Raw genomic sequence first — 110,635 nt, 5'->3', positions numbered from 1 at the left:
ATAAGAAAAATAAATCAAGGATGAATTTTGGGTTTTTGGCTTAAACATTGGGTATGATAAAGCCATTACTGAAATTGGAGACTTCATAAGGAGCCAGTTAAAGAGACGGAAATTAAATTTGAATATTAAAATTAAAATATGCATTAAGCATTCAAGTTGAAATGTTAAGTAGGCAGTTGGAAATGCAAAACTCTACAGAGCTCAGCAAAGAGGTCACCAGCCTATAATTTTTTTTAATGTTTTTTATTTATTTTGAGAGGAAAAGAGAATATGTGAAAGGGGGAAGGGCAGAGAGAGAGGGAGACAATGGGGCTCAAACCCACGAACCCAGAGATCATGACCTGAGCCAAAGTCGGATGCTTAACCAACGGAGCCATCAGGCACCTGCGTAGTACAACCTTTTAATAAAGCATGAAGCATGTTTACCAATAGACACAAACATCTTTAGTGTCTCTCCAATAGGAATCCAAAGCTCACTCACCTAACCAAGTAAGGCACCCAAACGCCCTGAGACTTTTTTCTAAAGGCAGAATTCAAATTTAAGAATTCTATGAATTTTAAGGAAGTAAAAGGATTGGAATTGAACAAGAACACCTAGAGACTAAGAGGAGGTACAAAAGAGAAGCAGGGGGGCACCTGGGTGGCTTAGTCGGTTGAGCATCCAAATTCAGCTCAGGTCATGATCTCATAGTTTATGAGTTCAAGCCCCATATCTGGCTCACTGACTCACTGCTATCAGCACAGAGCTTGCTTCAGATACTCAGTCCCTCTCTCTCTGCCCCTCCCCTGCTTGCACTCTCTCAAAAATAAATTAAAAGAAGAAGAAGAAGAAGAAGAAGAAGAAGAAGAAGAAGAAGAGAAACAGGGACAGAGCTATGAAAACAAACATACAGAGATAAACAGGAGGAGAGCCAGCAAAACAAGTTGAGGTGAAGCAATAAAAAAGAAAAGAGAAATTTCCAGAGATCATGAGGCCATGGAAGCCAACAGAATATCTAACAATGTTGGAAGGTCAAGCTAGATGAGCACTAGGAAGTGTGCACTGGATTTGGGAATGTGATAGCTTTTGAGGCCATAAGCTATATTGGAGTGGGTCTAAAGTGAATAGGATATGAGGAAAGAAAGACAAGTGTGCACAATTTTTAGGTTAGTTCCACTACATTTCACTAAAAGGGGGAAAGAAAAAGTGAATTTTTTTTTAAAGAGTAGATGCTTGAGGATGGTGGAAGTGTGTTACTAATTTTTGGCCTTTCAGTAATATCTGAACCCTTTCATTTTTAGGGAATTCCTAAAGTTTTCTAAATTATGAATTATGGAATGAGAATCTTGGTGGGAGGCAGAGTCTTCCTTCTATTGTACAAGCTGAAAATGCCAGGCACTCACTTTCCCAGCCTCCCTTTGAGCTAGGATATGAGCACATGACACAGGCTTCACCAATCAGACATGCCCACTTGGATGGGAAATCTGGAGCTAAAATGGAGGAAAGTGGGAATTAGGAGAAGCATGTTCTGGTGCCGAAGTGGTTGTGGTAAGTTTAAGTTTCTGGGGGCAATATTGCCTGCCTACAGGGCTAAAGTCAGATTCCAGGATGGTGATCCCACCTGCAGTGTCCTGCTAAAATCAGGTTTGTTGGTGTGTCTGAATAACAATTAAGAAACCATTTACCGAACATGTATGCTGATCGAGATGACCAGGGGAAGGGGACATTAATGATGCTGAACATAAGGTAACTTCAAAAAGGAATGTGTAGAATGCAAGAGGGAAAGGATGCAAAGTATATCAATATTCAGTCGAAACAGTTACATACATAGGCAGATACTGAACAAGGACCTGAGTACCCACCATGTGCTAAGGTACCATAGATAAGCAAGATAATCCCTTTCCTCTAAAAGTTAGAGTAGTGCTCCTCAGGAACTAAAATGCATATGAATCACTTGGAAAACTTGTAAAAATGCGGTTTCTGATTTAGTACAGCTAGGGTGAGGTCTGAAATTCTCATTTCTAATAAACTCCCCGGTGACACTGATGGATGTTACTCTACTGATCCTGAGACATTTTGAGTAGTAAAGCTTTAGATGATATAAGTGACAAAAATGAAACTTTGTGAGTCTGTGTGGCTGGGAAAATGGCTAGCAATAGAAATATCAGGGAGTGTACGGGGAGAGAACAGATACAGGTGATTTGGGATTGAAGTTTGAGGGGCTGATGCTCTCTATCTGCAAATAGATTGTGTAAGAGAGATTAGGATTTGGGCACTTGATATTTAGACTTGCCAGCTGTGAAGACATGAACATAAGGTTAGGTTAGTAAATGAGAATGGAATATAGAAAGTAGTCTGTAGGTAGAAACTCGAGGAATATTTATTCCCTTTAAAGCATAAGTCAAGCAAGAAGGAGACAAAGCTGCTCCTGTAGTGTTTCCCAAGGTCTTAGAAGAAGGAAAACATTAAAAACTAAGGACTAAAAGGTTACCATCCAAACTGGATAAAATCATAATATTTCTTTAAATATTAGATTTTAGGATTTAATTTCAAGGGATGGTAGCAACTTCCAAAAATGAGCAATAAACTAAATAAAATTATACATTTTTTCAAATGAAGTCCTAAGTGAAACCCAAATGTTAGGTCACTCAACAAACAAATAAAATGCCTCTTTCCCCTCTCCCTACCAAAACCACAGAAACATTTTTAGGAAGAGGGACAGGAAAGTGAATCACCAATAAAACCATGTTTTGAATTTATAATTTGAAGGAAAAATGTATGATGTGGCTTGTTTATAAAGGTTTAGGTGATGAATTCACAAGCAGATGCTTTACGTCAAAGCTGCCATTTTCAGTGTAATACGCACAAACGAAGAGAATGGTTTTGACATATTATCAATATTGTAGTCTTATCAAAAGCGGCATAATGCATTTGTTCTAAAATGGCATTGCCTCCCAATATATTTTTTGTTAAATCACAACATTTTAGGACTTTTACATATCTAAACTTAGAGATAGGCTAAGAAAAGTTACTTGATCAAAAAACACTTGAGGGATAAAACCATTCAATTTTGTTCTGCTGATATTATGACCAGGCACCAGACAACTTGGATAAACCTTTTTTTTTTTTAATTTTTTAATGTTTATTTATTTTTGACAGAGAGAGAGAGAGAGAGAGAGAGAGAGAGAGAGAGAGAGAGAGAGAGAGAATGAGCGGGGGAGGGGCAGAGAGAGAGGGAGACATAGAATCTGAAGCAGGCTCCAGGCTCTGAGCTGTCAGCACAGAGCCCGACGCGGGGCTTGAACTCATAGACCGTGAGATCATGACCTGAGCTGAAGTCGGATGCTCATCTGACTGAGCCACCCAGGCACCCATTGGTTAAACCTTTTTTAAAGACATATTCAACGAAGACCATTTTGCCTGTATTACTGATGCTACCTGAATTCTTCCAATCGACTGCAGTGTGCCCAGGCCATTTATACAATAATGGTCACTGTTTAAATCATATTTTTACAAGGTTAGTGATTATTGTGTTCATATAGGCAACACATCTATTTTGGGTAAAGTTACTTGGATAATATGGCTATTATACTAATAAAATATCCAAATTACTTCTTTGATGACAGAATAGAGGATTTTGGTGTATATGAATGAGGTCATTGATTCAATCTTCTACTTTGGCTTTATTCTATGCCAGGGCCAGTCTGCCACGTAGTCAGCTGTCTCACAAATAGAAGTATGTTTCTCAGAGGGCTACCAGTTTCTGATTCAGGGACACAGAAAAGGCCTGCTATCCAAAATAAAACTCCCTATTCATTGGCCAATGTCTACTGTCTTTCTTTTACTTAAGGTTTTGAACCTTGGGAATCTCTTTTCCATAACCAAATAATACAAAACAAGTGGAAAGTTCTATGAGAGGACAAGGATGGACCAGATGTTTCGGTATAGCGGGTCAAAGAAGATATGACAGAGGTGAACTTTTGATTTGGTCTTGAGAGCTAATAAAGACAAGGTTGTGGAAGAGTGTGCCAGAGGCTCCTGGGTGGATCACTCAGTCCGTTAAGCATCTAACTCTTGATCTCAGCTCAGGTCTTGACCAGATAGATGGTAGTGAATTTAAGCCCTATGTTGTGCCCCATGCTGGGTGTGAAGCCTATTAAAAAAGAAAAAAATGTGTGCCAGTTGTTGGGTTTGGGGCATCCTACTTCTGTGTCCAATCTCCTACATGGGTACAGGTAACAGAAGGGTAGAGGTTGGAACATTTTAGCACAGAGGACAAGGTTAGAAAGATAAACAGATTTAAGACTTCTGGTTTGCCGGACAATAGTCAAGACTTGACGTTCAATTATTGGATTCAACAAATACTTATTGGGTACCTTAAGTGGTAGACATAGCCAGTGATTTCTGGTCTTATCAAAATTTATAATCAAAACACCGCAGAAGTGGTTTCGTCACAAAATACTTACGAATTGTTACTATTCTTTCCATTTTGAGAAAAATAATTTAAACATTTCTCCAGTTTCTAACTGCCAACTTTTAACCTAAGGTTTCTTTGAGTACATCTAAACAATTTGGAAATGAAAAATGCAATGACCATTTTATAGAAAAGAAAACTGCATATAAGGCTAATTTAAAAAAAAACGAGGCAAGCTATTGTGCAATGCTAAACTAATAAAGATTTATTTGACTGCTCTTAAGGACTGAATATGTATCCTCCCCAAATTCATTATGTTGAGACCTTAACCCTTAATATGAGGGTATTTGGAGGTTGTGTTTTGGGGGAAGCAGTTAGGTTTAGATGAGGTCATGAAGATGAGCTCTCCATGATGGGATTAGTGTCCTTATAAAAAGATGAAGAGACTAAAGCTGTCTGCCACAGGAGGACACAGCAAGAAGGCAGCTGTGGTCCTTACCACTAACTGAGTCTACCCTCACCCGTCTTTTTGGACTTCCCAGCATCCAGAACTGTGAGAAACAAATGTCTGTTTACACTACCCAGTCTACAGAATTTTGTTATAGCAGCCGGAGCTAAAACAACCACCAATTAATAGAAAAGTACCCTTTTATTGAGAGGTAAGACAAGTGTATTTACAATATTCAATTGTTAGATCATATAATCTGACTGTGAGACTTTTTAAAGCAGCAGTATTCCAGGAATTACAACTTATAAGGGGAAAAGAAAAACATTGCAAGTATGTTTCTGTTACAGAAAATACATTTGAACAATGCCAGATACACTTAAGGCTAAGTAGTATTAGACCTTCTCCTCCATCTTTATAGCAATGATCAAAGTACATTTTTGTCACAAAGACAGAAGGCTAATTTTGGAAAGGAAGAAACAATACAATGTACAGTGCTTTCTGTCAGAAGACTAATATGTTTAAAAATAGAGCCTCATCAGTGGTTATGAATAAGAAATATACAGTGCTGCCGAGCAGTCCCAAACTCACATTTGAGATTAACTGTGGACTCTTTGAAAACTGAAAACTGCTCCAGCCTCTCAATCTTACTAAGGACTGGGAAATTATCAAATCCTTTACACAACTTCTAATAATGCTTCTGAAATAAGATTTTGAAAAAGTTATCTGTTACAGTGCAAAGAACATTTTGATAGAAATTCATGTCTACAAAGGAGTTAAATAATACACATGTTCCTTACATTAACAGATACTGTTCTTGTTCTAAAAAGGTAGAATTATCTAGCCACTGAAAATAATATGGATCAGTCAAAAATATGTAGAAGAGTCCTACAGGGCAACTTGTATAAGTCGATCCCCAAAATATGTATATATTTGACACTCTCCCAAATGAGGATATTACTTTTTTGAAGAACATTAGACACAACACTAGGTCTCTTATTATTCCATGAACTATTGAGGTAGGAGTCTCATTTTGTCAATATCATCTAGTTTCACAGATTATGTCATAAGTCAAATACCAGTACCAAAAGGCAGTAATCCACAAGACTGAACCATTAAACTACATACCAAGTCTTTCCTTCTTTCGACAATCAAGAATGGGAGTTCCCTGTGTATTGAGATTTAACTAAAAATAATATAAGCTATGATATATTTTGTAGACATGTTTCTAAATAAAAATCACAAATTTCAATTATGATTTTGTGCATTAAAAAGCTTTGCAACTGTTAAAAAAAAAAAGGTAAATAATGCAATCATTAGTGGTATAACAAATAGTACTGTGGCTGTTGAAATGTGTTCTTACATCTACCAGAAAAGCTGTCAACTTGGAAAACTACCAAGAAACAACCACTGTTTCTTACTGCCAGTCAAGCATCAATAGTAGGAAAAACAACATATTTTTTTAGTGTCATGTTTTTAAGAAACTATAGCCCATTTAATTACAGTAAACTAACTTTAGCATGTGAATTCTGGTATTTTCTCCATGAACTCAAGACAAAGCATCTTATGAAGCATTCATCATGCGTATTGATGTTTATGTTATGAAAAAGCTAAAAGTAAAGGAAAACTCAATTTTACATGAAAAGCCCTTAACAAATACCTGTAAGTTTAACCTTTTAACATATTACATCTTAAAGTAAACATTACCAATAGTTATTTATGAAAAGCAAAACAGTAAAACCACTGCTAAAATCAAAAACAAAAACAAAAACAAAAAAGAAAGGAAAACTACACCATGACATGGAAAAATCCATTTGGTTTGCATCATTTAGTATCTTAAATAAAAGACTATTCAATGTAACAGACTACTTCATGGTTAAGAATGCTTTTTGTTAGATGCTTACATGTAATGTAGGATATAGATAACCAAGTTAGACTCTCAAGACTTATGAGTAGTTCTGGAGTGTTCAGTTATAAAGAATAAATGACCTTTGCATATTCCAACAGTGAATATCTAGTTCAGTTTTCATCTGGCTCTAAAATATTAAGAATCAGAAGAACCACAAATGTTTTATTTTAGCCATATGTTTACAAAAAAAAAGTGATTCATACATCAAAACTGGGTTTTCCTTGGTTTTAATACATTAAAATGACATAATCCAATCTAACTCATGCATCACTTTCAGAGACACAGTGCAACTGGAAATATTTTTGCCATTCCAGTGGATATTTCTAAAAAGCAAATGCCTATGCGTGCTCCTGCACCTTCAAAATAAAAAGGAAAGAAACAGGCACCACAGTTCTCCAAGGATGGCTGTGCTTCGCACATTGTGGATAAACAATAAAAATCGCCTTCAAGAGTTTCAATAAGTACTGTAACCTAGAGTTCATCTCCTTTAGTTTGCTTGCTGACTTCTCAGATCACTTGATTAGAAGCCTGTTCTCATTGCTTCTTTGTTAACTGCTATTGGTACTTTGTAGACTATGCGTTTTAAACTTCTGTAAAGAACATTACAAGCTATTTCATGTAATTTAATTTTGTGCTGAATATTCTTCAAAGGATTTTATAAATAATACAATATTTTAAATGAGTCTTCAATTCACTTGTTGTTATACCATATTGTTGCTTTCTCCAACTTTATCTACAAACTGCAAGGAGAAGAAAAACAGATAATTAAAAGAAAGCCCAGAGCATTACAAAAATATTATATCAACATTTTATATGTTGATTTAAAAAACCCAACTTCATAAGATTCGTGGCAATTTAAGGTGTGACTGACAATGGTTAATCCAGTACTACTCACCACAATCTTCTGACATGTAAATGTGTATAAAAATTTTTCTTTTCTAAGGTTGTTTTTGCATGACATGTTATGCATATGACTTTAAGGGTGCAACACAAGAAATGCAACACAATGAATAAAAAAACTGGATAAAATGAAGGTAACACTGCTAGCTTAACAAAACAATAAAAAAATAAAAAGCTGAAATGTCAGCCATTCATGCATTAATGAACCCAATAAGATATTTCCACTGACCATTACTGTGGATCTCTTCTGGGCCTATGTAGTCTTTGAACAAACAGATTTAACTCCATTAAGTTCAACAATTAACAACAGCTATTGACTAAAAATACTTTAAATGTGTATTCTGGACTTCAGACTGAAAGTGGCAATGACATTAAAAATAGATGTAATGAGGCAAGCACAAATTAATAATTACAGAATATAAATTTTAACACACGTTAATGTTAACTGGTTATTTACTTTGGCTACTCCACCCCAAATACAAAGCAATTGGGCCTTCTTCAGCATTCCAGATGGTGATGCAAATATTGAAACAAAATAATTAGTGGATATATTAAAAGTTGTGTAACCCAAGTGGTCACAATACTATCAAACTCTAGCAATCATTTAACCCTTCTTTTCATTTCACTATTCACACTTTTACTTAAGAATTTATTATAAGAAAGTAATAATGATAGGAAACATAACTGACAGCATTGGGTGTTTATTTATGCCAACAATGAAGGATCCTTAAATTAAGGACATGAATAATGATTACAACTGCATAACTAGAAGTTTCAGTAAATTCAAAAGCCATTCTAAGTAAAAACAACATTTACTACAGTATGAGTTTGGAGATTAATGCAAATGAAATCAGAATATACATATTCCAACCTTTTATATTATTATAAATAGGTAATGGGTGCACTAAAACTAAATGTTGCTTTGAAAGTACCATGGATTCATTAGGATTTTCAGTTAAATTTATGTGTAGAGAAAGCACAACATTCTCTCTCCAAAAGTAACTTCACACATCAAGGTTGTCTGGGCTGTAATATTCTGACTCTAAAATCGACTTGAGGTTGAAAATGAGATTATTGTCTTACAGTGGTACCTATTCTTCTGTGGGTGAGCCATCCTTTAGCTCTCTGAGAATCCAGTAAATGCTATGGACTTTGTTAGTAACATCTACAAATGTCTGTAAACAACTTTAGGATGTTGATGGCCCATCTTGGAGGAACAGATTTGATGAGATCATTCAAACTGTGGAACAGAGTTGGGAACAGCATTTTATCATCTGACTTCCAGTATAATTAGTGCTTGATTTAATTGTCTTAATGCATGCTATTGGTGATACTAAGAAAGAAAATAATATTTACTAGAAATAATGATGTCCTTTTTATATAATGGCTTCTAAAATTAGAGATCATATAAAAGTTAATTGAAAAGTACCAGAACTTTCAAAGAGAAAGGCACAATATAAATTTGAGTTACATTAAAAAAAAAAATAAAACAAGAATATTAAATGGATATAGTGAAACAAAATTCCAGGTTTTATAAGGTCAGCAATGATTATTTTCTCTGGTATTCATGGTAATCTATGGCAATGTAACAATTTATATCATAATAAAAACATCAATTACTTGTATTTCTAGAAGTAAAGAACATCACAGTATTTATTTTGTAGGTTTAAAAATTTTATTTCTAATACATGATTACTTACTGATCTAATTCCAGGTAAATTCAAGAGGGATCCAAGGACTGGTACTCTTCTAATAAAGCCAATGACCACAGGAAAGAAGCCCCTAGGAAGAAGGAAAAAAGGTTCTCAGAACTTACATATTCTTTATTATCAAAATCAATTGCTAACCAAGTAAAAAGAAAGGATCCTATTAAAATTTTAAATGTTTTGGAGACTTCAAATTTCAAATGTTACCTTTAGTGGTAATGTTTCTTTCCTCTCCCAGGATTTGATCTTTCTTAATTATGCTCATATAGTATTTTGCTTATACATTTGTAACAGCATTACTATTATTACTACTACTATATTCTTTTTTTTAAGTTATTTATTCATCTTGAGACAGAGAGAAAGTGCAAGCAGGAGAGGGGCAGAGAGAGAGGAGAAAGTGAGAATCCTAAGTAGGCTCTGTAGCAGTGCAGAGCCTGATGCGGGGCTCGAATCCATGAAACATGAGATCATCACCTGAACTGAAGTCAGATGCTTAACCGACTGAGCCACCCAGGCTCCCCTACTACTGGATATTTATAGTCTAGTGCCCATATCAGAAATTAGAGATTTTCTAAGGCAGATTTGACACTTAATTCATTTTCATGTCTTCCCATGAAGAATATGGTATTTGGCAGAGAGAAGACAAAGGATATATATTTCCTGAATAAATAAACTTACCTTATATAAAGGTATTTTCTCACATTGCATGCTATTATTTATTCACTTAGTAACTAGCATTTGTAAAATGTTAACTGATCAAAATCTAACATAGTTCATTTAGCACAAAATTTTCTAATATGAGTATGTACTAAAAGAATTGTCATCAAGTGGCAGTAACTATGCAGTATTAGGTTCTATGTATTAAAGTGCTGTATGCATGTATCACTGTTTAGTTGATAAAAATAGCAGACACAGTGCCTTAATAGAAAAGACAGTGCCTTAAAATCCCAATAAAATGAATTTTATTGCATTGAAAATACAAGATAATGTATACTATTTATACATTTGATAAACACTTTTATAGTTGACTGAATTATCTAAAGCTGTAATAAAAGATTCAATGTAAACAAAAATCCATTTGAGAAAATTATGGTCTTTGTATTCATGCTGATGCAAATATCCGGGCTTTTGTAATAATTATTTGAGGTACTGGTTCATTGAAAGAGAAAAGGTAAAATAAAAAAATTGCCTTACCTGAACAATAGAAAGAATCCATAAATTTCAAAGATCATGCCTATCAAAGGCCAACCAATAAGGACTACAAATACTCCACCCAGGAAAAATCCTGTCGCTTTCATTTTATGTTTTTGGAAGAAGAATCTGAATGTTCTTTCTAAACCAATTACAAAAGCCAAGCCAGCCACAAATAAAACCTAGGAGAGAAAGAAAATGCAAGATAGGAAAAGCAGTTACACACACTGCATAAATTTGAAAAGCAAGGTCAAAGCTAAATATAATGAAAAGAAATACATCTGGCTCTTAGTGTGGGCAACTGGCTGGAGAAAACTACAGTGCACACGAAGAGGCAGAACCAAGGAGTGTGCTAAGCATGCTAATGTTGTAGTTGTAGTCCAGTCTTCTCAGTCCTCTTCTATCTTGATTAAATGCAGAAAAAGGGAACTAAAGATTAGATGTTACCGAAGGGCGTGTGCACATGCAGTGGTTTTCCCAGGTAAACTAGATGGAGACGGCTTGGCTAAGCAGATGAGAGGCAGGGCAAAAAAAGAAGGCTGCCCATAAATATGTCACCCGAAGGTATTCCTGGTTTTGCACACTTCACCCTAGGCTAGAGGTGTTCTGTGGGTGGGAGAAGTACTGACATGGCCAAGATGATGGAAGGAACCATGAAAAGCCAGGAAGAGGAATTAGTCTTACTAATTCCAGAATATCTGGTGGCAGCAGAAATAAAAATAAAGCCACGTTCTCAAATACATATTTTGTATGTTTTCAGATAGTGAACAAGAAATGGTGATCTAGTAAAAGCTTGTTTTTTCCCAGGCTTTATTTCCAATACTTGCCTTCCTTCCTATCTTTTTTTTTTTTTTTTAATGGGATGAAACATTTTTATTGAATTTTTATTTACTTATTTTTTTTTTTGAGAGAGAGAGCGAGCGTGCACGCACGTGTGCACACATACACATAATTAGGGGAGGGTGAGAGGGAGAGAAAGAATACTAAGCAGGCTGAATGGCTCAGTGTCCACAGGGTGATGGTGGTGGTGGTTTCCAATCCCTCAAACCTTGAGTTCATGACCTCAGCAGAAATCAAGAGTTGAAGGCTTAACCGACTGAGCCTCCTAGGTGCCCCATTTCATAACTGTGTTTAATGAAAAATTTTCATACAAATATTGATTGAACCTAAAGGTTAAGCTTCGTATTCTCAGATACTAATGCTACTTATATGTTATTAATTAACCTATCGATTTTGAACAATTTTGTTACCCTTTATATCTTCCAATTTCCAATTACAAGCCCAACAGTAATACACACTTCTAAGAGATTTCACTCTTGCACAACCTCCACACATGGACAACAAAGCACAGTCCAAATAAACAATATGCACGTTTCTTAAGAAGTCAACTCTTAATATACAGATATATTAAGAGGTTTAAATGGCTTTTAAAAACCTATTTCATGCTACTGAACCAAATGTCTAAAGTCATATGTTTTAAGTTAAACATATTTATAAATTTACCAAGACATGGGGGCTACCAAGTCATTTATTTTGAACTCCTATTTAGAGGCAGCCTTGATTTAATCTATTGTATATCACACATCAAACACTTAACAGAGTAGTTATTCAAAAACTTCTTTAAGTGTTTACCTTTTATTTAAACAGAAAACAGGTTTTACTTGTGATGGAAACAGAGAAGCTAACAGGAATCTTTACATGAATAATAGGGAATTGTTTCCCCCCAACCTAACAGCAGGCAATAATTCATTTGCAGTTAAAATTTCCTTACGAATTTAGTTAAAATATATATTGAAAAACTCACATTTCCAATAGCCAGTAGTGCTTTGTCAAAAAAGAGAATCATTCCAAAGAACAGGAAAAACACTCCAAATCCTGTTAATCCCATTCCAATTTCTGCAATATAAATTATATAGTTAAGGGTAGAGAAAAATTAAAGTTACATTAAGATCCCTATAAACTAAGTAAGAAAGTTCCTCAGTTTTTCTTTTGGATGATATAAGAAAATAGGTTCCTAACATTGCAGGTTAACTTTGTGACATTCATTAAGGTCTATAACAAAGTAACATCAGCAAATAACCTCAACATATAAAATATGAATTTATGAGAGACAGCACTTCTCATAAACATATGCATAACAGAGAAAGATAATCAGGATTCTAAATCTTGGGTTGTAAATTTTTTCCCTCCCAAGAACTCCTCTGGCACCAGGCATAAATATATGAGTTTACTTTTACTATTTATCTCTTTCATATTCTATGACATTATTTAAATGCACAATATCTCCAGTTACTTCTTCCTTCTTTTCATCTAACTCCTTCTTTAACCCAGTGGAAATGTTACAGTGGGTCTGCACGGTATACTTCACTCCGTGATACACTTCTCACAACAACAGTATTTTGAGAATCACATTGCCATCTCCTCAAAAGTTAATTTTCAGAAGGTTATGTATCACTTTTAACTTCTTGATGGTATGGGTTTATCTTCTATAAATTACCTAAACCATGAATCCAATCATATGTTTAGTGTACAAGTCCTAAAAGCAGCACTCCAGAGTTTCAAAGAACACAGTTGTACTTAATATTAATATTCTGGAGTTTTACTCTTTTTATTCAAAGACTCTGAAATGCCTGTATCTCTTCCAGGTACTATCTGATGGTGAATGAAGCATAAGCACTGAAGTTTATGTTCATCCTGTATATAAAACTAATAATTTTATTACCTTCACATTCTCTTGGTCTTCTCTTTTCAGTCTGAAGATTCCTAACTTTCTAAGATTACAGTTGTCCTTTTCTGTTAATGCTAAAAGCATAAGCCACTAAGTCACCTTGATCATTTTAGTTTTGCTGTCAGGAAATACTCACCAATCCTTATTTTACTTAGACGCTTACTATCTGCTTGAAATAATCAATCAGAGCAAAAACTACCATATTTTTGGAAACTCAATTTTATTTTATTTTTTTAATGTTTATTTATTTTTGAGAGACAGAGAGAGAGAGACAGAGCACGAGTGGGAGAGAGGCAGAGAGAGAGAGACACAGAATCTGAAGCAGACTGCAGGCTCCGAGCTGTCAGCACAGAGCCCTATGAGAGGCTGGAACTCACGAACTGAGAGATCATGACTTGAGCGGAAGTAGGATGCTTAATTGACTGAGCCCCCCACGCGCCCCTGGAAACTCAATTTTAAATACACCATTAATGATTTCTGATCTGTTACTTAACTTTTTGGCTGTGGCTCCAGAAAGCCCAAATCTAGGTCACAGCCACTTAAAAAAAAATTTAAGACTTGTAAAATGTTCTGATGAGTTGAAAACTTTTATCATATACCTTTTCTATATCCCCCATGTCCTCAATTTGCAGTTATCTACTGCCTTCCATTCCAGCTACCTTTTCTCCCAAAGTTAGTCTAAAAGAATTCAGGTACTAGTCTATAAATATACTGATAAATGTATTCCACAGACACAAAATCCTATGAAAATGTGAAGCTAATGCTTTCATGCTTAAATCCCTTAAGAGAATTCAACAGAATAACTGTTTAGCTGTCAGACATAATTTCCTAGAGGAAAACATGGACAAAAGAACAAGTAAAATTCCATTGTATAACTATTTAGTAGTTAGGATTTAGTCATCGACAGCTGAGTTACTTGAGTATGACTAACTTCCAACTTTTCATAAATTGTCCTAATGATTACATAAAAATTTTGAGAGGTTTGTTCAGCAGAAAGGAATTATATAGAAATACACCTACTATGTACTGAGAATTTACCATGAATTAGCCATTAGGAGGTGCTTTGCATGCCTTACATAACTTAATCCTCCCAATACTACTGCAAGGTAGGTATCATTACATCATTTTAGAGATCGAGTAAGAGGAGTTTAGAGAGATGACTTAATATACCTGGACTCACACTTCTGGCTAACCATTTGGACTCAGTCCCTGTCCTTACCTATTACATCATACCCCTTCCTACAGGATTTTCTTACCTTTTTTTTAGGTTAAATATGTTTGATTAAGTGAAATTCAAGGGCACTGGAGCATACTGAGCTTCTGGGAGAAGCATCTCTAGGTGACTCAAGTTTAATAGGATTAGTTTGTTACCTAACACAACTAAGTAGGTGTTAGTAGAAGTATTAAAAATTGACTGCTGTGAAAAAAGATAATATCTGGATATGGTTTCATATTCACTGAAGTGTTTATACAAATATGTTGTAATTCTTTTAACAAAAATGTGAGGTGAAAAGTAGCACCCGCCCCACGTATCACAGATTAGGAACTCATCTGTTCATAGAATCAGCAAATGTATGTATGTGGTGCCTTGGAGGTGGGGGGACAGCTGGGCAGGAAGAGTGATGGTTGCGTGGAGTCAGGCTAGAATTCAAACCCTGTTTCTGGACTCCACAGCTTAAAAACCATAACAGGGGAACCAAAACTATTTCATCCAGTGTAGTCCAGGAGGAGACAGTTGCCTGTGACATATTTGCCCAAACTGGTACTGGCATGTTGCCAAGTTATTTCCGGACCTGAATGGGCCAAAAGTCTCTAACTGGCCTCACTGTGCCCTTTTCTCATCTCCCGAATTCCCATCTTCCCTAGGCTTATGCATTCATAAGCCCTCTGGTTAGTAAAGCCCTACATAGAGTTGCCCGCTCATCACCAGGATCATATCCAGAAAAACAAATTTACCTTCCTCTCTTGCAGCTATCAAATCTGCATTCCTCTTGCCCATGTGTGTGGTTTTTTTTTTTTTTTAAAGAACAATCTAATAAAAACAACTTAATGAAATTTGTCTAAAATAAAAAGAGAACTTATTGTGGAAACTTTATAAGGAAAGATACACTTAATCCAATAGCAATCACTAACATTTTGGTATCTTATTTAAAAATTTTAATATTAGCTTTCTCTTTCTTCCTATGCCTTTTAAAAAACAGAAAATTTCATTATAAAGAATTCGACTGAATATCAGCTAATTGAACCACTCAACTGAATATTACGGTAGAATTTCAGACAAAGTGACATAATGATATAAAGATTTACAGGCAGCATGGGAAATACCCTACTCCGTCCCCTCAATAAATCTTGTGTTTTTATGGAGGGGGTGGGGAGAGTGCTATTATAGAATCCCTTAAAACAATCATGAATTGCTATTGATTCTGTTCAGTGCTCTGTCACCCTCTCCCAGAATCAGGATTCCAGAATAATCTCGGCAAATCACTTGAATGATGGCCAATTTCTGCAGTTAAACACACACACACAAACACCATTTGAAATCCAAGAGCTTTTGGTTCACTAACCATTTTGTGTTCCAATCCACTGTCCTAACTAAAACATATGGCAAATGAACATCAAAGAGTATAATTTAACCTTTCTCATCAATTTAATAAGGGGGAACACTCCCTACCTATTCTGCCCACATTCCAACTCAATCCCCTGGTTCTGGATTTTGGAAGAATGTAAATCAGGCACCTGTCCCTATAAGAAGTCTTCAACAGAAGAGAATCTCTGTGCAAAGGATAATAGTTCATAGTTTTAATCTGTGTAATAATCAGACTCAGATAAAAAAATAATACTTTATAGTTAGAATAACTGTGTAGAGATTAAGTACTTCTTCTAATTAGTAGAATTAGAAATAAATTTCAGCAATTTAGGTATACAATTCTCCTAATTTCCTGTAACAACCTAATTTTAATTTTGGGTCTCAGTCAAGAGGAACAGAACACTGCATCACAAACAGAATAGGATCTGACTATCCTACACAATCTCTCTCAAAAAAAAAAAATCAATGCATAATTGTGTAGGATAAATATCTACTGTTGCAACTATTCTTGCCATGAAAGAATTACATCATTCTAAGATAGATCTCAAATAAGATTTATGTCAAGTCTTCTTAGATGCTAGTATGGTCCAGTGAACACAAAGGTTTCTGAGCCAGGAGACCTGGGATCAAGCCTTGCTTCTGTCACTTTCCTTATGACCACACATTGAATTTCTTTTGAGCCTCTTTTAATTTATAGAAGAGATATACCTCTCCCTGCCTTATAGGGCTCTAATAAAAATTCAGTGTAATGATTTACATGAAAGCACTTGATAAAATAAAAGAAGATGCCTTTATACAATTGCTAGTTTCTATTATAACAGTAAGGGGGGGGAAAAGGAGAAAAAAAGAAAGAAAAGAAAAAAGGAAAAAAAGAAACAAAAAAGGACTTTATGTTTTCTGATCAGAGCAGGCCAACAGACCAAAAGGGGTCAGTGCAGGTGGCACGAAGGTGTAGACCCATCCAACCACTGGAAGGAAAAGCACCTGATTGGGGTGGTAGTGTATATAGGACACAACAGAAGCTCTGTCAAGTTCAACTCAGCCATGACTTGAATCCAAACTTTAAGACTCCGCTTTAATATAGAGCATTTTAAATGAAACTCTATTTTCAATAGACTGTTTAGATTTTAAAATCTTGAAAATCAAAGTAAGTTAAGCATAATTAAGAAAAAAATCATGACAGATAAAGCAAGGTGAGACAAAAAGACTATCATGACCATTAAAAGATAGGACCCATTGTTGGGCAGATATGTAAATACAAAAACTATTAAGATTGACAAAAGCGTGAGAAAAGTAGAAGTGTTATAATGAAAGAAATGGTAACAGCAATGCTAACCTTAGATATAAAATAAGCCTGGAGAACTCTGTGGTAGGCAGAAAGAAATGCTAAAATAATAAAACAAACCACAAAGCACAATATACAACATTAAGGAAAGAAATCGTTTAACTGAACACAAAGTGGCTTTTTACTACTGCGGAAACATTAGGTGGTAGAAAAGTGAAGTCGTTTCAAGGAATTTTTGGAAGGTTTCCAGAGGTGGCAAAAGGCGAAATACTCAAAATATTTAAGTGTAAGCATATTTTTTAAAAACCCAAACACCTACAATAGGTGACATCTAAAATACCGCCTCCCAAACAACCGGCCAGTAACTTGTAGAGGACCCCAAGTTTGTCATGTGCAGAAACGTCCCCAAGGATGAACCGCGGGTACCGCGCATCAAACTTTCTCTTGTGGCCATCTGCAGGAACAAAGCGTCCATCTCACTGGGGGTGAGAGCGGCGAGACCCTGGTGCAAGACAGACGCTCAGCAAAGGCTTCCCCCCCCACTCCAGATCGGACTTCTCCCTAGACCCCGCCGACCCGCCTCCCAGACCAGGTCTGCCACTGCAAGTCCAGCCCCCGACCCCTCAAGGCAGCCCTCCCAGTCCCGCATCCCTCGCTCAATCCCGCAGGCCGCCGCCCCCAACACGGAGCTTCATTCATTGACCCGGGCAGAGGGGCGGGCGAGCGAAACGAGCTCGAGCAACGGGTGTGTGAGGCTCCAGGCGGGGATACCGGGGCGAGTGCTTACTCTGGGTGTCCGTTAAGGAGATCATGGCTGCAGCGGTGAGGTGAACGGCTACTGCACCTCCGGGCGCCCAGGGCGTTAAGCAAAGTGGGGAGAAAAGAAGCCGGGAAACAACCCAGGGGAGAGCCGCCACGTCTTCCGGAAACACGCAGCCACCCCTACCCTAGCCTCAAGACAGCTTCCCATTGGCGAAATCCGCTCCCAATATAGACCAATCATCCTTAGTCTTGTTCGGTGACGCACATGGTGGCCACACCCCTTCACCAATTAGAGAAGAGTGTTACTTGCAATTGGTTGAGGAGACCTAACCGGAAGGGCGGATGCTCCCAGCTAGAGAAAAAGGAAAGCTTGGTGGCGGGAAGTTTTCATTGGAGAGTGGCTGAAAGCAGCACCTAGTGGTCCTGAGCCGGGTGCTTTGAGGTAGGAGACCGAGGAAGGAGGTGGGGTGGGGTAGGGGTGGAGTGTGGAGGGGTGGGGATCTGGGGGTAACTCTGCTTTGAATGGGCTAACCTTTCTTTTTCCTTCCTGAGGGCGAGGCCGGTCTATCGCGGATCACTTCCTTTCACCAATATATTGGCAGGAGAGAAACCGGCGTTAATCGTCTCCCATCTCTAATGGCGTTTGGGCCTTTAGGGGCACCTTGAACTTTCTGCTCCTCTCTTTTTATCTCTAGCCTTTCCCATGCAGGAAGCTTGGTTACCAAAGTCTGTTTATTGGCAACCACCATTTATTGGTGAACAGCGCGGTGGACGCATAGGCCCAGTGGAGGGTATTATTAAATTAATGTTGTCTTTAAAAGAAATTTTTTTTAACATTTATTTATTTTTGAGACAGAGAGACAGAGCATGAACAGGGGAGGGGCAGAGAGAGAGGGAGACACAGAATCTGAAACAGGCTCCAGGCTCTGAGCTGTCAGCACAGAGCCCAACGCGGGGCTCGAACTCACGGACGTGAGATCATGACCTGAGCCGAAGTCAGGCTTAACCGACTGAGCTACCCAGGTGCCCCAAATTAATGTTGTCTTTAAAAAGCAGGTGCTGGGGAGCCTGGTGAATTAGCCTGTGGTACCGTAGTGACGGTTACTCCAGTATCAGTGACTGGCTGTGACCCCGTGAAATATTTGCTGTGGGTGCTGTTAAAAGTTAAGAAATAGCGGAGTAAAACCAATGAATCACTGAAGTAGTAATTAAAGTTTGTGGTGCACCCACCAAAGAGACAGCTAGGGAACCAGGAGCACTCAAGCCAAAAAGGGAATGAGGCTCTTGGGTATATTGTTATAAAGCGGCTTATGTAATAAGAAGTCAGTGACTTTATTCCTCGCAGTGATTCGAATATTAACATTTTCTTAAGTGGTAGGGAATTGGTCAGTGGTTATCTCATATCAGCCTCGGGAAACATTTCAAGTTTTGTTTATGATTTCTGGAGGCATAAAAAGGAAATTACCTAGGTCAAGTTAGTCTTACAACAACGTAAGGTCAATTGAGCTTTGTTTGACTAAACTGGTTTTGTCCGTTTGAGGAATTTTCAAGGCTCTTCTCCGTTTGTTTTTGATTTTAACATTTTCCCCCTTTTGGTTCTCTCAGCAGGATGAGAGTATGATCAACCAGTATAGTGTTATTTTCAGGTTCTACCACTGAAGTACTCAGGCTGAAGAATCACATTTTTGCTGTTGTCATTAGTTGGATTATTAGGCTAAGGGCCACGTGGTCACCATCTTCATCATTTATGTGGTTATTGTTGATTTCATACAGTTGTCTGATCCTGATGGCTACCATTTGGTCTGTGAGTGGCTGCTGACAGGCATTTAAAACCTTGGAGAGTATGCAGCGCATTAGAGGTGATTTAAGGAGAACAATAGCCAAAGATTGAAAATTTCCCAGAGCAGATTCCCAGGTGCCAAGATTTAACCAAGTAAATAAATCAAATGGATTTCAATTTTTAAAAGGTATTTACATAAGCATAATATGATATATTAACAGTCACATCTTTGTAATGACTCAGGACTGGATGAAGGTGAAGATGTTTAAGTGGCTGTGTTGCAGGAGAACTTCCACCTAAATTAGGCCTCTATGGTGTGAGCAATCAAGTAATTTAAAGAGAGGCATTTCTGTGGAAGCAAAAGAAAAATAAAAGCTAATATTTTAAGAAGATTATAAATTCAGTGTCTGAGTTTGGGGAGAAACCAGTTGAGAAAATTTCTAGATGTTGGGTTCAAATTATCTTTAGATGGATGAAGGCAAGAGTAACAATCTGACAGATTTTCCTTGTTTGCAGTTTGAATGTCACTGGTGATCTTGCTGAGTGACCACATAGCAACAGGCACGTTGTCCTCCTCACATGACCTGCTTTGGTGGTTTCTCTGAAGTTTACATCAGGTTGTCCAGCTTTAGTTTGCATGGCTTTGAGAAAAGGGCAGTTTTATTTTCATAGTGATTCCAAGTTACAAGAATGGGAGGAAATTGGAAATGTTAGTTTGGAGAGTTCTAGCCAGATATTGGAGGAAACTAGAATTCAGGATCCAGTTCAGTTTATAAGTAGAAAATAAATCCTTAAGGAAAATTAATAGCATTAGATGTATTACCAGGACATAATCATAATTTTTCTGTCATCATCCCATTTCTATTAGGGTAACTACAGTTAGGCTAATTTGTTTGCAAATTGAGTCTAGTTTCAATAAATTTGGCCTATTTACATAAGTGCAGGAAAAATAGTGACTGACCATATAGGCTCTTTTAAATCTGTTTTGCTGGAACTTTTTCATAAAGAATCTTAGATTGAACTTTTCAGGGCTCTTCAGGCTAAGCAGCCAAGCTAAGGACTTGTCTAATTGTGTCCTATTATAAGGAGATCCAGATCGAGCTTAAGTAAATACATATATTGTCATGAAAAATAAGACTACTTAATAAAAGGTTTTAAATTCTGGTGGGATCAGGTAGAAAGAAAAAGATAAATGTTTCAACCTTTGCTTACAAAAGTAGTTTTTACTGAATCACTGTAAGCTATAGATAGCTTAAAAGAGAGGAGAAAATGGAGCTTTTTAAATCTGGAAAGCAGGACATTGAAGAACCAGCAATATTTTTATATGAAATCATAAAAAATTATAATCATCTTCATTAGTTCATTCAGTCTCCTGTAATTCTTGTTTTGCTTCACCTTAGGGTTAATAACTTTATGAATCAGTTTTTCATTAGATTTTTAGAAATTCTTATCCAGTTCAGTGTTATGATCTTAAAGTTAACAGAAACCTGAACTTCTTAGTCTTTTCCATGAATCTCTTTGCAGATGAAGCACTATCGTAGGAACAGTTTTGCAAAAACAAACTTAAATCCAGTTCAATTTTAGCTAGACCACACAAAAAATTCCTTTCTCAAGATCCCTTCTACACTTCATATCCATCCAGTTTTTGTTACGTCTTTTTTTTTTTTTTTTTCTCATTCTGGAATAATCATTTTACTTTTGGACAAAATTACTTCTTTTATTCCTTTACCAAAACAACATACCCATGTTCTTCATATCTTTCCTTGTCCAAAAACATGTTCTATTTTCTTTAATTTTCATACACTGTTGTTTTCTTTTAATCTTACTCTTTCTAGTAGTTTTAATTACATATATTAATTAGATTTCTTAACTCTTATCTTTAATTCCTAGTAAAAAACAAGAATTAAGCAATTGTGGACTGGCAACTTTATACATACACAATTATAAAAACCTTTTAGAGATCTATGTTTTTTATAATATAGTTTTTAATGTGGCAAAGGATATAGTTATTAATAGACCCAAGTATCTATTGTCTGTCTGTAAAAATTAAAAAGCCAAAAGTTGGGGTTGTTCTAATGAATCCTAGGCTACTAACGTCTGAGTGACTCTTTTGAGACTGTCTGAGCAAGTGAGGCTCGGTAAAACAATGTTGGCAGGTGCCAATAGAAAGCAATTTGTCATAAATAAAAGGGGAGTTGCCAAAGCTTGAATTTATTGGAAGAGTTCTCCTAGAAGATGAAGAACTAGATTTAGGTTATCTTGTAGCAGATGATACAAATGGAACTAGAAATTAAACATAAATAAGAGCCTTGCATAGTAGTGCAAGGGAGATGCACAATGAAAACCATTCACTCTGAGGTAGATTTGAGACACTGTAGTAGTACTGAGGGACTGCCATGATGGGAACCAATTCAGAGAGCAGACTTTAAGCAACCTTTAAATGGCATTTCCAAAACACTGATTTGCTCAGGTCAGTTTTAGTTGGCACTCAGAGTTGATGAAAAGTATATTGAATGATATAGTTATACTTTCTTTTTAACTTTCTGTAGTTCTTATTAGCTTCAGGGAAAAATTATTACTTGAGGTTGTATGTCCTTAGTAATTTTCTTATATCGGCTAATTACTCATTTTAACAAAAAGAGCAGTTACCAAGCTCCAAACTGTAGCAGGTAGAAATATCATTGGTTTGTTTATTACTGTCATAGGTATGGTTACTTTCTGTTTTTAGCAAGTGACAGTTTTTTGTTTTGTTTTTTTGTTTTCATTTCTGGTAGTGATGTATAGTTTTATTTCAATAAAAGTTTAAAGTTAGTTTCCTTAAATAAAGTATTAGTAATACTGCAATACTGTACAAAAAAAAAAAGAAAAGCTTAAAAAAGATAAACTTATGTTTTGCATTTAATGATTCAGTATATTATCTCATTTGCAAATGATTCAGATACTCAACAAATATTCATGATTTAGTTTAATTTGTTATAAACTTTTTATTTACATTTATTTAAATTATTTATTTTTACCAATTTTTCTTGGATTAGACATTAAACAGCTAACCATCACACTATTTTTCTTATCAACAAATTTTGAAGTCATGCTTGCTTTTGTTTTAATGTTTTTGTTTTATTTTTGAGAGAGCAAAAATGGGGGAGGGGCAAGGAGAAGGGAACAGAGAATCTGAAGCAGGCTCTGAGCTGACAGCAGCGAGCCTGATATGGGGCTCAAACTCATGAAACGCTAGATTATTACCTGATCTGAAGTCGGGTACTCAATCAACCAAGCCACCCAGACACCCAGACATGCTTGCTTTTTTTAAGTCAACAAACTTAAACTAGGTTTTACATATCAAATGTTGTATCAGGTCATGTGAACTTGAAAAACATTTTGGTTTGTTTTTATATGTCTGAGGGTTTCAGGAGTACTTAATTTATAAGTGCTTATTTTTCTTTAAGCCAATTAAATAGAGCTCCTTACATATTCTGGCAATAGCATCTGGAATTAGAAAAATATTACCCATCTATAACATGCATACATAGACATACATAAACATACAGACAGAGGCAAACAGATCTTGTAGCTTTTGTTTAAAAAAGTTTAGCCATGAGCTGATAGCCATAATATTGCAAAATTCACCAGTTTAGAAAAGAACAGTTGGATATAAATTGTCTTTCTAGGAAGTTGAGGTTACCTGCTCAGATAGCAAAGTTGTTGTTTTTTCCCCCTAGTAACTTTTTTTTTGTTTGCATGATGCAAAGATCTTTTAGAGCTATTTTTGCAGTCATTGTGTCTTTTAGAAGTTTCTGCTTATCAGAGAATGCATTCTATTGTCTCTGAGAGATTTGAAATCCTCTCTTGTCAAAGGCACAGCTTAAGACACACTTCTCTAAGTTAAAGTTGCCCTCCAGTGGCCGCTACAATTCTAGAAGTTCACCCATTTTTCCAAAAAGGCACAAAATCCTGGTCCATAGACCAACCAGGTAGAATACATCTTTACCTTTAGATTCCCTAAGAGTTCTTAGATATGAGGGGCCCTGCTTTCTAAAAGCTGTTCTAAAACACAGGGAACCATGTGTTTCCCTGCCCTCCTCTCTTTGGAGTAGAATAGGAAGATTTACCTAGAAGCTTCAACAAACAAAATACAGGCATGCAAATTAAAGTCAGCTCAAGATGGAGAGAACAGAGCTCAGATATAAGAGAGACTTGACTTCAAACTCTAGGGTCAGTGAGAAAGTGAATTAAGTGGGCTCTGTGGGTTCCATCACCATAGGGGCCTCAGAGTTAAGGAGGAAGGGAGGTTGGGGGGGGTGTCTTCTTTGGATCCCATTAAAAAAATTTTTTTTTTAATGTTTATTTTTGAGAGAGAGAGATAGAGGGCAAGTTGGGGAGGGGCAGAGAGAGAGAGGGAGACATCAGACTGGAACAGGCTCCAGGCTCTGGGTTGTCAGCACAGAGCCTGACGTGGGGCTTGAACTCGGCAACAGCAAGATCATGACTTGAGCCGAAGTCAGGCACTCAACCAACTGAGCCACGCAGGCACCCCTTTTGGATCCCATTTTTACACCACAGACTGTCAAAAGTTTAGAATTACCAGAGGTAAAACCAATGAATTATTGAAGTAGTAATCAGTAAAAGTTTATTGTGCACACACCAGAAAGACAGACTGCAAACCAAGAGCATTCAAACCAAAACATGGAAGGAAGCTCAGAGGTATATTGTTAGAAAGTGGTTTATATAGTGAGAAATTCCTGCTCTCAAGCCTCCTCTCCTTCTACTTGTTCATCTGTATGTAGTCTTAAGTTTTAGTCATTCATAGGTATTTCAAGTTCTTTAATTACATACCATGTGTTTCCCCCACTTCTGATATTTTCATGTTTTTTCCTGAAATCTAGTCCCTCCGTGGAATACCAGTTCCTCTTTTAAGATTGAACCTAAATTGTAACTGTAAAGCAGGTATTCCATAAAATGTTGAATGATTAATTTGAGTGTTTATGTGGGTGGATTTTACCTAATCTGGGATGTTTGAATCTGTTATTTATAAGATAGGTTTTACCATCCCAATTTTACAGATAAGGAAAGAGGTGAAGAGGAACAGGTTGTTTAACTTTGCTAAGATCATACAGTAATTTATTGCTAAAACTGTTTAGCCTCAAAGCTTTCTTTTTTGCTAATCGCTTTGTATGTGGTGTTTAAGTGTCATTGATGTTATACTTGTTTATGTGATTTTGGACACTTCTCTGAAATCTAGAGAATTCGCTATAAAAATTAGTGTGGGAATAACCATGTAGTCCTTATTTTAAAAGTCACTATAATATATAATTTACTTTCTGACATTTTTCATGCTTAGTAGTGATAAATTATTGGGTAGGCATTATCAATACTATGGTTTAAAAAAATTTGCTGTGATTTTTCTTTCACTTTTAGAAAGAAGTTTGGATCTCCAATTCAATTTTAGGATGGCAGCCATTTCAGGTTAGTGGAAATGATTACATTTTATAGTATATTCTGTTTTGTTTCTAACTGCATGCTCTTTGAAAAAAATTGTTTTTCTCTGTACTTTCAATTTTGCTGTGAACCTTAAACTGCTCTGAGAGGAAAGTCTTAATAAAAATAAAGAATAATAAATTATGTTTGTTTTAAAAATTCTGATTTTTATGTTTTGTGGTTTTTTTTAAATTGTAAAACATACCAAAATGTACCATTTTAACTAATTTTAAGTATACAATTCAATGGGAGCAATTCACATTATTGTGTAACCATCACCAATATCCATCTCCAGAACTTTTTCATCATTCCAAACTGAAATTCTGTACCCATCATACAATAATGCCCTCTTACTCCCTTTCCCCCAATTGCTGGTAACACTACTCGTACTCTGTATGAATTTGACTACTCTAGGTACCTAAGATAACTGGACTCATGCAATATTTGTCCTTTTGTGTCTGGCTTGTTTTCTTTAGTATAATGTTTTTGAGCTTCATCCATTTTATATGTATCTTTTTAAGGTTGAATAACATTGCATTGTATGTATATACCACCTTTTGTTTATCAGTTTGTCTGTCAGTGGACATCTGGGTTGTTTTACCTTATGGCAATTGTGAATAATGCTGCTATGAACGTTTAAATACAAATGGGCTTGAGTCTCTTTTTTCAGTTCTTTTAGGTATATATACTTAGAGGTGGAGCTGCTGAATCACATGCTCTTTCTTCTATTTAAGTTTTCAGGAACTGCTGTATTTTTCTCTATACTCACTGTTCCATTTTACATTCCCAGCAGTAGTACAGAAGGGTTCCAAGGAATGTTGTTTTTTGATAGAATTATGGGAACCTAAGAAATCACAAAGTAGAATATATCAATCACTCCAAATCCCACTACTCAAATTAATACTGTAATGTGTGGATGCATTATTTTTCAACAGATTTTTAGTTTGCAAAGAGTTTTTATTATTTTTTTAATGCAGTATAATTAACATATAATGTTATGTTAGTTTCAGGAGCACAACATATTCCTCAGTTCTATCCATTAATCAGTGCTTACCATGATAAATGTAGTTACTATTTGTCACCATAAAATATTGTTGTAATATTATTGACTATACTACCTATGCTGTACTTTTCATTTCTGTGACTTATTTTATAATTGGAAGTTGGTACCTCTTAATCCCTTCCACCAATTTCATTATTTTCTCTACCTACTTCCCCTTTGCCAACCACCAGTTTGTTCTCTGTATGAGGTTTTTTTTTTTTTTAAACATTCCACATGTAAATGAAATCATATGGTATTTGTCTTTCTCTGACTTATTTAGCCTAATACCTCTTAGGTCCATCCATCTTATTTCAAATAACAAGCTCTCATTCTTTTCTATGGCTGAGTAATATTCCATTGCATGCGCATATATATATATATATATATATATATATATACACACACACACACCCCACATCTTTATCTATTTGTCTATCAATGGATGCTTGGTTTGCTTCCATATCCTGGCTATTGTAAATAATGCTGCAGTGAACATAGAGATGTGTATATCTTTTTGAATTAGTATTTTCATTTTCTTTGGATAAATACCCAGAAGGAGAATTGCTAGATTATATGGTATTTCTACTTTTAATGTTTTTTGGAACCTCCATACTGTTTTTACATATGCATGAAAGTTCTTTTTTCTCCACATCCTTATCAATACTTGCTACTTCTTGTGTTTTTGATAGTAGCCATTTGGACTGGTGTGAGGTGATATTCTATTGTGGTTTTGATTTGCGTTTCCCTAATGATTAGTGATGTTGAACATCTTTTCATCTGTCTGTCATCTCTGTCTTCAGAAAAATGTCTATTCAGGTATTCTGCCAAATTTTAATTGGATTGTTTGGGTTTTTCTGGTGTTGAGTTGTGTAAGTTCTTTATGTATTTTGGATGTTAATCCCTTATTAGATATCATTTGCACATATCTTCTGTCATTCACTATGTTGCCATTTTGTTGATGGTTGTGCAAAAGCATTTTATTTTGATGTAGTCTCAATAGTTTATATTTGCATTTGTTTTCCTTGCTTGAGCCTACTTAGATAATGTTGCTAAGGGCAGTGTCTAAAAAATTTCTGCCTGTGCTTTCTTTTGGGAGTTTTATGGTAAGGTCTCACATTTAGGTCTTTAATCCATTTTCAGTTTGTTTTTGTGTATTGTGTAAGAAAATGGTCCAGTTTCATTCTTTTGCATGTAGCCACCCAGTTTTCTCAACACCATGTATTGAAAACACTGTCTTTTCCCCATTGTATATTCTTCCCTTCATTGCCATAGATTAATTGACCACATAAGCGTAGATTTATTTTTGGGCTCTCTTGTCTGTTCTATAATCTGTGTGTCTGTTTTTGTGACAATAGCATACTGTTTTGATTACTATATTTGTGTAGTATATCTTGAAATCTGGGATTGTCCAGCTTTGTTATTTCTTCTGAAGATTGCTTTGGCTATTTGGGGTCTTTTGTGGTTCCATAGTTTTGGAATTATTTGTTCTAGTTCTGTGAAAAATATATTGGAATTTTGGTTGAAATTGCATTGCATCTGTAGGTTGCTTCAGGTATTATGAACATTTTAACAATGTTAATTCTTCCAGTCTATGAGGGGAGAATATCTTTCTATTTATTTGTGTTTTCTTCAGTTTCTCTTAGCAGTGTCCTCTAGTTTTCAGTGTATAGGTCTTTGATCTTTATGGTTAAGTGTATTTCTGAGTATTTTATTCTTTTTGGTGCAGTTGTAAATTTCTCTTTCTTCTACTTCATTATTAGAGTATAGAAATGCAACAGATTTCTATATATTAATTTTGTATCTTGCAACTTCACTGAGTTTGTCAGTTCTAGTAGTGTTTTAGTGGTGTCTTTAGTGTTTTCTAATAGGGTCATGTCACCAACAAATAGTAACAGTTTTATTTACTCCTTACCAATCCAAATGCCTTTTGTCTAGTTTTTTAAATTGTCTGATTGCTTCTACTACAAAGCTGTAATCATCAAGACAGCATGGTATTGGCACAAAAACAGACACATAGACCAATGGAATAGAATAGAAACCCTAGAACTAGACCCACAAACATATGGCCAACTAATCTTTGACAAAGCAGGAAAGAACATCCAATGGAAAAAAGACAATCTCTTTAACAAATGGTGCTGGGAGAACTGGACAGCAACATGCAGAAGGCTGAAACTAGACCACTTTCTCACACCATTCACAAAAATAAACTCAAAATGGATAAAGGACCTGAATGTGAGACAGGAAACCATCAAAACCTTAGAGGAGAAAGCAGGAAAAGACCTCTCTGACCTCAGCCGTAGCAATCTCTTACTCGACACATCCCCAAAGGCAAGGGAATTAAAAGCAAAAATGAATTACTGGGACCTTATGAAGATAAAAAGCTTCTGCACAGCAAGGAAACAACCAACAAAACTAAAAGGCAACCAACGGAATGGGAAAAGAGATTTGCAAATGACATATCAGACAAAGGGCTAGTATCCAAAATCTATAAAGAGCTCACCAAACTCCACACCCGAAAAACAAATAACCCAGTGAAGAAATGGGCAGAAAACATGAATAGACACTTCTCTAAAGAAGACATCCGGATGGCCAACAGGCACATGAAAAGATGCTTAACGTCGCTCCTTATCAGAGAAATACAAATCAAAACCACACTCAGATATCACCTCACGCCAGTCAGAGTGGCCAAAATGAACAAATCAGGAGACTATAGATGCTGGAGAGGATGTGGAGAAACGGGAACCCTCTTGCACCATTGGTGGGAATGCAAATTGGTGCAGCCACTCTGGAAAACAATGTGGAGGTTCCTCAGAAAATTAAAAATAGACCTACCCTATGACCCAGCAATAGCACTGCTAGGAATTTACCCAAGGGATACAGGAGTACTGATGCATAGGGGCACTTGTACCCCAATGTTATAGCAGCGCTCTCAACAATAGCCAAATTATGGAAAGAGCCTAAATGTCCATCAACTGATGAATGGATAAAGAAATTGTGGTTTATATACACAATGGAGTACTACGTGGCAATGAGAAAAAATGAAATATGGCCTTTTGTAGCAACGTGGATGGAACTGGAGAGTGTGATGCTAAGTGAAATAAGCCATACAGAGAAAGACAGATACCATATGGTTTCACTCTTAGGTGGATCCTGAGAAACTTAACAGAAACCCATGGGGAAGGGGAAGGAAAAAAAAAAGAGGTTAGAGTGGGAGAGAGTCAAAGCATAAGAGACTGTTAAAAACTGAGAACAAACAGGGTTGATGGGAGGTGGGAGGGAGGGGAGGGTGGGTGATGGGTATTGACGAGGGCACCTTTTGGGATGAGCACTGGGTGTTGTATGGAAACCAATTTGACAATAAATTTCATATATTGAAAAAAAAATAAAATAAAATGTACCAGGTTAGGAAAAAAAAATTGATTGCTGTTTCTAGGACTTTCAGTACTATGTTGAATGAAAGTGTTGAGAGTGAACAACATCTTGCCTTTTCTGATATTAGAGGAAGAGCTCTCAGTTTTTCACCATTGGAGTATGTTAGATGTGGGTTTGTCTTATATGGCCTTTATTATGTTGATGTATATTCCCTCTAAACTCAACTTTGTTGAGAGTTTTTATCATGAATGGATGTTGAATTTTGTCAAATGCTTTTTCTGCATCTGTTGAGATGAGAAACTCATATGAATTGTATCCTTCATTTTGTTAATGTGGTATATCACGTTGATTGATTTGTGAATATTGAATTATTCTTTCATCCCCAGTATAAGTCCCACTTGATTGAGATGAATGATCCTTTTAAAGTATTGTTGAATGTGCTTTGCTAATATTTTATTCAGGACTTTTGCGTCTATGTTTATTAGCAATATTGGTCTCTGGTTTTCTTTTTTTTTGTAGTATCTTTGTGTGGCTTTGGCATGAAGATAATGCCAGTCTTGTAGAATGTATTTGGAAGTTTTGCTTCCTCATTTTTCCAATAGTTTGAGGAGAATAGGTATTACTGTTCTTTAAATGCTTGGTAGAATTCACCTGTGAATCTATCTGGTCTTGGACTTTCCTTTGTTGGTAGTTCTTTGATTACTGATTTAATTGTGTTGCCTGTAATTGGTCAGTTTCTATTTCTTCCTGATCAGCTTTGGAAGGTGGTAAGTGTCTAGGAATTTATCCATTTCTTCTAGTTGGTCTTATTTGCTAGTATATAATTTTTCATTGTTGCCTATTATGTAATCTTTTGTATTTCTGTGGTGTCAGTTATGTATTTTGCATTTCTGATTTTATTTGGTTTTCAGTTTCTCTTTTTGTTTAATATTTATTTATTTATTTATTAATGTTTATTTATTTTTGAGGGAGAGAGACAGTGTGAGCAGGGAAGGGGCAGAGAGAGAGAGGGAGACACAATCCATAGTAGGCTCTGGGCTCTAAGCTGTTTCCCTCGCATATAACTTTTGCTTCTTTCTTGCTACTTTTAAAACTCTCTCTTAATCTTGAATGTTTGCCGTTTTAATTATTATATGACTTGATATGGCCCTCCTTGGCTTCATCTTGTTATGGGCTCTCAGTGCTTCCTGAACCTAGATGTCTGTTTCCTTCTGCAGGTTAGAGAAATTGTCAGCTATTAATTCTTGAAAGAAGTTTTCTGCCCCTTTTTCTTTCTCTTCTGCTTTTGAGACCACTAAATGTTATTATGCTTGAGGTTATTGCAGAGGTCCCTTAACCTATCCTGTGATGTGTTGATTCCTTCTACTATATTTTTTAATTTCAGTTATTCTATTCTTCACTTCTGATTGGTTCCTTTTTATATTTTGTATCTCTTTGTTGAAGTTTTCACTGAATTCATCCACTCTTCTTTCCAGTCCGGTGAGCATCTTTATGACCATTACTTTGAATTCTTCATTAGTTAGATTTGCCATATCCATCTTTCAGTCCTTTTTCTGAGGTTTTTGTCTTCTTGTGTTGGGAACATATGCTCCTGAGTCATGTTTTTTGACCTTCTGTATTTGTTTCAGCTACTTCTCCTAAACTTGAAGGAATGGTTTTGTGTATGTATAGTTGTCTTCTGTGCAGACTGTGTGTGCCTGGTGACTTTTGCTGGCTGGCTGAGGCTTTGACTGGTGTGGGCCAGGGTTTCTGGGGCACTCTGTACTGATGTTGCTTTGGTGGGATGGCCAGAACTGAAGTGGGCATTGGCTGAGGCAGTCCCAGGCCTCTCTGTACAGATGGTGCCCTGGCAGGAGAGCTGTAGCTGAAGTGGGTGCAAGCCAGGGTGTCCCAGGGTTTTTAGCATAAGGGGCACCTGAATGGTGTGGCTGGAGCTGAAGTGGACATGAGTTGGTTGTGGTGGGGCTGCTGGAACAGAGGCAAGGTTTGGGAAGGAGGGGAGTCCCAGGGCACTCCATGTAGGGGGTGCCTTGACAGAGTGGCTGTAGCCAAGGTGTGTGCAAGCCAGTGGCTCCTGTGGCACACTGTGCAAGTGGCGCTCTTGCAGGGTGGCTGGAGTGGAAGAGAGTATGAGCCAGGAGGTCCTGGAGTGCTGTTCACTGTGGTGTCCTAGCATGTCATCTGGAGCCAGTATGGTACAGATTTGGATTGTTCCAGGGTGCTTTGGGCCTATGTCACTTTGGCAAGATGGCCATAGCTGTGGTGAATGCTGACCAAGGGTTTCCTGGCATTCATTGTACCGTGGCTGCCCTGGTAGGTCGGCTTGGGATGGTGTGGGCTAGGGGACCAGGACTCACTGAGGCAATAGGCCAGTTAAGGTGCCTAGACCATGCTCCCATCCATGTAATCAAGGTGGAAAGTAATGTATACTCTCCACTCAACCAGCCTCTTCAATCCAGAGAGATTTCCAGCAGCTTCCCTGCCATTTGGTGGAGTTCTAGGGATGGATCCTTTATATTTCAGTTGTTCTGTTAAACTGTGGCTTTTTTTCTGTGTCCTAGGGGGTTCAGGGCTAGTATGACCAGGGCTCGCAGAGGCAGCAGGCCAGCTATGGCTTCTGGAACCCGCTCCCATCTGTGCTGTCAAGGTGGACTGGGAACGTTAACCATGGCACTTGCCAGCGCCTCAGATCTGGAGAGAGTTCTAGGAGCTGCCCCACCATTTGGTAGTGGCCTAAGGCTGATTCCTTTATATTCTAATTTCCCTTCCAAACTGTGGCTGTTTTTCTGTGTCCCAGGGCAGATGAACCTGCTCCCGGCCCTTCAATAGTATCCTTTCCCACTGTAGTTTGCAGCATAGGGGCTGGGAGTTTTCTTTGTTACAGTGTATGTCTCTTGCTGTTTTTCATGTGCTCTATTGTTGTGCAGAAGCTGTTCAGTCTGCTCGCAGTTCTTCAGAAGGAATTGCTCTGTTAATAGGTGTAGATTTGTTGTGTCTGTGGAGGAGATGAGTTCAGGGTCTTCTATGTTGCCATCTTGGATCGGAAGTTCTCTGTCAGTTAGGGTTTGATCAGAGAAGCAGAGGCACTATGCATGATACAAGGGATTTACTGGAGGGATTTAACCTTATCTGATTGTGTGAAGTGGTCAAGCTCTTCCCTGGTGTTTGTCACCTGTGTGTCTGGCACTGAAGTCCACGCCAACGGTCAGGAAGAGAAGGTGATGTACAGTGGGGGTGCAGAGGCAAACTGCAACCTGTGAATCATGAATCGTGTTTCTTAGCAGAACCTGTATTAGTCTCAGTGCCTCACAGTCTCCAGTGTGGATGATTCAGGAGTGGGTGTACATGCACATGGACTGGCATACTGCTTGGCTGAGGGTTCAGAGAAGCTGAAGGAGAACCAACAGCATCTGGGGGAGCTACAGACTCTGCTCTTTCCCCAAGGATATCTAGCAGCAGCCAGAGTTGTGGGCTTGGTGCTGCCCTGTGCCAGTGAGGTCATCAATCCTGGCCTTAATTAACCTTTTCACATATGGAAAACAAGGGCACTCTTTCACTTCTACCTTCCATATATCTGGCTGCTCAAGGAAACAACTGTCCCTTGTACAACCAAAGATAAACTCTTCTTCTCCCCCCAAAAGGGCACAGGTTCTTGTTATTCATCTTTGGATGATGCTCATTCCTCTTGCTAAATCACATCCTTCTTGGTAATCCTCTAACTTAATTCCTGAGATGTGAAGTCAGCTACTATTAGCACATTTTATTTAGATGTTAGGAAAATAGGAAAAGGGACCTAGATACATACATACATACTACCACCAACAACAAAAAGGAAGAGATGCTTATAGTTATTACAGTCCTGTTTCTCAGCTGGTCATGTGGTCATTAGATGTTATTTTATAACTATGTTCTTCACTTTCGTATTCCTTCTTTGCTGTCAACAACACCTCACCTGGTCACAAATCCTTGCCTGGTGTGTGGACTTGCCTTAGCAGTTTGCTTGGATTTAGCTTTTGTAGTTTTGCATTAACTTTAATCACAGAACGTGGGAATACCAAAAGGTTCCCTAGAGGTTTTCCTACATTTCACACATACTCTTCCTTATTTCAGTAGTGTTGTAGCAATCCAATTTCCCTTGAATAGTCAGAATCAGTCACCCAAGCCAGTACAGTAACCTCCATCTTTTCCTGTTGATTTACTGGCATGAGGAGCTCAAAGTGGTCAAGAGGCAGTCTACTTCCATTTATTTTTATTTTTTGTTTTTTAATTTAAATTTTAGTTTTAGTGAACATACGGCGCAATATTGGTTTCTGGAGTAGAATTCAGTAATTCATCACATATAATACCCAGTGTTCATCACAACAAGTGCTCTTAATACCCATCACCCATTTAGCCCACCCCCTGCCCACTTCCCTCCATCAACCCTTTTTGTTCTCTATCGTTAAGATTCTCTTATGGGGGTGCCTGGGTGGCTCAGTGAGGTAAGCATCTGACTTTGGCTCAAGTCATGATCTCATGGTTCGTGAGTTTGAGCTCCACACTGGTCTCCTTGCTGACAGCTCAGAGCCTGGAGCCTGCTTTGGATTCTGTGTCTCCCTCTCTCTGCCACTCCCCTGCTCACACTCTGTTTCTCTCTTTCAAAAATAAACATTAAAAAAAAGTCTCTTATGGTTTGTTTCTTTTTCCTTTGTCTCTTCCCATATGTTCATCTGTTTCTTAAATTCCACATATGAGTGAGATCATACGGTATTTATCTTCCTCTGACTGACTGATTTCACTTAGCATAATACACTCTGGCTCCACTCTGCTCCATCAATGTCGTTGTAAATGGCAAGATTTCATTTTTTTGATGGCTGAGTAATATTCCATTGTGTATATATACCACATCTTTTTTATCCATTCATCAGTTGTTGATGGACATTTGGGCTGTCTCCACAGTTCGACTATTGTTGATAATGCTGCTGTAAACATCAGGGTGCATGTACCCCTTTGAATCAGTATTTTTGTATCCTTTGGGTAAATACCTAGTAATGCAATTGCTGGGTTATAGGGTAGTTCTTGAGGAGCCTCCATACTATTCTCCAGAATGGCTACACCAGTTTGCAATCCCACCAACTTCTGTTTAAATGAAACCACTGCATTTTCCCCTGGTAGAAGCATTCCTTCCTTGAGAAGACCTCTAAACCAACAAGGTTCAAAGTTTCAGGGATGGGAAGCAAACATTTTACTAGTGGATCACTAGTAAGTGGTAATAGTAAGAAGAGCCACTCTCATTTCCACCCTGATCCCTAGGCTCAAGAATCCGATCTATAGGACAAACAGCATTGTTCATTGTTTTGGTAGGTAAGGGCAGTTATACTGGCTTCCACTTAGTCTTTCCTAAGAGGGGACTGATATATGTATTTGGCCCATTGCTGAATGTATCTATTCTGATAATATCTAGAACTGGAGAAATAACCATAGAATGGGTTAGAGGATCTCCTGAGTCCACTGTATGATGGACATGAGCAAAACTGGATTGATCACGTGATTTGCATAAGTCCAGTCCCTGTTTTGACTGGTGGATCACCATGGCATTTGTCTTCCAGGAACTGTCCATTCAGAGTTAGTGTCCAGTAACTTACGAGAAGCTATTTTCCTTTCCCCAATACATAATTACCCTGGTACGTTTCTTTGGAGAACACTAGTGAGAAGATTTACTATATAAATTTTTAGTTGTGTCTTTTCTCACAGGGTCCCAATCTCTATTGAGGGGACTCTGGGTCTATAAATTGGTTCTTTTCTGGGAACTGGTTGAAAGACTCTGACTCTATAGTGATTCAAGTCAAACTTAGTTTACCAGAATCAGGATTTTGCATTCTGCATATTCAAATCAAGTAAACCGTTTCAAGGACATCATGATCAACTAGCCAATGCCAGAGTTCTCTGTGGATCAGCCTATTCTGATTACTGTTTCTGCTCTGTTGCCTATTATAGCAACCACATATATCTTTTCTTTGGTTGTGAACTGAATTAGCCCTCATACCTTGGAAAATCCATTATTCTCATTGATTCTGTTGATCTGCTTCAAAGGCAGTACTTCCCTCGCTGTCATTCCTAGCTTACAGAGAACAGTCACTGTAAGCTCTTCAGGGAAGCTGGGTAGCATTCTCCTTTCCTGAAGCCTCTGGATCCCCTCCTTTAGTGTATACCCAGAAAGTTCTAGCCCTTCAGTATCATTGAGATCTACACCTGTGTCATTCTATCTCAACTTTCTAATAATTCATCTTTGGAGCCAGGTTTCTGGCAACCAACGAAGTAAATTATTAGAGCCACTCCTGGTCACTGTACTACTACACTAAACCAGAATTTCATATTGAGTCTGTATCAGTGAATTTAGCTTCATTTAATATTCTTTTCACTCTGATTTAGTACTGTTGGGATCTGTTCCCTCACATATTCCCACCATATTTCTGGTGACATAGGCATACCTCAGAGATCTTACAGATTTGTTTCCAACCACTGCAATAATAAGTCAATATCACAATAAAGCTAGTCAAATGAACTTTTTAGTTGTCCAGTGCATATAAACATTATGTTTATACTGTTCTCTATTAAGTGTGCAATAGAACATCAAACAATGATGTTCATACCTAATTAGAGATACTTGATTGCTGAAAAATCCTAGCTATCATCTGAGCTTTCAGTGAGTGTAATGTTTTTGCTGGTAGAGGGTCTTGCTGTGATGTTGATGGCTTCTGACTGATCAGGGTGGTGGTTTTGAAGGGTGGGGTGGCTGTGGCAATTTCTTAAATAAGACAACACTTAAGTTTGCTGCATTAATAGATTCTTCCTTTCACGAATGATTTCTCTGTATGTGTGATAGCATTTCACCCACAGTAGAACATCTTTCAGAATTGGAGTCAGTCCTCTCAAAACTTGTCACTGCTCTATCAACTAAGTTTATGTAATATTCTAAATCCTTGGTTGTCTTTTCAACCATCTTCACAGCATCTTCACTGGGAGTAGATTCCATCTCAAGAAACCACTTTCTTTGTTCATTTAACTTCTGTTAAAGTTTTATCATGAGATGGCAGCAATTCAGTCACATCTTCGGGCTCCAATTTGTTTTTTTAAGTTTATTTATTTATTTTGAGAGAGAGAAAGAATGAGCAGGGGAGGGACAGAGAGAGAGAGAATCCCAAGCAGGCTCCACACTGTCAACACAGAGCCAATGCAGCACTTGAACTCATGAACCGTGAGATTGTGACCTGAGCCGAAACCAAGAGATGGACGCTTAACCCACTGAGCCACCTAGGTGTCCCAGGCTCCACTTCTAATTCTAGTTCTCTTGCTATTCCCACCTCATCTGCAGTGACTTACTCCACTGAAATCTTGAGCCCTCTAAGTCATCCATGAGTGTTGGAATCAACTGCTTCCAAACTCCTATTAATGTTGATATTTTGACATCTTCCCATGGATCATGAATTTTCTGAATGGCATCTAGAGTGATGAATCCTTTTCAGAGGTTTTCAATTGATTTTACCCAAACCCATCAGAGCAATCCCTATCTGTGGCAGCTATAGCCTTATGAAATGTATTTTATAAATAATAAGACTTGAAAGTAAATGACCCATGAATTACAGATGGATGTTGTGTTATCAGGCATGAAAACAAGATGAATCTCTTTAAACATCTTCATCAGAGCTCTTGGGTGACCAGTGCATTGTCAATGAAAGAAATCTTTTTTCTGAGCCCTAGGGCTCAAATAGGGCTCAAATATAACCCACGTTATAAACAGATGTGCTTATAGATTCAGGCTTATAGAACACAGGCAGAATAGATTTAGCATAATTCTTCTTGCCCCTATGATTTTTGGAATTATAAATGAGGATTGGCTTCAACTTAAAGTCACCAGCTGCTTTAGATCCTACCAAGAGAGTCAGTCTGTTCTTAGAAGCTTTGTAGCCAGGCATTGACTTCTCCTCTCTATGAAAGTCTTACATGGCATCTTCCAGTAGAAGGCTACAATAAAAATCTGTTGTTTCTTGTGGTCACCTTAATTAACTATTTTAGCTAAATCTTCTGGATAACTTGGTGTTTCTACATCAACACTTGCTGCTTAACACTTTTATGTTATGGAGATTAAACCTAGCAAACCAACCTCGACTAGCTTCAAACTTTTCTTCACCTTCCTCACCTTTCTGAGCTTTCGTAGAATTTTAGTAAATGTGGTGCCGAAGTGAGCACTCAGCCTTCCTAGAATTGAAGAGAGTCAGGGCCTTGCTCTGGATTAGGCTTTGGCTTAGGGGAATGTTGTGGCTGGTGTGATCTTCTGTTCGGATTACTAAACCTCTCTCCATATCAGCATTAAGGCTGTTTTCCTTTCTTACATTTCATACGTTTACTGGAATAGTACTTTTAATTTCCTTCCAGAACTTTTCCCTTCCATTCACAACTCAGCTAACTGACTCAAGAGGTCTAACTTTCAGCCTGTATTGGCTTTTGACATTCGGTAGTCTTGGCCCAGTACCTATAGGAGATAAGGGGTTCTTCTGGGACAATCATAGAGACTTTGAGGTTCCTTTATACAGATCCTACATTTCTCTCAGGTTTTTCAGCATATTTAGGAGGGGCCAATCAACCGCATTATTCTCAACAGAAATATTCTGTGACAGCAAACACTTGGTCACCCAGAGCCTTTCCCTCTCTAGATACTTAACTACTGGTGTCTAGATTGTAATCTAAATAACTTTGTCTACTACATGCCATGGAATACCAATTGAACTGCAGGCAAGGGTCATTAATGCCTTTAAATCTAATCAGATCAGAGACTATTCTAGGTGGCATAGAAGCAATTTAGAGAACCTGCTTTTAAGTTTCTTTTCCTCTGGAACAACATTTGGTATTGGTTAGGGTTCACTCAGAGAAGCTGAATCATGAGTGATTTAAGGGATTTATTGTAGGGATCAGTTCCTGTATGATCATGGGGCCTGGTTAAGCAGTCCATTGCTAGTCCTGAAGTCAGCAGTGCCAGCAGTAGGAACGGGAAGGTGGAGATGGAGTGTGGGAGGGTAAAGATGAGCTCAAACCCAGGAGGACAAAATGGAGCTTGTCTGCCTTTCACTTGGACTCGTGTTGGTTGTGTAACCGCCTCCAACACTCTGACTCCAGATGCTGGTGCCCTGCAGAAGAGCTAGTACACTTGCCATAGAAAATTGCACAAGAACATGGCCAGGGATTCAGGGAAGCTGAAGAAGCTGTGGGCCAAGCTGCTGCCCCAAAGAGGTTCAGTAGGAGCTGGGTGGAACTGGGTTCTGCTTTATGCCAGGAAGGTGAAGCAGCAGATTCATGACAATGTGAATGAGCCCCAGCAGCACCTGACATTATGCCAACCATCTGAATGTAAACCTGACTGCTGTTTCATTTTTACCTTCCAGGTCTGAAGCAGAGTTCACTTGTGACCAATCCTAACCAGAATCATGCAGGGAAGGCAATTCTGGTATTGGCATAATACAAAAACACCATAACATCCTATTTTAAATCATAACCATGAGATTTCATCTTATGAAAATTTGGGGCATTAAAGCTGGACACTGATTAAAGCGGGCTGATGTTTTAGAGAGCATCAAGGACATCTTTAAAAATTTTTGGTTTCTGGGGCGCCTGGGTGGCGCAGTCGGTTAAGCGTCCGACTTCAGCCAGGTCACGACCTCGCGGTCCGTGAGTTCGAGCCCCGCGTCGGGCTCTGGGCTGATGGCTCAGAGCCTGGAGCCTGTTTCCGATTCTGTGTCTCCCTCTCTCTCTGCCCCTCGCCCGTTCATGCTCTGTCTCTCTCTGTCCCAAAAATAAATAAACGTTGAAAAAAAAAAATTAAAAAAAAATTTTTTTTGGTTTCTATTGGTATGGTGTCAAAAGGAATCTCACTTTGACTTTAATACTCGGATTGATTAGAATCATACATTAAGTCTGCTTTATAAATTAGTGATGATGGACTTGTCAATTCCAGTAGCACACTCAATTTTTCTTTTAATTGTTACATCAGCTTGTTTATAATCACCAACGCCTTATCTTGCCAACATATGAACCCAAATATGTTTTCATGAAATAATAGCTAAGTAGTTATGGGCTGAATCTCACTCATCATCAGGGAAATACAAATCAAAACCACAATGAGATACTACTTCATAACCTGTCAGAATGGCTAAAATTAACAACTCAGGAGACGACAGATGTTGGTGAGGATATGGAGAAAGGGGAACCCTTTTGCACTGTTGATGGGAATGCAGACTGGTCTAGCCACTTTGGAAAACAATATGAAGGTTCCTCAAAAAATTGAAGATAGAGCTACCCTATGACCCAGCAATTGCGCTACTAGGTATTTATCCAAAGGATACAAAAATGCTGATTTGAAGAAGCACAACATACCAGTATTTATAGCAGCACTATCAACAATAGCCAAATTATGAAAAGAACCCAAATGTACATTGACTGACGAATGGATAAGGTAGGTGTGGTATATGTATACAATGGAATATTACTTGGCAATCAAAAGAAAGAAATCTTGCCATTTGCAACAACATGGATGGAATTAGAGTGTATTATGCTAAGCGAAGTAAGTCAGAGAAAGACAAATTAAGATTTCATTCATGTGTGGTGTTTAAGAAACAAGCAGATGAACATAGGAGAAGGGAAGGAAAAATAAGGTAAAAACAGAGGAAGGCAAATCATAAGATACTTTCAAATACACAGAATAAACAGGGTTACTGGAGGGGAGGTGGGTGGGGCAATGAGCTGAATGAGTGATGGGCATTAAAGAGAGCACTTGTGATGAGCACTGGGTGTTATATGTAAGTGATGAATCACTAAATTCTACTCTTGAAACCATTATTGCATTATATGTTAACTACCTTGGATTCAAATTAACAAAAAAAAAGCTTCCTTTTGTTTCAAAGTTTGGTCACTTAAATGACTTAGGAGACTGTTGGACCACTGCCCTACAACACAGTAAAAATAATAATGATCATTTATTAAATGCATAACTATGTGCCAGTTACTATGTTAAAACTTTCCATATATTATCTCACTTAATTCTTTAAAACAATACTATGAAAGCTAGATATTGTCCCCTTGTACCGATGGGGAAATTGAGGCTTGGTTTAGTGCTTAGCCTGAGCTGAGAGGAGGACCTAAAATTTAGGTCTATGTGACTCCAACACACATGCTCTTAACCACCTTACTCTACTACTGTAAGTTTGTCTGTAATTCTGATGGTGAGGAATAGCCAAAAATCAACAGAGATACCTAAAACTAATTAATTATTGCATCTTTTTTTCCTTCCTCATAGCTCTAACTGAAGAATTGGAGTCTGTAACCAATGAGCTACATGCAGTAGACATTCAAATTCAGGAACTTCTGGAAAAGCAACAAGAGCTTATTCAGAAAAAGAACATCCTAACAAACCAAATAAAGCAGCATTTTGAGGATTCTGATGCTGGGGAAAGCAGTGAATGGGATTCTTCACCTGCTGCTTGGAATAAAGAAGGTTTGCTCTGTTTTTGTTTGCTAGTCTTGTTTCTGCTTGTTTCTTTACACAGGAGTTAAATCATTGTTCCTGGATCAGTGCTTTCTAGGCACTTGGAAGGGAAACTGGCTGTTCTTTAAGCGCATGGGAAACCAGTAGGCAAACCATTCTTTGCCCATGTTCTTTTTGAATGAAGCTTTTATTATTCACACTTCATTATTTTTTCCAAATGTGGTTCTTTTTTAAAAAATTTTTTTAATGTTTATTTTTGAGAGAGAGAGAGAGAGACAGAGCATGAGCGGGGGAGGGGTACAGAGAGAGGAGAAGGAGACACAGAATCCGAAGCAGGCTCCAGGCTTTGAGCTGTCAGCACAGAGCCCTGACGCAGGGCTTGAACCCACGAACCATGAGATCATGACCCGAGCCAAAATCGGACGCTTAACTGACTGACCCATTCAGGCGCCCCTCCAAATATGGTTCTAGCAGCATCAATCAATGCTTGGAAAAAGAAGATTTTTTACTAAATTTTCTAAGTTTTAATTAGAAAAAAGTTAAACAATTAAAAAAAAATTCAAACTTGCCAAAGTCTAGTTCATTTTCCTGCCCTAGTGAACACCTTCCTTGATTCAGGATCTTGCCAAGTCTCATGTTTATCATGAACTATCACTTATACTGGAGTTCGTAACAGTGCTTTTGTAGCCCTTGCTTTTCAGGGGGTTTACTTCTAAACAAGATATTTACATAAAAAACTCTGCATAATTGTTAATTGACAGTATTTGAGATTTTTATGATACTATGAATTCCTTGATCAACAATCAGACTGGTTTTCAAATGCCTGGTCAAGGACCTTCCTCTTCTGTGTAGGTTAATTCTCAACTGGCAAATGTTTTCATTTTTTCTGATGGATTGTTTCTTACTATATATCATTAAATCTTTTTGCCTAAGCTTTGGAGTTAAACTAATCTCAAAATTGTCAGTATAAAGGTTAAATTGTCAGTAATATTAAAACTTACATAAATTCTTAACTGCTTTTCTCTAATATAAAAGCTGCCATTTACGTTTGTATTGCATTTATAATCCTAAATAATTCTAATATATTTGGCTTATTATTATTATTATTATTATTATTGTTTTATTATTATTTTTTGTCTAGATTTTCCCTGGTCTGGTAAAGTTAAAGAGGTTCTGCAAAATGTCTTTAAACTGCAGAGGTTCAGACTGCTTCAGCTTGAAACTATTAATGTAACAATGTCTGGAAAGGAGGTATTTCTTGTTATGCCTACAGGAGGTGGAAAGAGCTTATGCTACCAGTTACCAGCATTATGTTCAGATGGTATGTATTAATAAAGATTCGTTTGAAGTTGAAAAAAGGAATTTCTCTCTTTTTTTAAAATGTTTATTTATTTTTGAGAGAGAGAGAGACACAGAGCACGAGTGGGGGAGGGGCAGAGAGAGGGAGACACAGAATCTGAAACAGGCTCCAGGCTCCAAGCTGTCAGCACAGATCCTGACATGGACTTGAACTCATGAACCATGAGATCATGACCTGAGCCAAAGTCGGACATTCAACCGACTGAGCCACCCAGGCACCCCAAGGAATTTCTCTTTTAAGTCTTAAAAAAAATAATTTCTAACCATACTTATGTATAAATCAAGTGCATTTTTATTTTCATTTATCTTAATGTTAATAGCCATTTTAAAAGGTTCACTTAAAGAGGGAATGTTAAAGACTTTGAGCAGAATTGGTTCTTTTATATGGTTCTTCAAACATAATTAAAAAACATGTTGTGGGACAAAAAGTACTAGAAAAGGAATCTATAGACCTGGAGTCTAGTCCCAGATCTTTATTGAGTGTCAGCTGGGGGTGTTAGGCACTGGAGATAACAGTAGTGAGCAAAATGGGCAAGGTTCTCATTTTCACAGAGCTCATAGTGTAAAGCAGAACTTTCTCAAACTATAATGTGTGTAAGGATTACTGGTGACATGATTGACATGCAGATTCTGAGTTTGTGTGAGACCCAAGATCTTGCATTTCTAACAAGCTCCCAGGTACTGGGTTGCTCTTTGGGTTGCTCTAAAGGTAAGTCAGCAAACTTACCTTTAGAGAGGCAGTCAGTAAATGTGATAGGTGTGGTTCATATGGTCTGTGTGGCAACTACTGAACTCTGCCATTGTGGTACAAAAGTAGCCATAGACAGCATGGAAACAAATGGATATGCCTGTATTCTATTAAAACTTTATTTACTCAAACAAGCAGCTAGTTCTTAGTTTATTGATACCTGGACTAGAAAATAGAGGTAATTGTAGGCAATTGCAATAAAAGTTTTGTGATAAAGGTTTTTTTATTTTAATTAATTAATTTTTAAATTTTATTTATTTATTTATTTTGAGAGAGAGAGAGAGAGAGAGAGAGCGCACGAGGAGGGAAGGGGCAGAGAGAAAGGGAGACACGGAATCCAAAGCAGGCTCCGGGCTCTGAGCTGTCAGCACAGAGCCCAACGCGGGGCTTGAACTCACAAACTGTGAGTTGGACACTTAACCAACTGAGCCACCCAGGTGTCCCATGAGAAAGGTGTTAATAGGGAATTAAGTCAGTGCAAAGATCTGGTCTAGGGACTGTCCAGAGAAGGCTGTCCTGAGGAAGTGGCATTTGAGCTGAAAGCTGAAGGATAAGTAGGCAAAGATAGACAGGAGAGGAAGGAAGAATGTTCACGCAGGGGAGCAGTATTTCTGAGAGCCCAAAAGTAAGAATATGCATGGTAGGGAGTATCAATAATCTGGAAGAATTTCAGTGTGGCAGGCAGTGAGGGGCAAGGCACATGGAAAGAGTCTTGAAAGATACTATAAAAATTTCCTTAGATGAGTGGGAAACCATTGAAGGGTTTTATATAGGTAAGAGACTTGCCAGAATTGTGGTTTAGAAGATGGAGGAATTCCGGAAATAATTAGGAGGTAGATTCAGTAGGACTTGGTATTCATTGGATTGGGGGTAGGAGAAGGGATAGTATAGAATGTTGCCCAAATTCTAGGCTGGGACAAATTGTTCACTGAAATAGGTTACATTTGGAGACATAATTTACATGGGAATGGAGAGAGAGGGAAGATGAGTTGAGGAAGGGGAGGTAGTGAATAGGACATTCTTTGGAAAGAATTGCTGTGAAGGGAAAAAGAGAGGGGACCCTAAATTAGGTGTCCAGGGTTTTTCAAAGATGAGAGAGGCTTGCCCGTGTTTAAATGTAATGTGAAGTTATCATTGATGAGGGAGAATATGAAAATACAGCAGAGAGACTATTTGAGATGTCAAAATCCCTGATAAAGTCCGAACCTGGTATATTTTTTAATTGGTCTGCTCTCTGGTTTATTTTAAGGAACAAACTATAGAAACATAAGGTCAGTGATTTTAATAATGTAGAATAGCTCTTAGAGCTGTGCACAATTTCAATAATAAGAGAAAGGGGACACTATCAGAATTTCATCCAGTCAATAAACTGTTCACTGGTTTCTATGTGGCATATATTAATCTGGTACAGTAAGTGGAAGAATAGTCTTGTAACTATCATTCTTAATTATACGGGTTGCTTATGTTTTCTTTGGAAACTTTGGAATAACTTTTTTCTGATATAATTGCTTACTACTTGACTTGATTTATGTTATTTTGCTAAGGTTACCAGTACTGATTGTTAAAAATGATAGTAAAGTAAAAATTCACAATCATATCTATTTTTATCTTTATAGTAACGAATGAGGGAAGAGATTTCTGTCTAATCTTATATCTACTTATTTGACTAATGATCATTTATTTATATCTATCTCCTCTATTAATGAGGCTAAAAAAATAGGTAGTATATTGATGTTGTGATGTCCTCAGGTGAGTGGTTGAAACTCATTCTGGAGGTAGTATAAAATTTAAAGTAGATACTTTCTCTTTTAGGTTTTACCCTTGTGATTTGCCCATTGATCTCTCTTATGGAAGACCAGTTAATGGTTTTAAAACAATTAGGAATTTCAGCTACCATGTTAAATGCTTCTAGTCCTAAGGTATGCTTCTGTGGTTTTTTGTTTGTTTGTTTTGTTTTTTAAGTTTATTTATTTTGAGAGAGAGGGTGTGTGAATGCCTGTTTGGGAGAGGGGCGGAGAGAGAATCTCAAGCAGGCTCCATGCTCTTAGCACAGAGTCTGAAGTGGGGCTCAATCCCGTGAAAAAAATCATGACCTGAGCTGAAACCAAGAGTTGGATGCTTAACCAAGTGAGCCACCTAGGCACACCCTTTTTTTAAAATTCAAACTCTTCACTAAAGTAGGAGCCTTGGTTACAATTGAATTGGTTATAAAATTATAAGCTAATAACTATATCAAGAGTTACAAAGTACTGTTGATGGGCCAGTTCTAGTCTACTACCTATTTTTATATGGTCTGTAAGCTAAGAATGGTTTTTACATTTATATTTATATATTTTAATTTAATTTGGTTTATTAGAGAGAGAGAGCATGAGCAAGGGAGGGGCACAGGGAGAGACAGAGAGAATCTTAGGCAGTCTCCACACTTAGCACGGAGCCTGACACAGGGCTTGATTCCACAGCCCTGGGGTCATGACCTGGGCTGAAATCAAGAGTTGGATGCCCAACCAACTGAACCACCCAGGTGCTCTGGTTTTTATATTTTTAAATGGTTAAAAAAAAGTTAAAAGAATAACACTTTGTGAAGTGTGAAAATTATAAGGAAGTCTGTAAAGTTTTATTGGAACACAACAGTGCTCGTTCATTTATGTGTTTTCACACAATAATGGCAAAATAGTTGTGATAGATACTGTATGGCCCACAAAACCTAATAATATCTACTATCTGGCACTTTACAGTAAACATCAGCTGAGCTGTTTTATATTATCTATTAGAAAATAGTAAATAAGAATTCCTAATTATACAATATTATTAAATATAAATGGTGCACTACTAACAAGATAACCTGTCCCTATGGAATCTTTTTGGTTTCGGAATGGACTCTCTTACTTTCATCTGTTGAATAAGCATTTCCCAACTATTCTTTTTTAAAAAGGATGTTATTGAAATTTTTTAAAGTGCAGAAAAGTAGAGAGAATCATAATAAAACTGTAAGTACCTATTAACCACCTTTAACATTTATCAACATATGACCAATCCTTTTTCAATTATATACCTGGAATTTTCCCTGCCTCCTCCCCTTGGTTTATTTATTTGAAACAGTTCCCAGATATCATATCATTTTAGTTGTAACTCCTTTAATATATATCAGAAAAAAAATAATTGCAATGGCATTATCATACCTAAAACAATTTAATATTGATTCATTAAAATCATCAAGTAAATGGGTGTCTGTGTGACTCAGTTGGTTAAGTGTCTGACTTCGGCTCAGGTTATGATCTCAGGGTTTGTGGGTTCGAGACTGCCATCGGGCTCTGTGCTGACAGTGTGGACCTTCTTTGGATCCTCGGTCTCCCTTTCTCTGCCCTTGCCCTGCTCGTTCTCTCTCTCTCTCTCTCTTTCAAAAATTAAAACATTAAAAAGTATTCACATTTTGGGGCACCTGGGTGGCTCTTTTGGGCATCTGACTTTGGCTCCGGTCATGATCTCACAGTTCTTGGGTTCGAACCCTGTGTTGGGCTCTGTGCTGACAACTCAGAGCCTGGAGCCTGCTTCGGATTCTGTGTGTCCTTTTCTCTCTGCCCCTGCCCCACTTGCTCTCTGTCTGTCTCTCTCTCTCTCAAGAATAAACAAACAACAAAACAAACAAATTCACATTCCTTTGTCTCATCAAATCTTACTTTTCTTTTTTAAAATCACGGTCCAGAATAAATTCATGCATTATGTTGTATTTTGTTGATCTCTCTGTAGATTCCCCTTATTTCTTATTTGTTTCCCCATGCAAATTTAATTTTTTTATTGAAACTAGGGTCTTTTTCTAGTTTGCTACATTCTGGTTTTTCTGATAACCTTCTTGTGATATTGTTTAACTTGTTATTTTTAGTTAGACTTAAAAGCGTGACTGTATTTGGTCTTTTCTTTTTCAAGACTTTATTCCCCATGGCATAAGTAGGAGGTACATCATAACCTGGTTATTTTGTGTGATGTTAAGTTTGGTCAGTGGGTTCAGGTGATAACTGCTTGTTCTGTTATTATCAAGTTCTTTGTCCCCTTTTCATCTATTGGCTTTAAAGCCACTGATGATTATTGCCTGCCTTTAAGTAACAGCTCTAATTAGGGGCTTACAAAGTGGTGATTTCTCCTTCTGTCACTCCTTCTTTTATTAGCTAGGCATTTTCTATAAAGAACTTTTTCCTTATAAACCTTTGCAGGTTGAGAATTGTTTCCCATTCTTTCCCAGTTGTCAGAGAGTTGTTTTCTTAGCATTCTCCAAAGGTGGTCAATAAGATCTTTTTTTTTTTTTTTTAAGTATCATTATAAACTTACGAGTATCTAGCGTATTTGATAGATCTTAATCCATATTATTGTTTTTTGTGCTGAATTAGCCCCATCTTTGAGCAGTGAGCATCTCTTCAAGTTGGCTCCTGAATCTTTTTTCTTCATCCCATAGTTTTTGACTCCTTGCTTTTTTGTGAAGTTACTCCATGCTCAGTTTGCATATTTCCTCTCAGACCTGGCATCAGCCATATCTCCAGGTAGCCCTGGTTCCTTGGTTTTTCCCATCTATTTCTATTTTATTGAAACTGTCATGTCCTAACTGCTCTCTTATTCAATGGGTGAATGTGGAGAACATTGCTTTCTAATACTGTACTTCTTTAACACTGAAAAAGAGTAATAATTTGAACTGTATCACGACTGAATAGTTGGAGAGAAAATAAAGAGAAGGGATATGTCAAGTCCAAATTTCTGTTTGCTTTCACTAGCACTTCATAGGATGTGAATACAAATCTTTTTAACCTTGCTGCTCCACTTTGCCAGAAATTCTGGTGGTTTTTTTTTTTTTCTTTTTTAACTCCTCCATTTCTGAGGAAATAGCCTTATGTTTGCTCCCCTAAGATTTCTGAGACATTTAGGACCAGTTGAAATGTTTAATGTACTTTAGTCATTCCTTAAGAAACTTAAGGATATCTTGAGGAATTAGCAAATGGTTTTGCTGGGATACTGAAAGCAGTTTGGACTTTGTCCATCACGTTCACCATTGTTTCTTTACACTTCTTTTGGTCCTAATTAGGTTAGAAGGAAAAATATGACACCTAATGTGCTAAATATTTTATGAAATAGAGCACTAAGAACCTAATAACTGTGAGCTTTTAGGATTTATTTTTTATTATATATAAGTATATATTTTATTTTATAAAATCATAATTCAATGAATAAGATACTTTATAAAACCTAAAGAGATTGCGTAGATTTGATAGCATCATTAAAGTACCTAATAAAGAATAGATTTTGTTCAGATACATGAAGAGATCACAAATACAATGTTAAAATTAATAAAACCCAACTTTATAACCATCCCTATTGCATTTAACTCATATTTTGGCATTTATATGAACAACTTAGAATTATGTCTTCATAGAGTAAATGCCTATTGGAGTGTTTTCATTTTTACTTTTCTCTTTTTTGTCAAATGAGATTATTCTTTTATCAATATTTGGTTATAAGTAAATAACTAAAATGCTATTTACAGCTGCCCTGAAGTTTAGTACTGGGACACGGTCACAATTTTAATGAACTCAACATCTGCTAAAACAGTTTAAGGCTGTTGCTTTGAGTAATGAGCATCTTAATTTACTGCTTAGCATCCCCACTGGCTAGCTCAGTTCCGTCATTATGTCTGTTTCTCCTTCCAACAGGAGCATGTGAAATGGGTTCATGCTGAAATGGTAAATAAAAATTCCAAGCTAAAGCTAATTTATGTGACTCCAGAGAAAATTGCAAAAAGCAAAATGTTCATGTCAAGACTAGAGAAAGCCTATGAAGCGAGGAGATTTACCCGAATTGCTGTGGATGAAGTTCACTGCTGTAGCCACTGGGGACATGATTTCAGACCTGGTATGTATGATGTGTCTAGAAAACTCCTTGATTCTAGGGACTGTTTTCTTATATGATGGAAATCCCTGCTTCCATTAAAATTATTTTCTCAGCCAGTTATTACTCATTTTCTCTTGCCTTAACTTACGGGGAACCAAGAGGCAGAATTTTAATCTCTACTCCCGCCATGGTAGTGCTTAGTCTGATTGCCTTTATCCCTTGAAATGTATGTTTCTTAAACATTATTCTCTCCCATCTTTAGCCATAAAGATTTACTGACATCCAGGTTCTCTCTCACATCTGTTGAGGAATTAGGGTCTCCTTCAAGGTCGTCTTCAGGGTCTTTGGCATCCACTTCCAGATCTACACTCAGCTAACACCTCGGGGTTAAAGTTCTGTGGGATATTTGAGTAACCTGTTTCTTTACTTCTCCAGCTTAATCCTACATGGCCAGAAGCAGATCACTCAGACTTATTCTGTGCAAGACAGTCTTAGATTTAAAAAGTCCTGCTCGTGATTTCAACCTCATTCTTTCTGAACCTGCTTTCACACTCATATGGCTCCCCTGGGGTCCTCTTTAATCCGTCCTTATATTTGCCCATTGCTCTAGGCCCCACCTGATGGCCACTGTTTCCTCCTTCCAGACTCTTCTGTTGCCACTTTTCTGTTGTGTTTCTCGTGGATTGCCTGGCATTTTACCTACTTCAGTCTCTGTGCCAGACTTTTCTTCTGGACCCATCCAGGCTTCTGGTTTCTCTATTCCTGCTGTTTCAGTACTAAGCATTGGTGGGAAAAAATTGCAGAACTGCATTAATTTCCACCTCAATTCAGCTTTCATCGTACCCCGCTTTTTCTTGTTCCTGTTTTGTCTCCTGCATACATTTCTTCCAATGAGCTTTTCATGCCGCTAACTTTTCTTTAGGTCCTAACTCATACTTAGCAGATGCCTCCCAGAGCCCGGAAAGTAGGTGCCAGCATGGTATGGACGTCTTCTCTTTCCCCTTCCAAATATTAGTAATCTTGTTTTGTCTTATTTTGTTTTTTCTTAAGGCAAAAGGGACCATTTCTTTATAAGTTACCATGACTCCTTCCGCTTCATCCTTTCCTGCCTTCTTAACTTTGACTTTGTCAAAGTCTTCACTCCTGCATCTTCAGACTTTACAAAAACAAACATTAGAAGCCCAAATAGTCTTTGGCCTTTTCCACCCCTTTATGGCATTGTCCTATTTCTGTTCTTCTTTTTGCCTCCTCCTCTAAACTCTCTCCCCTTCTCACCTTTATTCCTTTTTTACTTCACTGAGTCGCTTCTGCCTCTGCCACTCTGCTTAGGGGTGAGCTGAGACCTCACTCCCCACTGCTTAATCCTGTGGGCTCATCTGCATTCCCTTTCATGCTCACTTTCAGGAGCATTTCCTGCACTCACCTCTCTCCTTGCCACTTTCGCCTCCCTCAGTGACGGAATGCTTTCCGTGCTCACTGCTGCCTTCTTCCTTTGCTGCCACCTCAAATGTTAGTGTTCTCTATGGTTCCCATCTCTTTCACCTTTTCTTACACTTCCCCAGGCCTAGTGGACTTGTGGCCTGAAGACACATTCACTGCCTTCAGAATTATTTGGGACACAGGTAATTTTTAAAATTTTGTTTTAAATGCCTCGGTACATATACTGTCCTTTCTACAAAAGACCCCACCGTCCAAAGAGTTGTTACCTGGTAGCTAGTGGAAATTCTAGGTTTCTGACCCTTACCTTATATTTCCAACCTCAGTGCTGATCACTTAGGATGAAAACCATTGCTTGTGTATTACCATAACTTGTGTTGGCTCTGTAGATTAGCTGCCAGCTGTAATCAGTTTTTCCCATGTCTAGTCCTGTTACTCCTCAGCTGTAGATTTATATTCCTAATTGTTTATTAGAAATGTGTACCCATTGGGGCGCCTGGGTGGCGCAGTCGGTTAAGCGTCCGACTTCAGCCAGGTCACGACCTCGCGGTCCGTGAGTTTGAGCCCCGCGTCGGGCTCTGGGCTGACGGCTCAGAGCCTGGAGCCTGTTTCTGATTCTGTGTCTCCCTCTCTCTCTGCCCCTCCCCCGTTCATGCTCTGTCTCTCTCTGTCCCAAAAATAAATAAACGTTGAGAAATGTGTACCCATTTAAAAAACTGAGATATAATTGACATATAACATTGCACTTATTAGTCTTAGTTGTGTAAGATAGTTATTTGACATATGCATATACTGGGAAGTGATTATTACAGTAAGTTTAGTTACATCATCAATACACATAGTTGCAAAATCTTTTTTCTCTTTATGAGAACTTTCAAGATTTACTCCCTTAGCGACTTAACATACAGTATTATCACTATTGAGCATTACTATAAGTTTGTACATTTTGACTCCCTTCACCCATGTTTCCCACACTATGCCTCACTTCTGGCAACCACCATTGTGTTCTCTGTATCTTTGAGATGTTTTTGTTTGTTTGTTTGTTTGTTTTAAGATTCCACATGTCAGTGATGTCATAACAATGTCTTCCTCTGGCTGACTTACATCACTTAGCATAATGCTATCAAGCTTCATCCGTGTTGTTGCAAATAAAATTTCCTCTTTTATGGCCAAATAATATTCCATTGTGTGTGTATGTATATATACATAGCACATTTTCTTTATCTGTACATCAGTGCACACTTACATTTTTTCCATGTCTTGGTTATTATAAATAATGCTACAGTGAACATAGTGGCTTAGATATCTTTTGAAGATAGTGATTTTGTTTCCTTTGGGTAAAGACTCAGAAGTGGAATTGTTAGATCGTAAAGTAGTTTTATTTTTAAATTAAAAAAAAAATTTATTGTTTGTTTTTGAGAGAGAGAAAGAAAGAGTATGAGCAGGGAAGGGGCAGAGAGAGGGAGACACAGAATCTGAAGCAGGCTCCAGGCTCTGAGCTGTCAGCATAGAGCCCAACACAGGGCTTGAACTTGTGAACCATGAGATCATGACCTGAGCCAAAGTTGGACGCTTAACCAACTGAGCCACGCAGATGCCCCTATTTTTAAATTTTTGAGGAACCTCTGTACTGTTTTCCGTAGCAGCCACATTAATTTACATTGCTAACACCAGTGCATCGGGGTTTCTCTTTTCTCTCACATTTCTTATTTCTTGTATTTTTGATAATAGCCATTGTAACAGGTGTGAGGTGATACTTCATTGTGGTTTTGATTTTCATTTCACTGATGATTACTGATGCTGAATACTTTTTCATGTACGCATTGCCTATTTGTATGTCTTCTCTAGAAAAAATATCTATCCAGATCCTCCGCCTATTTTTCAGTTGTAGTTTTTAGGTATTTTTGCTATTGAGATAAATGAATTCTTTGTGTCGTTTTTATGTTGACATTTTATCATATAGTTGCAAATATTTTTTCCTAGCCCATAGGTTTTCTTTGCTGTACAAAAGTGTTTTATAGTTTTATGTAGCATCGTGCTCATATATACACACCACATCATCTTTATCCATTCATCAGTTGATGGACGTTTGGGCTCTTTCTACAATTTGGCTGTGATTGATAGCACTGCTATAAACATTGGGATACATGTGCCCCTATGAATCAGCATTCCTGTATCCTTTGGATAAAGTCCTAGAAGTACTATTGCTGGATCGCAGGATAATTCTATTTTTAACTTTTTGAGGAACCTCCACACTATTTTCAGAATGACTGCACCATTTTACATTCCCACCAACAGCCCAAGAGGGTTCCTCTTTCTCCACATCCTTGCCACATCTGTTGTTTCTTGAGTTGTTAATTTTAGCCCCTCTGACCGGTGTGAGGTGGTATCTCAATGTGGTTTTGATTTGTATTTCCCTGATGATGAGCAATGTTGAGCATCTTTTCATGTGCCTGTTAGCCATTTGGATGTCTTCTTTGGAAAAGTGTCTATTCATGTCTTCTGCCCATTTCTTCACTGGATTATTTGTTTTTCAGGTGTTGAGTTTGATAAGTTCTTTATAGATTTTCGATACTAACCCTTATCCAGTACATCATTTGAAAATATCTTCTCCCTTTCCGTCGGCTGCCTTTTAGTTTTTTGGATTGTTTCCTTTTCTGTACAGAAGGTTTTTATCTTGATGAGGTCCCAATAGTTCATTTTTGCCTTTATTTCCTTTGCCTTCGAAGACGTGTCAAATAAGCATTTGCTGTGGCTGAGGTCAAATAAATAGGTTGTTGCCTGTTTTGTCCTGTAGGATTTTGATGGTTTCCTATCTCACATTTAGGTCTTTCATCCATTTTGAGTTTATTTTTGTGTATGGTGTAAGAAAGTGGCCCGGTTTCATTCTTGTGCAAGTTGCTGTACAGTTCTCAGCACCATTTGCTAAAGAGGCTGTTTTTTTTTTTCCATTGGATACTCTTTCCTGTTTTGTTGAAGTTTAGTTGGCTGTATGTTTGTGGGTCCAATTCTGGGTTCTGTATTCTGTTCCATTGGTCTTTGTGTCTGTTTTCATGCCAATACCATAACGGTCTTGATGTTTACAGCTTTGTAGTAGAGGTTAAAGTTAAAGTCCAGGACTGTGATGCCTCCAGCTTTGGTTTTCTTTTTCAACATTACTTTGGCTATTCGGGGACTTTTGTGGTTTCATACAGATTTTAGGATTGCTTGTTCTAGCTCTGTGAAGAATACTGATGCTATTTTGTTTGGGGTTGCATTGAATGTATAGATTTTTTGCGTGCTATCGACATTTTAGCAATATTTGCTCTTCCAATCCATGAGCATGGAATATTTTTCCATTTCTTTGTTTCTTCTTCAATTTCTTTCATAAGCTTTCTGTAGTTTTCAGCATACAGATCTTTTGCCTGTTTGGTTAGATTTATTCCTAAGTATTTTATGGGATCGACTCCTTGATATCTCTGTCTGTTGCTTCATCTTCAGTGTATAGAAATTCAGCTGATATCTGTAAATTGATTTTTTATCCTGTGACTTTGCTGAAATAGTGTCATGTATCAGTTCTAGCAGTTTTTTGGTGGAGTCTTTCAGGTTTCCCATGTAGACTATCATGTTATCTGTGAAAAGTGAAAGCTTGACTTCTTCTTTGCCAATTTGGATGACTTATTTCATTTTATTGTCTGACTGCTGAGGCTAGGTCTTCAACACTGTGTTAAACAACAGTGGTGAGAGTGGACATCTGTGTTGTGTTCCTGATATCAGGGGGAAAGTTCTCAGTTTTTCCCCATTGAGAATGGTATTAGCTGTGGGCCTTTCATATATGGCTTTTATGATGTTAAGGTATATTCCCTCTGTCCCTACTGTCTTGAGGATTTTTATTAAGAAAGGATGCTGTATTTTGTCAAAAGCTTTTTCTCCCTCTATTGACAGATCATCTAGGTAGAAAATAAGTAAGCAAACAGTGGCTCTGAATGACACATTGGACCAGATGGGCTTAACAGATAAATTCAGATCTTTTCATCCAAAAGCAGCAGAATATACAGTCTTCATGAGTGCACATGGAACATTCTTCAAAATAGATCACATACTGGTTCACAAAACAGTCCTCAACAAATATAAAAGGATTGAGATCATACCATGCATATTTTCAGATCACAATGCTTTGAAACTTGAAATCAACCACAAGAAAAGAACATCCTACTAAGGAATGAATGAGTCAACCAGGAAATTAAGGAAGAACTTAAAAAATACATGGAAGCCTGTGAAAATGAAAACATGACAGTCCAAACCCTTTGGGATACAGCAAAGTCAGTCCTAAGAGGAAAATACATTGCAGTCCAGGCCTATCTCAAGAAGCAAGAAAAATCCCAAATACAGAATCTAACCTCACACCTAAAGGAACTAGAAACAGAGCAGCAAAGAAACCCTAAAGCCAGCAGAAGAAGAGAAATCATAAAGATTAGAGCATAAACAATATAGAATCCAAAAAACAGTAGGACAGATAAATGAATCACTGGTTTTTTGAAAGAATAAGCAATTGATGAACCCCTAGCCAGGCTTCTCAAAAAGAAAAGAGAGAGGTCCCAAATAGATAAAATCACGAATGAAAGAGGAGAGATCACAACCAACATTAAGAAATACAAACAATTATCAGAGAATACTATGAAAAATTATATGCCAACAAACTGGACAATCTGGAAGAAATGGACAAATTCTACACACCCACACACTACCAAAACTCAAAAGGGAAGAAATAGAAAACTTGAACAGACCCATAACCAGTGAAGAAATTGAATTGGTTATCAAAAATCTCCCAACAAATAAGAGTCCTGGGCCAGATGGCTTCTCAGGGGAATTCTAGCAGACATTTAAAGCAGAGTTAGTACCTATGCTTCTCAAGCTGTTCCATGAAATAGAAACGGAAGGAAAGCTTCTGTACCCCTTTCTGTGAAGCCAGCATTACCTTGATTCCCAAGCCAGACAAAGACATCATTAAAAAGGAGAATTACAGGCAAATATCTCTGAACATGGATTCAAAAATTCTCAACAAGATACTAGCAAATTCAGTCCAACAGTATATTAAAAGAATTATTCACCATGATCAAGTGGGATTCATTCTTGGGCTACAGGGCTGGTTCAATATTCACAAATCAATCAATGTGATACATCACATTAATAGAAGAAAGGATATACCCTTTGTTTTCTTCTAGTAGTGCTCTGGTTCCAGGTCTTATGTTTAAGACTTTTTAAATCCACTTTGAGTTGATTTTGTATATGGTGTAAAGTCCTGTTTCATTCTTTTGCATGTGGCTGTCTAGTTTTCCCAACACCATTTATTGAAGAGACTGTTGCTTCCTGATTGTATATTCTTGATGCCTTTGTCATAAATTGACCATATATATGTGCATTTATTCCCGGGTTCTCTATTCTGTTTTGTTGATCCATGTTTCTGTTTTTATGCTAATAACATATTATTTTGATTATTATAGCTTTGTAATATGGTTTGAAATCAGGGAGTTTGATGTCTCCAGCTTCATTCTTTCTTAAGATTGCCTTGGCTATTGGGGGCCTTTTGTGGTTCCATACAAATTTTAAGATTGTTGTTTCTAGTTCTGTGAAAAATGCCATTGGAATCTTGATAGGGATTGCATTGAATCTGTAGGTTGCTCAGGGTGTATGGACATTTTAATGGTGTTAAGTCTTCCTGTTCATAGACACAAAATATGTTTCCATTTATTTGTGTTCTCTTCAATTTCTTTTATCAATGTCTTCTAGTTTTCAGGTATATAGATCTTTTACCTCCTTGGGTAAATTTATTCCTGAGCATTTTATTCTTCTTGATGCAATTGTAAATGGAATTGTTTCCTTTCTTTTCTTTTTTTTTTTTTAATGTTTATTTATTTGAGAGAGAGAGCATGCATAAGCAGGGAGGGGCAGAGAGAGAAGGCGAGAGAGAATCCCAAGGAGGCTTCATGCTGCCAGCACAGAGCCCAATGTGGGCTTGATCTCACAACCGTGAGATCATGACCTGAGCCTAAATCAAGAGTCAGATGCTTAACTGACTAAGCCACCCAGTCATCCCTCTTTTTTTTTTTTTTTTTTAATATTTACTTTGAGAGACAGTGTGAACGGGGGAGAGGCAGAGAAGTGGAGAGAGAATCCCAAACAGGCTCCATGCTGTCAGTGCACAGCCCGATGTGGAGCTCTATCTCACGAACTGCAAGATAATGACTTGAGCCAAAATCAAGAGACAGATGTTTAACCGACTGAGCCACCCAGGTACACATGGAATTGTTTTCTTAATTTCTCTAATAGTCTATTAATAGTATATAGAAACACAACTTATTTTTGTGTATTCATTTTGTGTTTTGCAAACTTTCTTTAAATAGTGACAGTTTTACTTATTCTCTTTTAATTTGGATACTGTTTATTCTTTTTCTTGCCTAATTTCTCTGGCTAGGACTTCTAATACCGTGTTGGATAAGAGTAGTGAGAGTGGGTATCCTTGTCTTGTTCCTGAGCGAGAAGAAAAGGTTGGAACTAATAAGCTTGAGAGGAGGGTCTTTGTGGAGCTGAAACTCAGACCTCTGAGGAGGCACAGCTACCTGGTGCTGGAGCCTCTTAATGGAGGCAGAGGTGAGGTGGACCTGTGATGAAGCTGGTTCTTCAAAGTTTGGAAAAACTGTATTTGACTGCTACTACAAAGAGACAGTGCTGGTATAGGGATGAAGAAGCCTTGCTGGGTGACATTCTTGAGAACACAGGCAAGCCCACAGGAAGCAAAAAGGAAGGAGCAAGACCCTAATTCTTCCCTTAGCCTTGTAGTCTAGGGCCAGCTGGCAAAGCAGAAAGGTAGTGTGCACATTCCCTGCATCAGCACTGCAAACAGTGTATCAAAAGGTGGAGTTGGAGTTGTGAACAAATAATGTAATAGCTAGTCCATCATCCTTGGTTTATCCTACTTCTTTTTTTTTTTTTTTAATTTTTTAATTATTTTTGAGAGTGAGAGAGACAGAGCATGAGTGGGGGAGGGGCAGAGAGAGAGGCAGACACAGAATCAGAAGTAGGCTCCAGACTCTGAGCTGTCAGCACAGGGCCCGATGTGGGGCTTGAACTCACGGACTGCAAGATCATGACCTGAGACGAAGCTGGACGCTCAACCGAGTGAGCCACCCAGGCGCCCCGGTTTATCCTACTTCTGCAGATCCAGTCCATCACCAAGTCCTGTCAACTCTGCCTCTAAAGTGAATCTCAAGTTTGTCCTCTTCTCTTTGTCCTGCTGCCTCTTAGGTACACCTGGGCTCCTTTCCCCTGACCTACTACAATGATTCCCTAACTAGTCTGTGATTCCAGTCTTACCCTTTTACAGTTCATTCTTCATACAGCAACCAAAGTGATCTTTTCTAAGTATAAATCAAATCCTGTTACTTCCCTTCCTAAACTACCCAGCAGATTCTCTTTGTACTTAGAATAAATTCCATATTCCTGACCGAGGTCCATAAGGTGACATGTGGTCTGTCCTTTGTTTACCTCTCTCCGATTTCCTATTCTTCCTCCCTCCCTCGTTATACTTCCATTACACTGGGCTTACCACTCCGAGCCCTTCTCACTCTCTGATAATAACATATTTATTGGTTTACTTTTTGTTTTGTATGGTTCTTTGCTTGAATCGTTCCATTTGCAAAACGGCTTTTGCATTGAACTGAACATTCAGTTCCTGAAGACACACTTGGCACAAATGGATGAATCTTGGGCTCTTTCCCTCCCCTTCTCTCCCCTTTTCCCCACCCCGCATCCCCCAGAGCCCATATCCCAATAGTTACCAGGACCTTTCGGGCTTTGGTTCTTGGGTTTGTATTCAGTCTTTTCTTTCTGCTCTATCCTCAGTGTCATGCCTTGTTTCCTATTCTTAGTGGGTTTCTGGTTTGCTGCTGCCATCTCTTGACTGATCTCCATTTCTTTATGTTTTGTCTCTTCCAGCCCATACCTTGCACTACTGCCAAAAGATGAGTCTATTTATATCCCTTTTATGCTTCAAAAATTTCCTATAGGATAAAGTCCTAGTTCTTAGAATCAACTATATTGTTCCCAGTCTTACTTAAACCTGCCTTCCTATACTCTTCAGTGTAACAGTATCAGTTAAGGTGCAGGCAGGAAAGCAGAGCCATTGTGAATGGTAGGTGATCAGGGATTTACTTTAGGAAGCAGACCCTGCACAACTGTGTGAAGAGCAGGGAAAGAGAAGGTGTGAAGGAGGTGGAGGATGGTCCCTGATTTCCTGAAGCCCTGGTGTGAGAGGACCAACTGGAGCTTATAGGGAGGTCTGCAACTGGCATGGCCGGGGCCAGAGGGTACATAGACAGGAAGCTTGTGAGAGGTCTCTGGTAAGCTCTCTCTGAGTAGCTGTCAGCTCTGTGAGCCTGCTGCCTGCCAGGCATCCAGTGGGGGCTGGTGATGGGTAAGACCTACAGTTGGGAATAAGAGCTGAAGGAGGAGTAGAAAAAAACTAGGACAAGTTAGAACTGGCTGGGCCCCTCTGCATCTATCTGTCCCTCATCTTATCTGCCTGGAAAGATCTTCAGAGAGTAATGGCAACTGGTTCACTTCTGCCTGCCACACCTTGTACACGTTTGTTCCTTTTTTGGTCTAGTTCTAGCGTGGATCCATACAGGGAATGTGGTTACCAGCTTACTGGAGTTGACAGTAATACATCCAGCTCGACACCCTGTGGGTTTGTCTGACTGACCTGCTTGCTGTTTTTGGAATATGCTAAGTAATTTCATGCCAGTGTATTTGCGGTGTAAGTGCTGTTTTCTCTGCCTGGTGTTTTCTTCTACCCTTCCTAGTAACTTCTGCTTGTCTTCAAGACCCAACTCACATGTTACCTCCTTGAAACCATGACTTCCCCAGCAGTGACCTTCTCCTCTATTTTCATAGTCCTCTAGCTTTGCAGTTAGCAGTTTCTACCACAGTTCTCTTCTACTTTCTGCAAAGAGTTAATTACATAAGGACAACTTACCTAGTTATTTAAGCGTTGATGACAAATATAAGCCCAGAATGGTTTCCTGGAAATACATTCTATAAAAACTAGTGCCCTCACCAAAATTTTTCTGGTCTGAATTTGCCACACTTGCATGATAGTGTTGGTAGAAGGAGTTTGCCTGATGGCCTCTTTTATCTCTTGTTTGTTGTGAGAGATACACACACTGTGGCCACTCCCACTGCCTCATAAATCCACTGGTCAGAGGTTGTAGACCAGTGCACAGCTTACTGGAAATGTGTTGGTTTTCTCTCTTCAACAGGGAGTTCCACCTGTGGCCAAGAACAGAGTTTCTGAAGAGCCAGGGAAAAGTATCCTACAGCCTGCCTACTCAGAAAGGCCAGGCAGCACATGCTAAATATATACTGCTTACATGTAGAAAGTGGGCCACTTTGTATGTTTTCTTTTCCAGATTACAAGGCACTGGGTATCTTGAAGCGGCAGTTCCCTAACACGGCCTTAATCGGGCTGACGGCAACCGCAACTAGCCATGTTTTGAAGGATGCCCAGAAAATACTGTGTGTGGAAAAGTGTTTTACTTTCACAGCTTCTTTTAATCGGCCAAATCTTTATTATGAGGTGTGTAACTTTTATGTCAACGTATTACTTTCATGAAGGATTACAGCAGAGGTTACCTTTTCATTATGTTTATAAGTAACAGGTAACTCTGTTTAAAAGTTTTTAAAATGAGGAAGTGATGAGAAGCATATTCATTGATTTGTGCTTTCTTCTGTATCTCTTGCTGCATAATCCTTTGCTGGGTTAAATAAGAGACATTGCCTTGTGAAGTTGATGCACATTATTGTGCAAGGATGGAGGGAAGATTGATGCCAAGGACCCTAACTACATCTCTATTGAAGTTAATTACAAAATAGTTCAAAATTAATATGCCATTTGCTAATACTCTATTCAGATTATGTGACATGTTTTTTCTTTCTGATTTCCTGAATGTGTGTGTGTGTGTGTGTGTGTGTGTATTATATCCTTTTAAGAGTAGATAATATTTTTCTGAGTCTCCATTCAACTTATTTATGCCATGGTTTATGTTTTTATAAAAGTAGCATCAAAAAATAAAAAGGTCTCCATCTTTACAAGTTCACTGCTTCTGTGCCTTCTTATTCCTGGCATATTCAAAACCAAGGATCAAGAAGAGCCTGGGAGGTGGCAGGGTCAGGAGAGGTGAATGAAAGACCAAGGAAAAGGCACTATGCCTATAAAAGATTCGCACCCTGAAAGTTGTAAGTCAATGTTTACATGGATGGTACTCATTAATTTACTTTGTAATAAGTTAGCTTTCTCTTAGATTCGGCAGAAGCCCTCCAACACTGAAGATTTTATCGAGGATATTGTAAAGCTCATCAATGGGAGATACAAAGGGCAATCAGGTAATACAAAAACAACTTTGAAGACTGAGAGAAAAGTTTCAAAAAGTAATATCATACTGATCTACTGATGAATGATTAGCCACCAAAAATATTAGTGCATGGCAGAAGATATTTGAAAATGTTATGTTAAAATTAATTTGCTTGGTGGGGGCGCCTGGGTAGTTCAGTTGGTTAAGCGTCCAACTTTGGCTCAGGTCATGATCTCATGATTTGCAAGTTTGAGCCCCGCGTTGGGCTCTGTGCTGATCGCTCAGAGCCTGGAGCCTGCTTTGGATTCTGTGTCTCCCTCTTTCTCTGCACTGCACCCCCCGCCCCCACCGCCACTCATGCTCTGTGTTTCCCTCTCAAAAATAAGCATTAAAAAAAATTAAAAAAAAATTAATTTGCTTGGTGATCTTAGAAATTGGGTGTGTCATTTACTAATGGGATGGATTATAAGAGTCATAAAACTATTATTTTTGTTTATTTGCACCTAATTGCTTTAAGTAGTCATTAGTGGACCTAATGGCATAATGCTAATTATCAACAGCACATTTAGTTAATTATCCACTGTGTATTAGAAGGTTAAGCACTGACTTTCTGAATGGATGTAAAATAGTCCTTGATAGCAAAGGACAATTAAAGAATAAATAGTGCACATTGAGTGAGGTATCTGTAGATGGAGTTGAGAGTATTTCTGTTTCCTGGATTAATGCACTGATGAGCATTACTGAAGCACAGAGTTTGTGTAAAGGTAGCATTTCAAAGCTGTTCTACAGATTTTCAGGAGACATTAATGAGTACCCAGGGTAAAAGGAGCTCCAGGGTCAAATAAGTTTGAGAAAAACTGCAGCTATTTATCCTCTTGGAGCTTCATGGGGTATAACAGCACATTAGAGGTTCTGGCCAGTCCTGCAAATAAAGAGAGAAACCTGTTCAATGCAGTGGTTCCCAAACTCCTTTGCACATGAAACTTTTCACATCATACTTGAGAGAAAAAAGAGGTAATGGGAACCAAAACTCGTGGCCCAGGGCTTATTTGTTTTAGAGCAAGCTGCTGATCAAATCTTGAATTATATCAGAAAGTCATTATGTGTTCAAGACCTTGACATTTTTTCCTAAATCTTTTTCCCTCATGCGTTTTGTTAATCAGTATCTTGAATATGTGTGTATATATATCTAACAATTGGACATATTTTATTACAGGAATCATATATTGCTTTTCTCAGAAAGACTCTGAGCAAGTTACAGTTAGTTTACAGAAACTGGGAATTCAGGCAGGTGCATACCATGCCAATATGGAACCAGAAGATAAGACCAAGGTTCATAGAAGATGGTCAGCCAATGAAATTCAGGTTAAGTATATATCTTCAACAGCATCCTCATTAACATTTAAAAATATTTTAAGTTTATATAATTAACATAAAATGTTAAAACATTTTAGGTAGTGGTGGCCACGGTTGCATTTGGTATGGGAATTGATAAACCAGATGTGAGATTTGTTATCCATCATTCAATGAGTAAATCTATTGAAAATTATTACCAAGAGAGTGGACGTGCAGGTATGTGTAACTTCTAACCAGAGGGAACTTTTAACAAAGCTTTTCCAGAAAACACATTATATATGTTTAATAATTCTGTATTTTAAATCTTTAGTAGCTAGTATTTTTTAGAATGAGGTCGTTTTTACAGTTTTATACTTTTTTGGTACTTATGTATTTGTGTGCTTATTTTACTTGGAGTGTTATGAATTGTTTCCTATGTTTTCTAAGATAATTTGATGTCTATCTTTAACTTCTGGATTTTTAATTAGTGGCTTCAAATTGATAACTTCAATAATTATATTATTTATGCACATATTTTTTTTACTAATAAAGCTGATTGTTGATAGCTCTCATTAGTTGGTTTTTCTTTTTATAATTTCAGGGCAGCTGTTACAAATTAACTTGCACATATCTGAAATTTCTAGATGTGATATATTTAGACTGTGAAGCATTGCCAGCTAATTTTACATATATTATTTTTGCATATTTTGAAATTTTCAAGTAATTATGCAATCTCAAGACTTCTCACACTACAGGTCGAGATGACATGAGGGCAGACTGTATTTTGTATTATGGCTTTGGAGATATATTCAGAATAAGTTCAATGGTGGTGATGGAAAATGTGGGACAACAGAAGCTTTATGAGATGGTGTCATACTGTCAAAACATAAGCAAGTAAGCCACATACCTTTTTATAACTTGTCATTTAAAAATAAGCACAACATGAAAGTCTGGGAAATTACTTTGGATACTTGCTCAGTAAGTAAATACACTGGTAGAATATCAAGTACAAACCTGTAAAAGCAAATGTCTAAAGGGTGGGAACCAGTACGTGAACCCTCAGGATCTGCCTTAATTCCAAAAAATGTATTCTCTCTCTCTATTTGATAATCCTCCAAAACTTTCATTGGAGTTTTTTTTTTTTCTTTAAGTAAAACAAGTATACTGAGATGCTGATTTTCTTTCAATTGAAGAATAATTGAAGTACGATATTGTATTCGTTTCAGAAGTACAACATAGTGATTCACTATTCTCATATATCACAAAATGGTCACCACAATAAGTCTAGTTACCCTCTGTCACCCTACAGAGTTGGTACAATATTATGGACTATACATTACATCCCCCTGTCATCTCTATTTTATTTATAACTAGAAGATTGTACGTCTTAATCCCCTTCATGTGTTTCATCCATCCCCACTTTTATTGAAAATTTTGATACACATTCACAGTGAGTTCAAGCTTTTTCTCTCTGGCACTGACATACAGCTACATGCTTTACCAGTTGTGAAAAGGTATTTATGATAGGCATTTTGAGAGCTGAGCTCTGTAACATGTACCATCTTACCAGCTGATGGGTTGATGAAATCATTGAGAGCAGGGTTAAGTTTCTCCTTACTAAATAAAATTTAAATCTAGGATGGTTTTAGTTAGAACATATAGTTCCTTGGTGGCTTTTCAGTATTAGTCATCTTTGTACTCTTATTGCCCATCATGTAAAATGGACTCAAAATTTTTGAACTGATAAGCAGCTATCGAACAGTGACAGAAAACGTCATTTCTTCCTGTAGGTGGTACAATAATCTAGTTAAAGAAGTAAGAAAATGAAAATTTTCTTAGATATCCAGTAGATATCAAGAAGCATATTTGGGGGTTTAGAGTCAAATACAAGAAACTACTAAGATACAAGAAACTGCTTTGCTATCAGGAAGATTCTTTTAATAGTTCCCAAATATTGAATCTCAAGGGAATCTCAGACAACTTCTGAAAGCAGTGTTCATCAAGTATATATGGAAAAAATATGTGATAGGCAGAATAGTCTCCCAAAGATGTCTACATTCAAATTCCTGGCAACTGTAAATTAACCTTCCATGGCAAAAGGGAATTAAGACTGCAAATGGAATTAAGGTTGCTAATGAGCTGACCTTAAAATAGGGATAGAACTCTGGGTTGTTTGTGTGGATCCAGTATAATCATAAGGGTACTTAAGTGTGGAATGAAGCAAGAAACGTTAGAATGATATTCATTGGCTTTGGAGATGGAGGAAAGTGGGGCATGAGCCAAGGAATTCAGGCAGTCTCTAGGAATCAGAAAGGACAAGGAAACAGATTCTCCCCTAAAGCCTCCAGAAGAAATCCATCCCTGCTGATACTCTGATTTTAAGCCAATAAAACCCATATCAGACTTCTCATGTATAGAAATGTAAGACAATAAATTTGTGTTAAGCCACTAGATTTGTGGTAATGTTATGACAGCAACAGGAAACTAATATAATATATAACTCTGTTTTGAAATAGGGATTCTTGGGGTGCCTGGGTGGTTCAGTCAGTTAAGTGTCTGACTTCAGCTCAGATCATGACCTCACGGTTCAGGGGTTTGAGCCCCGGCATCAGGCTCTGCGATGACAGCTCAGAGCCTGGAGCCTGCTTCGGATTCTGTGTCTCCTTCTCTTTCTGCCTCTCCCCCATTCGCACTCTGTCTTCCTCTCAAAAATAAATAAACATTAAAAAAAATAAATTAATTAAAAAAGAAATAGGAATTCTTAAAACTTACTAGGTCATTTAATAATGTATATATCAATGTGTTTGCAGGTGTCGCCGTGTATTTATAGCTCAACATTTTGATGAAGTATGGAATTCAGAAGCATGCAACAGAATGTGTGATAACTGTTGTAAAGACATTTGTGAGTTCACTTTTTTTTTTTAATTTTTTAATTTTTTAAAGTTTATTTTGAGGGAGACAGAGCATGAGCAGGGGCGGGGCAGAGAGAGAGCAAGAATCCCAAGCAGGCTGTATAGAGTCAGCATAGAGCCCAGCATGGGGTTTGATCTCACAAAACTGTGAGATCATGACCTGAGCCGAAATCAAGAGTCTGATGTTTAACCAACTGAGCTACCCAGGCGCCCCTGAGTTCACTGTCTATTGAAGTATAGTTGACCCATAATGTTATATTAGTTTCAAGTATATGGCATAGAAATTCGATAAGTCTATATATTGTGCTGTGCCAGGTACCAGTGTAGCTACCATCTGTCACCATGCAATGCTATTACAGTTCCATTGACTATATTCTCTGTACTGTACCTTTCATCCCCATGACTTATTCATTCCATAACTGGAAGCTTGTACTCCCACTCCCCTTCACCCATTTTCCCCATCCCTCTACCTCCTTCCCCTCTGGCAAACATCATTTTGTTTTCTATATTTATGGGTCAGTTTTTGCTTTCTGCTTATTCCTTTATTTTTTGGATTCTACATATAAGTAAAATCCTATCGTATTTAACTTATTTCACTTAGCATAATACCCTCTCGATCCATTCATGTTTTTGCAAATGTCAAGATCTTTTAGATGGCTGAGTAATATTCCATTGTGTGTATATTCCATTGTGGTAATGGACACTTGGCTTGCTACCATATCTTGGCTTTAAACAGGATTACATCTGTCTTTTCAAATTAATGTTTTTGGTTTTGGGGGGTAAATACTTGGTTGTAGAATTACTGGATCATGTGGTAGTTCCATTTTTAATTTTTTGAGGAAGCTCTATACTGTTTTCCACAGCGGCTACACCAGTTTGCATTGCCACCAACAATGCACAAGGTTCCCTTTTCTGTCCATACTTGCTAACACTTGTTTCTTATGTTGTTGATTTTGGCCATTCTGACAGGTGTGGGGTGATATTGTGGTTTGATCACTGTGGGTTTGATTTGCATTTCCCTAATGATTAGTGAGCATCTTTTCATGTGTCTCTTGACTATTTGTAGGTCTTCTTTGGGAGAATGTCTATTCAGGTCTTCTCATTTTTTAATTGGATTATTTTTTTGGTGTTGAGTTGTATAAGTTCTTTATATATTTTGGATACTAACCCTTTATTGACTATATCATTTGCAAGTATCTTCTCCGATTCAGTAGGTTGTCTTTCAGTTTTGTCGATGATTTTCTTCACTGTGCAAAGCTTTTTATTTTGTTGTGGTCCCAATAATTGTGCTTTTGTGTCCCTTGCACGAGAAGACACAGCCAGAAAAATGTTGCTATGGCTGATGTTAAAGAAATTACTGTTTATGTTCTCTTCTGGCATTTTATGGTAACAGGTCTCACATTTAGGCCTTAAATCCATTTTTTTTTTTTTTTTTTAAATTTTTTTTTCAACGTTTATTTATTTTTGGGACAGAGAGAGACAGAGCATGAATGGGGGAGGGGCAGAGAGAGAGGGAGACACAGAATCGGAAACAGGCTCCAGGCTCTGAGCCATCAGCCCAGAGCCTGACGCGGGGCTCGAACTCCCGGACCGCGAGATCGTGACCTGGCTGAAGTCGGACGCTTAACCGACTGCGCCACCCAGGCGCCCCCTTAAATCCATTTTTAGTTTGTTTTTGTGTATGCTGTAAGAAAGTGGTCCAGTTTTCCCAATACCACTTATTGAAGAGACTATTGTATATTCTTGCATCCTTTGTCATAGATTGACCATATATATAAGCATGGGTTTATTTCTGGCCTATTCTGTTCCATTGATCTGTTTTTGTGCCAGTACATTATATTTTTAATTTTTTTTCTTAATGTTTATTTATTTTTGACAGAGAGAGAGACAGAGACAGAGACAGAGCATGAGTTGGGGAGGGGCAGAGAGAGGGAGACCCAGAATTTGAAGCAGGGTCCAGGCTCTGAGCTGTCAGCACAGAGCCCAACGCAGGGCCTGAACTCACAGACTGCGAGATCATGACCTGAGCCAAAGTCGGACTCTCAACCGACTGAGACACCCAAGTGCCCCAACGTTATTTTGATTATTACAAGTTTGTAGTAGATCTTGAAATCTGGGATTTGAAATCTAGCTTTATTCTTCTTTCTCAAGATTTCTCTGGCTATTTGAGGTCTTCGTGGTCCCATACAAATTTTAGGATTATTTCTAGTTCTGTGAAAAATGCTCTTGGTATTTTCATAGAGATTACACTGAATCTGTAGATTGCTTTGTGTAGTAGGTATTTTACCAGTATTCTTCCAATCCATGAGCATTGAGCATCTTTCCATTTGCTTTTGTAATCTTCAATTTCTTTCATCAGTGTTTTGTAGTTTTCGGAGTACAGGGTCTTTCGCCTCCTTGGTTAAGTTTATTCCTGGGTATTTTATTATGTTCGGTGCAATTGTAAATGGAATTGTGTTTTTAATTTATCTTTCTGCTACTTCGTTATTAGCATATAGAAATGTAGCTGATGTGTATTGTTTCCTGCAACTTTACTGAATTCATTTACTCTAATTGCTTGTAAATGCAGTTTTTAAGGTTTTCTATGTATAGTATTATGTCACCTGCAAATAGTGACATTTTAATTTATTCCTTACTAATATTGGTTTCTTTTTCTTGTCTGAATACTGTGGCTAGGGCTTCCAGTATTATGTTGAATGAAAGTGGTGAGAGTGGACATCCTTATCTTGCTCCTGACCTTAGAGGAAAAGCTCTCAGCTTTTCACAATTGAGTGTAATTTTAGCTCTAGATACTTCATATATGGCCTTTGTTATGTTGAGGTATGTTTCCTTTAAACCTTTGTTGAGTTTTTGTCATGAACAGATGATGAATTTTGTCAAATGCTTTTCCCACATCTATTGAAATCATCATATGGTTTTTACTCTACCTATTGTATTTTTTTTTTTTTAATTTTTTTTTTTTTTTAACGTTTATTTATTTTTGGGACAGAGAGAGACGACAGAGCATGAACGGGGGAGGGGCAGAGAGAGAGGGAGACACAGAATTGGAAACAGGCTCCAGGCTCTGAGCCATCAGCCCAGAGCCTGACGCGGGGCTCGAACTCACGGACCGCAAGATCGTGACCTGGCTGAAGCCGGACGCTTAACCGACTGCGCCACCCAGGCGCCCCTCTACCTATTGTAAAAGAGTATCACATTGATTGATTTGCAAATATTGAGACATCCATGTATCCCCAGAATAAATTCCACTTCATCCTGGTGAATGATCCTTTTAATATATTGCTGAATGTGGTTTGCTGATATTTTGTTGAGGATTTTTGCATCTATGTGCATTGCTGATAATGGCCTGTATACAGCTTTGTTTTTAGGTGTTGTCTTTGTCTGGCTTGGCATCAGGGTAATTCTGGCCTCATGGAATGTATTTGGAAGCTTTCCTTCCTCTTCTAGTTTTTTGTATAGTTTGAGAATAGGTATTAACTCCTTTTCATATGTTTGGTAGATTTCACCTGTGAGCCCATCTGGTCTTGGACCTTTGTTGATTGTTAAAAACGTTTTTGTTTTTGTTTTTGTTTACGTAGGATCCGTACTGAGTGTGGAGCCTAACACGCGGCTTGAACTCACAACCCTGAGATCAAGCCCTGGTCTGAGATCAAGAGCTGGACTCCTGAGCCAGCCAGGTTCCCCTGTTGGTAGTTTTTTTTTTAGTAATAAAAAACTTCCATATTATTACTAGTAATTGGTCTGTTCAGACTTCCATTTTCCCTTATTCACTTTTGGAAAATTGTACATTTCTAGGAATTTACCCATTTCTTCTAGGTTGTCCAATTTGTTGGCACATGATTTTTCATATTCTGTTACAGTCCTTTGTATGTGGTGTCAGTTACTTCACTTTCATTTTGGATTTTTTTTTTTTTTTTTTTTTTTTTGAGAGAATCTCAAGCAGGCTCCACACTGGGTGGAAGTCCTCTTTTGTTTTTTGTTGATGAGTGGTGGGGTTAAGGTTTAGCAATTTCGTTTATTTTTCCAAAGACCCAGTTCTTAGCTTACTTGATCTTTTTCTTTGTTTAGACTCTATTTCTGATTTGATCTTCATTATTTCCTTTCTTCTATTTACCTTGGGTTTTGTTCTTTTTCTAGTTCTTTTCTTTCTAGTTCCTTTAGGTATAAAGCTAGATTGTTTATGGAGATTTTTCTTGTCTTGAGGTAGTCGTTATAAATTTACCTCTTAAAACTGCTTTTGCTGTTTCCCAAAGATTTTGGGCAGTTGTGTTTTCATTTTCATTGTCTCCATGTATTTTTTAAATTTCTTCTTTCTTTGCTTACCTGTTGATTGGGTAGTATCATGTTGTTTAGCCTCCACATGTTTGTGTTTTTCTTGTGACTGATTTCTAGTTTCATGCTGTTGTGGTTGGAAAAGCTGCATGATATGATTTCCATCTTTTAAATTTATCGAGTTATTTTTATTTTGTCCTCTAATATGATCTGTCCTAGAGATGTGTCCCATGTGCACTGTGTATTCTGTTTTTGGATGGAATGTTCTGTCTATATCTGTTATGTCCATCCAGTCCGTCATTCAAAGACAGTTTCCTTATTGACCGACTGCCTGGATGATCCATCCATTGATGTAAGTGGTGTGTTAAAGTTCGTCCGTACCATTATTGTATTACTATCAGTTTCTCTCTTTGATTATGTGTGTTTTATGTATTTCGATGCTCCTGTGTTGGGTGTGTAGATATGTACACTTGTTATATCTTGTTGGATTGGTACCGTTATCATTATGTAATACCCGTCTTTGACTCTTTTTACAGTCTTTGTTTTAAAGCATATTTTGTCTGATATGTCTACTGTTACTCTGGCTTTTCTTTTTGCTTCCACTTGCATGATGTTTTTCTATCTCTTCATTCTGAATCTACATGTATCTTTAGGCCTGAAGTTAGTGTCTTATAGGCAAGATATAGATGGGTCTTGTTTTTAAAATTTTTTTTTTTTTAACATTTATTTATTTTTGAGACAGAGAGAGACAGAGCATGAGCAGGGGAGGGTCAGAGAGAGAGGGAGACACAGAATCCAAAACAGGCTCTAGGCTCTGAGCTGTCAGCCCAGAGCCCGATGCGGGGCTCGAACTCACGGACTGCGAGGTCATGACCTGAGCCGAAGTCAGACGCCCAACCAACTGAGCCACCCAGGCGCCCCGGGTCTTGTTTTTTAAAAATCCATTCCACCACCCTTTATCTTTTGAGTGAAACATTTAGACCATTTACATTTAAAGTAATTATTGATAGCTAGGTACTTACTGCCATTTTGTTGATCGTTTTCTGGTTGTTTCTGTAGTTCTCTGTTCTTTTCTTGCTCTCTTTGTTTGTGATTGATGACTTTCTGAGGTGTTATATTTGGCTTTCTATTTTATAATTTTTAAAATATTTTTTCACATCTTTTTGACTTTTTATTGTCTTATTTTTTTCAATCTCTATGCCGAACATGGGGTTTGAACTCACAACCCCAAGATCAAAAGTCTCACACTCTACCCACTGAGCCAGCCCAGCACCCCTAATTTTTAAATTTCTTTTTACTTTGAGTCAGCACAATGTTATATTTGTTTCAGATATACAACATAGTGATTCAACAACTATAAGTTATGCTGTGCCCATCACAAGTGTAGTTACTGTCACCATGCAACACTGTTACAGTACCATTGACTATATTCTGTATACTGTACTTTTTCCTTTTTTTTTTTTAACCTATTACAGGTTTTGTGTTTATGGTTATCATGAGGTTCATATGTAACATTCTAAGTATAAAGCAGTATATATGAATATATATGCATATATATTTATATATGAATATTATATATAATATATATTTATATATAAACATAAATAAATGCATATATATTCATATTATATATATGCATATATATATATGCATATATATTCATATATAATATGGAAGTTTACTCACTTGATATTGGCCAACAGATCCCTTGTTCTATCCTCATTTTAAAAAATTATTTATTTTTGCTGTTTAGCTTTGAGTGCATTACCCTGTTTTCTAAATCACTGATCTGTTCTGTATCCATTAATCACTATTTGATTCCCTCTAATGAATTTTTCATTTCAGTTATTCTTCAACTCTGGTTGTTTATATTTTTCAGTTCTTTGTTGAAGTGCTGAGTTTTCCCATTCTTCAGTCCAGTGAGCATCTTTAAGATCATTACTTTAAGCTCTTCCATTAGGCATATTGCTCTTCTCTGTTTTATTGTTTTTGTGAGGTTTTGTCTTATCCTTTCATTTGGAGCATATTCCCTTGTTACCCCATCTTGCTTGACATGGTGTTTGTTTCTATGAATTAGGCAGAACTGCTACTTTTCCCAAACTTGAAGGAATGCTCTTGGTGTGTGGTGGTCCTCTGTGTTACTGTATATGCCTGGTGACTTTTGTTGGCTGGCTGGAGCTGTGGCTGGCATGGGCTGGGGGTTTCAGGGCACCCCATGGTGGGGCTGCCTTGGTGGGATGGCTAGAGCTTAAGTGGGTGTGGGCTGGGGCATTCCTGAGGCTCTTTGCAGAGACAGGTTGTCCTGGCAGGACAGCTGAAGCTGAAGTGGGTGTAGTCAGGAGTGGTTCTGGGGTTCTCCATGTAGAGGGCACCCTGACAAGATGGCTGAAAGTGAAGTGGGTGTAAGCTGGGGTGTTCTGGGATGTGCAGCAGGTGCTCTGGTTGTGGCAGGTGGAACTGAGGTGTATTGTTGGCTGGAGAGGCCCCTGGGTGCTTTGTGCAGGGGGCAACCTGGCAGGGCAGCTGGTAGTTGAAAGGGCATGGGCTGTGGCAGTTGTAGGGCTCTCTGAACAGATGGTTCCCTGGAAAGAAGCTGAAGTGGGTGCAAGCCAGGGTGTCCTGGCAGGGCAGGTGGAGCTGAAAATGGGCATCTACTGGGGTGCCTTAGCTTCCTGAAGCCAAAGCAGTGAGGGCCTAGAATGTTCCAAGGTGCTTTGTGCCTGCCTCAGTGTGGTGAGACAGGTGGAGCTGTAGTGAGCGTTGACCAGGACTTCCTGGTGTGCGCCACCATAGGGCTGTCTTGGTGGGACAGCTGGGGATGGTGTGGGTTAGGGGCCCAGGGCTCACTGAGGTGGTAGGTTGGTTAGGATGTCTGGACCCTGCTCCAATCTATGCTGTCAAGGTGGTGGGAGGGTGCATAAACTGTGACACATATTAGATCTTCCAACCCAGAGAGAGTTGTAGCAGCTCCCCTCCCATTTAGCAGGGTTCACGGCTAGTTCCTTTATATTCTAGTTGCTCTTTTCAGCTGTGGCTTTTATTTTCTGTGTCTAAGTGCAGACGAATCTGCTCCTGGTACATTACTATTCTCCTCACTGCAGTTTGCAGCATCAGGGGTGGGGTACCCTTGGTTACCATGTCTTTCTTGGTGTTCTGTGTGGTCTTTAGTTCAGTCAGTCCTCAGTTCTTCAAGAGGAATTGCCTATAAATAGGTGTAGATTTGGTGCACCCAGTTCAGGATCTTACTAAGTTGCCATCTTGGATTGGAACACTCCCTAGTTCATTGTTTTTAAATCTTTATAGGCTAACGTATATAGCTAGGACTACATGGGGGCAATTATTAGACGCCAAAATGGATTAAGCAAGCTGTGACTAGCATTTTCTAGATTCAAAAGTAACAACTCAAAGTTTTAAAACAAAGGCAAAAGGAAAATTGGTATGTGAATGAATGTATTTTATGTTGCTATACTGAAGGCATGTTAAATGTTTAAATGAAGGGAAAAGCTTAAATTCTTCTAAATGCTACTGCTATTTGTAAGAAAAGGCTAGTCACTAAGTCACTAATTAGGAAGAGAATTTATTGTAAAGGAGAGATTACAGTCCAATCATTTTTGATCCAGTAATGCGTAACTACTCATAAGATACTAATTTACCAGTGTTTTGGTGTTGTATTTTAACTTTTCTCATCCTGTGTGTTGTGTCCAAAGAGCGGGAATAACCAGTTCCCCCTCACAGAGTTCTGATGCCTTGGTGAGTGAAGATCACTTTAGTCTTAACTTTGCAGCTAGATAACCTTGTTTATGAGTTAATTATACTGTGTTATACTGATCACATGAATAAGAGTCTGATACGTAAATCAGGGTGCTAGAATCAATAATTAGGAATATTTAACCAGGACGTTCTTGTCTCTAAATCAGTACCAAGGAAGCCATAGTTTTCAGAATATTGTTTAATGAGCACAAATTAGGTAAATAGTATGAATAGACTGATTCTCTATAAATCTCTCAGGTCTGGCAGACACTTACTCCTAGAGCATACCCAAAGGCCTTCTGGTAACCAGCTGCTTTACATCACTGTAAATTAAACAATGCCTTTTATCCTTGCGCAGGGGCCATGCTAGTCTTCTCTGTATCATTCCAATTTTAGTACATGTGCTCCCGAAGCGAGCATGTAAATTCAACAATGTCTTATTGAGACTATAACTTAGGTTATTCCTCAAGTCTATCAGTAAACTAATTTTGGTTCAGAACAAAATAACACATCAGTGTTTAGGGTGGGTCATGTTGAGGATTCGTTTCAAACCAGTTTAACCACTTAGACTAGCTTGTCCTTGCTGTAATTTCTAGATCTCATTTGCCTGTCTCATTATAGCATGTGAAGTAAAGAATGTAACAGCATACTGCAGAGATCTAATCAAGATTTTGAAGCAGGCAGAAGACCTGAATGAAAAGCTAACTCCACTGAAACTGATGGATTCTTGGATGGGAAAGGGGGCAGCAAAATTGAGAGTGGCAGGCGTTGCTCCTCCCCAACTTCCTCGTGAAGACCTGGAGAAAATTATTGCACACTTTCTTCTACAGCAGTATCTTAAGTATATACAGATCCATTTCTTGTTCTTTGGTGTTGTCTTTATGTTTCTCATAACTGCAACAAAGCAAGTGGTTTTCCAGTTGTCTCATGTGAAACTCTTTAATGCCATATAAAATTTACCTAATAAACTTTGATCATTGTATGTCAAAAAAAATACAACTTACAGAAAGTATTTTAATTTTTCACAAGTTTCATATTCCACATATTAAAATTATTGCACTTATGGTTGTTTTTATAGATTTTAGTTTTTCTGTAATTTCTTAAAAGCTTTCTGATTGTTGGCCTTTATCTTCCACAGAGAAGACTACAGTTTTACAGCTTACGCTACCATTTCATATTTGAAAATAGGACCTAAAGCTCATCTTCTAAATAATGAGGCGCATGTTATTACCATGCAAGTAAAGAAGCCCACACAGAGTTGTTTCAAGGTAACTGACTCTTTATATAATGAAAAAATACATTAAAGCTTATGGGATGCTTTAAATGGCACTGTGCTGGGTCCAGATGAACACAGGAGACAGGCAGGAATCTAGGCATGGGAGAGAGAAAACATTACCTTTGTTTTATTGTAGAAGTATTAAGTAACAATTTAAACTACTTTACCTTTTAATATAGACTAGAATTTCCAACCTTTTAGAACATGAAAAATCCATTTTAGTGTTGTCTAGTTTGTGATGCACCCTGCCATCACAATATTGGTTGTGATCAACACTGGTTGAGAAGTCTATGTTTGTAGCAGATGTCGAAAACCAAGGACTCTTATGCATGAAATACTCTCGTCTGCAAAGACAGGGATTAGGGTTTTTCTGACAGCATATCCCTTTAGGATAGGGCTCATATTTGAGTGGATATTTAAAGGTAAAAAAAAAAAAAGAGACCACGAGACACTTAACTAAAGAGCTACTGGATATAGAAGGACCAGGGGGATTGTTAATCTGAAGAAAAAAATGGAACAGCTGAGTTTTGATCAGAATGTTTGCTTTGTTTTTGTTGGCAGACTGAATCATCTGAAACTTGTCATTCTGAAGGAGCTGATAAAAGGAGGGAAGAAAAAAATTCAGGTAACTTCCAGAAGTCTGCAAACATGCTTCAGCGATCTAAGAATACAGGGACTAAAAAAAGAAAAATTGATGATGCAGGAGATGAGTGTTTCTAAATTTTCCAAGAAAATAGTTATGCATGTGTACACCATTATTTTGTAGTTAAAAGTTTAAGACAGTTTTACTAATATTTTATACATATGGAACTTGCCTGAAGTATTGAAGACTTCAATATTTAAGATCATGAATTATATAAATTTACAGTATAAAACGAGAAAAGTAATTTTATTATTTTTTGAGAAAAATAATTTTAATGTAAAATATGTTTATCCCTTGATATACCTAATTGTATTCTTTTGATATTAATGTTATCATAAGGAATATTTATGTAGGCTTATTACAGAAAAGTGATTTCAGCTCATAACAGCTATACAATCAGAACATAAAAGGATATTAGCAAGTAAGATCTTGCTATCTCCTTAAAGTAAAATTGTAAGCCTCTTGAAACGACAATCCTCTCTGACATTTCACAATCAAAGAATGACTTTGGTATACCAGACCAAGTTGTCAGCTAAGTAGATAAAGTAGCTAAATCTGCTCCAAAGCTGTTACACAGAAATGATTAACTTAAATCCTTACATTTACATAAGTGGTCAATTTGTGTTGGAAAAAAAAAAATCTGTAAATTATTTGATCTTTACCATTTTACTTCTATTTTAATACTTTCCCACTACTCTCATTATGACTTCTGTATTCTTAACTTCATTAAATCCATGTGGTCGTTTACCTTATTGTGACTTTCTTGTGTTACTTGGAACTTTATGTAATTCTTGAAATGCCTTTTTAAATCAAAATAATGTATATCAATATTTGGATCTAGCAGACCTTCTTCATATGATGAAAGATCCATATGATTTAAAATTAAGACAGCTCCCATCATTCTCCCATTCTGCATGACGACTTTGATGTGTTCTTGTCCTTTGGTACATCTCAGCATTAATTCATGATCTGAACCTCAGCCCCATGTGTGGTATTTTCCTGGTAGTACAACCTATATACAGAGATAATAAAGTTATTTTAATGAGTACCAAAAAGGAAGCATAATATGCAGTTACACTGTGTTATTTTAGGATGACTAGCACAAAAATCTATTCACAAAATTTTATAGCTAAAAGTGTCATTCATTGGAGAGGGTCCCACAGAAAACATTTGAATGACATTACATTTATTGTTCAGATGACACTACCACACAATCTATATGAAAATTAAAAATATGTAGTAAATTAAATATGTAGGATCTGGACTATATATTAGAGTCATGATTTAAATATTTAATAAGGAACTGAGTTATATCTTGCATGGGCAAATTATTTAACCTCCTTAAACCTTGTGTGTATTCCTCATCATTAAATTACCAAAAAAAAAAAAAAAAAGCAAAAAAAAACCTACCTCAGAATAATGTAAAGAGGAGTAAATAATAAGTTTGGCAAAGTACCTGGTTCATTCTTAAGTACAGTAGCTATCACCCTTAAAAAGTGAGACTGAATCCCAAATAAATGTAGAAATGCACTAATGGGAAACAACTCCAGAAGAGATTTTTTTCTCCCTTAGACCAGCATTAATACCAGGTTTGATTTGCAAGAATTGAGAAAACATGTCATTTTTCTAAAATGATTAAAACCATGTAAATTCTTTTTTTTTTTTTTTTTTTTTTTCAACGTTTATTTATTTTTGGGACAGAGAGAGACAGAGCATGAACAGGGGAGGGGCAGAGAGAGAGGGAGACACAGAATCGGAAACAGGCTCCAGGCTCTGAGCCATCAGCCCAGAGCCTGATGCGGGGCTCGAACTCACGGACCGCGAGATCGTGACCTGGCTGAAGTCGGACGCTTAACCGACTGCGCCACCCAGGCGCCCCAAAACCATGTAAATTCTTATTCAATGAGAAAATCAGGTAGTTACAAGACTCACAAGCAGAAAAAGGTACTAATTTGCTTATCTATTTTACCTTATAGTTGAAAAATGTTACATGAGCAAAAAGTTCAAAGCTGAAGTCCATGTCAATAGAGTATCCTAAAGTAGCTGCAGCCATGCACTTGGCTGCGTACCACCCCATCTGTCTAGCCTGGGTCCACAGTCTCATCTGAAATAAAAAATGATATGAGATATAATTTTCAATGTCCTTACTTAAAAAATGCTAGCACCTTAACCTGACAAAAATTCCTTAAAAGGGGTTCAATATTAACAGTCCTTGAGATTGGTTAGATCTAGCTAGCCAGATGACTAGTTAGATTATGTTTGCCATGGAAGCAATCACCAGTCCACATGAACCAAAACTGACTTGGCTATTTGAGAATTCTATCCAAATTACTGCCCTAAAATTAAAGGATAATACCAACTCTATATGTTTCAATAAATTCTCTATCAAAAATAACTAAAATATTTGAGGCTATACTAGGTAAGAATAACGCTAATAACCAGTCTCCTCTTGCAGAGTAAGTTTATCACACAAGAAATGACAAAGTATCACTGAAATATATGTCCCTTTTCCTAATTCTTAGATTTTTAATCCTTAGATTGAGGCTTCCAATGCAGTTAAACTCAATGGTCACGCAGACCGATAATACTAGTTGGTGTCTAGTCTCAGGAAATCTTACCAGATTTCAGCAACCCATGTTGGGAATTCATTTTTAATTCTTCCCTTTAAAACATCATTAATTTCTCCTCTACAGTATTTTTATTATATTTCTACCAAGTTTTGTGAATCCCTGATAGAACACTGGCCCTGAGAGTCAAGAGATTTATTTTATTTTTTTAAATATGGGGCTTGAACTCACAACCCTGAGATCAAGGCCTGAGCGGAGATCAAGAGTCAGATGTTTAACTGACTAAGCCACGCAGGCACCCCGGGAGTTAAGAAATTTAAATGTCAACTTTTTTACATATTTAATTTTTATATTTTTATTTAATTAACTGAGCCTTGATTTCTTCACTTAAGACATAAATGTATCCCATCTATTAAATGAGAATTAAATAAGCTAAGCAATTAGTTTCTTTATAACTGTGTGTGACTAATGTTCTTTCATATGCAAAAATCATACCACAGTCACAGATAGGATTTTCATTTCTGGTAGAAGTGATACTTTTTTTTTTTTTTTTAATTCAGTCTCCTGTGTAAACAAGGTAGGTGTGATGAAGTCATAGCCTCCCTATGGTAAGGGAGCAGAGTAAACAGAGCACAGTACTAGAAAATGGCTAATAGAAGTGGCTTGCAGTATAACACTGCCTGGACTGTTACCAAATGTATTCTAGCCTCAAAATCCCTTCAGTTTGTGTCTTGGACTATGTAAAACAAATTATTTAGTATACTTATTTATTGCTTCTGCAAATTAAGAGACAAGGTCTATTAGATTCACTCAAAACAAGAGACACCTGTTTATTTTTGGATATTGCCTATAGCAGAATATGACACATTAAGGATATAATTTATTCTAGAGGGTTTAAAATGTTAAAAAAATTCCCACAACCCCCAACTCCTAATTGAGAGTTGATGACAGATATACCATAGAAGTGACACAGAATGACTCCAGAGGAAACTGAAAACAACCTAGCACTTGAGAAACAGGCTGAAAGCACTCTTATATGATTGTTAGCCCTGCTGTAGGTAAAAACACACAAAGTAATGGAGCTGTACACAAAGTAATGGAGCTTCACGACTTCACGCTCCATGGTTGATCTGAAGGAGTGATATCCCAACCTTTGGAGCTGGTCTTTTACCAACTGTTGCCTGGTTCATTTATCTGTGTCTCTACTCCCCCTGAGACAACCTCACCTATGACCACAGTCTGAGTATCTCTTCAAGGATTTCTGCTCCACCATTAGGAGGGCGGCAACACTGTGAGGGCAGGAGGAAGTCTACATCCAGTTGAATGGACATGTTCAGCTGAGGAAGGCTGTTTACTATAGGAAATTTTTTCAATCCTAATTCCCCAGGGACAGAATAGGGTCATCAGGGTCCCATAGGATCATCATTTATCAACTTGGTTTATACCTCAGTAATTATTTATTAATCTAAAGCTATGCTGTCCAGTCTGGCAGACGCTAAATACATGTAACTATTTAAACTCAAGTGCTCAATAGAGATACGTAGTTAGTGACTACCTGACTGGACACTGCAAAGGTACAGAACATTTCTGTCATCGCATAAAGTTCCATTGGACAGTGCTGGTAAGTATCTGAAAATGACAAGCAAAGTAATAGCCCATAATTCTTAAACTACTGTTCCATCACTATATAATAACTTACCGAAAGGGAAAAATTCTTTGTCACAAAAAACGCTATGACAGCTTCTTACTTAAAATAAAGAAGGTGGAAAACCAGATATTTACATTTGCTGGTAGCAACTCCTTTACCATCAGATGGAATCTCTGATACGAAGATGTGATCCTGGATGCTGGCTTACCTGCTGCCACACTGGGCTGGGCTGCCATGACGCAGTGCAGATGTCACCTGCAGCATAGATATCAGAGAGAGACGTGCGCATGTGATCATCCACTTTCAGGCCACCATCTTCGCCTAGATCAAACTAAACAATGTTCCTTATGAGAACACCTGGGAAGAAAAGTGAAAGATGGCTTTGTCATTCTAAAGTAAAAGAACAAGTCACATTTATACGCCTTGGTATGCTGATCTTTAATGAGAAAGTAAAAAATAGCTGCAAGTTTAGATAACTCAGCTCAATTTCCAGGGAATCAAAATGCTACTAAGACCAACTCAAAAATTCTTAGACTTTCAACATCAAGAACACTTAGTAACCATGTGAGTACCCCACTCATAATTACAATATTCCTGTTTTGTGAGCTTCAAATGCTAAAAGGCAAAAAAGACAAGATAGTTTCTCTAAAAGAAATCACTTGTGAATCCATAGGTGTCAGTCTCTTAACAACCTTTAGACAAATGAACTGTGCATTATGTCCCATCAACGATGACATCTATGCTGGGATGTTAGCTGCTTAAGGACTTTAGGCAGTAAGGAATAACTGCAAATCCAAACACGAATATGACCCAAATTGTTTTCACCTTCCTTAAGTTACAGTTTTACACTAAAGCAAGGAACAGTTATTTATGCTTGGGAGTTAGAAATCTTATAAATACAGTATTTTAAAAATATTCACAGCAGGACATAAAAAAACTTCACCTTACATTGTTGCTACAGAGAAAAGGTTCTATATTTGGAGTAACTTCTGTAGCACCGACCATGAAATCGCAGCTGTATATCTTTTCATTGGTCAATTATGTAGGCCATACCTCTAAAAACAAAAATACAAACCAAACTTTATTCTCAAATGTAATCACCACCAGCTATCTATAGCATTTCGTGATAATGCATAGAAGAAAGAAAGAAAAAGGCGAGAGAGGACTTTAAAACAACACCCCTTGAGGGGCACCTGGCTGGCTCAGTCAGTAAAGCATACTGATCTTGGGGAAATGAGTTCGAGCCCCACGTTCACTGTAGTTTGATTAAGAAAAAAAAAGACCTAAATAATGTCTATAAGGCACATTTGCTAAAACAATTTTAATGCAATCAATATTATCTCCTTGTTTTGGGAATAATTACAAAATAGGGCATTCTAAACATTTTTCCTTCAAATTTAAGCATAGAACTTCTAACAAAGTAAATTTAAATTGCTAATTACCTTATAAATTCTTTAAAAATATTAATATATTATACTCCATTATTTAGGTTGCAAATCACATATTCCCAAAGTACAGTAATGAATATGTGTATAAAGAAAGTTATAACCTTCAGCTCAGTCATTACATCTGGGATAGTGCACAATGGAAAGAACACAGAACATGAACATGAACTAAAAAACAAAAATTATCACCCAAAACTAAAACTGAAATAGGTAGTAATAAAACACTAACTATTTTCTGGTTTATGGATCATAAAACAAACCTCTTCTATAATTTAGAACTTAACACTCTAAGTGGAATACTTTGATTCAAATATAGAAAAATCTAAGAAATATTCATGTTCCTTTTCCATGACCCAACCTCAGAATGTTACCTGAGCACTGTCTGTATCCTGGGTTCCTGATACAAAAGGATTTCCTTCGTGTATCAATTTTGGTTTAGCTCCAGCACAAAAAGTTCTTATACTGACTGCCATCTCCTGTTACAATGTACTGTAAAAACATAGAGCCATGAAGGAGAGAGGAGAAATATATTTATACATGGGTAGAATTTCATTTTAAATAAAAAATTCATTAAGACAAAAGCAAAAAAAAAATACATTAAGGTTGCCTTTTGTGATACTCAATACTTTGTTATAGCACTTGAAAATCAAAGTAAACCTGAGAACCCATTATCCAATCCAGTGAGTCACCATCATTTTAGGTCCGTGAACCATTTTGGGAATCTGGTGAAAACTAATCTTTCTCTCTTGGAGAAAAAAGGTACACTCACACCAGATTTTGCATAAAATTTAGGTAATCTCATGATATTCAGGAAGGCATGTTGACCTCAGGTTAAAAAAATTTTTTAATTGAGCATTCTGGGGGCACCCAGGTGGCTCAGTTGATTAAGCCACTGACTTTGGCTTAGGTCGTGATTTCTGCGATTCTTGAGTTCATGCCCCGTGTCGGGCTCTGTGCTGACAGCTCAGCACCTGGAGCCTGCTTAGGATTCTGTGTCTCCCTTCCTCTCTGCCCGCCCCCCCCCCCATCCCCAACTTGCACTCTCTCTCTCAAAAATAAATAAATGTTAAAATTAAAATAAAGAAATAAATGAAATTTGGGCATTCTGATATTATACCTGGGGCAGGCCTTATTGAGAATTTCTGATCTCAATGGGAGTTACTAAGATCTAGTAATTCTAATCATATCATACCTTAATGTCTGCCATGGGTACAGGGGAGTAAAGTGTGGTAGAAAAGGTTACAATATGTCTTAGTATAAAAACATTGGAAGTACTAAAACAGTATTTAGATTCTTAAGTACAAATAACAATCACTTTACCAGCAAACATGCTCTTTGATATTTTCATATAAGTGAAAAGTGTGTTAACCTTAAATCCTAGCATATACTGTTTTAGGGTTATTTATATTAATTTTTTATGTTTATTTATTTTGATAAAGAGAGGGATAGAGGGCAAGCAGGGGAAGGGCAGAGAGAGAATCCCAAACAGGTTCACACTGTCGATGCAGAGTCCGAGGCAGGGCTCGATCCCACGAACCGTAAGATCATAACCTGAGCCGAAACCAAGAGTCGGATGCTTAACTGACTAACAGGCACCCTTATATTAAATTTTAATATTATTGAGGCTAAAAATACACATTCAAGATCCACTGTTTTTGTTCCTTAATATCAAATGAAAACCTACATATAAGTAGTAGCCTTTAGAAAAGCATACATGCATACACACACACACACACCCACATACAACTATGAGAGATGCCAGACTGGTGGAGTGGGAGTGGTTTACAGGTTAACATTGTGCCATGTTATAAAATATGGCAAATCATAAGACAGCACTTAATACCCACTGAGCCATTCACTATCCATTTAACTCTTTAGCTGCATTGCAAATACATAAGGCCAATAATTCAATACAGTATACTGCACATAGAAATTCTCTATGTCTTCCTGCAGATAATGTGGTTAGAATTTTATCTGATCAACAGTAGTTACAGACACTGACCAAATTTAAAAAATAATTTACATTTGGCTACTGTAAAAACAAACATTCTTTTCATTGGCTAATGTTAAATTTTTGCAAGTAGACACGAAGATAAAAAATCTCTAATTCATTAAAGAATATTCAGGACATTTAAATAAGAGAATACAGACATGATCTCATGTAGGACACTTCAAATGGTAATGGGTGGCACTCTGATTTATTCAAAGGTGCTAATATAACTGCCTCACAATTTATCAGCATACATTTGTGCCTACCTCAGTGTGCAAATTAAATGACATGGATGTCCTAGGCGATATGTACCACTATGAGTATTAGAAATTTATTCTGGTTTGGGATTCAGAGTTTTAATGTTTTTCTCTGAAAAGTTAGTACTTTTTATTTTTTCCTATCAAGTTATTTGTGTTTCAAATGTGTTACCTACCCATTTTCTCGGGAGAACTCCCACATTAGAGTTGCTGTAGAGAAACAACTACAAACTCTACTACTCATCTTACCTAAGGCTCACCTGAGGATATTGTTTCTCATCTGACAACACCTTTCTTCCGACTGCCTTATTCATTCCCACATCCAATGGGTCACTGAGTCCTGCTGAGTTTATAGTAAAAATCTCACTCATATCTGGGCCATTCTTTCCAACTACACTGTCCTTGTCTTCATTCAGGTCTTCTATCATTTTGGACTATTGCAACCACCTTCTGGTTTGGCTGCTGGCCACTATCATTCACTCCACCCCACTTCATCCTCAACATTGCCATCTATCTTCCTAAAAATATATTACCATCCTTGCCTTCACATAAATTCTCTTTATTTCTCCACTGACGGTAAAATAAATTTCTTGGCATGATGTAGACAGCTCTTCACAGTCCTATTTGTTTGCTCTAGTCTGCCAATCACCTCTCCTTATCTCTACCACAGACAGTACCTCTGACAACGTTACTCTTCCACGTGCTTTTCTTTGGGTCTTTGAACAAGCAACCTCCTTTTCCTACAATGTCCTTAATTAAGAACTCTTAATTCACCCACCTTTTAAACACAGTTCAAATATTTTCTCCTTCTGTGAGGTCCTCCAAAATCCCTAGTATCAGAGCTTTGATAATATTTCAGTGACTGTGCTTTCACATGTACATATAATTAATACATGTGCATGTCTATATTCCCTATGACAATGAGACCTCCCAGGCCAAGTTCACTGTAATGTTCCTGTTGTATCCCAGCACTTCTGCAGTGCCTAGAACATAGTAGACACTATATAAATGTTAATGCTAATTTGAAATGTAAAACCTAAAATGCTAAATCCAACTAATTATATAATCCCAATAAACTCAAAAAGTATAAGTTTTTCTAATAATGAAACCAATGTTACTAAGCTTTATATACTAGGGGCCTTAGTAATGGTGGGAGTACAGATGGGGTCAGAAGAAAGCAGGCAAAAGCTCATCAAGATTGAACAATGGTGGGGGGGATGCCTAAGTGGTTCAGTCGGTTGGGCGGCCGACTTCAACTCAGGTCATGATCTCCCAGTTCATGGGTTCCAGACCCGTGTTGGGCTCTGTGCCGACAGCGTAGAGCCTGGAGCCTGCTTTGGGTTCTGTATCTCCCTCTCTCTCTGCCCCTCCCCCACTCACACTCTGTCTCTCTCTCTCTCAAAAATAAATAAAACATTAAAAAAATATATTAAAAAAAGACCGAACAATGGACTGTCATTAAAAATCCTTTTTTTTTTTTTTTAAATGTTTGTTTGAGAGAGAGAACAAATGTGGGAGGAGCACAGAGGGAGAGAGAATCCCAAGCAGGCTCCATAGTGTCAACACAGAGCCAGATGCAGGGCTCAAACCCACGAACCGTAAGATCATGACCTGAGACAAAATCAAGAGTCCTACGTGTAACTGAGCCACCCAGGCATCCCAAGAAAAAAATCCTCTTACATGTTCCTTACTCTTCAGTTCCTTTATTCTGGATTCTATAACCTTAATGTTGGGAAAGCAATTTTCTAACATGGTTTTCTGTGGCTCTTCAACATCAAACTCCTCCAATACTTCAGAAACCCTATTAGATCAAAAAGGTAAAAAAATGTATGTTTTTAAAAAATATTTCCTTTTAAGAATTTTAATAAAAATATTTTTGTTTTTATACACTACTTACTTCATGTTCATAAAACAAGAAGGCCAGCTAATTGCACTATATGCAGTGAAAAGTAGGCAAAGTCCACATTTTAAGACTTGAATTCAAGTCAGCCAAGTCACTGCACGTTAGTTTCCTAGCCTGGAAAATCAGGCTAACTCTACTTACTTCTGAATACTTGAACCACACAGAATAGACAAGAATAGCTTGTCTATTTCCATATCCTTATAGTTTTCTCTGTCCACTTACTAGCTAACTTTATTGTGATCTAGTCTTTGGACTCTTTCCTGCTGTCCAAAACCATTAGCATCCTCTTGGGTTCACTTTTCTTCCTATGCAGCCAAGACTCCGTTGTAGATCATTTCATGTTTTGCCCAAACTTTTACTTCCTTGCTCTCTTATCTTTAACCATTAACTACCCTAAAACTCCTAATCACAGATTGAACTACCTGCTTTCTCCAGTCCTATATTCAGTGTGTGGTGGAAGGACCACACCTTGCAGACTGGCATTTGACTTCAGCTGTCCACTAAATACTACTTGGAAGACCTACCTACTCCATGGCCCTAGCAGTTCTCAACCTTTCAGTCTCAAGACCCCTTTACACTCTTAAAATGACTGAGGACTCCAAAGAAATTTTGTCTGTGTGAGTTAAACCCAGTGATATTTGCCACATTAAAATTAAAACTAAGAAAAAATTAAAATATTTAATTCACTTAAAAGAATAATAAATCCAATACATGTTAAACAGATATAATATCCTTTTAATAAAAAATAATACTTTTTTTCCAAAACAAATTGAGAAGAATGGCACTTTTACATTTTTGCAAGTTTATTTTTTTTTAATTTTTTAAAAATGTTTTTATTTATTTTTGAGAGAAAGAGAGAGACAGAGCATGAACAGGGGAGGGGCAGAGAGAGAGGGAGACACGGAATCTGAAGCAGGCCCCAGGCTCTGAGCTGTCAGCACAGAGCCGACATGGAGTTCAAACTCAAGAACTGTAGATCATGCAGACGTTTAACCGACTGAGCCACCCAGGCACCCCTGAAAATTTCTTTAATGTCTGGACTTAGAACTGCTTCTGCATTCAAACTATTACAATATGTTAATCTGGCTGAAGTATCTGAAGACAGTTCACCCTCACACAGATATGCAGCCTTTTTCAGAGAACTGTATATTCTTCTTTGATGTTACACTAACACGTGTGGTTTCTTAAAGATTAGTTGCAATGTAGAATTTGAAACCATATCAAAGAATTTTTCATATTCTGTTCTTGTGAAAGCCATTGGTCTATCCTGAACTTTAAATGGATCTTGTAACATCACATTTGTCATCTGGACAATATTGGTTCACTAAGTTTTATAGAGATCTTCCAAATGTTAACAAATTTCAAATCACTACATTATCAAAAAAACACATTCATTATTATCACCAACAATCTCATCAGAAAATTCTTCAAGTTTCATGAGGCTCACAGTGAAGAATATGAGTTTTCCAAAATTCTGATTTTGGCTTGAAAATTCTGATTTTGTCATATTGGCTCAAATACCATCAACTGTATTCCTTATTTACTTAAACTATCTTATATGCCAGTATATACTCTGGGAAAACAAAACCATTTTAGTATTAGCTTCGAAAGAATTTAGAGGCTTAACTTACCATTTTTTTCCATCATTTTCCTTCAGCTACAACCTTTTTCTTTTTCACTTTAAACTTCTTGAAAGAATTTTCTTAAATCATCCTCCACTTCAACTCCACCATTTTCTATTTCTCTCACTACTATACCGTTAAAACTGAGCATGTTCAACCAAAAAACTATTAGAATGAATAAATTAATTCAGTAAGTTCCAGAGAACAAAATGACATACAGAAATTGGTCTAGTTTCTATACGTTAATAACAAGCTATCAGAAAGAGAAATTAAGAAAACAACTGCATCATACAGAATAAAATACCTAGGAATAAATTTAACCAAAGACACAAAGAGACCTGTACACTGAAAACTATAAGCCACTGATGAAAAAACTTAAGAAGATATACATAAATGGAAAGATCTATCATGCTCATGGTTTGGAAAAATTGATATGTTAACATGTCCATACTTCCCAAAGCTATCTACAGATTCAATACAATCCCCACCAAAATACCAACAGCATTTTTCAAAGAACTGGAACAAAGAATCCTAAAATTTGTATGAAGCCACAAAAAGACCCTGAATAGTCAAAGCAATCTTGAGAAAGAACAGAGTGGGAGGTATTATGCTCCCCGATTTCAAACCATACTACCAAGCTATAGTAATCAAAACGGTATGGTCCTAGCATAAAAAAATGGACACACAGATTAATGGAATGAAACAGAGAGCCCACATATAAGCCCACACATAGATGGCCAACTAGTCTATGACAAAGGAGGTAAGAATATACAATGGAAAATTGTCTTGGGAAAACTGGACAGCTTACATGCTGAAGAATGAAACTAGACCACTATCTTACACCATATACAAAAATAAATTCAAAATGGATTAAAGACTTGAATATAAGATGTGAAACCATAACATTCCTAGAAGAAAACATAGGCAGTAAGCTCTCTGACACCAGTCTTAGCAATATTTTTTGAACCATTTTCCTCAGGCAAAGTAAAATGAAATGACATAAAACTAAAAGGCTTTTGCGGAGAGAAGGAAACCATCAACAAAACGAAAAGGTAAACTGAATGGGAGAGAATATTTGCAAATCACACATGCAATAATGGGTTAATATCCAAAATATATTTAAAAAACTTATACAACTGAATAAAAAAAAAACTCAATTAAAAAAATGGGTAGATTGAACATTTTTTCCAAAAACATACACATGGCCAACACACCTCGACACATGAAAACATGCTCAACATCACTCATCATCAGGGAAATGCAAATCAAAACCACAATGAGATACCACCTCACACCTGTCAGATTGGCTGTAATTAGAAAGATAAGAAGTCACAAGTGTTGGTGAGGATGCGGAGAAAAGGGAACCACTGTACAGTCATGGTGGGAATATAAACTGGTGTAGCCACTATGGAAAACACTATGGAGTTTCCTCAAAAAATTAAAAATAGAACTACCATATGATCCAGGAATTCCACTTCTGGGTATTTATCCAAAGAGAACAAAAACACCAATTCAAAGAGATATACGCACTGCTATGTTCACTGCAGCAGTATTTACAATAGCCAAGGTAGGTGTGAAACCTAAGTGTTCACTGATAGACGAATGGATAAAGAAGATGTGGCATATGTATATAAATATTCAATGAAATACTATTCAGTCATAAGATAAAGGAAATCTTGACATTTGTGACAACATGAATGGACCCAGAGGGTATTATGTCAAGAGAAATAAGTAAGAGAAAGACAAGTACCATATGATTTCAATATCTGTGGAATCTAAAAACAAACAACAGACTCAAAGATACAGGAAAGAAACTCTGGTTACCAGAGTGGGAAGGGGTTGGGGGGTAGGGGATGGGAGTGGCCAAAACAAAAATTAAGAAGAACTAACTTCCAGTTATAAAATAAATAAGTCAGAAGGATGCGATACACAGCACAGGGAATATAGTCAATAATAGTATAATAACTTTGTATAGTGACAGAGGGTAACTATGCCTATTGAGGTGATCACTTCATAATGCGTAAAAATATCCAATCACCACAATGTACACCTCAGTAAGAGAATATTGCATGTCAATATTCAATAAAGAAAAAAACCCTGAGGGGATGCCTGGGTGGCTCAGCTGGTTAAGCATCTGACTTCAGCGCAGGTTATGATCTCATGGTTTGTGAGTTAGAGCCCCCTGTCAGGCTCTGTGCTGACAGCTCAGAGCTTGGAGCCTGCTTCAGATTCTGTGTGTCCTCCTCTCTCCGCTCCTCCTCTGTTTGTACTCTGTCTCTCTCTCAAAAATAAATATTAAAAAAAAAAAAAAAAAAAAAAAACCCTGAGCATCTTCCATTCACCTATACATCCTTAAAACCCACCAGATTCTTTTTAATATCATCTTGTTTGAACTTTCTATAATACTTGATAATATTACCAATCTCCATCTTTCTTTCTGTATATATTCTGCAATTTATTTACCTACTTTCTCTTTTCATTGCTACATCTAGCTCTCAAACCTTTTTTTTAAAGTAATCCTGCCACTCAACATGGTGCTCAACCTCAGGACCTTGAGATCAAGAGTCACATACTCTACAGAATGAGCCAGCCAGACACCCCTCAAACTTCTTTGTACTACTAAAATCACCTTTCAACTGGCCTTCCAGTCTCATTTTAACCCCTCCCCCAAGTGCATTGTAACTAATGATCTTTCAAAATGTATTTGATCACATTAGGCCACTGCTCAAAATCATCTCATTACTCGTAAGTTCTTGTTACATTTTCATCAAGGCTTATAAGACCCTTCATGTTCTGGTCTCTGCCAACCTTCCCAGCTTCATCTCTGATCACCTCCCCAAGCACCACGTTCTTTAAGCTTTGCTGCTCTCAGTACTGCCATGCTTTCCACCTAAGATTATATCCTCGCCTCCCTTTGAACCATCTAGTTCTTCTTGTCCACCTGGTGAACTTTTACTCATTTTCTACACTGAGACAAAAGGATACCTCCCCCCTAATTCATGCCCTACCAACTCCACTGATATCCTTAAGCTGGCAAACACATTGATGAAATGATTTATTTACATGTCTCTTCCACTAGCCTGTGAATCCCTAAAAAGGAAATACAAGGCTCTGTTTATAATTGACTAACCAGCCCTTAGTACAGTACCTGGATAACAGGTGTTTACTTTGTGAAAAAACGGAAAATAGACACCTAGGATTGAAAGTGTGAAAACAACTCTCGAATTTCCTGAACTACTTCTGTGACTTCAATGATTGCTTATGTTTACTTTATATCCACAAAACAGTCCTTTTTGGAATGTATATATGTATATATTTGGTCTGATTATTCACTATAATCAGAAAACTATTCCCCAGCTGCATCTATTCCCTTGTTGGTTGTTTTATAAAACATTACTGGAGATGAAATCTCTTCTATCTTGGAAATTCAAAGTATAGGAAACAACATGAGTTCATCAATTATTTACGATAAACGAAGGCTCTGGCATCTACCTGGAAGCTGAACTCAATCAGCTAATTAAGAAAGAAGGCTGAATGTTCTGACCAAGTACTTAATCAGTTTTAAACCCTCTTGTCTGCTCAGGTTAACTATCACCACAGTCTGGTTCACTCAGCTTTGGGGTCCCCCCAACAACTTGTCCCCACTTCTCCCGGCGCCTAAGGCGAACCTTGCAAGGTACTAAGAATTTCGCCCAAGGGCCACTACGCAGTCTCTAATAACTGAGACGAAGAAGGAGTGCGGGGGGCGGGAGAAAAGGCAGCGGCTATAGAGGGATCTGGAACGAGGACCTGGGGAGAGGCGGGAGGATGCCTTGAGTGCCACCACCTGAGCCGGGGAAGAGGCGGAATTGTCTGCGGGTCAGCCTACCTGCTTAGCACCGGTGCCACCTCCAACCACCACAAATTTCCCCGCCTCGAGAGAGGGCGTCCTGCCTCCATGAGGTCAGACTCCTAGTGGTTTACTGACCGCGGGTTGCCCAGGCCGGAGAGTTTGTACTCACAGCGCTGGAGCAAAGCTGGGCGGCTACTTCCGGTGCCTGTGCCTTATAGAGAAACTCTGAGCTACGGGTACCCCGTAGCTCACACTTAATTCCTTGCGTATCCGCTTCCGGCTGCAATTCGGAAGTGCAGAGACATCTCTGATTCCGGGGTTTCATTTTACTGTTACTACCACTGACTGTGGTTTTTCCACGTTGATTTGATAAAGAGAAGGAGAAGGGGAAGGGGAAAAAGAACTCAAAACAAAGCAAAGAAGACGGGTCGCCAAGAGAAGCTTGGCAAATTGTCTAAACACAAACCAGAGTTCTCACAGGACAGAACACTCTCAGAATAAATGAACTGCCCTGAAGTTTTCACTATTCATTCCTGCGAGAAATTTGGCATAGGAACAGCTCTTAAACTCTTAATGACGTAGGCAGTATCATCCTTCCCTACATTTCGCCTAGCAATCCAAGGTTGTGTATTTTGGAAGTATATTATTCATGACATATTAAAGCAAAGCAATACTAGTAAATTGCTCTCAGAAGTTATTTCCGTTTACAGTTTTGACCTCGGCTAAAATTTCCAGTACTATAGTGAGTTGCTCGCCATTTTATCAAAATAAATTAACGTTCCTCCCAATTTTCCAGTAAATAGCATGTGTGAAGTCTGAATTAAATATTCCCAATCTTAATTTTACTGCTAACACCTTTCTGTGGTATTCATTTGTTTTGAGAAGTGGCTAATTTTTTTAAAAAAAATATTTTTTACCATATGCACATTATTAGAGTATTCACTATTTTCGTTATTTACTCTTGCCTTTGCTATCTCACATAATATTTTCCCTTGGGTTGTATTATAATATTAAGAGGGTACAATTTCTCTAGCTCACTCTAAAACTGGTAATTAGAACCCCCGTTTGATTCTTTGAACTCTGGAAATAACCATTCTATATAAACAGGAAAACCTACCATGTAATTACTGATATTTACTGATAACCTAACAATTACTGTGCTTTGATTTAATAAACTAAATATTAGGCAGTTCAATAATGATTCTAATTCCCACTCCTAGCTTAGACAACCAAACAAAATATTTATAGGAGGAACTAGTATTTTAAGCCATTGCAATCCAGTCTTGTTTACTTCTGTAGCTTCTTATTTTCACATAATCTCACTCACACTGTGCTCTAACTAGATTGAACTATGCTGGCAGCACCCAAGATATGGTATGTTCTTTCTGGTTTTTTTTTTTTTTTTTAATTTTCAAATGTTCGCTTATTTATTTATTTATTTATTTATTTATTTATTTATTTATTTAATTTTTGAGAGAGACAGAAAGAATCTTAAGCAGGCTTCACACTGAGCATGGGCTTGTAGGGCTCACTCCCAAGACCATGGGATTGTGACACTAGCAGAAATCAAGAGATGGATGCTCAGCTGACTGGGCCACCCAGGTGCCCCTGGTTTGTTCTTTCTTATCTGAGCATTTGCACATAAGTTTTTCTGTGATGCTCTTCCTCCAACTAATTTTCCCTAGCTAAATCCTCACTGACCTTTGGTTTCAAGAAGCCATCACCTCCCCTAAGAATCTTTATTGAATATCCTTAAGACTGAGCTAGGTGTCCTCTCTATATTTTTCAATAGCACCTTGTCATTCGCTGAATTTAGATTCATATCACCCTATTTTAAAACTACTACCTCTCCTGACTCCCATGCGCCACCCACATAAACTCCTTAATCTCAGGGATTATTAGTCTCCCTTTGTATCCTCAATTTTTAATTAGTGATGAGTGCTTAATATAAATGTCCTGAATGAACATGTAATTAGGTGGAGCATGGGACTGCTTGGAAGTTCCCTCAAGACCTTTCATTCATTTTCCAAGGTTAAGGTCTTCCTGTATATTATGAAAGCTACTCCCCCTTTAGGATGGGCAAAGAGAAGAATAGACTGGAACTCAAGTTCCCAGAGGAAATGGAGAAAGGCCACTGGGATGAAATTATTGTTTAATTATTTTGATGTTTAACTTTTTCCATTTTGATGTGTAAGGCAACATTTTAACATCAGCTACATTGAAGATAAGAGAAATTCAGGTTGTTTTCTAATAAATAAATAGAATATTTCCCACAGCTGGTTATTATACTAAGGGAAAAGTAAGGAACAACACTTTATATTTATACTTTTTGTTTATTGAAACCCTTTGTAATTCCTAGAACACAAGTGAAGGTATAAAGAAGCGTATTTTCCTGAAAATGAAAAAAAAAAAAGACTAAATTATGGCATCAAATAGAGGTGGCTAATTCATTTTAGTTGATATAAAATACTGACATTATAATTAGGTTGTATTAAGGGGTGCCTGGGTGGCTCAGTCGGTTAAGCATCCGACTTTGGCTCAGGTCATGATCTCACAGTTTGTGAGTTTGAGACCCGCATGGGGCTCTGTGTTGACAGCTCAGAGCCTGGAGACTGCTTTGGATTCTGTGTCTCGTTCTCTCTCTTCCCCTACCCTGCTTGTGCTCTCTCTCTCAAAAAATAAATAAACGTGGGGCGTCTGGGTGGTGCAGTCGGTTAGGCATCCGACTTCAACCAGGTCAGGATCTTGCGGTCTGTGAATTCGAGCCCCTCGTCAGGCTCTGGGCTGATGGCTTGGAGCCTGTTTCCGATTCTGTGTCTCCCTCTCTCTCTGCCCCTCCCCCATTCATGCTCTGTCTCTCTCTGTCCCAAAAATAAATAAAAAACGTTGAAAAAAAATTTAAAAAAATAAATAAACGTAAAAAAAATTTTTTTAGCATTAGATTGTATCAAATAATTTTATGTATTTTAGAAAGAAAAAAAATTATGTTGTATACAAGACAGATTTATATGAAAGTTTAAGTAAATTTATCCTTTTTAGTCTAGAAAATACTTTCAAGGGGCGCCTGGGTGGCGCAGTCGGTTAAGCGTCCTTCAGCCAGGTCACGATCTCACAGTCCGTGAGTTCGAGCCCCGCGTCGGGCTCTGGGCTGATGGCTCAGAGCCTGGAGCCTGCTTCCGATTCTGTGTCTCCCTCTCTCTCTGCCCCTTCCCCGTTCATGCTCTGTCTCTCTCTGTCCCAAAAATAAATAAAAAACGTTGAAAAAAAAAAGAAAATACTTTCAAGTTTACATGAAACTTTGGAATTCCAGCTGTCAAAATGATCTTTGATCAAATCATGCTTGGTAGCAACAATGATTCACATTGATCATGCCAACTCAAACATATCAAGATAAAAGTGAAAAGAAATTGGCATTTCATCATTAGAAAATGGGAGACACAAATTTAACTGATTTCTGGTTATGTTTTGGTGAGGTCATTTATTGTGTGGGTCACATTTTGAAGAACAATGTTTTAAAAAACATTTTGTATAGCATGAAGTTTGTTACTGTGGCTGTGAAACTGCATTCACAGAGGGAAAAGATTTTCCTCAGAAAGATGAGGCATTTATTTAAAGATACACATCAGCTGGCTGTGCGATGATTCATTTTTTGACATCTTTGAAGTAATCTAATGTATTACTGGTTACAGAACAGTTACAGCATTTGGTGTTTGTGGAGAATTGGGCAACCATTCATTTCCTCCTTTCTTTTCCCCCAGCTATCTGCCCCAGGAACCTACACTATCCTTTTTTTAAAAAAAATAGGAATGTTAATGTTAATGCCAATTATCAGAAAACCATGACTTATGGAATCAAAATGTAATGATCTTCCTCACATTAAAAAGGTAATTTTGAAATGTGTCAAAATATTATACAAACCTAACAATATTGTAAAACGTAAATAAATCCTTTACCAGTATTCACATTTCCCTTTTACATCTCTAGATTGTTTTGTTCTCTGTCCCATGATGATCCATTTCTTTCACCTGTCCCTAAATGTACTCATTTCTCAAAACCCTATTCTCTGTGAAGTTCTCTTGTCTTTCTATACTGTCTTTTTAACACATCTGCTCCTTGTTGCCTATTGAATATCCATTACTCCCTTCTTCTTTACTAACAAATTCCCAATTTTGTAAATTGACAGTGTGCTACCTAAAATTAGCTGTCTTTCCATACCCTTTTGCTGCTGAGGTGGCCATGTGACACATCCTGGCCATTAAGTAAGTGGAAGTGAGCCAGAGATTCAGAAAACCTTTGTTCTCCTGATACAGGTACTGCTAGTTCCTCCTTTTCTCTTTCTCCTTTTTCTTGTCCAGAATGTGGATGTGAGATTAGGGGTAAAGACACCATCTTGTGACCATGAGATCAGAAATATGAAGACAAATATATTTTTTCTAATGATGTAAGGGGAGAGATGGAAAAACCCTCCTCTTAAGGCTAAATTGAGCCCCTTTCAAAACTCTGGATTGCCTGTCTCCAGCCCTCTTGTTGCTTAAGACAAATAGATCTATATACTTAAGCCACTATTAGTTTTCTGTGCTTTTTGCTGAACATATTTCTAACCTAGACCTCTTTTATTTTATTACCTAAGGGCAGAAACATTTGATTCACTCCTGTTATATCTTACAGCTATATTTATTCCTATTGCTCATCTCTGACTAACTTTCTATGTGCTATTTGAAAGAGTACAAAACTGAAGGTAGTATTTTATATTGTTTTCAAAGTCAAATAAATTGCTTTTATAGTTCAAAGGAGTTCAGTGATTTATTGTGGTATTTCTCACTGTGATTTATCTGCAACATTTTGCTGTAGGCATGTTGTGATTTATACTTTGGGGACCCTCCTGACAGTTTGATTTTCTTATACCATTCCTGACCGCACTGATGCCAATTCATGTTAATCATTCCTGCAAATCCAGTCCAAATTAATCTTTTCGTAAATTTACCTTGTGAGGGGCCGTGTCATATTTTATCACACACAGATTTCAGTTTACTACCTTTTCTACATTGAGGTTGCTTAGCAATGAGCAAGAAGTAGGATACCATACAGACTAACATATAATTAACACCTATATGTATCCATATGTATGTACACATCTGGATCTATATCTGCATGTCTATATTTATGTCTAAGTCTGATTGAGATATCAAATAGGTACATAAATACAACTCTTTCCAAGGCAATGGCTTTATCCCCCCCTCCCAAATATCATGGATCCTATTTAATAATTTAATGTAGTGAATTTCTAAGTCTGAATATATGTATTTAGTTTCATAAAAGTTTGTATTAATCATAATTAACTATATATGCTCAATAAGCTCAGTAACATTTACTTCCATAATGAAAAACATAATGAAGTGAATTAAGAGAAGTACATTTAGGTTACACAAATGGAAATAAGCATGATCATTCTGATGTCATTTAAAAGTTTAAAAATAATTACACTTTCACTGATTTATTAATTTAACAAATATTTACTGAGCATTTGTTATAAGCCAGACACAGTTCTTGGCACCTGGGTGATAGCTGTGAATAAAACAAACAAAAATTTCTGTCTTACCAGTGAAAGACAGATAGTAAAATAAATAAAATATACAGAGCTGTATGTTTAAAAGTGTTAAATTTATGGAAAACACTTTCAACAAGAAAAGTGGGATGAATAATACATGTAGAGTATTACAATTACATTGTAAACAATGTAAAATTGTTTACAATTTTAATCAAAGTGAAAAGGGAGGTCTCATTGAAAAGATGGTACTTGAGCTAAGACATGAAGGGAGTGAAAGATCTATATGAATGTCTGGGAGAAAAAGATTATAGGTGATGGGGCAAGGACAAGGTAGTGGGCAGTAAGTCAAAGCCCCCTAAATGGGAACATATCTGGCATGAACAACGCAATGCCAGCAGGCCAATCTAGCTGGGGCAGAGCCCCAAGGGGGAAATAATAAGATATGAGGTGAGAAAGGATCAGGGAAGCGATGGACAGATTAAGTAGAGCTTTGTAGGCCATGAGAGAAGTTTGGAATTTATTTAATGAAATGTAGAGTCATTGCAGGGCTTTGAACATAAGAGTGACCTGCTCTGAAGGCAAGGTTAAGAGCAGAGACAAAATGCAGCAGGTGAGAGGAGATGGTGCCTTGCATCAGGAAGAAGTATTTGTATTCTAGATATATTTTGATGAAAGAATCAACAGGATTTGGGGAGGTTGACCATATACTTTTATATTATACTAAACATTTCTAAAATAGAAAACGGATGATGCTATTAAGTATTCCACCAAGACAAGAGACATAAACCAGAACTGTCCTGGAGAAAACTGGACATAAAATCATTACAGATATTAGTGACCTTGAAAAAGCTTTTTTCTTCCTCCCATTGCAGAACAATTTCTGCTCTTCTTTCTTTTCAATCCCACCCCAGTCAGGCTTTGCCCCATAATCCACAATAAGTGATCAATTTTGCAATTGTTTGTCCTGGCTCAGAAAAATGTCCTCCGGGCTAAATCAGCATTGAATGCCGGGAGAGATGTGCTGGAAGAGAAAGAGAAGCAAGTATTGCTCCAGGAATAGTTCTTGCTTAAATAGAAGAACAAGAGATGGGGAAATCTGCATGTAGAACAAGGGTACATATGTGTGTATGTATGTATGTACATATGTATTTTGAGTGAGAGAAGGGGCAAAGGGAAGATCAATTCTGTTTTGTGCATGTTAACTTTAATATGTCCACTAGAGATCCATTAGAGATGTTGAGTAGACATATATCTGAAGTTTAGTAGTAATACCCAGGCTGGATACATCTGTTTGGGAATGGTCTGCCTGTGGGGAATGTTTATAAGCCAGTGAACTAGGCAATATCCCTGAGGAAGTAAATATAGATGAAATAGAGAAGAAGACCAAGGACTGAGTCATGAGGTATTCCAGTGTTAGAAGATCATGCAGAAGAGGGGGGTCCTTCAGAGGAGACATAAATAAATCACCCATAAGATAGGAGGAAAACCAAGAAATATGGTGTCCTGGAAGCCAAGTGAAGAGAGTTTCCAAAAGAAAAGAATCATAGACTTTGTCAAATGCCACTGATAAGTCAAATAAGAGAAGACGGGAAGATGTCCGTTAGATTTAGTGATGGAAAGGTCGTTGGTAGGTTGACCATATAAGTTATCATTCAAAATTGACTTTTCTAAAACCAAAAGGGAGGGTGGATATAACTATGATGCTAAGACAATAAGAGCAAGTCAGAACTGACCTGGGTAAGACTGGACATAAGTTAATCCTAGTCATTAGTGACCCCTTTACAGAAATACTACTTCTTTTTTCCTTTTCTTTTAAAAATTTTTTTTAATGTTTATTTATTTTTGAGACAGAGAGAGACAGAGCATGAACGGGGGAGGGTCAGAGAGAGAGGGAGACACAGAATCTGAAACAGGCTCCAGGCTCCGAGCTGTCAGCACAGAGCCCGACGCGGGGCTCGAACTCACGGACAGTGAGATTGTGACCTGAGCCGAAGTCGGATGCTTAACCAACTGAGCCACCCAGGCGCCCCTCTTTTTCTCTCTCTTTTTTTTTAAATGTTTTTATTTATTTTTGTGACAGAGAATGAGCAGGGGAGGGGCAGAGAGAGGGAGACACAGAATCTGAAGCAGTCTTCAGGCTCTGAGCTGTCAGCACAGAGCCTAACGCGGGGCTCAAACTCACAGACTGTGAGATCATGACCTGAGCTGAAGTCAGACGCTTAACTGACTGAGCCACCCAGGTGCCCCTCTCCTTTTCTCTTAAATTTGACCAAGTCAGACTTTTGCACCCACATTTTATAGAAATTTATTAGTTTTGCAATTGTTTATCTTAGGTAAAAAACAAATGTGTTCTGGACAAAAGCAGCATTGAATGATTGAATGCTAGGATTACATCATATTGTATTTTCTGCTAGATTTTGATTTTAGTGGATAAATTTACTTCAATGTGTAAGTTGATCTGATTTACCTAGGTCAAGAGTCAGCAAACTTTCCTTGTAAAGGTCAAGATAAAAAATATTTTGGCTTTGCAGCACATATGGTCTCTCTCATGACTACTTAACTCTCTCATTAAAGCAGCAAAGCAGTTATAGAAAATATGTAAACAAATTAGCCTGACTGACTTCCCATATAACTTTATTTATGGACACTGAAAATCATATAAAATTTTCATACTTTAAAAATATTAAGCATTTTATATTGAGATAATGGAAGATCACATGAATTTGTAGGAAATACTACAGAAAGTTTTCCCCAATGGTAACTTCTTGAAAAACTATAATACAATATCACAACCATACAGAACATTTCCATCACCACAAGATTGTTCATACTTCCTTTTTATAGCCACACCCACTTCTCTGCCACCCTCATGATGCTTTAACTCCTAATAACCACTAATTTGTTCTCTACTTCCATAATTTCATTATTTAAATAACTTTATAAAAATGGAATAAGACAATAAGTAACCTTTTAGGATTGGCTTTTTTTTTTCACTCAGCATAATTCTCTGGAGGTTCATCTAGCTTGTTGCATTTACCAATAGTTAAATGTTCTAAGTGGAACCCTCCTTACCTCTTTAAATCTTTATATATGACTGTTCTATATTCTGTGCCTGAAATTTCCAGTATCTGTGGCTCTCAGTAGTCTGATTCTGTTTATTTCTCTGACTCTCATTCACAGGGATCTGTCTTTCCACTGTGTGTGGAGCTAATTATTTTATCTTAATCATGAAACTAAATTGAGGAACATTTTTCTGCAGGTAGGATTTCTTCTGCTTCTGTGGGCACCCGGGGGCACTGCTGACTTGGAACCTTCCTCTAGAGTTTTGGCTCAATGACGGAGACTCATGTTTAGTTTCCCTCTGTTGCTTGTGGACTATGGTATAGCATCCCAACACTAGTATTGCTCTTGTCTTCATCCTTAGAGCAATCCAGGTGTAGGTTGGGAATGGATAGGGTCATAAAGTTTACCATTCTTATATACCTCCTCTACCTTTATAGACCCATGGCGTGTTGAAAAAAGTATGTTTTCTTTCCAGAAGCTGGAAGTGTTCTTGAAAAGATATTGTGCAGTGATACAGTCTCTAAGTGCTCTAATCTGATATAATACTGGAAGCAAAGCTCAACATTCTATTTCTATAAGTTTATTGATTATCCTTACATTTCAATACATATGTACATCGTACTTTTCTGAAATGTATGTTTTTTCACCACCCTCCCAAACAATTCAGGAAATTTACCATGGTTTAACTTCTCTTTGATATGCACCAATTCCTATCTTATTCATAGTTTTGGTCATTGAGCAAGTATACTAGTTCACATAGTTTTTATTTTTTATATTTTGTTTTAAAATTTTTAATAAGTTATTTTTATAAGTGTCAAAATTACACATGTATAAATGTCAAGTTTTACAAAACTTGCAACAAAAATATAGCATGTGTTAATTTTTCCCATTTCCAAATACCCCTTATTAAAGAAAACTATTTTTAATATTTTTCACTGTTTTTTTTTTTCTGGTAATTGGCTTTTTTTTTTTTAAACTAAGTAACTGGCTTTATGGTTGTTATCTACTTCTCCCTATGGAAGATGTAACTCTCTTAAATAACTCATTATACATATATCTATACATATAATACTACTTTTGATAGCATCCCAATACAATTATAATTTTGATTAAATATGTATTAAATGCTTATATAGTTAAAACTATATAAATATTGGTCATAGCTGCTATTACACTAAGACTACATTTCTTCTCCTGTATAAACTTTTTGTTTTCCCTGGGGTTAATAATTGCTTTGCTTTTTTATTTGCTTAGTTTTCTTGGTTCCAATCACTTACTTTCTTCCCAAACTGTCCAAAAAATTAAAATATGACAGGAATATAGAAAATTAATATATTGGGTAACTGCTATGTGCTATTTACTTTTCTTTTGGAGTTAACATTCTAGATCAGTAAATTCAAACACTTAATATTCCAACTCAATAACTTCAAACCCATTACTAATGTATTGGGTTTCGTTTTTCCTTAGAATTCTCTTTCTTTGAGTCCTTCATTTCCCTGACCCAGTTGAACTGAATTAATAACAAACTTAGTAAAAGGAAGAAAAATTGAAATAATGAATTAAGAAGGTAGAAGCAGGTCCAAATATATTAGTAATTAAAAAAAATACAATTAGACTAAACTCACCAGTTAAAAGATACAGATTGATAAATAGGGAAAATAAAGGGGTGTCTGAATGGCTCAGGTGGTTAAACATCTGACTTTGGCTCAGGTCATGATCTCACAGTTCAGGGGATTGAGCCCTGCATCCAACTCTGCAGTGACAGTGTGGAACCTGCTTGGGATTCTCTTTCTCTGCCCTTCCACCACTTGCATGCTCTCTCTCTCTCTCAAAATAAAAAAAAAAATAAACTTAAAATTTTGGGGATAAATAGGACAAATAATCTAAATGTATAGTGTTTACAAAAGAAACACCAAGTATAAGGACATGCAAAGATCAAAAGTAAAAATATGAAAACAATTTATATCAGGCAAATGTTAGCCGAGATTAAGTTTTTATAGTTATTTATATCAGATAAAATAGACTTTAAGGTAAAAAATAATTATTAAAACTAAAATAAATCATCACACAATGAAAAAGATTCAATATGCCTTGAAAATGTAGAAATTTTAAAACTTAAAATACATTAATCACAATTGATAGACATTAGAGACATTAATATATCATCCACTATTGTACTGTAAAATGATAAAACTAAAATAATTTAGTGACAAGTCTGATGCCCTGTTTTCAAGGAAAAACAATTCATAGGTTATGGGATTACAGTGCCTCACAAGCAGTGGAACACTCTTCCCAAGGGATTTGAGGCAAGAGGGAGTTTTGTAGAACTTTAGAAGGGGCAACTCAGAAACAGGGTCCTGTTTTCTAGAGTAAGGGAAGCTAGCTAACGCTAGGTTGGAGGATTGTGATTGGTGTAAGGATTCTTTGACAGGTGCTTCCTGTATGAGTAGGTGGACTTAGGTTTACATTTGTGACATGGGCTAGGTTCCTGGGGTGACCTCCATTTTGTGGGTCCTGACATACAAATTAACAGTACTGAAATGTCCGTACACTCTTCTGATTATTGATATGCCAGATATATAAAAGGTTAGAAAGATTTAAAATATCTGAACAATACTATTAACAAGCCAGAACAAGTTAGAAGTGAAACAAAACATATATAAAATTCTCCACATATTTGAAAATTTAAAAAAAAAGTGCTACCAAATAAATCATAGGTTAAAAAATCATAACAAAAATGGCCTAGAATTGAATGGTAAGAAAAATACTATTTATCAAAACCTGTGGTACTTCAAGAGAAATTTATAACCATAAGGACTTACATTAGCAAAGAAGAAAGCAGTGTGCTTGGGTGGCTCAGTCAGTTAAGCGTCCAATTTCTGCTCAGGTAATGTCTTGTGGTTCACTAGTTCAAGCCCTGCATTGGACTCTCTGCTGTCAGCATGGAGCCTGCTTGGGATCCTCTGTCCCCTTCTCTCTCTGCCCTTCCCCTGCTTGTGCACTCTCAATCTCTCTCACAAGTAAATAAACATTAAAAAAAGAAGAAAGAAAGAAAGAAAGAAAGAAAGAAAGAAAGAAAGAAAGAAAAGAAGAAAGCATCACAATCAGTGAACTAAGTATCTTAAGAAGTCATAAGACCTTTTTCCTGGCATGTTCAAGGACTGAAGTCCAAGAGTGCAAGTCACAGCACTATAACATTGTAAAATCTTGGCCTTTATTCCTATTCCTTTTTTTTTTTTAATGTTTATTTATTTTTGAGGCAGAGAGAGACAGAGCATGAATGGGGGAGGGTCAGAGAGAGAGGGAGACACAGAATTGGAAGCAGGCTCCAGGCTCTGAGCCATCAGCCCAGAGCCCGACGCGGGGCTCGAACCCACGGACCATGAGATCGTGACCTGAGCTGAAGTCGGATGCCCAACGAACGAGCCACCCAGGCACCCCTATTCCTATTCCTTTACTATGCCGTTCATTACTGGGAAACCACCAGTTCTTCCGTTGTCATGGTCAGGGAGTAAGATCCAAATCTTACAGAACTTAGGGTCTGAGCCTTCATCTTAACACTCTACCATGATGATTGCCTCAAGATCCAAACAGTAGCTTCTAGACATTTTACCACCTAGGATAGTATTTGACATAGAACAAGCACTCAGCAAATATTTGTTAAATGAAAAAACAATAATCTCAGCAAGTATTTGAGGTAGGTCCTATAATTATCCCTTAGAATAGGTTAGAAACTGAGGCAAATGAATTTGTCAAAGATCACAACTTGTCAGTGTTGGAGCTGGTTTAGCTGATGCTTGTAAACATTCCATAGCATTTGTATCATTTTAATCCAAACCATCCTTTCTACTTCATCCCAAATTTTACCTGCATCTGACTACTTCACCACATGACATAGCCCCTAATCTTTCACTCATCCAATATGGCTGGCAAGTTACCAAGGTGGATTAACTGGTAAACATTGGTTTTTTTTCCCATTGGCCTACTGTTCAGAAATGTTGGTGGCCAATGGGAGAAAACCAATGTTTCATAGAAATGAATGCTCCTGTCCACAGCATTGCTCCAAGTTTATTGCTTCCAAGTTTATTCCTATTTTGGTATCATCTTTTCTTAGCTTATACAGTTATCCAGAAAGTCGAACAACATATTAACATTTTGTTTAATATGTGAGCAAATTGGTAAGTAATTCTTTGACTTACAAATGCCTTGTTAAAGTGCAAAAGAAAAACACTGAAAGCTCAGCAAGTGAACTACTTATTACTTAACTTTTACTTATTCACTGAGTTTTTCTTTAGTTTTTTAATATGATGTTATAGTCAGAGCCACAACCATATAAGGCTTAATTGTTAAAAACAAACAAACAAACAAACAACAGCAAGGGAGGAGCCTCTGGTTCCAAGTGACTAATCTTTTCTATAACCTGTTTTATGTAACCCTCAGAGCCAAGGAAACTTTATCAAAGGATTAAAATTTACATAAACAAAGATCTCTTTATTTATAACTCTGATTCTCTGCAGAGCAAGAAGCTCCAGATTACATGTGTGCAGAGCTTTATACATATTGGTTACTCAATGAGTAATTTTTTAAAAAATTTGATGATCAGACGTAAGTGTAAAAGCAGCAGTGAATGGAGATGATGGTGAATGCTAAGGTAAAGGGAGTTCTTTGATTTAGGTTGTTGTGAGTTGCAATTCAGTTATTTTTGCTTGGGAAAAATGTAAGGTCAATTTAATACTCAGAAATATAAGACTCTTTGGTTTTCTAATTATCTTGTCTATAATTTCCTGGTAGTGACAAAAATTCTGTGTAATGCAGAATCATGCAATCATAATAATATTGCTTGTTCACAAACACATGGATATATACTTTGATTTTTTTCAAATATGTAGTTACAATTGGTGTGGAGCATTTGAAGTGAGTCTCAGTGATTCAAGATAATACTGCTTTCCTCCTGTTTTGTCCATGGTCTGAAAGACTTCTTTTTGTTTATCTTATTTCTCCAAACCCATCCTTCTAGTTCTGATCTAGCCCCATGTCTCCCATATCCCTCTCTTTCTCCCCTGAAATCTTAGAGCACTAGTTGTCTATACTATACACACACACAACACACACAAAATGGTGTTTTCTTTCAAAATTCAAAAATGGGAGTTATGTTTTTAAAAAGCCAAATGACACAAAACTATAAAAAGAAAAAGTCAATTTGGTGCCTATCATTTACATTTCTTTCTATACTCACATAAAAATATGACATATATAATTATACATATGTGTATATATTATGTATATAATACATAATATATATACATATACATATACATATAATATACATATATATACATATATATACATACATATACATATATAATACATATATACATATATAATACATATATATAATATATATATTACATGTATATACATATATAATATACATATATAATATACATATATAATATACATATGTACCCCCTACTTTTAGTCACAGGAACAGGATCATTATTATATATGTTTCTTACCTCACTGCTGTATTCATTGAACTGTGTACCATGAACATTCCTCTAGGCCAGCACATGTATCTAAATCATTCATCTCTTAGAAAGAAACATGTCCATTTCTGTAGAACAGATTTCCAAAATTGTTTCCATTTACAGAAACAATGTGTACTGCAATTCACAACTTCACCATTTTTATACTCCGTTTCACTAAATGTTATGAATTATCAAACATTTTGTTAACTTAATATATGAAAAAATGAGGGTTTGGGTTGTGTTGAGTTGCATTTCTCAGCTGCTAGTGAGCTGTGGCACCTTTTACAAAAAACTTTTCATAAATTTTTTCGTCCATTTGCATTTCCTCTTTTATATATTTCTTTATATATATAATACATATTCTTCATCTATCTATAATATATATTTATATATTTCTTTATATATTTCTGCCTCATATATATTTCAAGCCTTTTCTCTATCTCTTTCCCTTTTTTATTTACCTTACTTATCATATTTTTTGTCTTTGTGTAATTTGTATTATTATGAATTCAACTCTGTAAATTTTTTTCCCATTATAGTTTCTTGGTTTTTTTTTTAATTTTGAAGAGTTTTTTCCTGACTCTAATACTTTCTTATTTTTTAAAATATTTTTTACATTAAATCCTCAATCCATTGCTCTTTTCACTTTTGAACATGACATTAAGAAGGGTTGGGGCGCCTGGGTGGCACAGTCGGTTAAGCGTCCGACTTCAGCCAGGTCACGATCTCGCGGTCCGTGAGTTCGAACCCCGCGTCAGGCTCTGGGCTGATGGCTCAGAGCCTGCAGCCTGTTTCCGATTCTGTGTCTCCCTCTCTCTCTGCCCCTCCCCCGTTCATGCTCTGTCTCTCTCTGTCCCAAAAATAAATAAACGTTGAAAAAAAAATTGAAAAAAAAAAGAAGGGCAAACACTGTTTTCTTTCCAGATGAGATCTGATTATGATATCAGTATCATTTTTAAATAAGCTGCATTTTTTCCTAATAAACTATAATTGAAGTATTTATCATATACTACATTTTCATTTTTACTGGATCTAGTAATGGACTCAGTTTTGTACCAGTGACTTGTTTGCCTGCTTTTTTGCTCATGACTTTCTTTTTGAATCACATTAGTGCTACAGAAGGCTTTAGCATCTCCTATGGCAGGTGCCCACAATCCTTTTCAGTTTCAGGGCAGAGTAAGACATTGTTTTGACCAACCTCAAGCTTAGTGAGTATGACTTTTTGAGGTTTTCTGAGAGCACTTTATATTTGTCCTCTGCAGTTTGGAGGATGCAGGGACTGTTGTCTGATTCGTGCTAAAAGGTCTAGAAGGCAAAGAGCATGGGTGGATCCTCCTGCCAGGAGGTGGAAGGAAACAAGGGCTACATTTGAAAAGGAGCAACATCCCAGTCAAGGGTGGGTCCACTGGCACTGGTTTGGGTCTGTCTTACTTCTGACTGATTGGATTATATGGAGCAGTGACGAGACCTGAGTAGAGAGGCTAAAAGTGTGTCATGCGTGTAAAAATTTGAAGGAAAACTTGTGTGTGACTAGTCAGATGAAGTGCATTTACCCCACCGAAGATACTGCACGTTAGAGATCACAAATGAAGGGTAGCATGTCCAAAGACCCACGGAAATGGCCAGGAGAGTCTGTTTTAAATTATTCTCTAGGCCAGAGAAAGAAAAAATGACATTTCCTGCCTCCTTAACTACCCCCTGCAAGTTTCAACTCTGGAGGACACAGAAGCAGCCTTCCTCAGCTGTTGGGGGAAAGCTGGAGTGGGGCTGGGGAGAGAGGCCTACTAGTCGCTCTACTGAAGTATTTTCTATACATACATAATATTTTACCATTTAACCTAAAGACATCTTTATGAATCATGGGAATAGATTTAGCTTTGAAAGTAGGTCATCAATGTCACAGGATAGGGGATTGGTGAGGACAGTCAAAGCATGTGAATCAAATCTGGGCCACATTAAAAAGGGAGATTTTTAAAAGTAGAATTTATCATTTATAATAATGGTAATAATTTCAGAAATTTACAAAGTATTTTAATATATTTTTAATGTTTATTTTTTGGAAGAGAGAGAGAGAGAGAGAGAGAGAACGAGCGGGGGAGGGGCAGAGAGAGAGGGAGACACAGAATCCAAAGCAGGCTCCAGGCTCTAAACTGTCAGCACAGAGCCTGACGTAGGGCTCAAACTCATAAACTGCAAGATCATGACCTGAACCGAAGTCGGACACTCAACTGACTGAGCCACCCAGGAGTTCCAAATGTATATAGTATTTTAAATCTCCAAATAGCCATTTATCTCTTGAAAGACAGGATATAAATAGGATTCCATGTCCTATATCTGAAATGAGGACAGCAAGTAGAAAATGTCTTAAGAGTTACTACAGGGGCGCCTGGCTGGCTCAGTTGGTAAAACATGCCACTCTTGATCTCAGGGTCATGAGTTCAAGCCCCATGTTGGTGTAGACATTACTTAAAAAAAAGTTACTAAATACAGCTATTCAGAGGCAGAACAGGATAAGATGAAGCTCAAGTTTGGCAGCTTTTTAGTCATTTTGTCTAGCAACAGAGGCAGCAAGAGATACCAATTATTGAAACTTATAATGTGTCAGGCTTTCTGACAGGTACTTTACACCATTCATCTCATTTTTCATTACATGCCATGTGGATGTCTGATATTTTCAGGATCCAGCAAGAAGATTTAGATATCTCCTATTTGAATCAATTCTAGAAAGCCTGAGAAGATCTGCTTAGATGGTCCCTTGGCAGTTCTGGAAAATCTGAGGTATTTAGGTTACTTGGGTTTAAAAATTAGAATTAATTCAGATGTGGCAGTGGGAGCTTGGGTGCTACAAAATGTCATCTAAATATGTGATGTAAGTTGCATTGTATTGCTAGTGCAGGAAAAGAACAGGAGAGGAGAATGTAGACCGGCTTCTGCATTGGTTTGGCTCACCAACATTTTTGTCTTACAAATTAGAAATCTTTGACAGTAACAATCTGTGATTTCATCAACTTTTATGAGAATATTATATGGTGATCCAGTGAAACTGTATAATTTACTTGCATTCTCAAATGGGAAAACATCCAGTGAAATAGGAATTTGAAAAGCCCACCAGAAACACCTCATTATGAAGAAGTCCTGATTCTTTTTTGATACATTTTCTTTCTTTTATTTCTACATGAGTGTGATGTTTCCTTCATTTGCTAGTGATACATCATTTGTAGTTTATGCATTCTTATTGTTTATGCTGTGAGTTTTGGTGTTAAAACCCATGTAAATGGGGCTAAGCAGTAGGACTACTTAATAAGCTACAATGTCAGAAATAGAGAACATATCTTTGATCTTTCTATACTGTATTTTGCTATATTTACCTGAACAGAATAAATTGTTTACATACATAACGAAAGGGCAGAGGATACACTGTATTCCAAGTTTCTATTTTCCAGCTGGGACATGGATCATTTGCTAACCTCTTAAGTCAACAGTGGATCTTAATCTGTTAATAAGTCTCATCTGCATCTGGTAATTGTGGTCACATTTATGTGTATTTCTATCAGCTAAATTAAGTTTTAAATATAGATTTTGAGAAAAGGCTAGAAAAAGAGGTGTGTAGGTCATGATACCTAAGGTTTTCTGAGGCAAAGTTCCAGATAAAACTTGCAATAAAGTGTAACTGCATTGATATAACAATTTTTAGATATGTAAACATTTTATCCTGATGCTTTCCTGTATTATAGATGAAAAACAATTCAGCTCAGATTACTCGTCACAGTGACTAAGCTCATTTGGTAGAGCAGCATGTTATCCATTTTAGGTGATTCTGCTCTTAAACACAAATATACTAAAAGGGCAGCATGTACTAGAGATGTGTAGACGTAAAGGATGGTTAAGTACCTCAGCACATGATGTGCTAAAACAGCCACAGTCAAGCGTTCGTTAGATTGTTGTATGAGGATGTTCATGATGATGAAGAACAAACGGGTCTTCTCTATATTTGAATAGGCTCTAGAAGACCAATCTTACACTCACAGCTTTTCTCAGTTGTAGCTGTTAGGATCTCCTGAGCATCCTGACTTGAATTTACTCTTTTCTTATTTTTTTACTTGGAAATCTTAGAATCAAAGTGCAGCCAAATGTGAACAGAGTGAAGCTGTAGCAGTGTTTAATACCTCATGCTCTGGTCAAGGCTGTATCCTGGAATTGAGCTAATAATAATCACAGCTCAAAGTTGCTAAAGGTAGTATATCCAGGTATAATTATTTTTAAAAATTTTTTCAATTTTTTTTTTTTTTTTGAGAGACAGAGCGTGAGTAGGGAAGGGGCAGAGAGAGAGGGAGACACAGATTTCAAAGCAGGCTCCAGGTTCTGAGCTGTTACCACAGAGCCCGAAGTGGGGCTCGAACCCATGAACTGTGAGATCATGACCTGGGCTGAAGTCGGACGCCCAACCAACTAAGCCACCCAGGTGCCTCTATCCAGATATAATTATAAACTAAGTGCTTTCCGTGTATTATCTCTATCCTTTCATCTCTGCAGAACAGATATTATCTTTTTCATATGTAAATGAGGAAATTGAGGTTAAAGAAATTAAGAAGTGTACTCAAAATTCTGAAAAGCACCAGGATCCTAACAAAGATCAGCGTGATTCCAAAACCTATCCTTCCCACCACACCAGCAGCCTCACTGTAGTAGCTTCCAGAGACCTGGTGAGTTTTTGTTTTTCAACATGATAGGACATCCTTTAAATGCTTGATTTTACTTTGGTATTAAGGAGGTTAAACATGTTTAGACAATATCTCGTGGGTTTAGATATCTACTAATTAAAATTCAAATTCAAAGAAAACTCCAGAAACTGACTTCATATGTCCTGGTACTCAAAGAATTTGATTCTGTTTCAAGGTGTCTTTCCAGTTCTGTTTTTGTAGGTGGGGGACTTTGAAAAAGGGTTCCCCAGGATCCAATACTGTCTGAGGAATCCTGAGGAAGCTTCAGAGAAACAAATGGTTTCTGTTGTCTTGCTCTTTTCCCTGTTTTATCCTGTCAGCCTTCTCTACCCCACTGACCCAGGCTAACATTTAAGGCCTTTATAACCAGAGTAGAATCTGTGCTTTCAATACTGATCGTGCCTAACTCTGTGCAAAAAAATGGTTCCAAATGAATGTAGGTCCCAAAGCCTGACCAGAGAAACTGTAAGGTAACCAGGACCCTTTTATGTCTTTTCCTCTTGCTTCTTCTCTTTCCTCTTCTTTGCAGCTCAAGCCCTCCCCCTCTTCCCTCCCCTCAGCCCACCTTTTTTCTTGTCTTTAGGTGCCTACTCCATTCTCTGAGGGTTTGTTATTAGCTAGCTGGTATCATACTTCAAGTAGGGTGTTAGTTGATGGTCAGGATTTCCCTATCGAGGGATTTGTCTTTTGTTGAGGGACTTTTGAACTAAAAACCCTTTAAAATGCAAAATTATGGATTTCAAGTCATAGAAAGTATGGGGGTTAATTAGGGTAGGAGTTTGGCTAGTCCTGTTGCTTATTCATATCATTCATATTTCTGGAAGTGGAGGCATGTATTCAATAAAATAAAGTCCATTATCACAACTAGTTTTATCATGGTTATATGTGTGTGGGGCCACAGGCCCCCAGCCCTCGGGTAAGCTCACACTAATTATTTCAGCAATTCAGTTACATAGGCCCCATATTCACATGTTTATAGGATAATCAAAATGAAGATGGAAAAAGAATTTTACTATAATTTTTTGACGAAATTAATTTTCTTTTTAATAAAGGTAATCTTTGGTTTCAAAGTATTGAATCTATTTTTATGTAGTTTTTTTTTTTTCTAAAATACGTGGTGACATTTATGGCTACTTAAATTCCATCCTTTAAAAGTTTGAGAATTTGCTTCTGCTCTTCTAACCTACTTCCAACCCAGGTAAACTCTACCAGATGTGCTTTTTCTATATAGTCTGTGATTTCCTTGTTAGGACTTGTGTGCCACTTCTTACTGATCATGACCTTTGTTCTAACTAACAAAAGGAATGTTTTTCACATCACAGAGGATGGATTTTCAGAACCTGCATCTTGTATGGTTCTGGTGGTTGTGCAGGACAAATGCCTTTGCATCATTGGTTATTGGAGCAGGAAAGGTGTCTTGTGATACAAA

The 110,635-nt window shown here is 37.3% G+C and overlaps 2 protein-coding genes, 1 long non-coding RNA gene and 2 other non-coding genes across 6 annotated transcripts; 1 reads left to right on the top strand and 4 right to left on the bottom strand.

The window, feature by feature from the left end:
• Window positions 1-5,024: 5,024 nt before the first annotated feature.
• Window positions 5,025-18,105, bottom strand: GOLT1B (golgi transport 1B). Its single transcript, XM_043565052.1, has 5 exons — window positions 17,933-18,105; window positions 12,350-12,441; window positions 10,549-10,727; window positions 9,349-9,430; window positions 5,025-7,488 (listed from the first exon to the last, which is right to left on the bottom strand). Exons 1-5 carry the CDS (start codon window positions 17,955-17,957, stop codon window positions 7,450-7,452), a joined length of 417 nt encoding a protein of 138 aa, XP_043420987.1. The 5' UTR covers window positions 17,958-18,105; the 3' UTR covers window positions 5,025-7,449.
• A 110-nt stretch (window positions 18,106-18,215) lies between these two features.
• Window positions 18,216-75,829, top strand: RECQL (RecQ like helicase). The gene is made up of 15 exons (XM_043563170.1): window positions 18,216-18,349; window positions 25,103-25,150; window positions 40,903-41,100; window positions 42,233-42,412; window positions 45,011-45,117; window positions 48,892-49,090; window positions 59,953-60,119; window positions 60,844-60,925; window positions 62,111-62,259; window positions 62,349-62,466; window positions 62,985-63,123; window positions 65,040-65,131; window positions 73,785-74,004; window positions 74,302-74,431; window positions 75,001-75,829. Exons 2-15 carry the CDS (start codon window positions 25,135-25,137, stop codon window positions 75,157-75,159), a joined length of 1,956 nt encoding a protein of 651 aa, XP_043419105.1. The 5' UTR covers window positions 18,216-18,349; window positions 25,103-25,134; the 3' UTR covers window positions 75,160-75,829.
• On the bottom strand, window positions 70,612-70,684 carry TRNAK-UUU. The gene has a single exon. It is a non-coding gene; the product is annotated as a tRNA-Lys (tRNA).
• On the bottom strand, window positions 73,481-73,583 carry LOC122474124. The gene has a single exon (XR_006294815.1). It is a non-coding gene; the product is annotated as a U6 spliceosomal RNA (small nuclear RNA).
• LOC122473078 lies at window positions 74,425-90,556 on the bottom strand. 2 transcript variants are annotated; one of them, XR_006294585.1, is made up of 6 exons: window positions 90,383-90,556; window positions 80,241-80,352; window positions 79,506-79,654; window positions 77,052-77,186; window positions 75,831-76,094; window positions 74,425-74,532 (listed from the first exon to the last, which is right to left on the bottom strand). It is a non-coding gene; the product is annotated as an uncharacterized LOC122473078 (long non-coding RNA). The 2 variants fall into 2 exon arrangements; XR_006294584.1 differs by having other exon boundaries at window positions 80,246-80,352.
• Window positions 90,557-110,635: the final 20,079 nt, after the last annotated feature.

This window comes from Prionailurus bengalensis, chromosome B4 (assembly GCF_016509475.1).
Source record: "Prionailurus bengalensis isolate Pbe53 chromosome B4, Fcat_Pben_1.1_paternal_pri, whole genome shotgun sequence".
NCBI classification, from domain to species: Eukaryota; Metazoa; Chordata; class Mammalia; order Carnivora; family Felidae; genus Prionailurus; species Prionailurus bengalensis.
The sequence above is the reverse complement of the archived record's forward strand: the minus strand, read 5'-3'. Positions and strand labels throughout refer to the sequence as shown.

Excerpts from the sequence above, each read along its gene's own strand:
- GOLT1B (XM_043565052.1), bottom strand. The coding sequence starts at position 17,957 with ATGATCTCCTTAACGGACACCCAGA. Across the intron at positions 9,431-10,548 it reads GGATTCTTTCTATTGTTCAG|GGGCTTCTTTCCTGTGGTCA; the intron begins GTAAGGCAATTT and ends CCTTCTTCCTAG. Across the intron at positions 7,489-9,348 it reads ATTTACCTGGAATTAGATCA|TTTGTAGATAAAGTTGGAGA; the intron begins GTAAGTAATCAT and ends TTCTCCTTGCAG.
- RECQL (XM_043563170.1), top strand. Across the intron at positions 42,413-45,010 it reads ACCAGCATTATGTTCAGATG|GTTTTACCCTTGTGATTTGC; the intron begins GTATGTATTAAT and ends TTTCTCTTTTAG. Across the intron at positions 62,260-62,348 it reads GGTCAGCCAATGAAATTCAG|GTAGTGGTGGCCACGGTTGC; the intron begins GTTAAGTATATA and ends AAAACATTTTAG.